The sequence below is a fragment of the Gossypium hirsutum genome, chromosome D10, assembly GCF_007990345.1.
Source record: "Gossypium hirsutum isolate 1008001.06 chromosome D10, Gossypium_hirsutum_v2.1, whole genome shotgun sequence".
Taxonomy (NCBI): Eukaryota; Viridiplantae; Streptophyta; class Magnoliopsida; order Malvales; family Malvaceae; genus Gossypium; species Gossypium hirsutum.
The window spans coordinates 2216302-2356509 of NC_053446.1; the positions used below are offsets into that span (position 1 = coordinate 2216302).

Sequence of the window (140208 nt, forward strand, 5' to 3'; positions counted from 1 at the left end):
TTTATACATATGCTTTACATCCAATGGAGTGACATTTAACAATTAAATTGATTGTTAAATTGATAGAATGGTCTAATTGATACAATTTTGATACTTTGAATATTTGATTATAATGTTACTAAAGTTATGGATTAATTTAAAATTTGGATAATAGTTTTAGGATATATAGTGTATTTAACCATTTTTATTTTTTTATATAAATATTACTTTTAGTTGTATATGTATTTAAGAACTACTACAAATTCAATTTTGTATCATTAAAAACATCTATTCTTCTTAAAGTGGATTTTAATGGTTTTCATGTAAACTAGATAAAATATTGTATGGATAAGGACTTATCTTGAAAATTTTAATTGTATAAAACTTTTTTAATATTTTAACCTAAATATATTTGGAAAGAGACAGGAAACTTTATCCTAAAACATAAATTATTGTAAAAATATTTTGAACCAACCATCAATTGGAACATTGAAAAATTATTTATTTTATATACTTTTTTTTATCATTTCCATAAATCATATGGTTCTTTTCCCAATTTCGAACTTTGGGCAAATATTATAAACATCAAAATTACTATCGGGGGACTATTTTTTTTCACAATAAACAATAATTAATTATAGTATATGGGGATCCAAGAAACGTGTCTCACGGCTATCCTTGGCCACAAAAAACCCAATGAATGGAAGTGACGGTGAACCCAGTCAGCACATTAATCTGATTAATTTCTTTAAGGTTAAAATATTTCATAGGTATTTTTACTTTTCACAAATTTAAGATTTAGTCCCTCTATTTTTCATATTTTAAAATTTAAGTCCAATTATTAACATTGTTATTTTTTTATTAAATTCAGGTTTATTATAATATCAATTTTTTAGTTACATTGCTATCAAGTGAGTATTTTTTTATTTCAAAATATCTAATTTTAAAAAATAATTTTAACAATGTTAAAGGTTAGAATTTTTAAATCTAAACAATAGAGAGATTATAGTGAGTATATTTTAACATTTTCTTAATTTTTTATTCAAGACTTACTAATATATGTAGAAAGATGTAGATTCGAGTGCGCTAAAACGCATTGTCCTCTTATTGATTATTCGATATAAATTAAAAGTGAATGCCTAGGTTAACCAATATATTTTATTTTTTTACAATTAGCGGATATACTTTGTTTTATTATTTAAAATAAATTCAGAAATCTATATCCAGTATTATATAAAAATTCAAAAAATTTACGGTTTTAAATATTAAGTAGATAATGTCGATTGAGTCTTAACTAAATTGATATGAGTATTATTGTCAATACATGAGGATGTGGGTTGTAATGCATTGAAGCGTATTATCACTTTATTTAAAAGTTAGGAAGAGACTATGAATAATTCTAAATATTAAATCAAAAAAGTAGAATCTATAATGAAATTATTCAATAAATAAATAAATAAATTTAATTTGATTTAATTTGATATATATAATAATAAAATTAAAATTTTAATATATTTGAGGAGAATTTAAATTCGGATAAGACTTGTTGCCATCAACATAACCTTCCTCTTGCATCTATGCTTGATTTGACCTTATCACCAAAAAATAATAAAATATATTTCACTTTTCGATATAAATATAAGTTTAAATTTTAAAAATAATATTATTCTTAAAAGAAATTAATTTTATGAATTATAAAAAAAAACATAAAATATACTTTAGAAGTATAAAAATAATAATGATAAATTTTAATGCATTTAGTCATAATGATAATTTTAACTAATTTATCCTTTTTATTGTTTTGATCACATTTTTTTCTTGAATTATTTTAACTATGAACCTTCAAATATTTTAGTTAAATTACTTTTTATTGAACATAAAAATTGATTGAATTATTAAAACTTTGACAGTACTGGCATGATAATCTATTTGTACTTTATAAAAATATAAAAATTTCAACAATTTTTTTAAATATCATCTACATCAGTAACTAAAATACATGTAGACTATTAAACTGACTATCAGATTAGTCCATTAAGATCTTAACAACTTAGTCAACTTATTATCTAATAAAAAATAATTTAATTAAAAATTAAAAGTTAGGATTTAAAAGCTAAAATGATGAAAAAATAACGTGAAATAGTAAATATTAAAAACTAAATTTATTATTAATATATTTTTTATTCGTAAAGGTCAAAAATAGCAAAAATGTCAACCAAAGGAGCCTTTAAAATCAGACACGCACAAAAAAATCAAGGCTATTGGCCCAGCCTATTTTCTAGAAGGCTTATGCATATAAACTTTTGGAAAAATTGGTCTAAAGGGCTTTCAAGGGATTATAAATTTGATCTTTGGTTGAATAAATCTTAAATTTGTGAGAATGTTGCAGATTGGTGGGCTGGACAGCCCATTTTATTCTAAGAATTCACTCAATTATAAGGACTAATTTCGTATTATTGTAATAGTTGAACTATGCTTTTATTTTTATTTTTATTTTTTGAAAAAAAATGTTTTTCTTTTAAAGTGCTACAAAAATATACAATGAGAAAGTTTGATTTGTGAAGTGTTTAGTATTACAGTAAAAAATTATAACAGAAAATTAAAATATTCATTTTATAGGTAATGTTAGAAATTAAATCATAAATAAATTTAATGATATTTAATTAATTTAATATAATGATATATGAAATATACATTTTAAACACAATTAATAATAAATAAATAATTTAGTATAATAATGCTTGAAATACAATTACAATATAATTTAAATTTTAAATATTTTTTAAATAATTAATATAAATAAGAGTGTTTTGATGATAATTAATATAATTATACTTAAAATATTAAAGAAAAATATCTTTAAAATTTATATACTTTTCTAAAAAAATGCTATTTAAGAGTTAGTGATTATTATTATTTTATTTACTTGAATAAGTAAATTAAAGAACATTTATGCAAAATATTTTGCAACTTTGTCAAAAAAAAGAGAGTCCAAAACCCATAAAATAGAGTTGAATTTGTCAAAATAAAAATTTAAAGAAAAAACTAAAAATAAAATAAAAACGAATTATCAAAGAAAATTCAGAAAATTCAATAAATCCAATGGAATGGAACTCAATCCCTAAATAAATTAAATGTTGGCGTTCAATGTTTTTTTATTATTATAAATTATAAGAGGAGGATAAAATCCTAATAGTAACGCGATTAATGCAATTTGAATTCAGGTCATATCTAGAACGATGAACACCATAACTATTATACTAATACACGAGATTCGGTGGGTAGAATATTTAATCATTAAGCGTAAGAAACAAACTTTGAAAAAAATATTAAAGCTAATAAAATTACTGCATAATTATGTTCAATCATGAGCCTTAACAAATTAACAGGAAAGAAGAAATCATGAACCTTAATAGAAATTATTATCTAACATGATACTTTAATAATTGGCCTTGTCCGATTTATTTTTTAATTTGGATTTAGAATTTTATATAATTTAAAGGCTTAAATTTATAACGCTTTTATTTAGAAAAATTATTATTGAAGTTTTTATATTAAGAATAAGATTGTATTTTATTTTTCTTAATCAGAAAATAGGTAAATTAGTTTATATATGTTGGTTAAAGAGTAAAGTGATCATTTTGTTGAAAATTTCATCCATTTTTATTGTTAGAAATTGGTTTCTATAAGTTAGTATGAGGTACACATAACATGCCACATATGACTGTCTGATTATTTTATCGGTCACACTATTTTTTAATAGTACAAATGGTATGGATGAATTTTTCTAATAGAAATTATTAATTTACTCATTGGTCTGACATATAAAAATTAATTTGCTCATTTTTTTAATAGAGAGGACAGAATACATCTTACGCGTGCTACAAAAACCTCTATAGTATTTTTACCATAACAATAGGTTGACAAAAAAAAGTCACATATTTATAATATGCTTTTATAATGTTATTAGTAGATTTAAATTTGATAACATTGTTAATTACTTTCAATAAGTAAAAATGTGACTTTCTTAAGTTCTTGGCCATAATTCCTTTTCTTTTATCATTTTAATTTTTAAACCTTAAAATTTTAATTAACTTTTTTTAAAATAAAAAAAAAATTGATTGAACTGTTAAAATGTTAATGACATCGATGTGATAGCTTATGTACCAATCTACATGTATTTTATCGTGGATGTGGATACTTTTATTTTTTAATTATGAATTTTTTCTTTTCAACTTCTTTGAAGTAGACATGGGTAGTCACATGGGCTACCATGTTACTATTGTTAAAGTTTTAATGGTACGATCAATTTTTTGAAAAAAAATCGACTAAAATTTGAAGATTGAGAGACAAAGTAATAAAAATGACAAAAGTGCCAAATATTAGGGTTAATTTTGTCATTGTGCCTTAATCATTAACCTGACAAGTAAAATTAATGTTAATCGAATACGTGGCCTTAATTGTGCCATCGATTAATAGTAAAAACGAATCATGTCATATTCACGACAACAACTAATGGTTCTTTCAATTCGAATATGTTGATAACATTATAAAAATAGATAGGCTAAATTAATCTATATTAAATCTCTAATTTCAGTATAATAGAAGGACTAAACTTATAAATAGACCTTAGTACTGAGTATTCATAATTAGGTCTCTAAATTCCGATTAAATTGTTTTAGGATAGTATTAATGTCTATTTATGAGTTTAGTCCTTCTCTTGTATATAAAAACAAAAATTAAATTTGTGGGAAATTTTAAATTTAATCAATGTAATCGTATTTGTTATAAAAGGACAGATATTTTTTTAAAATTATATAAAAATGAGTTTAGAATTGAAATATATATATTGTTTTTTAACGAGGATTAAGTGTGAGTTTGGATGAGCGGTATGGTGCGTTTAGTTTATTTATTGTCTCACGTTACAATATATAATGTCACCACCATCGCTTTTTTATACTAACCGCAAATAAACGCACCATTCATCTAAATTCACCCTAAAAATATTATCATTAATTTTTAACAAAGAATTTGGTGCCCATAAAAAATCTAAGGAGGAATAATAACATTTACATAATTATGTTCAATTATGAACCTTAACGAATATTCTCTCATTATTATAGTTCTTGGTTGGAGTTGGATACCATATGATTATTTGACAAAAATATGATGTAATATCATATAAAAAAATTTAGAAATAATAAAAATAATATTTTAATCTCTCTATTGTATCATTAAAAAAAAAACATTACAGCTCATAAAAGTTACTACATAATAATGTTCAAATATGAGAACCTTAACTAATATTCTCTAATTATTATAGTTCTTGATTAGGGTTTGATATATTATGCTTATTTGACATAATATAATATTAATTGTAAAAATAATTGAAAATAATATTATATAAATATTATTTTACAACATAAATCGGATTTGGTAGTTTAGTGATTCGTCTAATTGTGGTTTGAATCCTTGTATTATATTGAAATTTAGATTTAATTTTTATTTTCTAGTTTGAAATAATTTAATATATTATACTTTTATGATATTATTAGCAGATCCAATTTGATAATATTATTGATTTTTTAACAACTTTAATCATTCAAATGATGTGTAAATTTATTATTAATTGAAAATGATGCTTGGCCCTCGGAATGGAAAATTTCTACTTAAATCCTTAAAAAATTAAAAAAAATTATAATATAATGTTAACCGCCTAAAAGAAATTTTTAGCTTTGCCCTTAATTGATGATAAAATTTTCATGTGACGTGAAGTATACCCAATAGCAATAGAAACATTCTATTTCATCATTGGAATGACAATAATTAAAAATATTATCAACTTGAACTTACTAATAGCATTATAAAAGTACAAGGACTAAATTTTGTTAAATTAAAATAAAATTGTTAAATATAAAATTTTAACATAAAAGTAGGACAACTAAATCATAATTACACCTTAATAATTTCATTTTCATAATTGAAAATACAAATGAATGACAAATAAAATGTTTGTCAATGAAGGGATAAACTAACATTTAGGGTGCCTTTAGATGGGCAGTGCATTTACTTTTGGTAAGGTTAAAAATAACGCTAGCGGTGAGATTAGTTATTGTAACTGTGAGGTAAAAGATTCCACCGTCCATCCAAAGGGGGCTTTAGTCATTGAAGTTGAACATTTTTCATCTTGGCTCTTAATCTTTCTTTTATGGTCCAAGTTAATTTTGAAATTTGGTAGCCTTTTCCTAATTGGTCATTAAACATGAATTTTGTTAAGGCACTTTGAGATTAGCACTTCGAGATTGTCGTGTCATGAACATTTTCTTAGAAAAAAATAATTTATAATACTTTTTTTATATTTTAGATTTTATATATTTTTAAAAATTTTAGGTGATTACGTGACACAATTTCAGATCCCCACATAATTGTGTCTTAACAAAAGCCATGTTTAGGGATCAAATAAAAAAAGTTATCAACTTCCAAAAATAATTTTAAAAAATTAAAGACCAAATTAGGGGAAAAAATGCTAAACTTAAGGAATAAATGTTGTTTTTATAAAAAATGATAAATTATATCCAAGGTCACTAAACTATTAGCAAGTTTACATATTGATCACTCAACTTCAAAAAGTTACAAAATGATCATTGAACTATTCAAAAGTTTTCATTTAAGTCATTGAGTTATTCGGAAAATTTTATTTAAGTTACCGGGTTGATAAAGTTTTTTTGTTTAAGTCTAGCTAGCGAGCTTCAAGCGACAATTCAACAATCAGTACGGTAGATTAATACCCATCAAAGAGTAGAAGAGCATACCTTAAATCCATGTCGATCTTACGATCAGTGTAGAAGATTGGAGAAGAAAGCTATTTGGATTTTGATTCGTAGATTTACGACATTCAAAGTTGTTTCATGAAAAAACTAAACTATAAAAGTGAAGTGAAATGAGCAGGGGTGAAGCTAGAAAATTTTTTAGGAGGACTGAAATTAAATTTTAATTTTTAATAGCCTATATCTTTATAATTTTTAAAGGATTAAATCAAAATTTTATTAATTTTAAGGGGTCAAAGTTAAATGGGTCAAAGTTAAATTTTAACTTTATTAATTTAAAATTTTAAAATTTCTAAAGGACTTAAAAAGATAATTTTTTATTTTAGGGAGTCGGGGCTCCTGCTAGCCTCCTTAAATACTCCACTAAAAATGAAAGCTTTGGATTAGTGCATCAGTGCAACGGTGCAAATAGAGAAAGACATATAATGACTTAACTTTTAAATAATTTAATAACTATTTTGTAATTTTTTAAAATTAAACTATCAAAACATAAATTTATTAATAATTCAGTAATCTTAGTCTAATTTACTCTAAGAAACGTAAAACGTCAAATTGTCAATGTTCAAAGAAAGTGTAAAACAAAAGCTACCGAAAGCAATAGGGTGAAAAAGGTAGCAGACAAAACTTCCTAAAAGAAGGAAAAAACAATCCAAAAATTCATCAAATTAGATCTCTGATAAAGATATTATTATAAGTGGGACAATTTTTTCGGTATCGGATAAGGCGCGTGTCACGGACTGTCAAGACAAAGTTCTATTTGACTGTCATGGCTACCTAGAATTTAGAACCACCACCACCAATATTGAAAGTGAAAGACGCCATAAAAGACACTGTCAAATAAAAGCTAAGCTTAGAGAAGGAAATTAGGGTTTATTTTTTGAGGGGTGAAGGATTGATTGGAATTTGATTGTTTTTTCTTAGAGATGTACACAAGTTCTATGCGAAAATCTTTCAAGGATTCTCTTAAAGTGCTTGAAGCTGATATTCAACATGCTAATACTCTGTAAGTGTGTTTGTTTTTGAAAGAAATTTTCTGGGTTTGATTTTTCTTGTTTTTTAACGGTTTGGGTTATTCTTATTTTTTGGAGAATTTTTGTTTGTCTTTGCTTTGTTTTTTGTTTGGGAATGAATGATACTGTTGATAAAACGTGAAACTCTTTTTTTTTTGAATAATTATTGTGAATTCTGTATTGGTTAACTGTAACAATTTCCTATTTTTAGTTGCTCTTAGGCATTCCATGTTTGATTCTTTGCCCTTCTTTTTAGAAACAAAATTTGGGTGTTAAATCATTGGTAAAAAATCTCTCAGATTTTGAAGTTGAACAAATTGATTCCTCTAAAAAATATTGTAACAATTTAATAGTCAAATTTGAAAATGAGCAATTAAGGCCAATTAATCACCATTTTATTATTTTCTATCAATTTAGTAATGATTTAACAAATTTAGCCTGCAACATTTGTGCTAATGTTGAGGTTAAATTTGTAGATTTTTTAGAATTCGGACCAAATTGATAAAATATGTAAACATTAAGAGCTAAATTTGTTATTATACCAATCAAAATTATGTCTGAAAACATTAATGCCATGATTAATTGTCCTTAATTACTCAATTTCAAAATTAACAGGGATTAAATTGCTTTAATTTTTGTTTGAAAAGGACCATTTTGCTCAATTTCGAAATTGAGAAAGACAAAGAGAGGTTTTTTCCCTAAATAGTTTTTTCTTTAGCTCATGAAGTGCGCATTTTATTTTAAAATTAGCTATTTTGAAGTTTAAATAGAAGTGAACTGCTAGAAAAAAACATGTATTTCTGCTTTGCAGCAGTGTGAATTTTCACATAATTCACTATTTCAGGTAAAAGTAATATTCACACAATGTATTAGGGTCAGATTGTATTTTATCTTCTTTATTTTAAAAATAAACAAATTAGTCATGTATGTTAAATTAAAGAGCAATTAATCCTTTTAATTAAAATTTTCGCCCATTTCTACCATTAAAAACTGACATGATTGATAGAATAAAAAGATATGACATGCCACATGTACCTTATTTTATGGACTAACTTTTAACGGTAAACAGAAAGACTAATTTATTTTTTAATCTAACAGGGACTAATTTGGTCATTTTTTAAGTAGAGAGACAACATGCAATGTGGCTCCTAATACAAATGTCTCTATGATATTTTTTACTAGTATTTCACCGACATATTTTGATCCATATTTATCATTATATTCTTCTCATTTGGCTTAAACGCCGGCTTGTTGTGTTGCAGGGCATCGGATTTTCCGAGGGAATATGATGGTGCATGTCTTCAAATGAGGATGTCGTATAGTCCGGCCGCGCACCTCTTCTTATTTTTGGTGCAGTGGACTGATTTTCACCTTGCAGGAGCCCTTGGATTGTTAAGAATACTAATTTACAAGGTTATAGTTTGTTACTTTACGTATAGCTCGTAGTTTTTTACGGTGAAAATCAGTTGATTTCGTCACCATATATCACATTCTGCAGGTTTATGTGGATGGAACTACCACGATGTCTACACATGAAAGGAAAGCAAGCATCCGAGAATTCTACAGTATCTTTCTCCATCTGAGTCTTTTGCTGTTTGGTGCATGTGTAGAATTTAGGGGTGTAAATGAGATATTGGTGCTCGCAAGCTACTCGAGTTTGACTCGAAAAAATTTAAACTTGATTTGGTAATTATCGAGCTGAGCTCGAGTAGCTCGAGATGTGGATTAAGCCGAATTCAAGCTTAGTAATACTTGACTCGAAAGGCTCTCAAGCCTTATTGTGCTTTTCGTACTTTTATACTATTAAATTATGTTATTGCCTTTGATATATATGATTAACCTTAAGCTTAATTATTGAGCCAAGTTTGAGCTTGAGTACAAAAATTGGTAAACGAGCTGAATATCGAACTCGAGTTTGGTAGTATTTGGGCTCGGCTCGGCTTGATTACACCCCTAGTAGAACTAATGGTTCTCAATTCCTATGTGTCCAGCTGTTATCTATCCCTCTTTGCTGCAACTTCAGAGCGGTGTCACCGATAGTGAAGATAAACAACAGAAAGCGGCATGCGTGGAAAGGTATCGTAGAAGAGAAGATGAAGAGTATAAGCAGCTTACCGATATTGATTTCGAAAGAGAAGAAGAATGTGGAATATGCATGGAAACAAACAGTAAAATGTTGCTACCGAACTGTAATCACACCATGTGCTTGAAATGTTATCGGGAATGGTATTCTTCCTCTTCCATGCCTTCAATCCTCTTATTTCCTTTCACTTCTTACATTTTGTCTGCTCATAATTCATCCAACCATGCCGACATCCTCTTAAATCCTCATGTTTTGACATCAAAAGTGTTGATTTTTGTTGTGATACGGCATGCAGAATGGAGAATATGATGTTTCCTTTACATTTTCTTAAAGAAGGAACCGTTCATGTCTCCCGTAATCCATATAGCTTTCGAGTAATTGAAACGTATTTTGGTCTTCTGTCGAGTTTCTTGACTTCCTATCATGCTTGTTTTCAAACTGTATCCTCCATCTAGGAATCGGGTTTGAAAAACTGTTGATGTCATCATTTAGTTAAGGTGTCCTCGGTTTAAGCAAATCGCTTTACCACATAATGGTAAAAGCAAAACTCGTACCTCACCGATCACAGTTCAAATAGACAAGGACTGCTGACCAGTATGGCTAGTATTCTAGAACAATAACCCGGTAAATGTTCTCGGTTATGTTTAGTAACTGTCGATGGATAGATTACTTGCAGGTTGCCTTAAACTCGGTTTATAGTTTCCCGTTTTGCTAATTCTTGAACAACAATCTGTTTCAACGAATTGCAGGCGGTCAAGATCGCAGTCGTGCCCTTTCTGTCGTGATAGTCTCAAAAGAGTTAACTCGGGGGATCTTTGGGTATATACAGACAGCCGGGATATAATCGACATGGCCACAGTGACAAGGGAGAATCTTAGAAGGCTTTTCACGTACATAGATAAGTTACCACTTATTATCCCTGATACCATTTTTGATACTTATGATTCTCATTTAAAGTGATTAAATATAGTCTAAAACATCGGCTCCACGATTAGAGCATTTCGGGTAGAAGTACTATGGAAGCCCATAATACTAGAAGTCAGATTTTATTTTGTCCCTCTACTCAAAAATGGACAAATAAGTCCCTGTACATCAGATCAAAAAACAAGTTAGTCCTTTCTGTTAAAAATCTGTACTGATAAAAACTAGTATGGCTAATGAAATAACCAAACAGTAACACGTGACGTGCCATGTGTACCTCATGCTAATGTACAAGGATCAATTTTGAAATTTTAACAAAAGGACTAATTTGCTCTTTGATTTAACGTACATGGACTAATTTTCTCATTTTTTAAGTAGAGGAGGCAAAATGTAATCCTACTCCTAATACAAAAGCCTCCATGGTATTTTTACTGAGGATTTTCTAATCGTATTTTCTTGATTACATAAGGACCGAATCACTCGATTTGGCAAATTTAGCTAATCTAGTATATGCAATGCCTTTATTCCCACTTCTCACCATAGGCAAAAAGACCATGCCCGAGTTATTGTGGGCTGGTGCTGAAGTTGAGGTATATATAGTTCATGTAGGATCCATAAAGAAAAACTGTATTTAGTACATTTTGTACATGCTTGTATAGCCTTTTATGTTTGATGATTAAATATAATAAAATCCTTTTGCCAAAACCATATGTTGTCTTGTTTGATTCTTAGTTCTATTTCTTTTTGAGCTTCTTGTTCTTTTGAGGTTTGCAGATTCCTGGAAATGAGATGAATAATACTGAAACATAGTAATATCTGAAACTGTTAATATAATTTTTAGTCCCTAAACTTGCCAATTAGGTCCACTTTGGTACTTGAATTTGGCAATAGATTCATTTTGGTTTCTAAACTTGGCAAATGTAAAAGTTTGATGACTTAACACTCTAATATTGTGACATAATTGAGAATAGGTTCATTGTTTTTTAATTTTAGGTGATGATGTGTCACAATCTCAAAGTGTCACATCATTAAATCTTGATGAAATCCAAATTTAGGATCAAAATGAACTTAGTTGCTAAGTTTAAATACTAAAGTGAATAAAAAAGTGGTACCAAGTATTGAAGTGAACATAATTACCAAGGACTAATAGTTATATTAACCCCAACTGGAAAAAAAAATGTTTCAAAGGAATATGCTCAACAACTTGATATAAAGCTAATCTATGGTAGTGTTTTAAAGAAGGTTAAATTCTGTTATTAGTTATTGTATTTTGCAAAAGTTCTGAATTTAGTCTCTGTACTTTAATTTAGTCATTTTTAGTTCCATTATTTTTCAAAATTTAAAATTTCAAACTTCACCAAACGATATCTGTTAAATTCATTTAATTAGGTTATGCTATTTGCAAAATGTGATGCGTTAAGCATATTGTCATGTATGCAATGTCGTGTTAGTTTATTATTTTAACATATTACTCGATAAAAATTTAGTTAATAGATTAACGATTATCATTTGGGTTAAGAATGAAATTTCAAAATTTGGAAGGTAGAGAGATTTAGAATGATCTAATTGAAAAGTATAGATTAATTTACAAATATATGCATAGTACAAGACAGAATTAACAACTTCTATTGGGCTGAGGACTTAATTTTCAAAATTTGAGAAGTATAAGGAATGAAATTGATCAAATTATAGATATTAAATTCACAACTTTTACAAAATATAAGGACTAATAACCAAATTTAACCTTTAAAAATATGCCGAACAACGAGCATGTTGCAATATTGTGTTAAATTGATGTTTGATCACATGGCTTGTTCATTGTTTTTTTCCTTTCCACTGTTTTGGAAAACAGCCTGGCTTGTAACTATTATGGTTAAAATTTGTTACAAGTCCCTGTACTTTTCAAAGATCAGGATTTTAGTCTTTGTATTTTTTATGGAATTTAATCTCTATATTTTTCAAATTTTAAAATTTAAGTCTTACTGTTAAACACTATTAATTTTTTTTGTAAAATTCAACTTAATTTCAACGTCATTTTTAATTACATGGTTACCAAATAATTTTTTTTAATTAAAAAATGTTACAACAATAAATTTAACAAGGTTAACAGTTAGACTTAAATTTTGAAATTTGAAAAATAGATAAACTAAATTTCATGAAATAGAAATACATGGACTAAATTTCTAATTTTTGAAAATTACAAAATCTACTACTATTTTAAGTTGAACCCAAATCACTCCAAAAGTTTTTTGGTTTTCTTGTACACTATACAACATTCAAAAATTGATCCAAAAAATTCGAACCCTAATGTTTGAGCTTGAATTCTTTTAAATCCAATACGATGATTGTGAAAAAATCCAATAGGATCAAAAAGTAATATTCTTCATGATAATATTTTTTTAAGGTAAACTATCAAAATAGTCACTTTTGCTTGCATCAGATTACATTTTAGTCACTTATGTTTGAGATGTTACGTTTTAGTTACTTATGTTATCATTTTTGTTACGAAATGATCAAGCTACCGTTAAACTCTATTATCTCTCTAACGGTAGTCCTACGTGGTAGTCCAAATGAGTTTTAAATGCCAACTTAGATGTCCAGTTGCTGGGATGAAAATATATTTTAAATTAAATAAATTTAATTTGGACTGCTACGTAGGACATCCAAGTTGACATTTTAAACCCATTTGGACTGCCACGTAAGACTGCCGTTAAGGAGATAATGAAACTTAACGGTAGAGTGACCACTTCGTAACAAAACAATTGGCTAAAATATAATTTGAGATAAACAAAAGTAACTATTTTTACAGTTTAACCACTTCTTTATAGAAAAAAAAAATTGTCACAGCGCTCAAACATATATGTTGTCCGGATATTTTACGGTGGAAAAAACAATGTTCTGTTCATGTTAGCTTGAAAAGGGGAAAGCAGAAACCACACGAAAGCATTAAAGTAAATCAAAATGAAAAGGTTTAATATATTATTTTGTATCTAAATTTTACTTTAGTATTCAAATTGGTATCTGATTTTTTTTCAAATTGATACATAAATTTGGCTTTAATGTTTAATTTAGTGTATAAGTGTTTTCAATTTGATATTTGAGTTATTTTTTGTCCTAATTAAGTATTTGAGTTTGATTTCAATGTTTATTTTGGTATTTCGACTTTTTTTCATGGTTCTAAAAATTGGACCAGTGGTCAAATCAATTCAACCACCAATTCGGTTCAATTAAATAAACTATTAAAAATTCATAAAAATGAAAAGTTATAAAATCAGTTCAACTAATTTCTTTTGTCTCGATTCAAATGGTTCCAAGCGATTCATTCAAAAACTAGTTAAACCATAATGGTATATCGATTGGTTTTTGATCTAACCAATTTGACAGATCAATCTGATCTAATTCCAATAATAATACTTTTTTGTCTCATTAAGTACTTATATACCTTTTTACTAGAGCACACATGTCAAATATTCATTGGGTCACATAACGCCATTTAGTCTAGGCACCAAATTAAACATGAAGGACCAGAAAAAAATTTAAGTATTAAACTGAACACTAAAGGTAAACTCAAGTACCAAATAGCATATTAACCCAAATAAGAAAAAGTCTCAAAATACAAGCTGGATATTTTTAAACCGTGGAAGAGTGAAGACCGTTCAATCGATAATACACGTAAAAAACTCCTTAAAATGCAAAAAATAAAAAATAAAAAATAAAAAATTCCTTCTTTTCTGGCGGTTTTTTTTTTATATATTATCATACACAAAAAAAGGAAGGCACAAACTTCGCATTGAAAAAAACAGATACAAGAAGGAAAAGAGGGAAAAAAGAGAGGAAGGAAACATAAAGGGATTTGGACTTTGGACGGAAAAAAAATAGAGAAAGAAAACGGGGAAAGGAGGGGACAAGAGAATGGAAGAGAAAGATGAAGGATTAGCAATGGCGAATGATTTCTTTTGGTCATATACAGATGAACCTCATGCTTCAAGGAGACGTCAGATCCTCTCTAAATACCCTCAAATTAAAGAGCTTTTTGGTCCGGATCCCTTTGCTTTCCTTAAGGTATATATGTTAATATCCTTCAAAAATTTTTGAATCTCGTTCTTCAAAATTTTTTACTGATTTTTTTAGATCCCCAAGCAATGTAGCTGGTTAAGTTTATTGGATATTGATTTTTTTTTAACTTCGTTTTGTTCATATTTACTTAAACGGAGATCTGGGCCTTGGATTTTTTTTTTCTGTTTTGGTTCTGGTTCTGATTTATTTTTCTCTCTGTTTTGTTCATTTAATTCAATGGAAATCTGAGGTTTTAGAAAGGGTCACTATTCAATTTTTACTAGGAATATATATATTTAAAAATATCAAACCTTGAAACCTATGCATTTTGCTTCAGCTATGGACTGCCATATACTTGTCTTTTTTTCATCTCATTATTCAATTTTTTTTCTCTGTTTTGTTCATACTTAAATGGAAATCTGGATTCTTTTTCCTTTTTCTGTTTTGGGATTTAAAAAAAAAAAAGAAGTCATCTTTTGGTTCACATTGATTGGAATTAAGCTCTCTCATGAACTTTGGCACTTCTACCATGAGCTCATGAACTTTAGCCTTTAGTTGTAGTTTTCATCAAAACCCAAACTTCTTTTAGGTTTAAATGTGCCTCTAGCCCCTGTACTTTATGGAAATTAAGAATTTAGTTTCTATACTTGTATTTATATAGAATTTTAGTCTTTTATTTTTTAGATTTCAAAATTCAGTCTAAACTAGTAACACTATTAATATTTTTTTTTTTGCTAGTAGTGTAATTAACCTGAATTTAACAAAAACATTGTAACATTATTAACAATTGTCTAAATTTTGAAATCTGAAAAGCAGAGGGACTAAATTCCTTGAAATAGAGACTAAATTCCTAATCTTTGAAAAGTATAGGGACTATAGGCATATTTAAACTTTTTTTTTTTTTTGCTTGGGACTTTGAAATGATAGACCCATTTGAAATGAATTATATAAATGAATATAAAGATTAAACCTTGAAACTTTATGCATTTTGCAGATTGGTGTGGTTGTTTTGATTCAACTATGGACTGCCACTATCCTCCATGATGCTAGTTGGCTAAAAATATTGATAATTGCTTATTTCTTTGGCTCATTCCTCAACCACAATCTCTTCTTAGCCATCCATGAACTTAGCCACAACCTTGCCTTCTCAACTCCGATCTACAACCGTTGGCTTGGGATTTTCGCTAACCTCCCTATCGGTGTACCTATGTCCATCACTTTCCAAAAATATCACCTTGAACATCATCGTTTCCAAGGGGTAGACGGCATCGACATGGATGTTCCAAGCTACGTTGAAGCCCGTGTTGTGACCAATGCTTTCTCAAAATCCATATGGGTTATCTTCCAACTCTTCTTCTATGCGCTCCGACCTTTGTTTCTCAAACCGAAACCCCCTGGTTGCTGGGAGTTCATAAACTTATTCGCTCAGCTCGCCCTCGATGTGACCATGGTTTACTTTCACGGGTGGAAATCTTTCGCTTATTTGATCCTTTCGACATTCGTTGGTGGTGGAATGCACCCGATGGCAGGACATTTTATCTCCGAACATTATGTGTTTAAACCCGAACAAGAGACTTATTCTTATTATGGTCCTCTTAATCTTTTGACATGGAGTGTTGGCTATCACAATGAACATCATGATTTCCCTAGGATCCCTGGGTATAAGCTACATAAGGTGAAAGAAATCGCACCCGAGTATTACGAAGGCTTGGAATCGTATAAATCATGGAGCCAAGTTATTTACATGTACATAATGGATCAAACCGTCGGACCGTTTAGCCGAATGAAGAGGAAGATCTCGAAAAAATCCGAATAGGTGATGTGTTCCCCCCCCTCCCCATTTGGGATCTTTTTGTTTTCTGTTTTGCCTTTCTGTGTTTCAGTATGGGGTTTACTTGCATTTTAAGGCTCAAATATTGTTTTGTAAACATTGTTGAGGTATTAAGATTCTATTATGTAGTTTTTAGATGACTGAGCTAAGTTCGTTCATTGATTAATCTTTTAAAGACTGCTTATTGTTTTATTTCATAATGTTATCTTTGAACATTTGAAACAGGTTATGTTTGGTTATTTTCTAGGCTAAAATATGCTGTTAGTCTCTGTACTTGACAAAATTTACGATTTTATTCCTATACTTAAAATGCTTAGAATTAAGTCTGGCTTTTTCTATTTAGAAATCCCAATCCTAGCATTGAAATTGTAAGTATTTTTCATCAAAATTTATCAATTTGGTATGTTGGTATTCATGTGATGGGGCATATGATTAATGAAAATTAATAATTTTGAACTTTTAAAGTACAGGGATTAAAGATTAATTTTTAATCAAAGGACAGGGACTAATGACATATTTTAACCTACTTTCTATTTCACTTGCATATTTAACAGGACAGTTTCTTACCTTAAAACCCATCAACAATTTATAAGGTCTTAATTATGCATACAATATAAGAACAACAACAAAAAAAACACCACATAACACAAATGTATGAACGTGTCAAAATCTATATAATACAAATTATTAGAACCTTTAAAACGAAAAAAAGACATGAATTTACGAATTTAACCTTTTTAATTCAGTGCTGAAACTTGTTTTCTGGCATGAGCATCAAGGATACATAGCTTGGTTGTGTTTTGTCATGGTGAGCTCTCTGCTTTCATTTGTGAATGATGAAAATTTGGCAACACCCTTTTCTTTACTTGTTCATCTGCTTAATGATAAATCAATAACATTAAATAAAAATAACAAAACAAAAAGGTAAATAAAGGTGAGAGTATCCTATAGTAGGAGTTAGATTGAATTTTGCTCCCTTTACTAAAAAAATGGGTAAATTAGTTCTTGTAGGTTAGATCAAAGAGTAAATTAGTCTTTCTATGAAAGTTTTCATCTATTTTTATGGTTAAAAGCTGGCCTCTGTCTGTCAGTATGATGTACACGTGACACACTATGTGTCATTGTCTAATTATTTCATTAGTCACACTTGTTTTTAATAGTACGTATAGATGAAATTTTTAACTAAAAGAACTAATTTGCTCTTTAATCAAATGTACATAGGCTAGTTTGTACATTTTTTAAATAAAGGAGGTAAAATGTAATTTGACTCTTAGTACAATGATTTCTACGATACTTTTACCTAAATAAAGAGAAGCCAAAAAAGGAAAAAGTTGGAAAAGGGTTACTTACATTCCAAGCTTCATTCTTATTGGCAAAAGGAGGGTCTACAATAACATAAGCAGGTTGTTGAGGATGGTTATTTATTAAAGGAAGCCTAGCTTGATTGAATTCTTCGTCGTTATCATAGTTTGAGCATTGGTTAGGGCCACAAGCTCTCAATGCCATAGCCGATAGTACTGAAAGTCCCTGTGAATACGAGGGTCGGAAACTTAACCAATAAACATCCTTTCATTATCATGTGATCTAAGTTCATGAAACTTGCAGATGAAGTTACCTGTCCTAAGAAAATAACGAAGCCAATCCATTTGAAGATGTCAATATTGGACTCAACAAATTCTTTGAAATCATGGAACCTTCCTGTTGGATCTTCAGGCAAATCCTGGTATCATATCAACCAATGATAAGAAATTGAAACTAAAATGCTTTGAAACGAAAAAAGGATTGAAATGAAACACGTCAAGGAGAGGTTGAACTTGCTCTAGGGGAGATGTATTCGAAGTATTGTCAAGAGTTGAAGGACCCTTTCAACAATGGTTGGTATTGTCCCAAGGTATTTGTGCTTGGTTTTATCTCGGGTTTTGTCTCCTAACTCTGTAGAGAGTCCCAAGGGGTTCACGTAGTGAGAGTGCCTCACCCACTAAAGAAATGTGAGCATTTTCTCGACAGGGACGAAGACAAAGTGGGGCACGTAGTGGCCTTGCCTCCCCCCTCTCCAATGATAGATTTATCTTTTAGTCCCTTAAATCTTTATGAAATTACACGTTAGTGTAATGGTAAAATTCCACTTAAACCCTAATAATTTATTATTCATATCTGCACATAATGGGAAATGCTCACGTTTCCTTGATGGGGGAGATGCTTCCACCCCGTGGACCCCTCAAGGCTTTACTTGGAGTAAGAAGACAAAACCAAACTCAAACACCTTAGGCTCAATACCGACCACCTATTGAGGGATCCGTCAACTCTCGATAAATGACACTTTGAAGACTTTTCCGAAAAACAAGTTCAGCCTCCCTTCAATAAAGCAAATAGAGGAAAAAAGTCTCATATACCTTTTGCCACTCAGAATTCAAGAGCACATCAGCTGCAATTCCAGTTTCTACCAATAAAAGCACTGAGATAATCACCATGTACTTTTTTGCTACCGTTAAAGGAACAACAAATACATTGCTTGGAAAAGAAATTTTCGAACTCAAACAAAAGCATACAAAATGAAAAACAAAAAAAGGATACACAGAAAAGGCAAAATCCATTTGCAGTATCAGCAGCAATATGGCCTAAACATGTTAATAGGCATAAGGTGATGCCTGTGCCCAGAAAAGTATATATAAACCTGCACTTGTTTTTTGTAATTAGCTGACAAAAAACTGGTAAAATTAGCTGAAAAATGATTTTCTGTATATAAATAAATGTAGTACCATGGAGCAGTGGAATTGAAATCATCAAATGAAGAGCCTCCCATGTCTCTTTGCCAAATTCTTACCATCCAAAAGCCATATAAAATCATAGCAATACCCACCATTGCCATTATCAGGTTCACACATTTCAAAGCTGATTGTAGGCAAGATTTTATGATTCTTGCCATTATGAGAAAGAAAACCCCAGAGCTGGTTTTTTTTCTATGATCACTAATCTGAAAGATTAACAAGAAGCTACTTCGGGGGTATCTTAGATAAACACTATAGACTTTGGGAATATAGGACAAGGAAAAATTGGTGTGGCAAATGGGTAATGGCTTATCAATCAAAGAAACAGTGACCTTTTTTTTGTTTGTTTCTTTTCTTATTGGTATTCACATAGAAGAAATTATTTTCTTTAAGAAATATTTGTTGTCCAAAAGCATAATCTTTGAGATCTCAAATACATAAACTAAGCATAATCTAAGTAAACGAAGCATAATCTAAGTAATTATATTATTTATACATGTCCAAAAGCTATACTTGTTTATATCTTTGAGATCTAAATACATAAACTTTTTCAGTTTTCTACAGGAAGCATGGGGGGGGGGATAAATGGCCAAATCCATTGACAAAAAAAGGCTATGATGGAAAGAATGATTGAGAGATAAGAGAGAGAGAGAGGGGAAATTTCTGGGAAACTATCTGTTTGTTTTCTTGTTGCTTGGCTTTTTACATTTTGTCACACTATCAAACAATGACACTTCCCATCTTTTTATATTTTAATTTATATAATAAGTAATATATACTTGGATTCCCTGACAAAGTTGCTGTGGTGTAGTGGTTATCACGTTAGTCTTACACACTAAAGGTCCCCAGTTCGATCCTGGGCAGCAACAAAATGGTATACTTAAATGCCGACTTTTATTTTGTTCAACCACGAAGATTCCAATACTAGGACTGGTTGCACAAAAGCCAAATAAAAATAGGGTCTCAAGCCCAAACCTAGCATACAGAGGCTGATGTTCATACAATGACACCCCTAGTAAACTCGAGTCAAACTGAGAGAGGAACCCTTGTGTACCATCATCGAAGAAAATGGTATGCAACGCGTGATCGAAGATCATAGCATAATCTGATACAACACTTGATCCCAAAAACCCTACTACAGCGAAAAAATAGAACTAGTAAATTACAAACATCCCAAAAAAAACACGTTGTTTTCGATGCCAATGTTCATAATCTTTTTAGTGAATCTCGACGTAGCTCCAACAACAAAAGATCTTCAGATTAAATGAGACAAAACACGAGGCCACGAACTCCAGAAAGCAAGCCTCTATTAGCTTGATAAAAACAAGCCATCAAAGGCTCAAACACGAGCCATAGGAAGCTCAGTACAAGCCCTAAAGGCCGGTTTTGCTCCCATCGTGCGGGCAGTTTTGCTCATTTATATAATTTCCAACATACATTCCAAAATTCATTAGCTGTTTACTTCGTAAGTGTAAAATTCCACCAATAAATAAAAATAGAAAACTGAGAACCTTGGTTATAAAAGATTGTCTTCAAATATTGTTTTCTTTCATTAAATATACTAAAATTGATTTGGATAATATAAAACTATTGACAGGTGCTTTCGTTGAAAATCTCCATAGCAGATACAAAGCCAGGGTGCAGTGACAAATAAAGGATCCTATCAACCTTTGATTTTAAAGCTTAAAAATAAATGAGCTGCTCTTCTCCCCCATTCCTAATTTATTTAGGTTGAGAGCCTCCAATAAAAAAGGAAATTTTCATACAAGGACCCTGCTCTTGCTAAGTAGAGATTCCTAGCACCCTTTTTCCCTACCAAAACTTCGAACAATCTCATTTGGCTGGTGTCATGGAGAGATTGGATTTTATATACTAAGCATACAACCTACTTGTTTTGACCACGAAGATGCTCGCGCATAAGCATATGAATCTCTGCCTTGACAACCATACGCATTTTCTTAGCATCTTCCCATAGTAAACCATTATGCATACGAGCAAAGTCGGAAGCAGCCTCAAAGACATCCTGTTCGATAGAGGAAGAAGTCAATTCCAAGATATGATAACATAATGTTCAGAGATAAAAGAAATATATCACTCAGATCAAGAGGCTCGATATTACCCTTGAAGGAAATTCATCGTAAAAATGAGCTGGAGTCATCTCAACTCTATTCAAATCAGTTTCCCACAATCTTATCTGCAACAAAAGAGCAACTATGTGAACATCCCTAGAGTAATCTACTTTCGAACTGAAAAGTGCAAACACTCGATATGCTTCCCTTGAAGCAGGGATGTATAAGTTTAAATGAATTAGTCACATAATACAGCCAAAGTATTTAAGCAGATTAAGTATTCAACCTGATCCGTGACATTTTCAGGTACCGATGGTAATTTCTCAGCAACTCGAGGATGTGCGTTCTGCTGAAGGAATGTAACTATCTGTATTCAGGAGTTACAAGGAGCTGGTTAGACTATGTTAGATAATTTAAGTTGCTACTTTTTTTCAATTGTGTGATTTCTTGCATGTCTAGATCCTTCAATTTGGGATATCAAAGAGCAAATAGAAATGGATGCTAACCTGCTCCGCAGTAATGCCATTTTCAAAAGCATTATAGAGGCTTTCTTTTGTTATTGCACCAACTATGAGGTTTGGAAGTTGATACTCTACCCTATAAATGTGAGCACATTATCGTTTTAGTGAAGAATTCAATAGTTAGTATAGCAGTAATAAAGCTGAGAATCTTAGAACAAGCCAGTGAAAGTGGTTGGCTATATATGTGAATCAGCAGATTACAGGTAAATTCAAGAGCCTTTCTGAAGTGGGTAGGTAAAGAAGTGGAGAGCTAGAATCAGCAAAAAGATATTATTAATTGGCTATTCTTTCAATCAAGCAGAAACAGACCCTTGTTTACTTACTAAAAATGTATTACCACATTTCTAACTTCTCTAGACTCCTAATAGCATTAAATCAATTTGGATACCTTTTTTTAATGGTATCGAAGGGGAAATTAATTTTTAATCAGAAGGTTGTGTGGTTACATTTCCACCTACTGGCCCCAAAGACTTTGGAGGAAAATAAGAAATTTTTGCTTTTGACACTGGGTGATTTTCATTTCCCTGGAACCATTCTGGAAAATGATATCCGAAGTTATAAAATGGGAAGTTCATTGAGGATTCACTGCTTCATACCTTGCGAATAGACGTAAAATTTCACAGTGCAACTTAGATGATGAGTATGCGTACATCCTAAAGTTAGTTTCCACAACAACAAATCCCTGAAGTTATATAGCAAAAGAACTGCATGAGTAAAGTGTAACACAGCTACGGAAAACAATGATAACAGTTAATACATCAGAGGCCATGTATTCACACAACTAACTTAATTAGCCATACCTGTTTTCTTGATGATGAATCTGTTAAGCTCACTGAAAGATTGGTGGCTAATTTAGTAGGTATAAACCAACTCTCTTTCCTGCCCTGGACATATGCAAATACCATAAAACCATCATAAAGCATTACTTAAAACAGTTTATCTGTGTATTCCTATAAGAAAAAATAACTTTAGTTAGGACAACCTTCTGAAGTTTGACCAATCCCAAGTCTGCAAGGTCCTTGATCATAGTTGTCTGGTCATCAGTCAGTGTATCTAAACTATATGCCTATGACAAGACAAAGCAAATTTATAGAAAATGTCCAACAAATAGTTCACAAAAGTTAAATCTAAAGAACCTCAAGAAAAGAAAGCATTACCAAAAGGAAGTAAGAGTCTATGCAAATAACAAAATACAACAAAAGTTTTTTTTTAAGATTAATAATGTAGATACTTGCTAAGAAAACATGGATTAAACAAATGTCAAACATAGGCTTCTTCCAAAAAACATTTTCTATGAACAATCATAGATCAAGGGAAAAGTTATAAATGAATATGGCATACCTCACCAGGGGTATGAAAACTAAGTTCTAGCAAAAAAGCAATTAAGTCTGCTTGATCTACACCTTGCTCCTGCACCAAAACATGAAAGTCCGAGCATAAGATAAAAAGACGGGCTACAAAATGACAGAAAAATAGTTGCATCAATGTCTTCCAATTCAAGTAAAGAGGCCAAGACAAGGAGCCAATTTCTATTTTTCCTTCATTAAGCTTATCAGTATATGGATCCATCTATCCACAAACACTTGTACAACCAAAAGTCCCATATAGGAAATGGCACCTTTTTCCCTTGAACTAAAAGTAGCTGCTAATGCTCAAGCACACAAGAATACACAAGCTATTACTTTAGTGCATGCGCACAGTCACACCCCCTAGGGTACATTCACATTTAAGAGGATAATATATACTAATAAACCAATACCAAATAAAAGTTTAGAATAAATTCATGCTAATTTCCCCTTTAAGAACTTAACAACAGTAGAACACAATAGCTCTAACAAACAAGTTCCAAGCAGAACAAAATAATTATCTCATCAAATATACCTCTGAATTGGAGATATACTCTCTGATAATATACCAAAGCTGAGCATTTGTATCCATCAACTGTAAATTACACCGATGAGAAGTAATTTTAGGTGACAGATAACCAGAAAAGAGGCAAAAGGGCCATGAGTTTCATGATGCACACCAAGAATTGGAAACCACTATCAGTTAATCTTGGAGCTTCTTTATCTCTGTAGAAACAGACATAAAGACATCATGACACCAATCGTGAGATATAGAACCCTCAATATCTATTGCATAAAAGAAATGAAGCTAAAGTTCATGGCAGGATTTAGCACCTCTGACGCAAAAGACCACGCTGAAAAATTCTCATCATGGAATCGCTGAAGCTCGTTGATTTTTCGGCTTGTCCTGAACTTATAAGTTGCAGCAAGAAACACTGCTTAACAAAGCTGAAGTAAGAAGCAGCTCAAACATTAAAACTAAACAGTTGAGCAAATTCAAAACTAATTGCATAATTCCGCATCACATACACTACCATTAAGAACATAAATTATGCCAATGAATCGATGAAAAAAATAGGTGAAAGTCACACCTCCCATTGCTCATGTGCATAGGCATCAAGCTCCTCTGAGGTTGGAAGCCTTGCAGTAACACTTTGAGGCATCGGTTCTCTTGGCAAAATCCCACTGCAAAGTATAATCCTTTAAATAACTACTACAACAATAACACAACATGAGGAATCTAGTGGCATAACAAAAAATTAACTACGTATGTGATAGAATTGGCTGTAATTTAAGTAATAAGAAGAATATAATTTAAACCGGCAAATTTAAGGGTTTTACAAGTATGTAAACTCATAATGCATAACAAAGAGAAAATTTTAGCCCCTTACATTTTGACAACTAGCCTCTAACCTGGGAAAAAAAAACTTACCCAGATATCATATGTTTTCGGAGATTAGTCTGAAACGTGGAATTTAACTTGTAAGTGGTTTCCTTCTTCCTAACAAAAAGATAAAGATTGATTAACACAGTTCATACGACCAATTCCCTATAATGCACGGTAATAAGAAAAACAGATGCAAATGAAGCAAAAAGTAGTTGCAATTGCTTACCGATCAATTACTTCAAATACTCTTAGCTGAATCAACCGATCGATCGCAACTTTGTGCTTAGATGATCCATCAGCAAGCAGCCACTCCTGCAACGACTTGGATGTTATGGGAATATCGATGTACAACATTTGTAACACGTATTTCTTCGCCAGCGGCGGCAACGACCTGCTCAATGAACGAATGCTTCGATAAATTCAGAGATTCCTTGTTTTCTTTAATGTTACGGATTAAAGTGGGGGGGGGGGGAGAGGGAAGACCTGAGAATGGCTTCGCAAATGAACTGATTACGATAGAGCAAATCGAGCTTAATGGCGGGCAATGAAGCCACCATGTCCATGAAATTCTTGGCGATAATCTTCACCTGAGGCATTTTTCTTAAAAAAAAAAATCTTCTGTCGATTTCTAGGGTTTTGTTTTGTCTACGGATGTACAATCGAAACTCAGATTGAAACCATCCGAAAACTTGAATCCGAATACATCATTGATACAAAGGAAAATTATAAGGGTTAAAGTTGATAGGTAGATATTAAATTTTTTACTACATTCTTATTATATTTTAAAAATACGAGTAAATTTTTCATTTTATTTTTATGCCACTGAATTTTATCATGAATTTTGAATTTTATTAAATTTCATCACCAACTTTAATTTTTTAATTAAATTTCATCATTCAATTTTAATAATTTGAAAACATAATTTAATTAGAATAATTATTTTAAATATTCTTATTTTATTAATTAACAATAATTTAACTTATAAATATTAAACATTAGTAAATTAAATTAAAAATTCTATTTAATGAAATAAAAATTTGAAAAATAAAAATACATATATAGTCAAAAGAAAAAATCAAGTTCATTTTTGTAAAAGAACTTCTTTTTTTATTTCTAATATTATATTAATTTATTCAAATATTAAATTAAAATATAAAAATATTAAATGCTGCCTTCTAATTATTTTAAAATAAAATTAAATAGTAAAAGTTGATAAAATTTTCGACTTGTAAAATTCTATTAAATAAAAGTAAAGCCACAAAATTCAATATAAAGAAAAGTATAGTGATGATTTTATCTCCGGTTCATAATGACAATAACAAATACCATTCAATATGAAATACATTGGTAATTTTCAATATCCACTTCGTCAAATATTCAGTTCAACTAACATATTCTCACTAATTGAAAAATCTTCTAATCAATCTAGAGATATTTTGATTCCATTAGTTGTGAGGATTTGGAATATCACATATTATCAATCAAAGAGAGATTCAACAATTAAAAGAAATGTTGATTTTTTTAAAATGAAAATAGAATCATATCGATTCCTTAAGTGCCTTTTTGGATATTTCTCAATGTCTCAGCTATTCACAGAACGTGAGAAGTAAATGAATAATCATCTGCATTCGGAAGAAATCGAAAATCTTCTTAGGAATCTTAGAAGATCCATTTGTTTTTTTTTTCTAATAGATGATCAGAACTTCATTTGGATTCGAATCTTACTGAAAGGTCTATTAGATATTAGAAATTGTTCAAGAAAGAACAAGATGTTTCTTTTGTCCCTTCCAGGCAATTAAAAAATAAACAAATAGTTAAACGTTACGCCACGATTTTGAATCAGAAGAAATATTTCAAGAAATGGCAGATCTGTTCATTATATCAATAATCAAGTCAAATCTAATGTATTATAAGAGATTTGTCTTTTTATTTATTCTTTAATATTGGATAAAAAACAATCATTGAATGAATCATTCAATTCTAGAGATAAATCAAAAAATAAATCTTTATCGACTAAAATATAGTGACAAATTAGCATATTAATCCAATTAATTATAATTATTACGGGTTTTTTTTTAATTATAGTATAGTAACAACGAGTGAACAAGCTCTAAGAGAATTGAGAAAGCCCAATTGGGCAACGTTCCAAAATATGTTAATTGTCAAGTGTAGTTGAGTTTGAGGTGTTAAAAGTAATAATATTTTCTTAAAATTAATTATATGAATATAATTTTTTATGTAAATGATATTTGTACTTGCAAGCTATTTAAATTTAACTAGAAAAAGTTTGAATTTAATTTGAGCTATGGAGTAAATTGAGTTTGAATATCTTAAGCTCGTATATATATATATTAGATTTGATACAAGTTAACAATTAAGAGGAAGGGGGAAAGGTTTTATAAGCATTTGAATTGATGGTAAATTAACTTAAAACTTACACAAGAATAATAATAGAATTTAACCAAATAGATTTTACAACTAATATTTGGTCAGGATTATATTTTTACAATTTAAAAAGTATAAAAATTAAATTTAATTAAATTAAAATACAGGTATTAACTCCACAATTTATGCAAATTAGATGGCCTAATAGCAGAATTTGACTCAATTCATTCGTAAAATCACACGTGTACCGAGATGTTGAAATCTCATTGATTTCTTTTTTCTTATCAGTAAGGAAAAAAAAAAGGAAGTGGAAGCTGGGAAGAAAGATGGACTTGCTGCATTGGAAGCTCTTTCCTCTGTTAGCGCTGCTCGCTTCTTTCCTTTTCTTTTTCTACATTCAAGATTCTTCCAAGGTTTATTCTAATTAAACTCTAATTATTAGGTGTTAATTATAATCTTAACTTTCGATTTTTGTATTTTTGTATTTCTTTTTTCTGTTTGACATTGATGAGAAAAATAAACAGATGAAACGAAGATTTTCTCAGTTCTCTGACTTTCTTTTAGGTTTAATATCTGCTTTAAGAATATCAAAACTAAGGAAATACTCTGATGAATTTCAATCTTAATAATCCTGAAAATGATTATGTGATTTTAGCTTAAGCTTTGCTTTGTTTGCTTTAAGGAATTTACTTCCATTGACTTGCTTTTCTTGTAACGCAGTTTTGTCGTTTTAGATATGATTTTTTGATATCGTAAATCGATCAATTAAATAAACTGAAATTATGATTTCACATTTGACAGTCATCTCAAAGCGGTTGTAGTCTTTTTCCTCACAGTCACTACTGGATTGCAAGCAAGCGCATTGTGACACCACAAGGGATTATTTCTGGTGCTGGTATGTAAAATGACTGGTATCACTATGAAGATTCGATAGAGTAAACATGGGAATCTAGTTCATTATGTTGATAATCAGTGTTACTACTAGACCATTTTGCTGTATTTAGTACTTCATTTTGTTTATTTGTTTTTCCGGATGTGTAAATGGACAGTTGAGATAAAGGGAGGGAGTATCGTATCAATAGTTAAGAACAAGGACTGGAGTGGCAAATTTAAACAAGTAGTTGATTATGGCAATGCAGTTGTCATGCCTGGCTTGATCGATGTGTAAGATATTAGATCTTGTTTTCTACCATTCATGCTACTTAATAATTCATTCGCAATTTGTTCATTTCCCCAACAGTAAATACATAGCATAGCACTATGTTTGATAGAAAGGAAAGATGAAAAAAAGGGAATGGAATGAAACTAAAAAATACTTTCTCCACCATTTCCTTCGAGTGGTAAGAGGGGAAAACACAAGAGGACTGAAGGAAAATGGGTGGATTTGCATTTTTACTTTTCCTCCAATTTCAGGCCTTCCGTGAGAGGAAACCAATTTTTCAGCTTAATTTAAGAATTTTATTTACAACTTTACCCATAATCTCTTTCTTTCACTTTATTTTTCATCCTTAAGATCAAATTGAATGAAGGAAAATTAACTTTCTTTCCTCTCCCTTCTTTTTTTCTTTCCTTACCTTTTCTGTCCCTCTGATTTCCTTTTGTCTATCAAACATAGTATAAATTCTAAGCAATAATGGAGATAGATAACTGCTTGAGCATGAAAGTAGATGCAATCAAAAGGAAAATTTATAGTGCATAAAAGTTGCTTACATTTTGTCCATGGTAGGCATGCGCATTTAGATGATCCAGGGAGGGCAGAATGGGAAGGATTTCCTTCAGGGACTAAAGCAGCTGCTGCAGGTATATTGCTTTATATGTATAAATTGTAATGAACTTGTATTAACATATGTCTCCTTTGGTAATAAATGCAAATTATAAATAATTCACCTTCTTTGAGTGAACTTTACAGTTTTCTGTGGTGGGTTTGTTTGCTACTTATTTACCAATTAAAATGTTTATGGTTGGTTTTGGTTGTTCAGATAAATATGTTGTTCTTCCTTATTTTCCCTTCATGATCAACAGATATATTCATGCACCATTAGTCCTTTAGAGTTGTGCTATTGGAATTTGGAATATTTCTTTCTTTTGGTTGGCATACTGTATACGCATCTTAACTTTCTATTACTGTATGTGTACAGGTGGCATTACAACATTGATTGACATGCCTCTAAATAACTTTCCTTCCACTGTTTCAACAGAAACCTTGAAACTCAAGGTATGCCTTGTACATATCGATGACAACATAATAGATATGATATATATCATCTATTTGATCGCCATTTCTTTTGACAGATTGAGGCTGCAGAGAAGAGTATTTATGTTGATGTTGGTATGTTCCATGAACTGTACCTTAATAAATCTCTATCTCAAAGACTGAAGTCTAAATAATATACCATGATCAGGCTTCTGGGGAGGTCTAGTTCCTGAAAATGCATTCAATGCAACAGCTCTGGAAGCCCTCTTAGATGCTGGTGTCCATGGTTTGAAGGTAAGCATCTAATGAAATGATTTAGTTATATATCATTTGCATAGTTATGCCACCAATAACATGAAGGTTGAGTCTTTGTATTTTCTTAGAAAATTATGCCACCAATAGTATTGTATGATTAATCTTAATGTCATGTATGACATTAAGTATTTCCCAACTGGTGAATGCTGCTTTGGATCCTAAACCTAATGTGCATTAGTTGAGGTGAGAACTCACTGACATCATTAGAACATAATAATTCCGTTTCCTAAGTCCTAACAAAGATATCTTGTAATAGCAGGGTTAATCATTTTTGACAAAAGAAATTTTATCTTACTACTTTTATGTTCATGCTTTGCAGTCTTTTATGTGCCCTTCAGGGATCAATGACTTTCCTATGACAGATGCCAGGCATATTAAGGTTCGTTTCTGATACCTGTATTGCACTCAACTAATGATAAAGCTAGTTTTCCTTTTGAAGCGCGGCATATTTGCATTTCTGTCCACATTTCTTTTTCCATGTTCTTTAGTATTTTGATAATCCATAAACAATAGCCTTCTGATCAATATACTTTAATCAGAGTTTGAAACATTGTTAATCTTTAGTCTATCTTCTGAAATTCATATCAATTTGCTACTTTAGGCAGGACTGTCTGTATTGGCCAAATACAAGAGACCTTTACTCGTACATTCCGAGATTCAATCACTTGTTGAAAGCCACTTAGAAACTAAAGATGGTGGTGGTGATCCTCGATCATATTCAACTTATCTTAAAACAAGGCCACCTTCTTGGTAAGTTGAATTTTCTTTTATTTTATTCATTGGGAAGGAGCATGTTTAAATACTTTTGTTTAGAGCTCAGTGGTTTTATATATGTTTTGCACAGTTTACAAATTCGTTGAATTCTGTTTCTTTACATGGTTTAGATTAATCTTGATTTCCCACCCAGGGAGGAGGCAGCTGTTAGAGAACTTTTGACTGTTACAAAGGACACAAGGAGCGGAGGTCCGGCAGAAGGTGCTCATCTTCATGTGGTTCATTTGTCTGATGCCAGTTCTTCCTTAGATCTTATAAAGGTATTTATACAACACAATCTCTCTGATAGAATTCCCTTGCTTGATCATAGCACAATTTTCGTGTTCTGTTTCCTATTCTTCAAACTGCCAATAAATTACTGCTTGTGATATTGCACTTTCATTGTGAACGTATCAGGAAGCGAAAAGGAGAGGTGACAGCATAACTGTTGAGACTTGCCCTCATTATCTAGCTTTTTCAGCCGAAGAAATTCCTGATGGAGATACTCGTTTCAAGTGTGCCCCACCTATCCGTGATGCAGCCAATAAAGAAAAACTATGGAATGCTTTAATGGTATTGCCAGTAACTTTTCTGGTGCAACTAGTTGACATCAATCCAGTTTCTTCAAACCATTTCTTCTCTATTTTTGCTAATGTTCCAGGAAGGAGATATTGACATGCTGAGTTCTGATCATTCACCAACAGTCCCGGAACTTAAACTCCTGAATGATGGTAACTTTTTGAAGGCTTGGGGCGGTATATCATCTATACAGGTTGGTAATTTTCCATTTAAAGAAAAATGATCTCGAGAAACTGTTTGCTTTCTTCCTATATAAAATTCTTATACCATGTTAGACTAACATTACTTCCTCAATATTGTGCTAATTTTTGAACAAAATGCTTTATAGTATCATCTCTCTGGCTTCAAGGTTGATATCCAATGAAAACAACTTCTGTCTGATTCATATTGTTATGCCGGTTCATCATTTCTTCGTGTCTCTCTTTGATTGTTATTTACTCTTACTTGGTACCAGTTGGTGGATACTGATTAATGCCCTTTTGTATCGAGACATATGCAGTTTGTTCTTCCTGTGACATGGTCATACGGACAGAAATATGGAATAACTTTGGAACAGTTAGTTTCATGGTGGAGCGAGAGGCCTGCGAAGCTTGCTGGACAACATTCAAAGGTCAATTTTCTTAAACTATCTTTTTACATATGCATTTCCATTAATCCCCCTTCCCCTTTTTCTGGTGCATTACGAATGAATAATCTGGAGATGACAACTACATTGTTTAGGGAGCCATAGCAATCGGAAACCACGCAGATGTCGTTGTCTGGGAACCTGAAGTGGAGTTTGACCTCAATGAAGATCATCCTATGTTTGTTAAAAATCCGGTATATATCCCTTTATCTCTATTATCTGGTAAAAGTATCATGGAGGCCTTTGTATTGGGAGTCCGATTGTATTTTACCCTCTTTACTAAAAAAATAAGCAAATTAGTCCTTATACCTTAGATTAAAGAACAATCTGGTCGTTTTTTATTAAAAATTTTATCCAATTTTGCTGTTAAAAATTGGCATAGCTAATAGAATAACCAAATAGTTACACATGGCATACTATGTGTACCTCATTTTAACATACAAACCAATTTTCAATAGTAGAAATGGTTGAAATTTTTAACAAGAGGATTAGTTTGCTCTTTGATCTAATATACAGGGATTAATTTGTCCATTTTTTTAGTAGAGAGGGCAAAATGCAATTTTGCTCTTAGTACAAGGGCCTCCATGGTACCTTTACCCTATTATCCCTATCTCATTCATAATTCTTGTTCTCGATTGGTTCTATTGTTAAGTCGGAGTATGTTTTCTCCCCTATCGAATGCAGAGTATATCTGCCTACATAGGCAAAAGACTGTCTGGAAAAGTGCTGGCCACTTTTGTAAGAGGGAACCTTGTTTACAAAGAAGGGAACCATGCTTTTGCTGCTTGTGGTTTTACCATCCTCGCAACATAGCATGGAAAAAAAGGGTAACATTATTCTCATAAACATCATAACAAGCAATGAACTTTTCTCAATTTTCATAACACAAAATGAAAAATAGAACAGTTAAAACGCAATAATCACGAGTTGTACAATATATTTAATACATATGTCTCCTAGATTTTGTTTAGGATTTTAAACACATTTAATTATTTATGTTATGTTCATCTTTACATAGTTAAGATGAAAAAAAAGGCGTGCATGCAAGTATCACTAAATTTACGTCTCATCTTTCTTCTCACCATAATGCATTGTAGTAAAATCTTTATTTATCAGCAACTTTTACATTTTTTTTAAGGAAATGCTAAAATTTTCAAGAAAGGAAAAGAAAAACATGAAATTATATAAAGAAAATATTGTAAATTACATGTGTTCATGGGTTGGTTCATGTCATTACTTTTTACATATTTTAAAAATATAATTTTTATTTAATTTTTATATATATTTAAGTAAAATTTTAAATATAAGCGACTTAATTTTTTAATATTTATATTATTGTATAATATATTTAATTTTCATTTGGTATAAAAGATCTATAATAAATTTAAAAACTAAAGGAGTCAGGTTGGATTTTTTTATTTTTTTACAGAATGTCGGGCTTTGTGTGGTAGAACTCAATCTTGACCTTTATTTTAAATGGTTTTATTTATGATTTAGTTCTTGGATTATATTAAAACTTCATTTTGGTACTTACTTTTGGTTTTCCACTTCGGTATTTAAATTATCATTTTAGTTTCATTCTACTTTAAAATTGCCGGTGTCCAATAGAATGTTCCACGTGTAATGTTTTTTAAATCGTAGATTAAGCTATTTTAAATTAATCCAATTCTTTTACTAAACTCATTTTCCGAGATTAATAATGTAGCACTAAAAATATATTGGGTAAAGTGGAACAAAAGTGATAATTTAGATACTAAAATAAAAAAAAATGAATATAAGACAAGGATCAAATAGTAAATTAAACTATTTTAAATTAATCTAATATATATATATGAAGTTATAAAAAAGAAAAACAATTTTTATATGGCAGGCTTATAATCTATCATTTGTCACTATATAATTCTCCCATGTGTAATTGTTTATTATATTTTTAAAAAATTAATTAAAGGTAACATATATTGTAAAGAGCATAATTAGGTAATACATACCAAATTTAAATTATATTTTATAATTAACTATAATTAATACAAGACTCATAATCAACAATAATTTTTATTCGACTTTTTTTATATTTTTTGATAGATATCATCGTATATAAAGTTTTTAGTTGTTGAAATAAGAAAATAAAGATTTGAATTACTAAAATTCTCGGCATTACAATATCTTTTAAACTTGAAACACTCTTTCCCTATAGCTGTAATTATGTGTAGCACGTTAATTTGGATTGTTTCATTACTTTATTTTATAGTATCTACAAATGAAATGTAGGAGTTGGAAATATACACGAGCGAAAAGAAAAGAAAGTATAATATTTCCTTTTAGAATTTGTCCTTTTCATGGAACACGATCATTTTTAACTTTTTAATAGATTTTAGTTTGATCTTGAGAATATTTTGATCCTTAATACGATATATAAGGACCGCTATTATAAATAGTACTACACTATTGATCTTGAAATATCGATTGCTTGTTGAACCATGTGAATTGCGTGAAAGTAAGATATTCTAAATTCAAGGGTTTAAGAGTTTTATAAAGCGTTCTTTGTGGAAAAAATGTGAATGAAAGATGCTACTAAATTGAATTGGGTCCATGAATTTAAGAAATAGTAAGAATTCTTGATCTTTCTCAATATCTCTCTCAATTCGAAAATTCAGGATTTGAATTGATGTCCTTTCATTTATTCTTCCTAAATTGCATTGATTTATCCTAAAAATTTCATTTCAATTGAAATTTGGTTATTCACCATGTACGAGGATCCTCGCTAAGCATCCATGGCCTTATTATGAAATCAAGAAAAGAGAAGTGAATTTAATGTTGATTGAAGGCATTGTTAGTCGAAGATGATGTTTATGATGGTGGTTAGTTTTTTAGAAAAAGAAAGAGTTTTAGAAAATATACCGATTCATCTAAAGAAAGAAAAAAAAACAGAGAAGTGAAAATGAGAAAAAAAAATATAGAAGAGTCAAAGTGATTAAAAACTCTATTAATAATGAAACTTCACCTGGGAGTAAATATTAAAATCTAGATTTTGGATTAATTTCATTTTAGCTCCAATTATACATTTAAGTAATTTTATTTTAATATCTTATTTTATCCACATCATTATATTTAACTAATTAAGTTATTTTTATGATATATGTTTAATTTTATTTCAAATTTAAACATAATTTTAGTTTTTGATTATGATGCTATTTAATTTTTAATTTAATAAATGCTTAATTTATTGTATAATTTAATTAATATATATTTTGCATGATATATATTATTTTATATTTATGCTATGTGTATTTTAAATTATGTTGTTACTAAATATTATAAAATATTATATAAAATCAAACAAAGATCGAATAAAAAATTATTATAAAATAAAAGCACAAGACAAATAAACAAAATGTGAAAATTGTAATTGATTAAATGAAAAAATTAAAAAAAATTAATCGATTCCATTTCTCAAAATGCATTTCACAATTACATTCAATTAGATAAAATTTAATTTATGACATAACACATAATATATGCTACAATTTATTTAATTTATTTATTTTTAAGAATAATTATTTACTAATATATATTTAATCTGTGCATAGTAGGGAAATACAAACTATATATTTTATTGAAGTCATTTTCCGAGATTAATTACGGGCTAGTTCTTCATTACTTTTGAAAAATGTCGTGGAAAAATATTTTTGAGAAGTGCTTTTGAAAAGTTTGGTTTAAAATTTGAGTGTTTAGTATTGCTGTCAAAAAGTAATTTTCAGAAATAAAATGTCTATTTTAGACATGTTATTATCAAGTAACAAATATGCATTTAAATAATATTTAAATTAGTTAATATTATTATATTTTAATATATAAAATATAAAATTTAAGTATTTTTAAACAATAAATATTAATTATTTATAAAATTTAATTAAAATATATAAACTATATTTTAAATATTTAAATATAATCATTAAATATTTGTAATTAGTATTTTAAAAAATATTTTTTTATTTTTAATTAATGATTTTAACACATTTGTAATTAAGCATCAAGAATAAAAAAAAGAAAAATACTATGTTATTAGAGGGGTAAAAAAGTAATTAAGTACTAAAAGTGCTTTTAAGAGAATAAAAGTTAAAATTTTTACCTTCTTCTTTTTAGAAATATTTTTTAAAAATTAAAAATAATTTATTCTGCACAAAATATTTTTTTTAAGCAATCAACAACATGTTGTGGCGCGTAGCGGCCAACGTTTGGTATGGTTTAAAAAACAGAAATGGATAAGGAAAAGCCCATCCAACTGAAATCCAAATAATCTTCATGCAACTCTCCACTTATTTCCTTTCCCTCCAAAACCCTCCGTCTCTCTCGTACCGCCACCGTCTCTGCCACCACTCTCTCTCAAAAAGACCCTTTCGGCACAAACTCATCTGCTCGCTCGCCAACTCAGCCGATCAACGCTCATCTGAACTCGTCACCACTCTCCAGAGCGAAACCCTAAAAACCTTAGAATGGCCTTCCCTTTGCAATTACCTTTCTCCCTTCACATCTACTTCCATGGCCTTCTCCCTCACCAAAGCTGCCGCAATTCCCGTGGGTCAATCGCGGGAAGAGTCCCAGAAGCTTCTCGACCAAACCACTTCCGCTTTGCACGCCTTGGAGGCCTTGAAGTCGGAACCGTTGGATCTCTCTGTAATCGAAGACGTCTCGGAGATCCTTCATTCCGCGGCTTCAGGACAGGTGCTAACAGTAAGGGAGCTTTGCAGAGTTCGTAGGATGCTCGGTGCCGCGAGAGCTGTCTCGGAGAAGTTGGCAGCTATCGCTGAAGGTGGTTCTTTGGAGAGGTATGATAAATTTATTTTCAATTTTCTCTTGCTTTTTTGACACAAGTTTAATCTGCATTAAAAAAACTGTTAATAGTTTGTAATGGCTTATGATTATATATTAGAAACGGTTGGAGTTATAGTTTTCGTATTGGTCTTACTGTCCATACAATGGATTAGTGATAACTGATAAATACACATATAATACTGAGGAACAACATGTCTAAAAGATTTGTAATTGCTTTCAAGGCGTGTCTTAATGAGTGTTAAAGCTTCAAGTTGAAAGGATTATCTTTATACGTAGCAAGAAAAGGTCAGTTACGGTGATGAATGCTTTGATTCTTTTCACAAGTCCAGAAATTGATTTTATGTTTCTTTAAGGATTCGAGCTTTTGATCTTAACAGAGTTTGGTTTTCATATTTTGCTTTTCCTAGTGTAGGTACCTCAGACTTTTAGTATCTTAGTTTAAAATGATTTTGGTGTAAGCAACTTTATTTGATGTGTCTCTGAAAGGTTCTTATTTTTGTTTGATTCAATTGGGAGAGGGCAGTCTGTCATATGATATCTTGTCTTAGTAAGGGTCTAATATTGTTTTCGAGGTGCTATAGATCCAACTCTGCACTGCTTGTTTCCTGTTTACTTTTATGAAATTAAATATATAACCTGACTGTATGAATGTTAAATTTAGTTTTATAGAATCTAATTCATATTATTGAATTTTTTGCCAGGTACACTCCATTACTTGAAATACTTCAAGGTTGCAATTTTCAGTTGGAGTTGGAGCGAAAGATAGGATTTTGCATAGACTGCAGCCTTTCAACTATCCTTGGTAGAGCAAGTGAAGAATTGGAGCTTATTAGAGAAGAAAGGAAGAGGAACATGGAAAATCTGGATTCTCTGTTGAAAGAAGTATCAGTTAGTATATTTCAGGCCGGAGGCATTGATAAACCTTTAATAACCAAGAGGCGGTCAAGGATGTGTGTGGGTGTCAAGGCTACCCATAAATATCTACTTCCAGGTGGTGTGGTTCTAAATGTTAGCAGTTCCGGCGCAACATACTTTATGGAGCCCAAAGAAGCAGTTGAGTTGAACAACATGGAAGTAAAGCTTTCAAATTCTGAAAAAGCTGAAGAAATGGCTATCCTAAGCCTGCTTACATCTGAAATAGCAGAATCAGAAGCTGAGATAAAGTATTTGTTGGATAGACTTATAGAAGTTGATCTTGCTTTTGCTAGAGCTGCATATGCTCAGTGGGTGAATGGTGTCTGTCCAATTTTAAGTTCAAAGGAATCTGAAATGTTAATTTCTAATGGCGCAGATAATGCTTTGTCAATAGATATTGAAGGGATGCAACATCCGCTTCTCCTTGGGTCTTTTCTAAGTAATTCCACAGATTTTATCACATCCAACTCTATGGGTCCGTCTGTTTTGGGCAATAAAAGTGGTGAAATGACTCCTATAAAGTCTTCAAAAGTTGTATCCAACTTTCCCATTCCTATAGATATTAAAGTTCAATGTGGAACGAGGGTGGTCATTATTTCAGGACCCAATACAGGAGGTAAAACTGCTTCAATGAAAACTTTGGGATTGGCATCTATTATGTCAAAGGCGGGCATGTATTTGCCTGCTAAGAAGCAGCCAAGACTTCCATGGTTTGATCTTGTTCTTGCAGATATCGGGGACAGCCAGGTAGTGGTTTTACCATTTTTTATGAGTGATAAATTCTCATTTCCTTATTAGATTTTGTCCTGACACTTCTTTTATGATTGAAGTCTTTGGAACAAAGTCTTTCAACATTTAGCGGGCATATATCACAAATTTGTGAGATCTTGGAAGTAGCCTCAAAAGAATCACTTGTCCTCATTGACGAAATTGGTAGTGGAACTGATCCTTCAGAAGGTGTGGCTCTATCCACCAGTATCTTACAATATCTAAAGAATCGCGTTAATTTAGCTTTTGTGACAACTCATTATGCGGATTTAAGTCGCCTTAAGGAAATGGACCCTCAGTATGAGAATGCAGCCATGGAATTTTCTTTGGAGACCTTACAACCCACTTACCAGATACTCTGGGGTAGAACTGGTGATTCCAATGCATTGACTATTGCTAAATCAATTGGTTTTGATGGAAATATAATTGAACGAGCAAAGATGTGGGTTGAGAGTCTAATGCCAGAAAAGCAGCAGGAGCGCAAAGTTGTGCTGCAACAATCGCTAATGGAGGAAAGGAACAGATTGGAAGCTCAGTTCAAAAGAGCTGAATCTCTTCATGCAGAAATTATGAAACTTTATCACGAGGTATGATTTTAGAATTTCAACTCATCAGAACATGATTTTTTTGTTGCTGCTTGCTCTTTGTTATCAAGAAGAGAAGTGATAATAGGTGTTGATTGCTTATTCGAGGTCAAGCTGTATCATATGGCCAGTTATTAGCACATTGGAGAGCTTAACTTCGTTTTTTTTAGACTAGTATATGTTCTGTTTTACTTATTTTAGTTGTTTTTTTATTGTTTCTTGCTCTTGATAATGAAGGTTAGGAGTGAGGCAGAAAATCTTGAAGAGCGTGAGAGAGCTCTCAGGGTGAAGGAAACCCAAAAGGTTGAACAAGAACTAAATGCTGCAAAATCCCAAATTGAAACTGTAGTACAGGAATTTGAGAATCAGCTCCAAACTGCTAATTCTGAGGAGTTCAATTCGTTGGTTAAAAAATCGGAATCTGCGATTAACTCCATTCTAAAAGCTCATCAACCTGGTGACAGTTTCTCTTTTACTGAAACAGATACAAGTTCATATCAACCTGTGTCTGGTGAGCAAGTCCATTTAAAGGGACTGGGCAACAAGTTAGCTACTGTTGTTGCAGCATCTGAGGATGATGACACTGTTCTAGTCCAATATGGTAAAATTAGGGTCCGTGTTGAGAAGAGTAATGTTAGACCAATTTCAAGTAGCCAACGGAATAATGTGATCAGCTCTCGGCAGAGTTTTGAAAGACAGGTTTGTAATAAAGAATGCTTTCTTAAACATTTTGCTTTTGTTTTATGTGTTATATTTTTTTAGTCCTCTTATCGGGTTGGGTACCATGCTGAACATTTTGGTGAAGGACAATAATAGCAAGAACTAAGTTGAGTAATGGGTGGCTCTGTTTGATATACCCTGCAGTTCAATTGATTAGTGGGGCTGACTATGTTGGAATGCAGCTCCCCTCCCCCTTATGCATATTTATTTACCTTTTCGTTTTAATCTCCCAATTTCCAAGGTCCTTTTTGTCGCTACTGGGAAAGGGAAAGTCAATCCATGACTATTCCCGTAGTTCTACTGGTTGTCATACTTGCATTACTAGCGCAATTGCTTATTTAAGTTGCACTTCAGTACATATCCAACAATGTTCTCCACATCCTTTTTTTGAATGCCTCCTGAAGCTTTTACAGACAAATAGCCCATAGCTTGTTTCCTGCATATTTTTCACAAAATATTAACTTAGATCATGTAGATGCAATAAAGTTGGTCTTTCCTTGGCCGACACATTGAATCATACTGTAAAAAGTAGCATTTTGGGTTTGTTTCATGTATGACTTAAGCTTATGATCTTCTGCTTGTCTTGGAATTGAATTTAATAACTCTGATTCTGATCGTTTTGCTATAGGGAGAACAGAGCAGAGAGGTCCCCAGTAATTCAGATGCTACAGAAAGTGGTGCAATTACTTATGGCCCATTAATTCAGACATCAAAGAACACTGTAGATCTCCGCGGTATGCGAGTGGAAGAGGCTGAAATCCAACTTGACATGGCTATCTCAGCAAGAGGATCAAATTCAGTTCTCTTCATTGTGCACGGCATGGGCACTGGTGTCATTAAGGAGCGAGCACTGGAAATGTTAAGAAATCACCCACGCGTGATGAAGTATGAACAGGAAAATCCATTGAATTATGGTTGTACAGTTGCTTATATCAAGTAAAGGACATTCATGGTCCTTTCACTTGACTGCACTTTCAGTATATATTTGTATACACAATGCGGCCAACTTTTAGATTAATTGGCTAGTTTGATTGTTTCCCTCAGTTCCCAGGCCTTGGCTTGGCATGAATGATTCATCAATGAAAGTAAGCTAATAGATCTGAGTAGCAAGTTGTAACGGTAACAATACTAATTGCTTTCTTTATCCATTAATCCTAGCTATCCAGTTTGAATTTTTCTGAATAACCCCATCATTTCTGTTTTCTTTTTCTTTTCTTGGAAGCTGTGATCTGAGACGTCAGCCCACCTGAGGAAGAAACAAAAAATTTTGGCACCATTCTTGCATGCAAGGCATGCCTTAGCTTCAGAGTCCAGGTTACACGTGAAACCCAACTTAAAGCTTTGTGTTGTGCCACATGCATAGACCCCAACGTAATCCTTTTCTGTAAGCTAGTGAAAGGAACCATCATTATTCTTTCAGTTACAAAGCTACAGCCATTTAGAGATAAGCATGAACTGAAAGTATTGGCTCCATTTAGGGTGCCAAGGATAGGCATTAGCTTTAGTATTAGTGTTTTTGCGGCAAGCATTGGCCTTGGGAATCTTGGGTTTTTCTGCAAAAATGTTGGCGGTTTTTGAGAAAGCAACAGGAAATCCACCGGAGGAGCTCAGGCTTCCTTCAGTTGGATTGGATTCTGACGGTAAGGGAACTCGAGAAGAAATCTTGCAGACTTTCAGGTTGCTGTGGCCAGAGTCGACCTTTTACCACCTTTCAAATGGAAATTTCATGACACTGTCACATGGAGCTCAGAGTCCTTTGCATCCAAGGTATTCAAAATTCATCCTTCTCGATATTTGGTTATGAGCTGAATTATATAATCTTGTTTTCTTTCCTTAAATTATCTTTGGCTGGAAATAAAGATCATACACTGAATGTTTCATATTGCATCTCATAAAATTCAGAAGTTCTATAATCTAAGAACTTTAATGCTTTAAAATTAAAAAATAATAATTATTATTATTACTAACAGGGTAATATATCCTATCTTTTTCAGATCTATGGCTTGTACTTCTAGTATCAATTTTCACATAATAGATATATATAGGTTCCTTTTTTCAATTATTTGATGATCTATCTAACAAAGAATGTACCAGCAGGTCCATGGTTGTCATGGATGACATCTTCTGCATCTTTATTGGGACTCTTGTGAACATTTGCGAACTCAGGCGACATTACGGCTTGTCCAGACAAGCAACAGAAGCCATGCTTGTGGTTGAAGCTTACAAGGTTCTTCGAGACCGAGCTCCATATCCACCCGACCAAGTCATTAAAGATCTTGAAGGAAAATTTGCTTTCATTATTTTCGATGCTAAATCTGGTACCCTCTTTGTGGCCAGAGTAAGTAGATATAACCAAAATGCCTACTTTTTTTAACAGTTACGTAGTTTTCCTTTCAAACTTTATAACATAATTGTTTTACAATGTTTAATTAGGACCGTGAAGGAAGCATTCAACTTAAATGGGGAATGGCTGGAGATGGCTCCCTGGTATTATCAGATGATCCAAACACCATAGAAAAGGCTTGTGGAAAATCCTCTGCTTCGTTTCCTCCAGGTAAAAGTATTGGTCTAATTGTGGTTTTAGTCCTTTTAACATGCTGAAATTTGAGATTTGATTTATTTATTTTGATTTGGCCTAATTTGATCTCCTTAACTGCAACTGTTAACTCTAGTCATTAAACTGTTGAGTGGGTTTCTTTTGCTGATAACTTCTTTACCGTAAAAACCCCATGTCATCACTTTAAAAGCAGCAGTTAACAGCTAAGGTTTAACAGTGTTTTCAATCTTGACCTACAAACAGGGGCCGCGGCGGCAGGGGGTGCTGGCAGGTGCCCGACCCCCTAAAATGGGAAATTCAACTTTTGGCCTTTTAAATTTTATGAAATTTTTAGTATATGGTAAAATTGTATTTTGCCCACCAAAATGATAATATTTTGATTTAATATTTTAAAAAATCATGATAATATTTTGATTTAATCTTTTAAAAAATCATAAAGATATAAGTTATGAAAATAGTGAAATTACATTTTAATTTTCATAAAATTATACAACTTAATTTTGACCTGTCCAGAAAAATTTTCTAAGTTCGCCCCTGATAACTAATAAAAGTAAAGTGACAAAATTATGCCAATTAGTGAAGAGAATTCCAAATTCCAATATAGTTGAGGGACAAACAATAATTAGACCAAAAGTATTTATAAACTTGCCTTTTAAGTTCATTTTACTGCTAAAAGTACAAATTTATGTATTTGTTAAATTTTACAGGCTGCATTTTCATGAATGGCAATGGCCTTATAAGCATTGATCATCCACTCCATAAGGTAAAAGCAATAGCTTGTCAAGATGACGATGGGAAAATCTGCGGAGTGATGTTTCAAGTCGACTTGTTTACGAGACTCCAAAGCATTCCTCGTAATGGCAGTGCCGCGAATTGGGCAGATACTGCCATCGTCGAGGGAGACTGAAAAAAGGGGAAGTTTTTATCGGAACGGTAGGCGAAATATTGCCTTTTCGTTTACATTGTGGTGAAGTGGACAAGATCTGAATTCTGGCCTGAATGTTTTCTGCTTGTTATGATTTTGAGCTTTGCATGTGTTCGTGTTGACTTCTGTTTTTTTTTTTAAAAACCTTTGTTAATTCAGGTAATAAGAACAAAGACCAACAAAATGTCTGGTAACATAAATCAGAATTTAATTTTTACAATTAATGCATCCAAAAATACACAAAATATCTTGTTTTAGTTATAAAAAAAGAAAGAAAGAGAAATGTTAAGTATATGCACTAATTAAAGGGTCTAATTATAATTTATAATATTATAGTAGGTGTTGTGTTAAAGTGATGATTTGCAATTTTATGAATCATGATAAATTAAAAATAGAAGCATCAAATTCCATATTTCAATATGATGGAGGGGACTAAAACCATTATTAGACCTTAGCTAAAGTTATTTTGTTTTGAGTCTACTGAATCATTAGTGGAGTGATTATCCTTCTTCATATGAAGAAATATTTTTAACGTTTATATAAAATTCAATAAAAAAACCAAAAATAAATTTTACAAAATTTTAATAAATTTGTTCTTGCACTTTTTTTTTAAGATTTACTAATACAAAGTACAATATAAGTTAAATATATGTCTTATCTATTATAATGTGGAACTAATTAATACAATGCAAAGCGAATGAAAATATGGACGAAAGTCAAATTAATCCGAAAAGAATTGAACAAAATCTATACAAGACATATATCTTATGCTTTTAACTTTTCTCATATGTTCAAAGTTTTCAAAATCGACCGATGGTCGAAGCGATCAGGTTACCAGTTCAATCGGTTCTCTAATTTAATTGAATAATTTATTTAAAAATTAAAATATTAAAAAATAGAAAAAATTGATTTGACCATTGATTTGATCTAGAATCAATCGATCTAACTCCTTCAAAGACTAATGCTTTGATTTAATTTGCCTAACAAGTTAATTTGATCCCATTATGAAAAAAATGATATTGTATTTTGAGAACTTAAAAAGATAATAATATCATATTTCATTAATGAAAAATTTACCTAATTAATCCACATTTTACATCTTAAAATTTATAATTCTTCTTGTATAATTAAAAGTCATATACTTATATATTATTATATTTTTCCTCAAGGAAAATTCTTAGGTATTTTCATGGACTTCCCAAGGAAAATGAAGGTTAAGAACAAATCCTTTTCTCGAAAATGAGAAAATAATATAAAAAATAAACTAAATAAATAAAAAGAGGAAAAATATCCTCTAAGACTAGAAGACCCACACACAGCTAAAACGAAGGGAAAAAAAATCAAATTTCTAAGCAATTTCAACAATTTCAGTCAGCCAGATTTTCTGCGTAATAAAAATAAAGAATTTACTCCGACATCCTCCATCAATGTAATGTACCCCGACTTTTTCAATTTTTAAATATTTTAGTTTTTTTATAAATAAATAAATAATTCACTAAACTCTGCAAGAATTTCAACTTCGCCTCCTCCAAAGCCTTCCACTGAAAAACCCTTTGGTAAGTGCTTTAAAACTCTCTATTTTCTTTGAATTAAAAATTATAACTTTTTTCCCCTTTGGAAGTTGATTCTTTGCAGCCAAACTTGGTAATATTTGATCTTTTTTTGTGTGTGTGTGTGTGTGTGTGTGTTAGATCGTTTTCGATTATAGTTATGGTTATTAATATTTGGTTGCTGAATCTTAAAATCATTATATTTTGTTTTCAAGTTTGTTGTTTTTGAAGCTTTAGAAAATAAAGCTCTCTCCTTTATATCCCAAAGGTGGATTGTACTAAGTATATATATATAAATAACATGGCAGAACCAAGAGTTGTGTGGTAGCTTATGATGATACTTCTTTGATCAAATTTGATTTTTTTTTTTTTGGCTGATGACTAGCTTTAGCTATAGATCTGTTGTATCTTAATCATCTTTTTTTTTTTTTAATTTTTGTTGGCTACGATTTTGCTAAATAATGTGACCAATGTGATTCATCCTTTGAAAAAAACTTTAAATGTTGATAATTGATATAAACATTATACATTGAATCATTTCTTATTTTTACCCTCATGGTTTTTTTTGGGGGGTTTTGAAGCTTGATGAAATGGAGGTGTCTGGTTTAAATGGATTGAGATATGATGAGGAGAGTGCATTGAACAGTTTGCTTGATGCATTCGGATCTGTATTTTCACTTAATGATATTGCTTCTGCTTACTGTGAGGCAGACCGGAATGTGGATATAGCCGGTGAAATTCTGTTTAGAATGCAGGGGAATACCTCTGTAGAACGAAAAAATGGTGAAACTTTGGAATCATCCCGAGCTAATAATTCCCGGAATTGTTCTAGAGTGAATGGGGATTTTACAGCCCCTAAGCAAATATGGCGACTGGTTTCAGCTTCTAGTAATGCAACTAATAGCGAGCTGAAAAAGGATGAACCTTTGGAATCATCTAGTAGTGATAGTTCTCAGAATTCTTGTCAAGCAAATGGGGATTCAAGAACTGTAAAGCAAAAATGGAGACTGGTTTCAGCTTCTAGTAATACGACTAATAGCGAGCTGAAAAAGGATAAACCTTTGGAATCATCTAGTAGTGATGGTTCTCAGAATTCTTGTCAAGCAAACGGGGATTCAAGAACTGTAAAGCAAAAATGGAGACCGGTTTCAGGAGGCATGGTTTCGAGCATGCTTGGAAAGGGGTATATGAAGTCCGCCCCTTCGACTAATGGTTCCAATCCACGAACCAAACCTTTAAAGGTAGACTCAAAGGAGTGGCCGGCATCTGTACTTTGGGGAGAAGGACATAAATCCAGTCCTCCAAAAGAGGACCGTTTGCACAAAGATATGGAAGATTTTCTTTTCAAAATGCTTGGAGCAGGATTTCAACTTGAGAGGAATGTGATCAAAGAAGTTCTTGGTAATCCTACTGTTAATCATTGCCTATATACATAAGCACGTCTGCAGACATACATGATCTTGCATGACCACTAATCTAGTTTTATTTATTTATCGGTTTATATGCAGATAGCTGTGGATATGACATGCAAAAGGTATAGATACTATCCTCATTTCAGAGGATCAAATGTGCTGTTCTGCAGATTTTTCGATGCAAAGTATCATGTACTAAAAGGGAAATGAAGTTTCTATTGCCTTGGTTTACTGTTCGTTGATCTTTTTCATTGCTATTCTACTTCATAAGACGCTTTCGAAGGTTATTCTAACAGTTCTTTTCCCTCTCTATTGATTTATAAGAGTATGGAGAGGCTCCTTGACCGGTCAGCTACGAGTTTGGATGAAGGAAATAAAATTCTCGGTGAGTCCAGTAAAAAGGTTAGTCTAATAATCAAGTTCGTAAAACCCCGTGACATGTATCATTGTACATGGCATTGTGCAATGTCTGTAATTTAAGCTCTATGTATTAAGCTTGCCTTCCAGAAATGTTTTTATGTTCTCTATTTGCATTAAACTCAATTATGTAATCTTCAGGGTCGGTTATCCTTTTTTCTTACGAATTCCCATTTTTACAGACTAATGATAAGCATCCAATATCAGAGGAACCTTCACACAAAAAGTAAGTTTTATTATTTCTTGTTAGAGTTCATATTAGTTATTTCACATGAAAAGTAAGTTTTATTCTTTACAGTTCCTAATGGACTATCCCAAAATGTTTTACTTGCTAGCAGAAACATAGGTTTGAACACCAATGGTGGAACAAGACAAATGAAGGATAGATACGATCTCCAAAAGGAGATTTGGACGGCTTTGTTTAGTGCTCCCGAGAGATTAGATGAATTGCCTACGAGAAGAGTGAGGCCAGCAAGAAGGTCTATTGCATTAGGAGAACCCGTGGAAGGACCCCTAATTGACTTCGATTCTGAGTCCAAGGTTGATAGAGTTCACTTGCAAGAAGATAAAAAAGACGGTACGCGACATTGTACATTTCACTTGGAAGTTTATGTAACTCAGTATTGAGTAATATGAGTAATATGCTCGAGTTCCTTTAATTTATATGCAAATTTTAATTCATCTTATTCGATGCTTTACATGCAGATGAAGATGAAGAATATGGTTTCCAGGCTCTTCGAAGAGCTGTGACGGAATATAGGGGCACAATGAAGGAATATTATAAAGCTGTAAGTCTTGTGGTTTTAAAATCGCAGTCAATTTTCGCATGTTGACACTATTATCAAATGTCCGATGTAATTTATACGTCGATAACCTTTGTATTCTAATTAACTGCGATGCATTCCTTGTCAGGCTATTGATGCTTTCGCTAAAGGGGATAAAGATCTAGCAAACAGACTTGTAGAACAGGTAAAATATTCGTCTAAAATGTAAAGTAAAATATATGCATAATCTGTCGCCTGGGATGAATGCAGTGTCAAGTGTCATGAGTCGATTACCTGAATTATGGATGAATTCGGTGTGGCAGGGACAATTTTTCCGTGAAAAGGCTTGCCAAGCAGATGAAGAATCAAATCAAAAGATTTTCGAAACTTGGTTAGCTTCTTGTTCTTCAACATGTTTATGGACCCGTTTTTTATACTCTCTCTCTCATATCCTTTTCTTGATTGGATTTGTCAGGGGCACAGATGCGGAAGACGAAATGTCACTCGACTTGCATGAACATGGCGCAAAGGAAGCAATTCGTCTTTTGAAATGCCATCTATCTTCACTAGCAGGCATCCCATGTAAGTCAAACCATTTCTTCCAGAATATGATTTTTACCCTTGAACTATGCTGTGTTTTATAGGTGAATGTATCTAAGAGGTCCTTTGGACCTGATCAAATTAGTCCTTCTACTATTAAATGGATCAATTTAGTCCCTATTCTATTAAAAAGAATCAAATAAGGCTAAATTAGAATTGAGTTAACATTTACTGTTTATAAAATGTCTTGAAAATTATTTTTTTCAATTATACAGGAAATGGTAACTCTGTTATAATTTGGACTTATTTGATTTTTTTAGTATTATGGGGACTAGTTTGATCCAGTTCTTATAATACAAGGATCTTCCAGGTACTTTAACCCTGTTTTTTCACTCATGGTTCTTGTTTTTCAACCAGCATTCAAGTACCTAAAACTCATTCTAGAAACAAACGAAGAAGACTCATCAAAAGGCCGTCGTAGACAATCGGTAAAGTTTTTCAAACTAATCTCACTGCCTCGACCGTCCATTCAAACAGACTAGGAAAAAAGCCAATATTTTAGGTACCGATTTGGTTGGTTTTAAATGTTGCAGGTTAAGAGGCTGTTGGAGAAAGAATCAATAACATGGAGTGAAGGAGAAACTTGTGGAGTAATAAGGATTCGGTTAGATAAAATAAACCCTAAAAGCTTGAGCTTTGGCAAAAAAATGCCATCTCTTTGAACATTAAAAGGCTAATGATGATTAGCCAAAAGCTATTGTTTGATGAAAACCTGAGCCGAGAGACTGAAACTTCGCTGTGTTGTTTGATTCTTTTTGGAAAACTGTATTTTTTTTCTCTAAATTATATTTTGTTATTGCAAAGCAACTGTAATGAAAATTGAAATTAATTGGAATCTTGATTTTTTGGTGGTGGTGAAATGGTTTTTTTTGTTGATTTTTTTTTAAAATACAAGAATAGGGCAAAGCTCAAACAACAGACACGACTAACACGATTTATAGTTCAAACTACACCTGAGTCAATGAGCACGTTAACTATTAGGCCATCATATGGGTTCTTTTTTGCATTTTATTTCAACATTAGATAGCAGTTTGATTTAATGATTTGCAAACAACGTTCATGCTCAAATTATGATTTTGGTCCATCTATTATATTGAATTGTGATATTGATTGGTCTTTTTATTATGATAAAATTTTAGGTTTAATTGTACTTTAATTTATTATAATTTGGGTTCTTATTTTTAGTGTTATTAGTTTGTCAAAATTAATAAAAGTATCGTGAAAGTTTCTATACTATGAGTCAAATTATATTTTATTTCATCTACTAAAAAAATGAGTAAATTAATTTCTATGCATTAAATCAAATAGTAAATTAATCTTTTAGTTAAATTTTCAACTATTTTTACCACTAAAAATTAGCGTAATTGATGGAATAATCGAACAATTGCACATGACTCACTATGTGTATCTCATGTCAATGTACAATGACTAGTTTTTAATAGTGGAAATAGATGAAATTTTAATTGAAGAATCAATCTGCTTTTTGATATAACGTATAAGGACTAATTTGCTCATTTTTTTAGTAAAGAGAACAAAATATAATCTAACTTATAGTATAAATGCTTTCATGATACTTTCATCTTCAAAATTAAATAGATAATTACGGTAACATAGTTAATTATTTCAGTTAAAATGTTACTGTGAATTTTTATTGAACTAATTGGTAATTCTCATACCAATACGGATTAAATTTTCAAAAAAAAAATTATGCTAAATTAAATTGCATAAGTTAAAAGGGATAATCTAATTTTTGGCTTCTAAAATTGGTTACTAAATTCATTTTGGCACTTGTACACTTATTTTATTCACTTTGGTACCTGAATTTGCCAATTAGATTCATTTTGGTCCTTGAACTTAAAAAATATATTTTGAGATTGTATTACGTCATCACATACAATGTTCTAGTAATCAGACAAGTGGTTAAATTGATCATATTATTGGTTCCCAATTCAATCAGTTTAATTAGTTCAACTGCTAAACTAACACTAATTCATAATTAATTAAAATTTATAAAAAAAATTAAAATATATATCATTAAATTGATTCGACTATTGGTTTTTGTGTTAATTTTCAAAATTTACCAATTTCAAGCAATTTTTGTTTCAATTGGTTTAATAATTTTGTTTGAATTATTATATCAGTCAAATTTTTTGTCTAATTAATTTGACTGACCAATGTAATCATGTTCCAAGAACACTAACTACACTGATAAATCTTAAAAAAATTTAAATTTAAAAACCAAAATCAATCTAGGTTTCAAATTTAGTAGAAAAGCTTTATCCCTTCCCTTTAAAAGATGCAGATATTCGACTCACTGTTCTTTCTAGTAGGGCCTAGAATAAATGAGTTAAAAGTTAATCGAACGGCCAAAAACAAGCCAACGGCGTTTGATCAATATAATCATAAATAAAATAGCGTGGAAACAAAGCAGGAAATCCATGACCTCTTAAAAACCTAAAAACAGAATCATGTTCCACTTCTAGGTTTTTTGGAACTGGTTTTCGAGTGGTTTGTGAGATAAAAACAAAAAAAAAAACAAAAACAAACACACACACATCGAAAAGCATTAAAAAAAGGTTGGAATTGTTACTCTATAAGCGCCGTCTACAAATCTCTTCTCTATTTCACTTCGAAGCGGAGAAGAAAATAGCTCAAATATCGAAAACCGTAATAATGGGAGGAGGTGGTGCTGGTGGTTCAGTGAAAGATGTGCAGTCCAAGGGTGAGCTCGATGGGTTACGGCAGAGTGGCGCAACGCTTATCCTTCACTTCTGGGCTTCGTGGTGTGAGGCTTCAAAACAGATGGACCAAGTGTTTTCTCACCTCTCCACCGATTTCCCCAACTCTCACTTCCTTAGGGTTCTTATTCGAAACTTTGAAAATTTCCCATTTTTTTTCCTTTTTTTTCTTCTTTTGGGGGTAAAAAAATTGTTATTTGAATGATGGGTATTGATTTTTTTATTTTTTATTTGCAGGTAGAAGCTGAAGAACAGCCTGAGATATCTGAGGAATACTCGGTTTCTGCTGTGCCTTTTTTTGTCTTCTTCAAGGTAAAGTCTTTTGATGGGTATTTTTTAAAAAATTGAATATGTTTTAATTTTATGAATTAGAGTTGGCTAATTCCTGTTCTTTTTAGGAGTGTACATCCCTAGTGATTTTCGAATTGGTACGCATGTTCTGAAACAGAACAGGGAACACTAGCAATATAATTCAGTAAAACTAGTTTTTGTGTTTATATAACCCAAAAATTATATGTAAGTTCCAAAAGAAAACGTATCCAGTTTCTACTGAACGAACTGGAGAAGACTACCCCTAGTAAATTTACGTTCTAGTTTTTGTTCTTCGTATTGGACTGATCCGCATTCCAAGTAACCTAGGTATATAGAAGAAATAAGTAACCTTATACATTTTTGTGTGGTGTGGATTTGTAATGATTGAATATTATTGGTTTCTTTTATGGCTCTTCCAGACAGGTAATAGAGGGCAAAACACAAAGGTTGATTTCTTAGGGCCACTTGTTTATACTGGTCCGATCATGGACATACACGCATGCTAGCAGAAAATTCTATTTAATTCGTGAATATGTTCTAGGCCTGTACGTGGAGAAAGAGCGAAAATGTTTACGAAATATTGCTAATTGTTACTTATTTTCTCAATAACTTGGTTGTGCAATTTTCAATTAAGTGACCATTGAAAGAAAATATATGATTATTTTCGCACTTGAGTTGATTTAATTCATGAATTTATGTGTCTGCATGCTAGAACTGAAGTTGATTCAATTCATGAATGTACCCTGATTCAGTATGTGGATTAAAGATGAAAAGTATTGTGAAATATTGGTTTCATTCTTATTTTCTCGATAAATAGGATGCACAATTATCATTAGCTGCGCTTGTTCTTACACCGGGGAGTGAGGATTCCTAGGCTAAGAGTTTCCATGTGATACGGAGGGACTCCCTATAGGTAGATTGATCCTTTGAGGGATGTTGAATTCCTGGACCTATCCAATCGTGACCATTCTTTTTTCTTTTCAATATTGCACTTGATAATTTGCTCTAAGTTTTATATCTTGATGCTAGGTTTGATTAGTATTCCATTTTGCTATTTAAATATTCTCCAAAATGTGAGCTTATGATCGGCTTTTTCATTGTTTCTATTAGGATGGAAAGGTTGTCGATAAATTGGAGGGTGCAGATCCTTCCAGTCTGGCCAACAAAGTTGCCAAGGTTACTGGGTCAATTAACCCCGGAGAAGCTGCTGCTCCTGCTAGTCTTGGGATGGCTGCTGGCCCCACCGTCCTCGAGAGTGTCCAAGATTTGGCAAAGGCAAACGGTTCTTCCCAAATGGGAAATCAAGTGCAAACTGGTCTCGATGACAAAATTAAGAAACGATTGCAGCAATTGATTGACTCTCATCCTGTAATGCTATTCATGAAAGGAAACCCTGAAGAACCCAAGTGTGGTTTTAGCAGAAAAGTTGTTGATATTTTGAAGGATGAAAAGGTGAAATTCGGAACATTCGATATTATATCAGACAATGAAGTTCGGGAAGGTTTAAAGAAGTTCTCAAAGTGGCCAACTTTTCCTCAACTCTATTGCAAAGGTGAACTTCTTGGTGGATGTGATATAGCAATTGCCATGCATGAAAGTGGTGAACTTAAAGAAGTTTTCAGAGATCACGGAGTTGATATTATTGGGACTGAACAAGGAACCGGTGGCATCTTGGAACCGACCGGATTGACTGCAAACCTAAATTCTCGGCTTCAAAGCTTGATTAATTCAAGCCCGGTTATGCTGTTTATGAAGGGGAAGCCTGGTGAACCCAAGTGTGGTTTTAGCCACAAGGTAGTTGAAATCCTTAAACAAGAGAAAGTTGATTTTGAGAGTTTCGACATTCTCTCAGATGATGAAGTTCGTCAAGGACTGAAAGTTTATTCAAATTGGTCAAGTTACCCTCAGTTGTATATTAAAGGTGAACTTATCGGTGGATCAGACATTGCGTTAGAGATGCAGAAAAGTGGTGAACTCAAAAGGATTTTAACCGAGAGAGGTATCATGAAGGAAGAGACACTAGAAGACCATCTAAAAAGTTTGATTTCATCTTCACCGGTGATGCTCTTCATGAAGGGTACCCCCGATAATCCAAGATGTGGCTTCAGCTCTAAAGTTGTCAACGCCCTAAAAGAGGAAGGCATTGATTTTGGGTCATTCGATATTTTAACCAATGATGAGGTTCGACAGGGATTGAAAGTCTTCTCAAACTGGCCGACCTTTCCTCAGCTTTATTACAAAGGTGAGCTTATCGGAGGTTGTGATATCATACTGGAACTGCGAAACAATGGTGAACTGAAAGCGACACTGTCCGAGTAAAGGTGGGTTCAGTTTGTTTAAAATAAATGACTTTTGGGGCAAAACCTTGATTTCATTTCCAGATTTCTCAGTCATTGAGGTTGAATGTATGCCAATTAACAGTAATTAAAAACTAGTTTGTTTTTTTTCTTTTTTTTTCTGGTTTTTATTTGCTTTAAAGCTCTTTATCTACTTGTGTTTTTCAAGTTGATTAAAGTTAGTATTTACTGTATCTATATGCACAATTTGCATTTTTGAGGAGTGGGAAACCTTTGTCTATGCCTTGTATTTTGGCATAATTTTAGAAGATAAAAATGTTCAACTTCCATCAACATTATGGATTATATTTGTTTCTTAAATTAAGTTATTGGGTTAATATACTATTTAGTACATGAGCTTGGCTTTAGATTTTTTTCTGCCTTAGTTGATACATGAAATATTTTCCAATTGAACACTCAAGTTTAGCTTTAATATTTAACGTAGTACTTAGTTTTCTTTTTCTATGTACTTATTGTTTTTCATCATTTATGTCAAATATTTATTGGGTCACACAATGCTTGATTTGAATACCAAAACAAAAATTGAACTCAAATTAAAATACTAAATTAAAAATTAAAATTAAATTCAAGTATCAAATTGTATATAATTTTTTTCGAAAAACAGCATTAATTTATATAATGTGGGCCAATCAAATATTCATTGGTTCACATATAGATTTGGGTGTCAAATTAAATATTAAAACCATACCAAATTAAACATTAAAGTACTAATTCGTATATTAACCTTAAAACTTTTTCATGAAAGTTATTGAAAAAAACAGAAGCATATATCACCTGCAAATTATTACATTACATTAAACTAATCACAATTCAAAATTGATAACATTCACTAAAATTTACTATGAAACTAGCAATTAATAGACTTTTATGTAAATGAAATGCTCCTCAAGAACAGTGCTAAACAGAACTACAATACATAGCCATTAAGAAAATTCACATAAGTCGTAGTAGAGGCAAATCAGATAACCACAAAAAGAAGGGGTAAAATTCAAAGTCATTATGAATGAAAAATGAGGAACCAACCTATTGAATTTAGCTGGATTTCATGGCCAATATTGATTTTGTTTCTTCATCTTCATTTATTTTATCAGCTTTCATGAGGTCCAAAACCTTATCCACTCTTTCACCATGTCTTATATTTGCCTTCAACAAGGTATGATACATTTTTCTATCGACCGGAACTGTTCTCTTCAATGACTCCACGAATTCTTCCACTTCCCGAACACTGCCTTCATCGCCTAGCCAATCCAATATACTCGTGACCACCCTTAGGTTCGGTTTCCACCCCTTGTTCTCCGTGAATAACGATAGGGCCGCCTTCATGCACTTGAAAGCCTTTTTTGCTTGACCTTTATCTAAGTAACTTGCTGCCACAATGCCCCAACTATTAGGAATGGTTGTCTTACCTTTCTCCTTCAGGTTTTCGAGCATTGTTTCAGCCTTTTCATGTAGACCCTTTTTAACATAGCCAACAATGATGATATTCGGTATCCGAAAATCGTAATAGTTTCCGGATGATTCCCATTCTTTAAGTATTTTCTCAGCTTCTTCAAACTCATCAAGCTTCACTAGAGATTGAAGCATGATAATGAAATCCTTGTTTATATACCTTTTACAAGCTTCTTTCTCTAGACCCCATAATCTCAAGACCTCGGCTTTATTTCCCAAACTCGTATAGAGCGATATTAGATGATTGTAGCCCGTTCCATCTTTATTATCTAGCTTCTGTTCGGATTTTTTTAGTGCATCAATGGCTTTTTCAGTAAGGCCTGCTTTTATGTAGAAACTGGCAACAACAGCATACGTGTTCCAATCCATCTTGATATGAGGTTGATCCTCCATTTCTGTTAAAATTTCTTCAATTCCCTCAAGATCAGACCTCACACCTAGAGAATTGATGCAGATTCTGTAACTGAAGTTGTCCGGGGATACGTTGTTCTCTTTCATCTCCCTCAGTACATCAGGTACTTTCTCGTGCTGTCCAATATTTGTGTAAAGACACATGATATCATTGTAAGTAAGAGTTGACGAGGCAAAACCCAACTCCTTCATTTTCTGCAAATGAGAGAGCGACTTGTCTATCTGGCGCTGCCGCACATAACAATTCAGAAGAGCACCGTATGTCTTCTCAGTTTTATCTTGGTCCTTCAATTTATTAAAATAGCTTTCTGCAGAAAGAAATCCACGAACTTTACCGATGAGATCCAACTGCACCGCGTGCTCAGTAGGTGAAAAGGCACAAAGACCCTTTTTATTCATCCATTCAGAAACCTGCACCCATTAGACATCAGTTAGCCATAATCTAATGGTTCGATGTTTGAACATTCATATACCAACTAGAATCGCAATTCCTTAACCGGAAACTTTCATGCCAATGCTTATTCAATCACTATAAACTAAAAAAACCGGTATCAAACAATTTAAATTTCAAGATCCATGCCATAATCAGCTTTAATTAACAAGTCTATATTTGCAGGCCTAAGAACAGCTCACATTAGTCCATTCTCCACTTTAGGCAACAATGTGGAGCATCCATTCTTTTAAAATTGAAACTTTTTTCTCTCTTAGTTGCTATGTTCATAATTCCAGTCAAACACAGACTCACTTTTGCAGGTCAAAAGTTCCCATATTTTAACCAAAATTTACACCACAAAATAAGCCCTGCATTTTGCTCAATCATATCCATTACTCGAGCTTACAGATTTCCACATTATTTCAAACAAAAAATTTCCATATTAATTCAAATCATCTTATAATCACAGTCAAATGCATGCCGTTACAAGCAACTCTAAGAAATTAGTTGGCAGTGTTTAAAATTAAACATTCAAGTCAGCAAATCATTAAGTTTTCACAATGCTCTACTACTTAAGTCGATATTACCATGAAAACCCAAAAGGAAAAATGCTTCAAATACAAATTTCAAACAAATTAAAGCGAATTAGACAACCCCCCGCCCCCCCAAAAAAAAAGCAATAAAAAGACCCAAAAACCTGAAGAGCCTGAGTGAAGCGCTTTCGTTTACGAAGATCGTGAATGATGCGTTGAAGCTCAGCAACTCGAATGTTGTTCCCATGTTTGAGGCAGTCGTCAAGCTCCGCTTCAACGCTTTTGTCAGGGCTACCCAAAGGACTGATCCTGGAATATAAAGTGGCTTTATTGAACCTATTAGTATAATAAAATCTGCTGAAAAACCCATTTTGAGCTAGGGATTTTGAGCTCGACAACAGCTTCGTGGAGTTCATGCCTGTCTGCTGGGGATTTTTGGCTCTGAAATGAAATGAAATTCAAAACCTTCAAGTAGGGTTTTAGGAGATACAGGGGTTGATAAAAGATTGGGCCATTTTTTGGGCCTTTTTAAATAATGGGTTAATATAAGACTTCAGATTGGGCTTTTATAAATAGGCATGAAATATAACATATTCTAATTATTGCATCACATGAAAAAAAATTAATTAAAAAATATGTTTAGAATTTTAATAAAAATAAAAATATATATGATTTCTACGCATTAAACAAAAATATTGATATTTAAAGAAAATAAAGATTAATATACTATTTGGTACTTGAGTTTAGCTTCAATTTTTAATTTGGTATCTGAAATTTTTTGTTCCAATTTGGTACTTGACTTTGGCTTCAAGATTCACTTTAGTACCTAAATTTGTTTTCAAGGTTCAATTTAGTGCTTAGGTTTTTAAATTTGATACTTAAAATTTTCCTTATCTCATTTAAGTACCCAAATTTGACTTCCAGATTTAATTTGATATCTGAGTTTTATCTTTTTTTTTGTCTCAATTAAGTACTCATGCTTTTATTAGAGTACATATGTCAAATATTTATTGAATCGGTCAGTCTGGGGTACCAACTTAAACATTGAAGTCAAACTTGAGTACCAAATTGGAAAAAAATAACTTAAGTATCAAATTGAACATTACAGCCAAACTTAGGTACCAAATAGTATATTATCCCACGAACACCTCCGATCATTTTGGTAAATGGCCTGTGTTAAATCACAAAATGAAGTGATGAAAGCAAAGGTTAATCCATAAGTTCCATGACCACATATAAGCTACAATGAAACTCTTTTTTCTTTTCATTTTTTCATTTTCGTTCATTTTCTCAAGCACCAAACAAACCATAATAACCCTTTTGGCTACAATGGAAAACGAAAGAAAATAACAAAATCAACCTAGCTAACTAGCAGAGCCTAGTTTCTTTATGATCACTAGTTCCACTGTGTTGAGCAATGCAATCCAACAGCTTGATCTGCAGATCTTTGAATTGAGCTATTTGGGTCTGCAATTCCACCTTCTCTCTCCTTAAATTCTGGTTCTCCTCCATCAGTGTTTGACGATGAACATATGTACTTTCTTCATCAACAGCACTGCTGCCGCCATTCATGATCTGATGATGATGATGATGATATTGATGATCATCACTTGAAGAAGATGCCTTCAGGAAAGCAGGGAACACACTTGGCTCGCTTTTCTTGCGTGTTATCTCCATTAACATTTGCTTGTAACCTCTCTGAAACTTCTCGTGCTTGAATTCCCATCTTCTTGATGATGTCTTCTTAAACCCCTGCTTCAACATTAATCCATTATACACTCTGATTAACGCTATATTTTTCAACATGAAGGCTATATATATAAGTCGCTGTATCCTTTTGACTTCACTAAAAACCTCCGAAATTTTGACTAAGGCTACTTAGTATTAACGACACCATTATCCTTTCCGATTCTCGTTTTGAAAAAAAAAAAAAAACCTAAGTAATTAGCGGAATATCAGTATCCAAACTAGATTTAATCCGGTACATAGATCAAAGACTAAATTGATCATTTTGTTAAAAATTTTATCTACTTTTTTAGTTAAAAATTAGTCGTAAGGGACACAATGCATGCCATTAGCCCTGTCAGTTTTACGGATAGAAATAAATGAAATTTTTAATAGAGAACAATTTATTGTTTAATCTAGTACCGTGACTAATTTACTATTTTTTTAGTAGAAATGGCAAAAATTTATTTGGCATAATAGTCCTCATGGTATTTTCCCCATGAAATATCTAACTTTGAACTAAAGATTTAAAGGTAAACTATCAATTAATCACTTTTATTTTTTTCAAGTTACATTTTAATTATTTATGTTTAAAATATTACGTTTTAGTCACTTATGCTAACTTGTTGTAACATTTTATTCACCGAGCCGTTAATTCTCGCTAATGGTGTAACTTTAAGTTGACGTGATATGTTAAATCATAATTTCAAACAAAAAATTTAAGTTAAATTATACAATTAATCCCCATATTTTTTTCATTTTGAACAATTTAATTTTTTTCTTTTATATTTTTTAACCTTTTTTCTTTAGTTTCCATTAGCTTTTGCTTCTCCAGTTCTCCCTCTATTTTCTTCCCTTCTTCATCTCTTTTAACGTAAAAGAAAAAAAATAAATTACTCAAAACGAAAATGTATAGGGACCAATTGTATAATTTAACCTAAATTTTCTTCTGAAATAATGATTTGACGTGCCACGTCAGCTTACAGTTAAAATTAACGCTCCGTGTCTAAAATATTACAATATGATAACATAAGTGACTAAAACATAACATTTCAAACATAAGTGACTAAAATATAACCCGAGACAAACAAAAGTGACTATTTTGATAGTTAACCCAAGATTTAATCTTCTCCGTTGTAGTCTAGTTGGCTACGATACTCTGCTTTCACCCGAACGACCGGGTTCAAGTTCCGACGATAAAAACAATGAAATATGGATTGCAAAAGAAAACGGTACTATATATATAAACTCACTCACATATGTATTAAGTTGGCGAATGAAGCTGGAAAAATTATTATGCTTGAAATATCTAGGCAAAGTAAGATCAGAAAACTCCGCCGGCGACCAAACTACGAAACCCGTTCCTTCGTCGTTCCACGATACTATCTTCTTCCTCCTCCTGCTACACCCTTCCTCTCCACTTTCTTCTTCTTCACCTTCCTCTAACAAAGCATATGTCTTCGCCAAAAATGGTGCTGGCCCTTTCGCCTTTGGCGACGACAAGCTTGAATAATTGCTACTCATTTTGTTACTCATCATCACACCACTCTTCTCTCTTTATTTATACCCTTAAAGTTAAAAACCTTCTTTGCTTCTACAACTTTCTAATATATATTATATATATGTTTATATCACACACCTCTTGGAAACTACTAGTGCCGTGGAAAGTGGTTTGTTTCTTTGGTCTTTCTTTTACTTTCTTTAGAGATTTTCTTTTAGATTTTTCTTCTTTTGGGGGGTTTTGGGATTAGATAATGCAACTTTGTCATGGAGGATTATATATATATATTTTTTTTCTATAACGAACAGTTTATTTTAACTTATTAGACAAAAGGGAGAGGGTATACTAATATAAAGTATTGTTTGAGCAAGCACAAAAGATTGAAATTTCATGCATTTCAGGCACATGGGGCATTGTCTTTTTTTATTTTTTCGTCAATGAATACAAAAACAAAGACCAACCTCTGTTTGGTCAAATTAAATGAAGCTGTAGTTTGAGTTTGTGGAAAAAAGAAAATATTGTCGGAATTATTTGTCTTTTTATCTAGTTCAATATTAAATTTAATCCAATTATTTCGAGAGAAAAAATTGATGATGAGAAAAGTAAATTAAAAAAATGCTACTTTTCACAAATTTATAAAAAAAATTTTTCAGATTTTAAAATTTAAATTCAATTGTTAATATTATTAAATTTGTTGATGATACGTTTTGAAATAAATAAATAAAAACTCGCTTTCTAATAATGTAAGAAAAAAATACATTGCAATGGATATGAATTTAAAAAAATAACTTTAACCTTGTTAATAGACTAAAATTTTAAAAATAAAAATATAAAAATTAATTTTTAAATTTACAAAGAATACAATTAACTATGTGATATTTTATCCGAAAACAAAACAGCTAGTGAAAAAAAAAACTGTTGATTTGTTTGATTTTCATGAAATTTATGGTTTTTTCATTATAAATATGTATTAGTCAGGGGTAAAGTTAGAAAGTTTTTTTAAGGGAGGTCGAAATTAAATTGTATAGTAAAAATGTAATTTCACCATTTTAGTAGTCTATATATTTATAATTTTAAAAAATTAAATTAAAATTTTATCATTTTTAAGGAGACAAAGTATAATTTTACCTTTACTAATTTAAAATTTAAAAAATCTAAATGACCTAAATGAAAATTTTTTATTTTAAGAAGACCGCCCCTACGAGCCCCTAGTTACGCCCCTAGTATTAGTATACATGCAGAAACTAAGATTTAGAATCATAAAGTTTAAATCATCTGAAAATAAATGAAGTAATATACTTTTTTTATATATTTATATTTTTATTTTGTATCGTTATATAATTCACGTGAATATATAATTTTATTAATAAAAATGCATAATGTCATCTTCAATAATACATAAATTTATTTTGCTCACTTTTAGAGTTTTAACCTTATAAGATAAGGTATGTCCAAAATCAAACCTTATAGTATAAGGAACTTTGACTATTGAATATTGATCGCTTGATTTCAGTGAAATTTCAACTTAATGCATGCCACTTCAATTCCTTCTTTAAAAATTAATTTTTAATATTTTCAATATTTAATAATCACATAAAATCCCGAATAAATATAAAATTAAATCGGATTAAAAATAATATTTTTTCTATATATAATACTCGAGTTCAAAAACGTACTAATATATATAGCTTTCACATTTAAAAAAAATTATTAATACAATTTTCTTCATCTATAATACTAGAATTTTATATATTATATATTTCTGACAATATAAAAAACTGAGAAAAAAAAATAAAGAATTAATAATGGCCGCGATGTCTGACTATTTCAAGAAGGTTTTGCTAGAACTTTCGATTTTCCAGCTGTTTTATTACCAATAAATTTTATTTTTGTCGTATGATTTTTAAAGAATTAATACTTTTTTAAAACGACGGATGGTTGAATCCATCCATCATGCTACTGTTTCCATTAAAATTTTCTTAAAAATTCGATTTCCATCTATTTAAATCGATTTTCAATCTAATCAGTTTAAATTATTTTTCAGATAAATCTCTTAATTGGTAACTCAAACAACACTAGTGATGTGCACCTCGATATTTCATTGATGGATTTGTTAGTTTGTTTTTATTAAAATTCTGTTATAACTCTCTATAAATTTAGAAGGTAAAAATATTGTGAAAATTATTGTATTAAGAGTCGGATTGTATTTTGTTTTTCTTAATAAAAATGAGTAAATTAGTCATATACGTCAGATAAAAAAACGGTCCTATTATTAAAATTTTCACTCATTTCTACTATTAAAAATGTATCACTGTACATTGACATGAGATACACGTGGCATGCCAGGTATAATTGTTTGGTTATTCTGTTAGCCACGCCAATTTTTAACAGTAGAAATAAATAAAAAATTCAACCGAAAAGGACTAGTTGGTTTTTTTATTTATTTCTACTGTTAAAAATTGGCATGGCTAACGGAATAATTTTTTTTATTTTTTTAGTTAATGAGGCAAAATACAATCCGACTCTTGATACAGGGACATTTATTATACTTTTACCAATTTTAAAATTTAGTTCCTCTGCTTTTACTTCCGGGAATTTAGTCTCTCTATTTTTTAAATTTTAAAATTAATGTTCAACTATTAATACTATTAAAATTATTTTGTTAAATTCAGATTCATTACAATGTTATTTTTTTAGTTACATTTCTACAAAATGTTTTTTTTTATTCAAAGATGTTATACCAACAAATTTAATAAAAAAAATTTAACAATGTTAATAATTAAACTTGAATTTTAAAATTTTAAAAATAGATTAATTATATTTTTTAAAATAAAAATATATTGACTAAATTATAAAATTGTGGAGAGTAGATGTTTGATTTGATTCGTTTTACTGTCTTAATTATTCTTTCTTTCTTTCTATATATAATATTAAAAATAGTTTGAAATTAAATAACATCATCCATCATTTTCAATTAGAGTAAGAGAAGTGACAGATGTGACTAAAGGTCTAGAAAATTATTATTTGATGATAAATCTGTTAAGCGCCAGATAATTTGTTTGGTTTGAGTTGGAGCTTAATTAAATCGTTATTTTTTTACGTTGTATTTTATTATAGTAAAAATATAATTTTATTATTTTAATATTTTATATCTTTATAATTTTAAGGATTAAAGTATAAATTTATTATTATTAATTTAAAATTTTTTAAATTATAAATGACTCTAAATGAAAAAAATTATTTTAAGGAGTGAGACCCTGAAGCCAAAAAGCTCTTCTCTCTCCACCCCTCAAAAAGTTAAAATTTATCACTAAGCTTATTAATTTTTTTAATTTTATTCTAATTGAGAGTTGAAAAGTTTTGAAAAAAATAATTAAAACTTTAATTATATCCTTCGAATTTTTTGAAAATTTTAATTCAATTTTTTAAAATTCAATGCCACGTTATCCAAATCTCAAATGAAAAGAACACAAAATGGAGTGGAGTTTGAAAGGTGGGCACACATGATTTGACTGTTAAAATATAGGGTTAGGTGTTTACCTATAGAATTCAAACAAGATTGCATGCCCGTGAATCCACAATTAAACCAATAAACCCACTTTTTTTGGTCTAATTCCCCCCCCCCTTTTCTTTAGACTTTGGATTTTATTTATCCCCCTTTTCAGTTCTAATTTCTACTATATAAAATAATATTGGAATTAAAAAAATAAATCATACATGAAATTAAAAAAATAATTCTTAATTTAAAGAAAATAAATGTAATTATCTAAAAAAATTTCAAAATGAATACATATGTTTATTTATTGAGAGGTTTCAAAAAAATAATTAATAAATCAAACCGAAAATATTGAATGTGTGCATTCATTTTGAAATTTTTTTTTTAGATAATTACGTTTATTTTCTTTAAATCAAAAGTTATTTTTTTAACTTCATGAATTATTTATTTATCTTATTATTTTTCACATGTAATTTTTTATTAGGTTATCTAAGTAATAAATTACATCTCATTAAAAATATTCTACATATGAAATTCCATATTTAACAGCCCGTTTTCAGTTAAGTCGAAATAGTGGTTTCGGAACCACAAATTCGAATAAAAAAGAAAATTTATTTTAATATTATTGCATGGTCTGCATTATGGTAGAGAGTTCATATGAAAATTTCGTTACGAAAATTTTTCAGATTAAATGTTTAATTATAGAGAGGATCAAATTGCATAAAATGCAAAAGTTGAGTTCTAGTAGCTATAGGTATTAAATAGCTATGGAATTTAAAACTTGAGATCCTTATATGGAAATTAGACCATTAAAAGAAATTAGTAGATATTTTTTATGATTCATCCATGGAAAAATAAGAAAATAAAATGATGAAATTGGAAAGTAAAATATGAAAAGATGATAAATACATAAAATAAGAAAATGTCATCTTTTATATCATATTTCCTAAATAAAATCTATGGAAACCCTAGCCATGGAGACTTGAAGAAAGAGAAAACTTATTTGGCCAAATTAGGTGAGTATTCAAGTCTCGTTTTTAGTAATTTTTATATTTCTGAGATCATAATAGCTTAATTTAGTTATCTCGGAGATTAATTTGCAAAGTTATCAAGGTACTAGGGTTTTTCCATGGATTAATAAGCATGAATTATGAAATTTATAGTAGAAAATGAAAGGTTGTTGATAGATAAACAACTTTTGTAAAGTGAATTTTGATGAAATTGTGATTTAGGGACTAAATTGTAAAGTTATAAAATTCATAAAAAATTCTGAAATTTATGAAATGCATGGGCTGTAAATGTTATATGTAAAAATTGGCTAGGCTTGGATTAAGGATTAAATTGCATGAATTTCATTTTCTGAGCCTAATGACGAAATTGTCATTAATGAAAAGTATAAGGGCAAAATGGTAACTTTTCCTAGGATGAGAATTGAATTGAATTGTATATAAATTGTATCAAATTGATGTTAAATTCATTTATATAGATTTGGAAAGATCAAATAAGGAGTTAGATCGAGGAAAAGAAAAAGTGTCGGATTAGTAGATTTCCATATACGAGCAAATGACGAGGTAAGTTCGTGTAACTAAATTGTGTATATTTATATGTTTAAATTGAATGTTGTATATATATAAATTGTGCAATTATTATGTATATGAAATTGATTATATATGTGAAAGTGCCTGATAAATGTTAAGTCCTGTTTGAAATATTGAAATTCAATGGATACAAGATTTCCCGTATTGGTTGTGGTTTAACACATGTTGCGGACACACCATAGCTCTTACGAGCATCCTATTATAAGCCCTTTCGAGCTTCCCGTTATATGGTTCCTGCGAGCATCCTAATCGATAGTGATCCTGTATGTGTTACGGGCTACAACAGCTCTTTGTGAGCGTCCTGTTATATGATCGGTTGTGATCTTGCATATATTGCAGACACAAACGCAGCTCTTTATGAGCGTCCTAATATAGGCTCTTTGTGAGCTTCCTGATATGGCTCGCTTGAACTTCCTGTTATATGGCTATCCGGATCTCCTAAATAATAACTTTTCGGAGTTACCCGTTAAGCTCAACGAACTTCTTGTTTTAAACTCTTATGAATTTCCTGTTATAGCCTAGATAAACTTCTCGTTACATGGGCTCACATGAGCATCATGTTTAATGGCTTAAGAGAGTGCTTCCTAATTATATGCCCTAATGGGTGCCCCTGATTATGAGTTGATGGATTACAGTTTTGTACACTTCGAGTGTACTACATGTATATCCATCAATATTTCAAATAAATTCAACGAGCAAAATTCTGACATGGTTAAACTGAGCTTAAGATGACCTGTCATAGAAATACACATGTTAAACGAAAATATGATATGAAAAGCATAAGTATATGAAAGTTATTACATGATGAGCTCATCCTTGATTCTTGATGTTTATATGTAATATTTGACTAACAAGTTTCTTGAGAGTATGTGTTTAGGCAAATTACTAAATTTCTTTGGATGAATTGTGTATGCTTATTTTAAATGTAAATGAGTGGTAAGTAAATTTACTGTTATACGAACTTACTAAGCATAATATGCTTACTCTGTTTTATTTCCTCTATTTTATAGTGCTCGTGAAGGTTGGAACTTGGTCGGAGACACATCACACTATCCCTTAGACTTCCCGATATATAAAGCAAGCTAACTTTTGGTATAATGGCATGTATAAGCTAAGCAGGCATAATGATGAAATGTTTTGGTTGTAACTAACCATTGGAATGGCTAGTGTTAATTATATTTTGATGTAGTTATATAAGGCCTTATCATGCTTGATGTGTGTATTGAAATGGTTAAATGATGGAAGTTACATAAATATGCTTATATGTTTATTTGTCCAGTTAAGTAAGATTAAATACTTAGATAAATGGGATGTTATGACATGTATTGAACTTGAAATTGGCTTGAATTGAAGGTATTATTGTGACTTGTAATGGTACAAAAATTTGTTGGATAGGTTGATGCCAGGTTGGGTGAGAAATAAGGCTTGGAAATGACCTTATTTTGTCCACACGGGTAGAGACATGGGCGTGTGACTTGGCCATGTCACCCTTGTGCTAAATTTTTGAGAATTAAATTGTCCATACGACCTAGCACACGGGTGTATGGCTGGCCGTGTGACCCAAGCTAGAGAGTTACACTGGTATAGACACGGTTTGGGACACGGCCGTGTGCCTCACATCGAATGCCCACAAGACCTGAGACACAAGTGTGTCACTTGGCCGTATGTCCCCTGTGCCTTGGAAAAAATTTTGAAATTTTGCGAAAAATTTCCTGAGTTATCGATTTAGTCCTGACTTGTTTCAAATGCATAAATTGGACCTTGAGGGTTCACTTAAGGGACAATATGATTGAATATGATTGGTTTCAGACATGAATAGCAAATAACATGAATTAATTGTATTTGTTCTGTAAACTCCGGTAAGACTCTATAACCCTATTCCGACGACGGATATGGGTTATGGGTGTTACACCACATCATCCCGTTAACTTTTTTAACCGTACTTTCATCAAATAATAAAAAAAGAGCAATTTGAAGAAAAGAATAAAGGTTGATGGCAAAAAAATGCTCAAAAATAAAATTAGGGTTATTTTGACAAAACATGTAAACATTAATGGTCAAATTTGTCATTAAGCCTAAATTTTAAACTAATACATTGAATTTTTTTTAAAGGTAATTTCATTATTCATTCAATGGATGGAATCATACATTTTAGAGAGAAAAAATAGCAAACACTCGTCGTAGATGGTGAAGGACAAGCTTCATCAACACAACAAAGGCTTTAGCCTCAGCATCAATAGAACATTATGACACGTTGACAATTGGTTTTGTCACAACTCAAGCACAACATATGTGGAGTGATTGCAAGTACTTGATACGATAATGAAATCAACCTTGGATGGTCCAAAGTGGCGAGCAAAAATCAATAAAAGAATTGAGCATTCATCAAACTAGAGAGAACGACAATAAAATCATCCTTAAAATCACTTGTAAAATTAAAATTACATGCATAAGCAAGACTAAAAAATGTGCTACAAGAGCAAACAAAAACTTCTAAAACTGAAGACTTATTAAACAATAGAAAAACAAATAAAAAAATATAAAACTTAAGACAACAATGGTCCAAATCAACACGTGGAATCATTTATTATTCTGAAATGCACTCAAACCAAAAAATAAATTAAGAAATTGACGAAGAGCCACCCACTTTTCAAGAAAAACAACTGGTGGTTGGCGGAGTTTTAGAGAACAATAAGGACTGTCATCTGTCCATCACAACTTGTGAAGACAACAAAGATACCCACAAAAGATATCTGTAAACTGAATAAGAGAAAAGACGTGTGTAGTGAATGAGAAGAAGAAAGAAAGAAAGGATTGATGGGAGAGGAAAAAGGCGGGATTTAGCCAGCCTGGAGACTAACATCGCCGCTAAGCAAAACAAAAAATAAAAAGCAAACAACTTAGAGAAAAAAAGAAAAAACTAATACATTGAATTTTAAATATTAAAATTATTTATTATATTAATTTTTAATAAACATATGGTGAGTCTAGTATAATCTAAAATATATATTTATAATATGGATTAGTTACAAGAAAAGAAAGACATGATAATAATCATTCACTAAGCACATGCTTTGCTTGATACTTAATCAATAATCATTGTTTTTTTTGTTGGTGAAGTGGGTGTCTAAGTGAACTGCACCTAGCATTGCTTGCTTAAGTATGAAAGTCTAATATATTTAAATTAAATAATAAATTTATGGTTAATTTATAATTTTATAATATAAATTTAATACTTATCAAACTTGGTATTAATTTTTTGATTTATCTAACAACATTTTGATTATCCAAGTCTTTATTTATTTATTTTAGATATTTGTATTCAGGGACGAAGGTAAGAAATTTTTCGGAGGCCAAAATTGAATTATGATTTTTTAACAAGGTTAAAATATAATTTTACCATTATATTAACTTATAATTTTACAATTTGTAAAGGGACCATAAAAAATGTAATTTTATCATTGTTAGCTGTGTTATATATGTGTGTGCGCGTGTGCACTTCCTAACACCATCTCTGTTTATGTTCTATATTGTTATTGACTTATTTTCTTATACTTAAAACTTATGATTAAGTTGGTGTTACGGGTCAATCAGACACAAATTTAGTTGAGAAATGATTAAAAAACCATTATTTTATATAGTATGTTATATTATTATTAGGATATTTTTATCTTTTTATATTAATAAAAACATTTGAATCTAAAACATTGAATTTTTAGACTTTTCATATAATTTTTACATAAACTTAAAAAATACAGATTTTTTTACCGATGTGTTATATCTCGTGCTACGTAAATCTAAAAATAAACATAAACAATGATGAAAATTTTTTTTATCATCTTTCATACCCATTTTATGATTCATGTTCGAGATTTATGACTGCTCATCTTAAATATGTCATCTTCAAGACTCAAACATGCATTTTCTTTGAAAATATAATATATTTCACCATTCAACCAACACTTGTAGGTAAACGAGAATGAAATGTGATAAAGTGAACAAATTGGAGAGCATATATGTACATATCCAATAGGTCCTTATACGCTACAATTGGGTTTTGTTCATGCTAAGCTTTGCCTAAGATAAATCCATTCCCATAGACTCTTTTGCTAGGCTCAAGCCCATAAATTTGGTAGGTAAACCAATATTTAATAATAACATGTGGGCTTTGAGCTATGACACTTAACCGGTGGTCCATGCACATTGACCCTTTTCTTATTGCTTGAGCTTGCCATCGATGTGATCAATGAAGTTGATGGAAGGGGAGGGGAGCTTTGGTTCTGTTTCTTTTTTTTTTCGGTAGGAAAATAATAACATTAAGTGAATACAATAAAATTAAACAATTCAGTTAAGGATATCACTTTCAGACTCCAAAATTTATTGAATAAAAATTGAGGGATCCTTGAAAAGCGTCAGACCCAATGGATTATAATATACGCATTTTGTCATTCTATCACCAATCATATTATGATATTTAGGAATGTATCGAATTCTTATCTTCCAGTTTCGTTTGAGTAAATAATTTATTAATCATAACTTCGCCAGATTACTATTGGCAACGCTACTTGCTAGTAAGGTCTCCACAAGAAGTGTATTATCGCATTTGACCTCCAATTGTCTATAACATTTTTCCCATATGATGCACAAACCTTCAAAAATAGCTCGAACTTCAATACGAATTTACCGTGTCCTTGTCCACTTTTATTGAGTATTCACATAACCATTTCCCATCTGCGTCTATAAATACTCCACCAATCGAAACGTTATCATCATTAAACGACATTATACCATCTGTGTTAATCTTAATCCATCCTGATTCCGGAGGTGATGAATACTTCACCAATACCGAGATATTCGATTGAGGTCCCTGTGAATCATTCCACATGCAACTCTTTACCTAAATAATACCTATATCCACAAGATCTTGAACACACAATTATTACTATTAGCAAAAATATAATAATTGCGATTCTTCCGTAACAACCAACAACAGAAAAAAATACAGAATGCTACTCAAAATTCACCGCACTCCAATTTGTAGAATTCCTCTAGTTTCATAATAACCAATCGCTATGCGTCAAGCAGAAAACCATTCGTTGGAAAATAATATAAATATCCACCTTTATTTTAAATGCTCCACTGTGAACCCTATATATGTAAATCCCATCACTTACCTACCCTCTTTATCATAAAATCCTTGTGAACCACCCTTTAGGGGTCTAGTTGAATTGGTGATTGTGACTTCATGTTCCCCACATTACCGTAATTTGTCAAAAAGAAATAAATATCCACCTTTGATGAAAATGATTGCTAAATTTTCTTTTTAACATATATGATTCCTATAGGTTTTTAAGTTATTACTTTAATTTTGGATTATTTTATCTTAGATAATTATAGATTAGAGTCATTTAAAATTTTGATAAATTTAAAATTTGGGTCATTTCAAATTTAGATTGTTTTAATTTTGAGGTACAGTTTCGAGTTCATGTCACTTGTTCAATCTGATTAATTTGAATTTGAATTTGAATTTATGATTTCTTTGAAATTGTTTTATTTTGTACAAGTTGCTATTAGCAAGTGAGACAAATGCCTTAGATACCGACAACCTAACATACAAGTTGCAAATTAAAAGGGTATTAGTACAGCCAATTGGAAAAGAAATGGTAGAATTTTCAAATAAAATCTAATATTATATTAATCATACAATATAATCTCATCAGCTTATGGGGGCTATACCACAAGTTTACATCTTAATTCTTTACAATTTATACAAAATGGCAAGTAAAATAAGAAGCTCAAAATACAATCAAGCACAAAAGGAAACAACAGAAGAGGAAGATAGAAATTCTATTCAGTGACCTATCAGCCTGCATCTCATGTCTTCTCAACCTCGGGTTATTACCATTTCCCGTTAGGTAGTTTGGGTTCGGATATGCGTATATGCTTTCCGAATTTCCGAACACCCTTGCATATACCATCTCTCCAAACATCCCAACAAGCGGATGATGGAATCCGGTCACTCTGGAACCTCCGAGGTTTAGCAACGGGGAGGATGAATCGTGTTCGTGGTAAGCATGGGGGTTGTAGTTTTGGTTTTGGTAAGGGTTGCGATAAGGAAGCTGCTGACTGTTCGGGGATGTAGGTGATAAGAGAGGATGTGAACTGCTCGCCGGTGGTCTTGGGGGTATCACCATACCCCTATAAAGTGCCTTGCCTTGAAGTTCAGATTCAGATTGGCCACGACCGTAAAGGGGAACCATGGTGGTGTGAGATATATCTGCTTTGCAAACCGGGCACTGCGGATGCTCGTCTGAAGCAAGGGAGGCACTCTGGACATGAAGCCATTTATAGATGCAAGGCCAGCAGTAAAGGTGACCGCAGAGTGTAACAATCGGCTCATGTGCAAAATCTAAGCAGATATTGCAGTTGAAGTTACCATTCAAAGTCTCGGGTGTTGAAGCACCTGGGACTGTCCTCCATTCCCGAGCATAATATTGCTCAAAATCCATGGATCAGTTCGAACAAACTCAGATTTAACCACTAGGACACTCTTGATCTCTGAAAAAAAAGAAAATGAAAGAGGATCAACACATGAAAATGCCAGATATTGAATAAAGGAGCAACAATCGAGCAACTAGACCCTAAGAAAGATAAAGACCAGGAAAAAAAAAGACATAAAATACTAGCACTAAAGTAGCAGCTATTTATGCAGAAAGACATATAAAGGGCCAAAATAAGGAAAAAACACCAAAAGATAAGGTCCCAACTCATATAGCTTTATTCACATTTTTCTCATGAAAAGGGCCAAAAGTCTTACTACCCTTCTACCAAATGGATAAAGAGAACAGCAAATTAAAGGGACCACAACTTACACTCATGTATTTCAATTTTTATAAGAAAATGTACAACCATTCAACACAGAGTATAGATATCAGTCGCATACATATATCTATCATTCACCCTAGAGGTCCCGAAAACAAAATATTGCCCTCACAGTAACTTTAGGTCCTAGTAAAAGCTGATAGATTAGGTAAAAGTATCATGGAGGCCCTCGTATTAGGAGTAGGGGGGATTTTGCCCCTTCTACTTAAATAAAAGGGCAAATTAGTCCCTGTAAATTAGATCAAAAGAGAAAACTGGTCCTTTTGTTAAAAATTAAATCTATTTCTACTGTTAAAAACTGATCATTGTATATCGATCTGAGGTACACGAGTCACGCCACATGTCACTGTCTTGTAATTTTGCTAGCTATGCTAGTTTTTAACACTATAGATGGATGAAGCCAGAAGTCTGACCACCGTTCTACCAAATGGATAAAATGTAAAAGAACAGCAAATTCAAGGGACCACAACTTACATTCATGTATTTCAATTATATTACAAGAAAATATAAGACGCATACGTATATCCATCAATCACCCTCGAGGTCCCGATAACGAAAACATTGCCCTCACGTTAACTTTGGGTCTTAGTAAAAGCTGATAGATTACAACACCTAGTTTTCTAACTTAGGGTTTCCCTATCACATTAGAAGAACTGAAGGACAAACTGCAACTTTCTATGTTTTTACATTGTTAAGTTAAAATTAGGTGAAACATGAAAACATTGAAAGCCATATAATTATTAAAACGAAGCTTCCAAGAATCCACCAACGACAGTACATTACATGACCGGTCAAAAGTAGATCCAAGAACAAAATTCTCTCGTAATCGAATCGATGTTTTGGAAAGTATATCACTGAGTTCTTAATTTCCTATTTGTTCATAATTGTTTTTTAATCAAAGTTACCAATCACAAATTAGGGTTTGGGAACAATTAATTTATTTCTCTAACTTCTTTAAATTCTCAAAATACAAAAAAAAAATTCCCGAGAAAGATTAATTTCAATATTTTTCTACATTTCAATTCTAGTTCCAAAATCAAAACCCTCCAAAAAGACCCAAACTTTATTCGATCAAAAGATACAAATGGAGCGATCTTAGTATTAATCAAAATTAAAAATAAATACGACAAGTAAAACAATTACGTACCTATAACAAGAGCCAAAAAACCGACAAATTCTTGAGTTTGTATTTTTCGTCTCGCTTACAAAGAAAACAAAGAAGGCGATTTATAGAATAAAGGATCCACTGGGCCTCGATTCAATGGCAGTTTTTATATGAAAAAGAAAAAGGAAAAAAAGAAATAATAATGATAAAGGATAAAGAGATCTGGAATGGAATATAGTGTAGCAAATCTTTTTTTTTTCTCTGATTTTTTGACGTTTCTAATTCTGCATTTCCCTTTCTTTATTGTCTCCTTTTTCTACAATTTGCTTCACCATCAGATGAAGTGAAGCCATCCTATGTGAATTTGCCACGTGGAAGGACGCCGTCAGTGTTTTATTTAACTCTTTCCGTTTTGATTTGATTGAAATTGGGATATATTCCAAGAGAAAACTATCTTACGAGCCTCAGCTTCATTTATATAAATATTATTGTCCAAGAAAAATGTGGGTTCGAGTATGTTAACATGTATTATATATAATTTATGAGTTGAGGATGAATTATAAATAGTTTTAGATATTATATAAAAAAATAGATGTGATTAAAAATTATAATAAAATTGTTCAAAAATTTGTCTTTAATAAATTTTATATTAAAGTTCTAGCATCTTGTTTTGAAATTAGTTATAAAATTATAAAAATATTAGAATTTTTAGTCTATTTTAAAATTGTTAGTATTTTTTTTCTTATAGCAGCATATGATTCGCTGAATATTCCAGTCAATTCTTTTAATATCCAAAATGATTGAATTGGAAACATCTTTTAACATTAGAGATCGGAGTGGGTAAAAAAAATACTTCAAAGACCAAAATAGGAAAAACAATATGCTTCAAGTACTAAAGTGTCCGTTAAGCCTATTTAGATTGGATTTTAAAATCATTATTGTCGTAGTTTCAGAGTGGATATGGATAGATGCCTTGGACATTAATTATTTGAATCTATGTTGTTTATTCGAATAATAGATGCAGACTAGATATATGAATTCATTAATGACAAAATGCTTATAATCTTTTTATATATATATAAAGAATTTTAATATATTCGAATCCAGTTTTTTATATATTCGAATATTCAAAAAAATAAAAAAAATATTGAAAATTTGAAATTGTGTTTTTATTAAGATATGTGATAGATAATAGTATTTAATATGGATTTAAATAATAATATTTGAATAATATATAGTAAAAAATGAATTTAAATTTTTTAGTGAGATTTATCATTCCTTAATCCAATTTTAAACTAATGCAAGATTTAGTGGGAATAAATTTAATAATTTTCCATCTTTGAAAATGATATCAGTCATTTTATTTTGGTTTATCTTGAATTTTATTATTTATGAGAGTTAGAGAAATACAAATATAGTATATTATAAGTATATATCCAATTAATTATATAATAGAATTAAATCAATATAAAATAAATACGGATACAAATTTAGAGGATAGTTTACTAGAATTCACACATGACAATTATGTATGATAAAATTGAAGATCGATATATAACAACTATATACATATGAATTTTAACCAAAATAAGACTCGAAGTTGAATACTTAAAAATTAAAATTTTTAACATTTACCAATAATGCCAAACACACATTAATTTAAATATTATTATTTTTAATAAAAAATAAAAACAAAACAAAATAAAAACATTGAAGCGGTTCTTTCAATTTTAGAAAATTAAAACATGGTTCCATTTATATCTATATACTTATATATTAAAAGAAGGTCATCTTCCAAGACACGTAGCATGCACCCACCACTTTATTTTCCATTTTTTTGAAAAATGTTTAATTTTCGATTTTAATTTTTTAATATACTTAAATTTAAATTTTTATATTTTAATTTCTAATATAATATAATTTTTATATTTTTATAAATTTAATAATTAGTTTAAATAATTAATATCGTCAGCTTTTCAATTACAATATTAGGTGGTTATATATAATCTGAAAGCATATTTTTAAATTCATAAAGTTGAAAGATTAAATTATTGAAAATAAAAGTTAAAAGATATACGAAATGTAGAGACTTAGAGTCATATTTATTTGAACCAGTCAAACTGACCAGGATACCAATCCGGAGAGAGACATCAGATTAATTGTCCCGTGAACCAATACGGGTCCATATAATTAGGTTAAAAATCGATTGAATTTTTTAAATAATAATATTTTGATATTTTTTAATGATTCGTTTAATCGAACTATAAGAACCGATGATCTAACCAATTCGATCTATTCTTAAAACTTTACTAAAATATATTTAATTTTCAAATTTTTATTTATTTTAGTGACCGAATGATAATAATCCACCGCTTTTGGGAACATTATCATCAAATAGTTTCTGAAATTATTAGGAACGTTGCATTATTTTGTTCCCTCAACCCTCAGCCGCATTAAAAATCGATTAATTTTTTAAATTAAATCCGATTTCTGGAAAACGGATAAGTGAATAGAAAAACCGGTGCTTTTCACCTGTTTCACCAAGTATATGATTGTCTAAGCTTACAAATGGGATCACCGTTGATCAATAATCAATGATGCTGCTAAATGAATCGAACGACTCAGATATTGATTTTATTTTATGTAATAAAAAGAGACGATTTATGCCCACTAGAAGACAGCAAAAGGATGGTGCTATGGTGGGGCTATTGCCACCTTTTTTCTTTTCATCAAATCTGTTTGTAAGATATGCTATGGTTAATATGCTTTTTTTATACTTATTTGTTAGGTGAGACTGTTAGAAATTCTTCAATTTCATCAATCCCCTCCCATGAAAAGAGAGGATGAAAAAAATATTATTGACTGAGTTTTTAACAATTTTATTGATTGAGTATTAACATGATTGATATTGATATTATTATCAATGTAGGATGATATGAGCTATTTGATCAAACGAATTATATATCTCATCCACCCTCTAATTCGTTTTCATAGAAAAATTTCAATTGAAAATAAAATTTGTAAATTTTGATCAAACGATAATAAGCTATTTGAATTGAAAGAAAAAGAGCGCCAATTGAGCGCGTAACAAAAAACGGCATTTCTTATATCCAAAAGCGGCCAATCCTCTTCCTTCTCCAAAGCTTCGGAAAATTAGAAAAAAGAACACCCTCTAACTCACACAGAGAAAAGAAACGTCTCTCGCTCTCCTTTTTCTCCATTTTGAACTCCAAATTTTTGTAAAAAAGAAAGGAAATCAAACAATGTCAACGAGCAAAGCAAGAAACAAAAAGCGTGGATCGGAGTCCTTGCTCGGAAAATCGGATCCGAAAACCCGACTTATTGATGATTTCGATCCTGATCCTGATCTTTCTAAGTCATTCTTCACGACTACTGTTCTTCTATGTTTTCTTTGTATGTGTGTATGTGCTTTAATTTGATAAGCATTTTGTTTGTTGATGAAATTTCAGTGATCTCAAAGGGATCATGTCGGCTCTGCAACTGATCAAAGAAAAAGCACAAAAGGACGGGAAAAAGAAGAACGAAGAGACAATTTCCAGGTAAAATTAAAATTTGATTTCACTTTTTTTTTCTTTTAAAAACGATATTTGTTTGAATTTTATAGTCAATGAGAATTTTACATTAGAGCTGTGATTTCTTTGCGGTTTCCTCACCACCTCCTCCTCAATTTCAAAGATGAAGCTGTTTTTTTTTTTTCAATTTTCATATTGATTGCAGGTGTTCTTTTACTTTTATGCGATTTGATGCATGATTTTGGTTGGTCGGTTCAAGGAATTTTGTATGAGTTAACAAGTAGTAATTTCTTAATTTGAACTCCATCATTGAACTTTTACCGTATTCAGATTTGAATGAATGATGCATGCGTTATTATTCTATTTTCCTATCAATTCCTTCGCTGATTCGTGAAGATCATTACGTCTATGCTAATGGTTTCACAAACTGATGCTTGGCTAACTTTAATTTGAGCAAATGAAGTAACAAAACTGTTATATTTGTTTGTTTAACTTTTTTTTTTAAATTCTTATCAAATTCTGCCATTATTTAGCCTCTTGCATATTGCGTTGACAGTGTGGCTGCTGAGATAAGGTCTAAGCTTGATGATCTGAAGTCAAAATTTGAGAAGGAAAGGTAAACTATATTAGCCTACTTATAATCCAACCTTGAACCAAAATTTAAGCATATTTTTTCTGATCTAGATATAGTAATTTATTGTTGTTTGTTTCTTTTTACTCTAGACAAACATTTGCCAAGGCACTTACAAAGAGCTCAAAAGAGGTATTTACTTAATAAAGATCTCAGGGCTCATCCATGAAACCGGTCAATGAAAGTGAATTTGTTAACTGGTTTAACAAATGGCTTAAAAGCTTGAGATGGTAATGTAATTGATTTGTTTTGCAGTGTGAAAATTGCTTGAAGAGTGAGACTGCGAAGTTTCAAGAGGTTTACGAGAAATTCTGTAAAGAAAAAACTATCCACCTGCAGTCTTTGAAAGGTAGTTTTTGAAGATCTATTAGAATATTTGTAGTAATACATCTGTCAGTATCCTAGGATAGGAAAGTTGTTTATTTAAACTTTAAACTGCTGCTGATATGATAATAAACATTCTGAAACTAGTTTTTGGCTTATTTCTTTGGAAACTTGATTAGTAGTCTTTATGATTGATATGTTCTAAAATTTAGTATAATAAATGAAGTTCTTCAATTTTTAAATTCATGCCTTGGCTTCGTAGTACTGATATAGCTTTACTCTTAAACATGTATGTATGTCACCAGCATTGAATACTCAAATGGAACTTTTTCTGATAATTAAAGCTCTTTTTGCTATTCATTTCTTTCCTTAAGTGAGAACTCAATAATTATCTACGCTTGGGTCGAGCGATAAAGAATTTTATGTTTTGTCCTTTAAACAAGGTATTGGATCAAATCTTTTGGATAAAAAAAAACAGCTTTAGCAAAAAAAAAGAAGTCATAATTAACATAAACTAAACTTCTCAGAATTTGAAGTTTATGATTCAGAAAACCATGATTTTAAAACGATAAACTAAAAGACTTTATTTCTATACGAATTTAGACTTTTGATTGTATTCTGATTTATCAATGCTATCCCACAGATACTATTTCCAGATTTGAGGAAGACAAAGAAAGGCTGTTTGTGCGATATGAACAATTAAGTAAGCTACAAATAAAAAATTGCTGTTCCTCGATTTTAATGAAGCATAATTTATACTAATTTGGTATTGGTTGGTACGTTAGGGAAGAAAGAGAAGAGCTTGATATCCGAGCAAGAGAAATTCTATGCTGATAAAATTGCTCAGTTGGAGGAGTCATTGAAGAAAAAGAAACAGGTTATTAAACAATGAAACTGGAAAATTTGTTGACTTGAAAAAGCTTTAAACATCCATTTTTATACGTTATGCAAATGCAGGATGACAGAACTTTCAGCATTTTGAGGAAAACTCTTGGGTCTTTCCTCGACAATGGTTCGGATGAAGACTTCCCACCTGAAGATTGAAGATTTGTTTACAATGAAAAAGATGGGAGACATCTTACTGAGATATATAATCCTTTTCGTCCGTCGGTAAAATCTTAGTTTATGCTTTTACAGCAATTAAAAATTCCATGCATTTCTACATTGATACAGCATCAAAAGAACAAAGTTAAAAACAGCGGTTAGAGTTGCAAATGCCAGTTTTGGGATGAAAATTCTTTGCCTTGATTATTTTGCTAGTGAAAACTGCTAGAGTTGATGAGGTAGGGTCTTATTGTTATCTGCTAAACATTATCAGCATTAATTTCTTTAGAACCTATCCACTCTTAGCATTGAAGAGTGGGTTTTTGAAGAAGCACATATGCAGTCAAATGATGGACAGATTAGACCGATATTAGTAACACCTATAATCAATTGCGTGGATTGAGTTGATTTTAAATAGGGTTAATGTGTGTTTTAAAATTTGTGTTATTTTAAACGCTCCATTTTATTTAAAATTTTAAATTCGAGTTATTTCAGTTTAATTATTTTAAATTATTTATTTTATCATTTTAAATTTAGATTATTTTAGATCTTAATTTTATTATATTTAAATATTTTAAAAAATTTAATATTTTATGATTAAATTAAATTGATTGGAGTTTTGATTCGAATCATAAAATTTAGATATCATAATGCAAAGCATTGGAGGGGTCGTTTCGGAATGCACTGTTTTGTAAACGTTATCAGCTTGAGTTGCCAAACTCAAAATTTGGTGGTAATTGGTAAGGCAACATAAACTTACATTACATCAGCATCAGCAAATGGCATAACCGAATCTCTCATTCCGAGCTTATGAATAAATACTGATATTTTGTAAAAAAAGAAAATTACGTTAAATATCTCTAACTTATCGTCAAAATTTTAATTTAGTCCTAAATTTTAAAATATTTTAATTAAAATTTCAAAGTATTAATATTATATTAATTAGATTTTTTGTTAGTCTAATTGTTAGTTTAGGTGTTAAATGATAGTTCAAAACCAACATGGTGTGTCTTGACTTATATAGAGTGGTGGTTAAAGTTTTTCTCAATTACTCGTTTGGCACAGTTCAAATTGTGTTTACTTCTATCCCTTACCCTAAAATTGTATAAAAAATCGTGGTGTATTTTGAAAACATATGGACTAGAAATAATTTATGAGATCGATCTATATGTATTTAAAATTTAATTTATGTATTTTGAATGTTTCTTGTCACAATCTAACGGATGAATTGATTTATACTTTCAAAATTCAATAAGAATATTTTAAAATTAAGGGCTCAGTTTAAAATATGAGCATACTTTAGGGATGTAAAATGTAATTAACCAAAGAAACAAAAAAACACAAGGATAAGAATCGCTTACCCGAAACCTCACCGTATCACATGAAATCAAACCCCCACCATTCAAAGCTAGATACAGTGCCCCAAGCTCCTAATGATCAAAGATTCGATAATAGAAAATTCCTGAAAATCCACCAGCAATTGTTCATATGCTCTAATGTATATCAAACAATCATAGAAACCGTAATCATTTGTCGCCCCATCTTTGAAGAAGAACATGGTTTGTGAAGCTCTGTCCTTAACCATCCCTTTCTTTACAAATTTAGCCTCCAAAGATGCTAAACTAGCTACTAACCGCTATAATCTATGTCGTTCAACTCCAAGAATTCGATGCTCAAGTTCCAGTGCAGAAGGGCCTGTAACTGCTGGTAAGTTCCCATGCTTTCTCCAGTTTTCATTTACTTTTTTTTTTCTTTTTGCTACTTAAAAATTGATTTTTATGGTGTTTCTGATACAGATATACTTGAAAATGATTATGCCTTGACTGGTACCGCTTATGATTTTGAAAGAGGTACCATATCGATTACTCGTGAGTCCTTATCTTCTCCAAAGAAGGTAATTCTTGTAAGGCATGGCCTTAGCACTTGGAATGAAGAGGGTAGAGTTCAGGTTTGTTGCCTCTGGTTCTCGTTAATTAGTTTCTATTACAAGATATACATCTAATTTTAAGGAGGTTTTTTTTTTTTTTTTGAGTTTGCCATCATTGTGAACATATATGAAGCTAGACTATGTTGCTTGGATTCGAAGTGTTTGATATGGTTGTTTGTTCAAAGGGTATATTTCTTAAAGAGTCGTATTTTCGTACCTATGTTTGAATATATGAATGATGAAAAACATCAAATTTTAAGGAGTTTTGAGTTGGCTTTCATTGTGATTTGTGAACATATATGAAATTAGACCATGTTGCTTGGATTTGTGTGTAAGTGTTTGATATGGTTGTGTGTTCAAAGGATATTTTTCTTAAAAAGTCGTATTCTCGTACCCATGTTTGAATATATTTCAGATACTGGTGCAGGGTTTAAGCATAATGAAGAACGGAGCGACATAGAAGTTGGTTCTTCCATTTGTCTCCAAATCCCCGAAATTATGAACTGCTGACTTTGCTATCTTTGTGTTGCAGGGCAGCTCAAACTTATCTGTGCTAACAGAAGCCGGAGTGAAACAAGCTGAAAGGTGTAGGCATGCCCTTGCAAAAATGCACTTTGATAAGTGTTTTTCGAGTCCGATATCCCGTGCTAAGGTATGACTACCGACCTTATTTGTTAAGGTTAGATGTATAGGATTCTTTTTGTATTTTTGAATCGTCTTTCTTTAATGCAGACCACTGCTGAAGTGTTATGGCAAGGGAGGGAAGAGCCATTGGTTTTCCTCGATTCACTGAAGGAAGCCCATCTCTTTTTCCTTGAAGGCATGAAAAATGGTCTGTTTCATTCATATATATACACATATAAGTATGTATGTAGAACTTGTCTTAAGTACTTTACTAGCTTGGTCTATGTAGAAGTTATCATCTAGCCGGTTTTGAACTCGGTTAACTTAAGTAGCTAATTTCTGCTTTAGAATAATGCAAAAACATTCTGCAAGTATTAGACTAAATGATATTCAGAATTTGGAGGCAGTGGATGCTAAGGTGATATATCCAAAGGAGTACATAACATGGAGAGAGGATCCGGCGAATTTCTACGTCAACGGTGTTTACCCTCTTCGGAGACTATGGGCAACAGCTAGAGATGCTTGGAGGGAAATCTTGTTCACGCCGGTATACTCTCTTTTCCATTAACTTCTTTTTCTGTAATTGCTATATCTTTTGCATCCCAAATAAATTTGATCGATGAGTAATGGTGTTCATCATTTATCAGGGTGAAAGTTTTTTAGTTGTCACTCACAAATCAATTGTAAGGGCACTTATCTGCACAGCTTTAGGGCTACCCCCTGAGAGGTATGTCATTTTCTTAACATATAATTATAAATGTTACCATTGGTGAACTGTATGTTCTTGCCAATGAAAACTGTATGTTCTTCACGTACTTATAATTTCCATTTCTTGCCAATGAGCTTTTAGAGATCTTGTTTAACTCTTAACTATTTGCTGCAATTGTAACAATAGAATAAAGAACATGCATCTAGGATTCACATATCGTTGTGGTTCATAAAGGTCTAATTATGGTTTCTACCCCTCTATTACGTTAAAATTTGAGATTTAATCATTTTACTTCAATTCGGCCTAATGGTCCTTCTAACTTTATAATTAGTAGGTTCAAATTGATAACATCTATGGTGTCTGCAATTATAGTGATGATGTTATATCAGCTTAGAGGGATTAAAACCCTAATTTTAACATAGTTGCCGGACTAAAATCATAATTGAACCAAATACCGTTGCATTGCTGCTCGACTTTCAGCAGCTTTCTCTAACAGTTGTTTTTGATTCATGCTTCAGGTTTCGGTCAATCGATGTGAACAATGGTGGTATGTCCACATTTGTGTTCAACAAAAGAGGGGAAGCAATGCTTAAGTCATTGAATTTGACTGCTCATATGTATAGCGATCATGTGTATCTTTCTTGAATCTGTTTTTGAAGCCATAGCTGTTAATAATGTGAGAAACCAGACATAATCAATATGTTTGTTTTTGTGTAGTTCCTATGAACATAGGATTCTTTACCTTGCATAAAAACATTACACAGATTCCTGAATCCTGACCATTGATTTGAGATTACTTATTTTACTAAATCAACGTCTTCTTTAACTTTTAATTTGGGTTTATGATTTGTTTCCTACTGCTTGCTTTTTGTTCAAGTAATTAACTTGTTTGAACTTGAAAACATTTTTACCATCCCAAATTGTGACTAAAACGCGAAAATGACCTAAATCCCAAATTACTCGAAACTGAAATGACTAGAACTTATAAAATCCAAACTCCAAAAACCCGAGTCTTGAACCCTAGGAAGGCTGAACTTAACAATCCAAATTTAAAAATGACCCAAATCTGAAGAACTAAATACCGAAAATGACTGAACTTGAGAATTACCCAAACTGAAATGTACCTGAGCTTCTAAAACCAGAATGGATTCAATCTAGACTCTAGCTTTGCATTCATATAAAACTAGAGGATACATAAGTTGGCTTTGCAAATTTTGGCTACCATGCAAAAACATATTGATTTCAACATTTATTTCAGTATCACCCTATGATAAACATACCAGAACTGAGAAGCAAAAGAATCCATAGGGAAAAAAGAACAAAGAACATAAAGCCCATAGCTATAGAACAGGATGATCGAAAAGCATTTACTATATTTGATCTGGAAAAAAAATGTTTCCACCATTACTTGCATCACAAACTATAAAAGTTTTTCTGAACAGTTTCCCCTTGTAATTCCTCACTGTTATCGACAGATACTTTTTCGTATACAGCATCTTTTCGAAACCGTTTAGGTAGTAAATACTGACCTCCGTATCGCTGCTGCAAGAAAACAAAGATGGCGAAGAGCAGACCACCACAAGGTATGATAATATCCCAGGCGGTAGAATAAAAATCCATTTTGTGGTTTGCGTATATGTATGATAAGTCGAGATATCCTGAGGAACTGTGAGCTCTGTAAAGATCATATGCGTGAGGCAATAGACGGACCAGGGTTGTTCCGATGTAAAACGAAGCAGCAAGAGCTGTTTCGTTTGACTTGGAGAAGATGTTGAACAAAATCTGTGGAAGCAAAAACCCATCGAGAATCAAACCGCCGTAAGATTTAAAGTCGGTCCAGAAAGAAGTTTGATGGTAGAAACGGTTTTGGTATGGAACCATTCGGAGCCGTTTGTGATGGGGTTGTAGAAACGGGGTCTGGTGGGAGTTTTTCCATCGGTGCACGAACCAAGCTATCAACCCACCAGTTAGGTATAAAGGTAAGGATATGTATAATGCTTTTTTCTCTGCGTTCCAAAAGCCCTTTCGGCTATCATCACCTTGCCGTACGGACCAAGTGAGTTGGAGAAGACGAAACTGCAAAAGGAAAGCTACCATTGTTACTGCCCTGACTATTATCTCGTTTACTTCGAGCCATCCACCACTTTCGAGAAAAGCATTTTGTTGATTACTGTTTTTTACAAACAAGGCCTCGAAGTTCAACAATAGAGGAATCATGTGCCCCAAAGTAAGAACAACGAGCATCAAGACAGAGATAAACGGAAGCATTTCCGGGTGTTTCTTCACATGAAAAAGCTGCATTCCAACAAAAAGACAAGCGAGTGTATTGGAAATTAGAACCATGGTAATCTCCAGATCCATTCGCCAAATGGATTCTTTAGCCTGTCCAGCATAGAACGATCTCGTGGAAAAATTAATTGGTCCAAAATAAAGAGGGTCCGACTTGATCCGTGTGCTTTCAATTGTCCCCTTAACACGATACTTTTCTGCAACATTTATAGGAGAAAAATGGATAGTAACCAAAATGTCACAGTCCAATGAATCAGTTTTTATCGAACTATGATTCTTGTATCTTACGTGTTTACATCCAACCATGCATAGAACACCGGTATGTCTATCATATACACCCTCAGCAGAAATTTCAAATCCTTGGGCCAAAACAGGTCTGTTACTCAAATAATACGTGTAGCTAATCTGATAGCTGATATTCAATAGCCTGCTATCATTATTGCTTGGAATTGCTGACTCAAAAGATAACGGTAAAAGACTGTAAGACTGATACTTGTAAGGCTGAGCACCCACAAACATTGGGTTCGCAATACCCCATGCTGGTTCTCCTTTACTATCTATCACCGACATATCAAATCTCATATCTATCGAATCAGCATTAGGGTATGTCTTTCCCTTGTGTTCGGCAACATGCTTACTTGCATAAACTCTTCTAGCACTGTCAACCTCAGTATACTCGTATCTTAAACCCGGAACATTCTTTAACCCAGGTGATACTTCCCAAACACTCCTGAACCGAATCATATCAAAGTAACTCGGATCCTCCTTGTTTTTATCACTCCAAATTTTCCCCACAATCGAATCCCTATTTCTCAATGACAAGACCTTGGGGTATCTCAAGCTGAACTTAATCGAACAATCCCCAATCGATGTTCCATTCAAAGAATTCCCGAATTTCAAAATTCGACAAGCAACACCGCAAAAACTATTCTTCTTCTCATCCCATGCTCCCTCACCGATCAATGTCGTGTTAGGATCGAAAGGGAAATAATTATGGGTCCAACTCGAGTTCCGAAAACCCAACAAAACCTGCATTTTCCCTTTATCCACACACTTAATATGCTTAAAGAACATGAAACTAGGAACAAATTTAACATCTTTAATGACAAAACTGCAATTAACTTGATCACAATTTCCATAATCCAATTCAAACCTAATCTTATGTTGAACAATCACTGAACAAAATCCCCCATTTGCTTTATTAACATCCAAATTTTCTCCCTCACTTAAACAAGAACCATCCTTTCCATTATCAACCAAACTAAACTCATAATTCTCGGAGTTTCTAATGCCCAATATGGGAACAGGCTCAAAGTAACTCGAACTATGTTCAGAATCCAAACTTTGAAGAACCCCAGAGATTAAAGTACCAGAAACATTGAAATTATTCGAGTAATTAAGCTTAAGAGCAACACTAAAAGTCCTGAATTTACCTGCATTGCCATTGCTTATCCCTGATCCAATCATACAAAGCCTCCAAGTCGATTCCGACCAAAACCCACCAAGCGAAAAACTTGGCGCTCCCCTTCCGATGACTGGGATTTTCGGTCCCCTGATCCGGAACTGCCGCCGTAAGCCTCGGCCGGGGTTTACGATACCGCCATTTGGAGAAGGAAGGGAAAATGATTTAGGAATTTGTAAAACGAGCTTTCCTTGAACTTTATAAATTCGGGTTTTATTACTACCAAAGATGTCGTGAGAAAACTGAGCACTAAACGTAGCTGCTTTGGGCACATCGACGGTGGTATTTGATTGGAAAAAAATGGAGTCTCCGCCACTGAAATACCCAATTTTAAAGTCGAGGTTGTTAGAAACGGTGGTGGGGCTGGGAAAAAGAGTGGTAGGCTCCGCCGGAGATACCGGAACGACGTCGTTACAGTGTTTGATGTACTCTAATGGGATTTCAGCATGGATTAAGGAGGCTTGAAGGAGGATAAAGAAGGTGAAGAAGAGGAAGGGACTTAGATGTAAAAATTGGGTTTTCGAATGGTTTTTTGGGTAAAATAAACGAAGAAATTTTGGCGGCTCCATTGTCGGGACTGGTTTTTGGGCAATGGCGAAGAAGAAGCCTTAGAGCGGTGAAGAAACTGAGTCAGATCGGTGGGGTATTTTGATTTAAAGCGATTTCCATTGAAGGGGCACGTTTGGGAGCGTTGGGTGTTTTTTTTATTTGATTTTATGAGGGTTTTTAATGACGAAATTGTAGAAAATTGGGGTTCACCATTAAAATTAGATTATTAGAACATGATGTTGACTCTTGAACTCCATTGATGGTCTGTTGGCTCTGCAAACAAAAAACGCGTCCACAAGCCAAATTCTTTGTGGAAAAAGAAAGGTAAAATTCAGCTATTAATACCTCTACTATGTGTAAACTACGGATTTAATCTTTATATCATCCTCTAATTTTTTCACTTTTAGTGTTTATATTTTTCGAATTGATTCAAATGGTATCAGTTAAACTCATTTAAGTTAAAATTTTCTATTTCCAAAATTTTATAGGGTAAATATATTATCATATATATAAATATAATCTCATACAACTTGCTATTTTAACATAAAACTTACAAAAAAATTCGCCTTACTTTAGTTATTGAATTTAATAGATATTGTTTAAGTAAAAGCTAAAATTTCAAATTTTGAAAAATATACAAACTAAAATTTTCTAAATTATTGAGCAATGATTAATAGTAAAATTTGACTTAACAAAACTTAATCAAGATACAAAGATTAAATTCAAGACGTATGTATAATATAAAGACTAATAGCAAAATTTGACCAAGCAAATACATGAAAATAGATGGTTGAATTGATTTGTGATGGTGTTACTTTGCGTTTTAAAATTTTCGGATTATTTCAAATAAAGTCAATTTCATTTTTGAATTATTTATTCGAATATATATAAATTGATGGAGTTAATTTGCATTTTAAAATTTTCGGATGATTTTGAATTGTTTCGAGTTCAAGTTATTTTAGCTCGGGTTATTCAAAGTTTACCAATTAGGTTTATTTTAGGGTAAAAATACTATTATAATCCCTGTACTAAAAGTAAGATTGTATTTTTATTTTTACTAAAAAGAATTACAAATTAATCCTTATACGTTAGATCGAAGAGCAAACTAGTAATTTCTATTAAAAATTTTATTCAATTCTATTGTTAAAAATTGACATGGTTAATAGAATAACCAAACAGTTACACATACATCTTGTGCTTACATACAAAAACCAACTTTTAACAATAGAAAGAGATAAAATTTACAATAATGAATAAATACAGTTTGACTCTTACTACAAAATTCTCCATATTACTTTATCATCATTTTAGCTTGAAGTCCTCTCTAATATGAATCATCCTAGTCCAATTTAACAAGACAGGATATAGGAAAGGCATAATCTAAGAAAAAATATTATCAAAAGCACACCAATCCAATCATCATTCACTTCTTATTTCACAAATCTTATTTGTTTTTGCAAACAATAACAGTTCTATACAGTCATAGTAAAAGCCTGTTAAGCATGGCTTTAGACTGTGATGCACTAAGAAAACATTGCAATCTTTTCACCAAACCACACCTGGAGATATATGATACAGAGCTTTCCTTGCAGGAATCTTTATTCGATTTTCATTTTTTCGAAAATTCTGGTGAAGAATATTATACAAAGGTATTCATGATATGATAACAGGACATTCACTTATTCAGCCCTCGGAATTGGCTGCAATCAATTCCCTGATCCGAAAATGCCTCCACAAGCTTCGGGAGAAGCTTCGAGAGCATGATTTTGAATCCAGTTGAACTTCCTTTGAAGTTTTCATCATGGTCTTTTTTGCCGCATTCGAGAGCATATCCTACTGGTGCACCTTCCATGTATGCATTGCAAGCTGAGATGATGGTTTCAGCATGTTTACTAAAATGCTCCTTGACTAGTGCCTCGAAATGCTGCAATGGTATTGCAATAAGAATAAGTGACTCGAAAATGGACAATGCCATGAATTTTTCTCATTTTACAGAATGGGATTCTAGTGTTACCTTGGGTGGCTTGCGGAGTACATAAAGCATAGACTGGCAGGTGACGAGGAACGCGTTTTCATTGTAGCTCACCGAATTTGTCTCCCCCTCGGGTCTTCCTAACTGTCTATCGTATCCAGCTTCGTTGAAATAAGGTTTCTCATTAAGCACAAGAGCCTGGAGGGACAGAAGAACTTGTAGAATAGTGGAGCTTCCTGGATTCCAGACCTCAGTGTCGGAACCTGTCCACGTATTTAGAAGGCTTAAGCAAACCTTCCCTGATTCATACAGGTTCGGATTGAGGCGTAGCCCCCATGAATGGTAGTGCACCGACTGCAAAAATTCGACTTTCATGAGTTTTGTTTACATATATATACACGTTCATGATTTACGTGAATGCTTGTATTCACTTTATGCAGAGACCAAGTAGAACTTACAGGTGGTTCGTACGGATAGTTAGAAGGGAGAAAAATGTCGAAAAAGAACAGCCCGTCATGGTAGGGCGTGCCAGGGGCACCAACAAGGACCGCTCGTAGTAGATCCATCCTTTCCTCATATACACGAACATAGATAATTTCTGCTAAGGTCAAAAATAGTCTCGTGACAAAATTGTCAAGTGAACCGATAAATGTAAAACATAAAATCATTACAAAGAGTAAGATAAAGAGCTAACCAGGAAGATTTTTCTCTAGGATACTCCATTCTTGTTGAACCTTTTTCACCCAACTTCGTTTCACCTAAAAGTGCGGACAAGTACGAAATTGAAAATGATTCAGACTGTTTTAACAGCTCAAATTGTATGTTTAAGGAGTCGGATAATGTTACTAACCTGAGACATGGCCAACACCTTGCTTTCACCAAGGAAATGGTGATCGGAGCAATCACTAACCATATCAAACTGCCTGTATCGACTGGAAGTCTCGTCAAGTCTTGGCATCATATTGTTTTCTTCGATCTCTTCTACTTCCTGCTTTATGTTTGTTGTTTCGAATATCTGCATCTCACTCGGATCTAGCTCGGCAGAGTCATTGCAAGTTTCCGAGACTTCTTTCTCGAGAAGAATGTCATCTTCTTTAGCACCATGAGAAATAAAACTAGATGACTCTTGGCTTAAAAGTGTTACGGAAGCAAGGGATCCAAGGAAGCTAGAAGCAATGCTAGAGAATAATTCAATAGCAGCTTGAGGACGGAAGAAGGAAGCAGGTGCCCATGAGAATTTCTCGCCACTTCCATGAGCACTATCGAAACTCAGCAACTCCTGAAAATAGACATAATACAAGATTTTTTCATGTTGTCAAATTCTAAGTATAAAAATAGTTTTGTTTTAAGACACGATTTGCTGGCCCTCATTAAGAGTTTGGGTTTACAAGGCTGGTATTGATTATTCAAGTTCCATGCACGTTATGAGCAATCAAACTAAAATATCATGAAAACCGAAAGTTGGATTTACCTTTCCTTTGTGGCTATTAGACTGTGCCTCATGCACGAACATCTCTTCGTTAAAATCCTCGGTATTTTCTTCATAGAGACCGGGAGTTGTAGCTGAACCTTCACACTTATCAATACGGGAAATTTCATATGGTGCAACCTGTGTGACAAAGTTTAACGATAAATTCGAAGGATATTTGACTGCTAATTGATGAGCTAAGAGACAGAATATATTCAGCCAAAAATGAGTTCAACAAGTTCCGGGATTCTGAATTTATATGCTATGCATATGATTCGAATCACGGAATAAGGATGAATAAGATTCAAACCTTTGTTGGAATACCAGAAGCCCATTTCACCTCCAAGTTTCCATCTTCAAACCCAATGACAACGCCAATACAGGATGGACAATATGCACAGGGACGGTTGTTCTCACCCCTTTTCATGTTTTTGCCTTCCGAAGCAGCTTCGGTACCTTTTTCAGCCTGATCGCCAAAATGGTTCCGAATTGCCTTAACCACAATGTCACCGAAACAGTAGCAGTAATTTGGGTGCTCAACAAGTTCATAAGCACTAACAGTTTCCTCCATCTGCTCTCTGTCAAAATCATTTGCTTGAGTCACGGCCTTATTTCTCCACAGTACCTTAACCGTTCGTTCTTTTGCATCCACACCGCGAACCACACCCCATCTTTGAGTATCGCCATTGGTTCCCTTTTCAAAGACAAACTGATGAGGCCAAAATTCGTGAGCGTTTGTAACACTAACAGGAAGTAAAGTATGTGAATCTAGTCCCATACCGCAAGTACCATCTTGCCACATAACATTAACTTTGGTCCTTGTCTTGATGATAACAAAGAGTTCCTCCAGTCTTGATCCCGGGTTTCCTATTTTAAATCCTTTTTCTAGTTTCCAGTTATCGTTAATCAAGTCACGAGTTGATGGGTGGAGAAACTTTCGAGAAGTTCCCTTGCCATCAGCAAAAGAAAGCATACACCAATCACCGAGCTGCCAATTTGCATGGGGAAAAGACACCAACAAAGTTAAGTCTTTTGCCTCCTGCAAATGCGAGGGAGGAGAGGCACTCATATCATGATCTAGGTGAGCAGAGGAAATCCAATCAACATAAACAAAACCTGCTTCCACACTAGAAACAGTTCCTTCATCCCGATTTTCCCTCCAGGTACCACATAACCATCCAGTTGAACTAGAATAATCCGAAGGCACAACCCGTACTCTCTGTCCTGGATAATACGGATATTGCAAGTCGTCAATTAAGTTGGGAGAAACAGGCACAAGCTTGTCTTGACCCATGGCAGTGACTTCACATTTTGAACCGTCATCAAAGACAATAGTAACACGGTCAACAACTTTATCCACTTTACCAATCCAAGTCGAATTAACAACATAATCCCCAACAGAAATGGAGCGGATCTTCAAAAGTTGGTTTGAATTTATATCTTTTATGACTTTCCCATTAACAGTCTCAAGATCCACAAACATATCAATATCAACAACTCTGCCCATCTGTCCACATGGATCTGTTACGGAGCGTACAATGTCTCCATGAAAGAACCCCCTCTCAAACGAGAGAAGGTCATCAATTTTCCCAATACTTTCTTCTAGACTTGATAGAATGGTACAAGCCCGGCCACCATACAGAAACTCTGTGTCTTCTTGTTCCTCACTACTGCCACTTTCACTAAATGTTTCCCAATCAGAATCGGTGAGTAGCATATCCATTTTTCACCACCTACGAGAAGATGTATGTCAAATTTAGTTCAACATGAACGGCATATGGAGGATTTAGATTTTAGTGCCACTTTTGGGCAAGACTCTGACCTTAGAAATAAAATAATCTTCGGGCACGATTTTTACTTTCAAAGCTTTGCTATCTTTAAGAGCACGACCTATGCTAGACAGAAACGACCATAAAAGATGGCGCAAGCACCTGTGAACGCATGGAAGCTTTAGTTTAAAACAGATATGCTAATATGAAACCATTCATTAAGTGTTTCACTTAATTACAGAAACTAAACTGTTAGTTGTTAACCTATTATTATTATTTTTCAAATTCTATAACAAAACAATAAAAAGTCCGGGTAGAAAGACGTACCAGTACTTCACTCCTGCTTGAACAAACTGAAGCACCGAAGATATGATGGGTCCAAGTTAAATGGTAATAAGGATAGTGAGTTAATAGTCAATCCCGAAAGAAGGCGCAGCCAAGGATATGATTATATTCTTCTGTTACGAATCACGGAATGTATCTTCTAGTTGGTTCAATTGTTCGTAACAGATAGTGAGTCAAATGTCCTGAAGAGGATATGTTGACTCTAATGCCAAAGGAGATTTGCCCTAAAACAGACGAAGGGAGTTAACTATGAACTCCAAATGCCAAAGGAGATTTGCCCAAACGGGTCCAAAAGTTTACACCGGAGGAAACTTCCGAAGGGAGTAAACTTTCGAGGTGTTTTTCTTCGAAGGTCAGTGTGAAGTTCCTAGCATGAAAGGAGAGATCCCGATATAAATAACTGCAAATGATGATCAATAAACACTCCTTTCTTTGGAAATTCACCTGACCGAAGGAACTTTTAGTAACTACTGCCAAACAAGATTTTCCAATTCAGCAACTTCACACACACTCGCGCGCGCACACACACACACACACATATATATATATAAACTATGATGCCAAAGGAGGTATGCTCCGAAGTAAAGCTGAAATGACCGCCTTTTTTCCCTCAAACAAAGCGGATCTGCTTCACGAAGATTTCGACTAAATCAGACAAGGGATCAGTGCCGCTTATCAAATAATGTTTGTGAAGAAAATTTATTCCAACAGTGGCTTTTCCTTGCTGAAACTCATGAGTGCTTCTTTAAGACATTTAACATTCCCACGAAACCTTCAAAACAACAACCACCATAAGTTATATCCCGCCCTATTTTTTTTTCTAAAAAAAGCATTAAAATGTGATTCCAATATTCACATTTTTTATTAAAAAAAGAAGAAAAAGCTAATGGTGCTTAATAGATGATGCACAAATGGATTAAGAACAACAAAAAGAATGTAAAATTTAAGAATCCACTTTATAACAAAAAAGCATAGCATCTATACCTACATATAATATTCAAAGAAATAAGTTTTCAGATACCCTCAATTAGATTACTCAAACTCAATGAAAAAACCCCATTTCTTTACAAAATTTGCAGATTTGAACAAATTTTCTTTGCATCAACATTTCAAAAATCCAAAATTCAAATAAAAACATACCCCTTTTTTTTCATTTTTTTCAGCATGCGGGCCATATGTAGTACAACTTTGAATTCTACAAATAAAAATTACAGTTATATAAAAAGTTAACATATATTAACGAAAAGTTTAAATTCTAAAGCATGGTATAACCTATGAGCAAAGAGAAAAAGAAATTATATGAGATTTTCATGGAAAAAAATGAATGAAAAAAAAACAAAAAAAGCTTACCATTTGCCGCATCTGAAAACGAGTAGAGCCATAAATCCAAATGAAAGAAAATTTATCAATCACAAACTGTACTAATTAAACCAACTCAACCCAGAAAAATAGACTTAAACTCCATTTACAGCGAGAACAAGAATTAGTCTTTTTTCCTTTCAAATTTCACTTCCAGCTTCCTTTTCTCGCTGCTTTTTCCGCTTTTCCACCGGTCCAAACAACATAAACAAAAAAAAAACCAAAAATACAAAGACCGGGAAATTTCAGAGAGGTAGTGTTCCTCTCTGAATCCCCATAGCTAAGACGCCATTAATGAAGATTGAAAACATTGCAGAGTAGAGTAAACAAAAGAAAATAAACTTCGGGTTTTGGGTTTTTTCTTGCTTGTTTGAACGTTGAAGAAGCAGAGCTGTAATCGTGATGGTATTCTTTTTTTTTTTCATCAAAAGGAAAAATATTGAATTGTGTATATATTAATGCAATGCATAATTGCATACAAAGAGAGAGAGAGAGAGAGAGAGAGAGAGAGAGAGAGAACGAAGAATATACACGGTATCTTAATTATACTGTACGTTCTTTGTCGTAATGACATTATTGTCCCTGTTATTTTTTCTTTTGTCACAATCAACCCAAAGTGCCAATCTAGAATTTTTTTAATCAAGCTTAAATTTAATTTTAGTTCTAATTCTAAATTTAATCCCTCTCTTTTGCAAAAATTGAGAAGATAGCCCTTTTAATTTGTCAAATTCTGGTAAACTAAAATAATGAGATTAATTTTTTAAAATTTTAGTGAAGTAAATGGACTAAATTTAAAAAATACTTAATTTACTTGTAATCTTTTTAATAATACTTTCCCTCTAAGTTTTAGTTTAATTAATTGAAACTCCAAACCCCATCCAGCTTTTCCAATTTTATTATTAATTAAACAACATTAAAAAATTTTTCAATATTTAGAGTTAACTTCAAGATTTAGATTTTAAATAAGTTTTAAAATATTAACATCATATTAATTAGATTCATTAACTTTGATTTTAACTTAAGTGCTAAATATAAGCCTAAATTTAATGTGGACTATATTTAAAATACGAGGATTAAATTGTCAATACTATATACTTATCACGTGAATGGCTTGAATTTGACAAGTTAAAAAAAATTAATTATTTAAACCTAATCTATAACAAATTTTAATGATAATATTTTTTTTAACACGTCAAATTTAAATTGTGTATACTGTAAATACATATTTTACCCTAGACGACATCTAGGGGTTGGCAGGGGCAAAAGGCTTCCTAAAATGAAAAAAAAAATCATTTTAGCCCTTTAAATTTTATAATTTTATATATTAGTAAGTGGTAAAATTACGCTTTACCTCCTCAAAAATGATAAAATCTTAATTTAATCTTTCAAAAATTATAAAGATACAAATTAATACAATAAATTTATATTGTAACTCTCGTAAAAGAATATAACTCAATTCTAATCCCAAAAATAATTTTTGGATTCGTCCTGAAATTAGCCCTAATATATAATGATAGATTTAATTGACATTTGAAATTCTTCTTCCAAACCTAAATGCTTCATTGCTTAACCAGGAGACATGTTTGTTTAATACTAATTTTTTTTACACATAAAAAACAAAAATAAATCATTAAGAATATGCTGGGTATATAATGTCACTAACTAGATTCTGTACTAATATATATATATATATAGACAGAAAAATTCATGTCAGAAATGTTGCAAGAAAAAACAATTTCAATGCTGCTTCTGGTAATGAAAGATCAATGTCAGACTTTTCTAATTAACTATATTGCCAGATTTCATATTCAAGTATTTAAAAAAAAAAGGATAATATATTATTTAGTACTTGAGTTTACTTTCAGTATTGAATTTGATACTTAAGTTTGGTTTTAATATTCATTTTAGTACCTGAGTTTTTTCAAATTGATACTTATGTTTTGTGTCCCAATTAAGTGCCTATATTTTTTATTAGAACACACGTATCAAACATTTGTTGGATCATGATGTTGTTGGATCATGATGTACCAATTAATATATTAATCGTAAAACAAGTTAAATTTACTATGTTCTTTGAGTTAAAATGTTGTTATATATGTGGGTTATACTAGGCAGTGGCGAATACAGGAGGGGCTGGCAGGGCCCCGGCCCCTTTAGGGCCATTAAAATTCTAGATTGTAATGGTAAAATTATATTTTAGCCCCTTAAAAATAATAATTTAATTTAATTTAATTCTTTAAAAATTATAAAGATATAGGCTATTAAAATGATAAAATTATATTTCTACTATCGTAAAAAAATACAATTTAATTTTGAACCCTCAAAAATTTTCTAGCTTCACCCCTGATACCAAGGTCCTTTTTTTATTCCAATTAAGTACTTATATATTTTTTTTACTAGAGCATACATGTTAAACATTCATCTGATCATATGATGCTATTTGGTCTAGGTGTCAAATTAAACATTAAAGTCAAACTCAAGTACCAAATTCATATGAAAAATTCAAGTACTAAATTGAAAATCGAAACAAAATTCAGATATCAAATAATATATTGATCCTATTTTAAAAAATATATAACTATGTTGTTCGAGTCAACATGTACTTCACTAAAGTGTATATATATTTGCTATATATATACACTTTTTATATATCTATGTGGTTTATTTAGAGGAAATAATTTTATGACGAAATCTAGCCATAAACAAAGCCATTTCTTGATAGATATAGATTAATAGGTATAATAAATTGACAAAACTGGCATACAGCCAATAGCAAATGCCAAATTAATTGGGTTTTCTTTTAACTAACTATAAAATCAAAATGAAAGGGAAATGATATCTTTGTTCTTTTTGTAGGTATATGTATATAATATTATTAGGATAAATTACATCTAAGGCCACTAAATTATTAGTAAATTACGCGTTTTTGGTCACTTAACTTTAAAAAGTTATAAAATGATCATTGAACTATTTGAAAGTTTTCAACTAAGTATTAATCCACTATATTAATTGTCGAATTGTCATTTAGAGCTCGCTGTAAGACTTAAAAAAAACAACAATCTGGTGATTTAAATAAATACTTTCGAATAGTTTAATGACCATTTTGTAATTTTTTTAAAGTTGAGTAACCAAAACATAAACTTCGTAATACTTGAGTGACTAGTCTATAAATATTATTGTTTAGTTGGAAAGGAAATAAAAAATGCTCATTGAAAATGACTAGTTCCTAACTACTAATTTTCCACTGCAAGGTTTCGTAGTTTTCCATTTTAAATATATTTTATACATTCTTTTTAATTTTTTTTAATTTTCTCTTTTTAGGTGGACAACAAATTGTTGGGTCTAGTTTATGCACTTTGTAGGGGGGCCTTAAATGCGACCTAAATTTTGTTTTTTGAGTTGGGTCCCTCTAATATTCATAAGTACCATCATCTCATAGAATATTTGGATATTTATATTTGATATTTTGGTTTGAATATTTCACTGGTTCAACTATTTTGATTAAGGATAATCGAGAAATTCATCTTATCATATCTAATGAAATGTATCATAATTTCATCGTTGAGCTTATAAGGTATAACCGAATCACATCTTATCATGTTTTAGTACAGCATTCTATGATTTTATTATCGTTCTCACATTATAATGATCCTGCCAAGCTCTTTCTCTATACTCAATCCAAACAAAGAAAAGGGTAAATCGGCTTTCTAATCCGTTCAAATTTAATGAAATCACAAGTTAAAATAATGGTAAAATTACATTTTTGACCTTCCCAACACTTCTAAACCACCAATAACAACTCTCGGTGTTTCGTGTAAACCACTTCCAACCTCTATCACCATATCTCGTATTAACTAATACATATTCGAATATGAATTTTAATCACATTTTCAAAAATAAAAATCGTAATAACATAATTAAAAAAAGTGACAAATACCAAATAAAACACAAATCTAAATGGTCTCATTTTAACTGTCATCAAAGTTTTATATTTCTTTTTTTTTAAATGTTCACTTTTTAAGACAATTTAAAAGCTTAAGTATTAGAGCACAAGGACTCCACTGGTGAGAACAGCAAGCAGAATGCCAGAATATTCACAAGATCATTCCTTCTTACACTACATATTTCCCTTCTATGTTTCAGCTTTTCAAGTAAGTGGCTAATTACTTTTTTTTTCCTTTTTATAATTATATATAAGCACTGTTTTAGCTTCAAAATAAGGTTAAATTAGTTAAATATGTTGTAAAAAATAATTGGTAAAATATATTTTTAATTTAAAAAATAAGTCGTGTTTTTTATGAGAGTGTGTGAAAGTACGCCAAGCTAAACCGCTTTCACGCTCTTTCTCCAATTAATTCTTAAATTTTAAAAAAAAAACCCTATTTTACCAATTAATTTTTTTTCCGCACGTTCAACTAATTTAACCTTAAAATTAGGTTAATAATATGAGGAATTTGATTTACCCCTTCAAGCAACTTCTATGAAGAAAAAAAAGTGGTTGTTGAAATGATTGTTCATACTTCCTATATATATATTAATTTAGATTCACTGTTTTTGATGTCTTTTGACTGTGAAGCTTTACTGTTAGTTGTCAAATGGAATAATGTTATATTTAGTCCCTCCACAAAACCAATAATTTGATTTAAGTCTTTTTAACCAATTTTGATTAAATAAGAAAATTACGTTTTTGACCACTTGTAAAAATTCAAAATTTAATTTTATCAAAATTTTATAAATTTATCTCAACCTCTCAATATAAAATTTCTAATTTCACATTACAAAAATTGAATGTTTGAGAAAAAAGTTTGGGGAAAAAGCTGGCCAATGCGGTGGAAGCTTAGCTAATCAACTATATTTTCCCATTGCATCATGGACCACTAATTTGATTATAGTGCTTTGGAACTTACAAGGAAACTCATACAACAGGTTGAAATTTTAAGGAAGTGTACATACATACAACTGTGGCACATTGGTGTCACTATTGTTCGGAAATGAACACAATTTCATTAGATCTAACTAGCCCCAAAAAATAAATAATAATCTTATACATTTACATCTCGCCCTGCTCTATTTTTGTTATAGTCTTATCAATAATAAAAATCCCGTAATGTCTCATTCATTATTTATAAAATTCATCGACCTGTCACTATACAAACTATATATAAGGACTTGACACACAGCTCAAAAGATACACATCAGCACGCATGTCAACAAAATTTGATGACTTATCTCATAAGCATCAGATTATAGCTCCTCTTTACCATTAACCTTTCAACACTTCCTTGTATGAATCTTTCGAGATGACTCGTAAAATCTCATTCTTCTCCTTTATGACTTTATTGTTTTCTTTCTCCACTCAAGTTATATCAACCAATAATAATAATGAAGGGAGGAGGAAATGAAGAGTAATAAGATGGGGTCAAGAACTGGTGAAGAATGTGAAGAAGTGGAGTTAACTATTGTGACAATGAATTCCATTAAAAGCAAATCATATTTTAAGACCAAAGTGAGAGTAGTGGGAGCACACACCAAAAGTGCTTTTGTTAGACAATGCCAATTCTTTGTTTTATTTTGTTTATACATTTACTTAATAAGTGGCAAATGGCAAAGAATGCCCTTTCCACTTTGAAGGAAAATATGTTTACAAGTTTTATATATATATATTTCATGTCCACATGCACTGCAGCCACTAATAATATACATTAGATTACTTTTCAATTGGAGCATAAATATATAACAAAGGGAAATGGAAATGTTGGGTCCATAAAAAAGTTAATCATTTCACATGTATGGATTAATTTTAGTAAGGGTATGACTTGTAATATACTTAAAATAGGTAGATTAAAATTTAAATACGTATATATATTGTATGGACAATTTAAATTTAGTGTATTTTTTATGATCTTAAAATTTTAAAACAAAAGATAATTTGAGCTTAAGTATGCTCGAACTCATATCTTTTTTTATTTTTGCAACAACATCAATACCAATTGAGTTAAGATATAAGCGATTTGGGTCTAATGTGCTAAAAGAATAGATAATGTCATTAAAATTTAGGATGATTTTTTTTTTAACATGACAGCGTTTAACATTTAATTTTGTGTTTTAAATGTGTTCCACATTAGACAGTAAGATCAACGGAAGTAATTAATCGACACGATACTAATACTTTAAGGACTTAATTAAAATATTTTTAAAGACTAAATTAATATTATATTATACATATGTTTTTTAAATATGTTTTTTTGTATCAGAGCAATTGGGCCTTTGTCTCAAAAAGAAAAAAAAATTGTAATTTTGTCTTTTCATAAACGATTAAATTATAAATTAATATATAGTAAAATTACACTTTCACTTCAAAAATAGAAAAAAAATATTTAACCTCTTCAAAAATTATGAAAACATAAAATCAATAAATGATAAAATTAAAATTTGATCTATCAAAATTTTATAATTCAACTCTGCCCTCTAATTTCTTTTTTGAATTCACCCTTAAATTTTGTTATGCAAAGACATAACATTCAATAGAAAATAATGTTCCTTTAAAACATAATTTGTGCCAATAATTGTTAACTGTGTTACGTAAAGACATAACAATAATGTTAAGAGTAATAATAATGCGATTAGCGCGGCTCAAACTCATGTCACAACTGGAGCAGTAAACACTCTAACCATCAAACCAGCACACATAGTTTTTATGATTTTATTTTAAACATTTTAAAACTTTATTTTATCTTTGAAAAAAAAGTGATTCAGGCATCCAAATCAATTTCGATTACTTTGGTATATATATATGTTTCTATCAATCAAAGACATGAGTAAATAGCAAAAAGGGAAAATGAGCTAGGAGTGTAGCACATTGCCGAAAATGGAGTCAACCATAAAAGGGGATATGCATGAAATTGTTGGGTTAGTTCCATTAAACTTGCTCCACTCAATCCAAATCAATGGAGGTAACTGTGGGTGATAGAGACAGACTGCCCTCGTCATTGTCTCTATCCATATCTTTCAAAAGAAAAACACACACAAATTCAAGTTAAACTAAACATCTGTTATTCATTGTTTAAAAAAAGTATTTCTGATTTTAAAAATATTTTTAGAAGAAAAGCTGTGCAGAACAAGCTGCTTTTAGTTGAAATCTTTAGTTTTTCAGAAATGCTTTTCAAAAGTACTATTGAAAATGAGAAGCTACAAATTTTATCTTTTCCTTTCACAAAAACACTTTTGGTACTTAATTATAACTTAGTACTTTTTTTTTCTTGGTGCTTAATTATAAATGTGTTAAAATCATTAATTAAAAATAAAAAAAAATATTTTTTAAAATACTAATTACAAATATTTACTGGTTGTATTTAAATATTTAAAATATAATTTATATATTCTAATTAAATTTTATAAATAATTAATATTTATTGCTTAAAAATATTTAAAATTTATATTTCATATATTAAAATATTAACAACAAGTTATAATAAAAATTTTTATATTCTTACTAAAATATAATAATATTAACTAATTTAAATACATATTTGTTACTTGATAATAACATGTCTAAAATGAACATTTTATTTCTCAAAAGCACTTTTTGACAGCAATATTAAACACTCAAATTTTAAACCAAAATTTTCAAAAGTACTTTTCTACGGCACTTTTCAAAAACATTGTCAAACTAACATTTGCCAAACATCAAGTTCCAACCATGCATGTAGGTTCCTTTTCATATCCGGTTCCAAGCCCTCACTAGAAAGTGATACTTTAAATTTATCGTTTATACGGTTTTATTTGTTATGGATCGGATTTGAAGGTATATTTAGAGGAAGTTAAATATGGGTTTAGATGATTTTAGATTTTTATAAGATGATTGTGAATTTGAAAGGCTTTGGAATTTATATTTTAAATAAAATAAAATAAAATAAAATAAAACAAAGAAAAGAAAATTGAACCCTTTCGAGAGGAAATTATCTGTGAACCCCTTAATAGTTAGGGTACTTGACTTTATTTAGATTCTAGTACAACGGTAATAGTTGGGTTGGTTTATGAAAAATAATTTAAAAAATTACAGTTATCCGAATCAAATCGATTATTATTTTTAGTTAATTACCTTAAAAGTTTTTGAGAATTAAATTTTAAATTAATCTCTAAATGTTTGTTAATTTTTTTTATAAATAATAATTTTTGGCTTAAAAATTAAATGTTAGCTCGGATTTGACGTAAAGTATTTAAAATATGTATTTCAAAATTTGAACAAGTTTATATCTATAGCTTGGATAGCCATTCTGAGTGTGAGTTTGGATGGACGGTGCGATGTGTCTAGCATGTTTTTTGTCTCATGCTACAGTATCACTTAAGTATTTAATCTCACCGTCACCATTATTTTTACAGTAACCGCAGATAAATGCACCGCCTATTCAAACCCATAATTCAAACGATGAATGTAATAAGTATAAATATATTTAAAATTCGATTCACGTATACACTCCACTTTAAATCTAGATTTATTATTCAACATCCAAATTAATGTTAAGTCTAGAAAAAAAAACCTAATTAATAAAACAGTTATGCTTTAAAAACCCAAATCGAAATATTCTAAAATTTAAATATATTTATTTGTATAAACTATAAGCCCCACTTCTTCTTTTTTCTTCCTTTTTTGCCCTTCCCCGCTCTACAGAGCTTATCCAAGCTTTACCCAGAGAACTGTTAAGCAAGCATAACTTGGTTATATCAAAAGATTTTCGACAAACAAAGAAACATGCAATGATGAATTGGGGGGGTAATTGTGAAACATCAATAACGAACTAAAACACTTTTTTTGGGGCCCTTCAGTTCTTGTTCTTATCTTTTGTTGCTTTTCCTTCACCCTTATTTTTATAATATTAATTGTTGACAAGCCAGTTTTCAAAGAGGAAAGGGGTATATAAGATAAAAGATGGAGAAGGAAGGGGTCAAATGTAGTAATAAGCAAAAGTTTAGGCCTATCCCAAGCTAATATCGTGTAAGATTAGAAGTAGTACTTGAACTCATTCCACTAACTCGTGTTTTTCAACACTTTCAAATGAGAAGAAATATTTAGTAAATAAATTGAGATTTTAATCCAAATAAAAATTTTAACTTTTGTTTGAATTTATTATTTTTATCGTCCTTACAATACATCTAGATCTAATTATAGATATGTAAAATTTTAGGTCAATTTTCTAGGCCCGAGTTCGGCCTAAAAAATAAGTCTAAAATTCTTCTCAACTCAGTCCAGATTAAAAATGGTAAACTTGAGCCTAACTCAACTAGCTCGTATTAATTTTTTTAGATTATTTTTATAAAAAATATAATATATCAAATACACTAAAAATATTAAAATAAATATTTCCCAACAATAGCAAAATCAACAATAAAATAAGAGTTGTACAATATCTAAACAATAACAACAAAATGATATCAATATAATAGCAAAATACCAGCAAAATAGGTGATTCGGTTCTGGCCAGGCCCGTGCCAAAAAATCATACTCGAGGCTTGAAAATGGGTCTTACTTTTTATCCAAACCCATTTTCAATATTATATATTTTTGCCCAAACTCTCCCATTTTTAGGTGAACTTTCGGACCTGGATGGTTGATCCGGTTCATAATTAAGTCTAATTACATCACGTCTAAAATAAATATATATATATATTTTTAAAATCACTTCTTTGCCACAATAATCATACGAGCCATTAATTAACTTTACCTGGTAATACTATTAAGACCCAACACTAGGCTTGACACAATGGGCTTTTGCAAGCTGGTTACTTGGGGTCCAGTACGGCTGCTGCCCAGTGCCTAACTAAGCTTTTCAATTTTCAATCTGCTAAGAAGGAACCATTGGGCAATTGCTAACAAACAACTGTTGAGATCAAATAGCATATCACAAGCTCAACTTTTAACCGAAGATGAACAGTAATACCAGTCCAACCACAGCAACAACAGCATTAATACTCAAGTTTAAGTAGCATGTATTTGGTTAAAATATGCTATAGGTCCCCGTGCTCTTCACAAATTTCAAATTTAGTCTCTTTACTTTTATTTTCAAGAAATTAGTTTATCTGTTTTTAAAATTCTAAAATTCTGGTTCAATTTTTAATGCTGTTAAATTTATTAGTGTGACATTTTGTGATTAAAAAAAATATTCACTTAGTGGAAATATAACTAAAATAATGACACTATAATAAAGATGAATTGAATAAAGTAATTTTAATAGTATTAACAATTAGATTTAAATTTTGAATTCTGAAAAATAGATAATTAAACTTATAGAAATAAAAGTATAGAAACTAAATTTTAAATTTACCAAAAGTGCTGAAACTTATGACTTACTGTAACTCACGGAGAAAATAATAATCAAATTTAACTTAATTTCAAGTTTAATTGGAATTCAATACAAAAGATTTAGCTTAAATTGTATATTTAAAAAGTCACAATTTTTACCGATTGAGTCATAGTTCGATTGATATGGGCATTGTTTCCAGTTAGAGGTGATCATGGGTTGGGCTACCTTACCCGGCCCAATAGCCTGTCCAAAAAATGAGAGGGTTCTGGTAAAAATATAAGCCCTAAATATGAGTTTGGGCAAAAAAATAAAGCCCGTTTTGGAAAAAATGAGGCCCATTTTCTAAACGGGCCAGACATTGATAAAACCTTTTTAGCCCGGGCCCGACCCGACCTGAATTATATATTAAATATATATTTTTATTTTTAATCCTGTTTGGCATAGATAGATTGAGCTATATTTAAGGAATTATCAAATATATATTTAATCAAATATATTAAAAAGATATATTATATATTAAATATATATTTAATATGGGCTGGGCCGGGCCAATCTCGAGCTTAGTAATTTTCTTTCGGATTGGGCTTAGACAAATTTTTAGGCTCATATTTCGGGCCGGGCCAAGCCCGAGCCTAGAAAGTGGGCCTAAAATTTTGTCTAGGTCCGGCTCGAACCCGACCCATGATCATCTATATTGCTAGTACGAGGATATGGGTTTCAGTGTGCTGAACCGTATTGTCATTCTATTTTTAAGTTGGAGAGGGACTATGGGTATTTTTAGACGTTATATAAAAAAAACAGATATGATCAAAATTTATAATAAATTTATTAAAGGAAAATTTTAAGTATTTACAATCTAATTTCAAAGGGCAAATAAAACACACAGGATGAATTTTTCTTAAATTCTGACCCATACCCAATAATTTTACATTCTTTCAAAAAGACCCAAATTATTAACTTCACAAAATATACATTTCCATATTACCAAAAAAAAAAAACAGAGCAAAATTTTAACAAGAAAAATGAAAATATCTAATCATACTTTTCTCTCCAAGAGTAAACCAAAAAGGAAACCCAAGAAAGAGCCAATAAAATATCGCCAACCGTTTGCCTAATACAATCCCAAGCCAAATCCTCCACTCTGGTCTCGAACCAAAACCTCCACACGGCCATGAAAACGTGCAAGAAGGTGCAGCCGGCGGCGAAGAAGGACTGGAAATCGGTGTCTTCAACGAAGGAGACCATGAAGAGCAAGAAGCCGATGGTGAACAAGAGCAGGCCGGAGAACGAATCGGAGGTCCGGATCAGGAGTTGGTCGTGTGGGGTGGAGCCGAGGAGCTTGGTGGCAGTTTCGATCCCGTGCGTGAAGGTGTAGATTTCTTTCATACGGAACATCATGAAGGCGCCGCTTGATATGGCGATGGCCGAGTGGAGGAGACAGATCAGCATGAAGCACGACGACGGCGGTGATGACGAAGGCGATGGTGACGATGTTCTCGTTGCCATTTTCGTGGGTTTTTTTCCTGAATTCGACCGGATGGACGGTTGTAATTTTGTTAAGGATTTCTTAAAATAGGCATGGTTGTAGTGGAATAAGACACTGACTCTTCGAGTTTATTTCAGGAAGCAAAGACTAAACGAAGAAGAGGTAGAGAAAAAAGGATTTTCGCTAGTTTTATCGGTGATTTCTTTTAGGCTTAATTGTTGTTTTAGTCCCTATACTATATTAAAATTTTATATTTATCCTTTCTACTTTAATTTATGTAATTTGATATCTGTATTTTTATAATATTATTAGTAAACCTAAATTAATAACATATTTTTATATATTTCCTTAAATTAATAATATATTTAGCTGTTACCATTAAATTAATAACATATTTAAAAAAAAAACTTAAACATTCAGCTAACATGTAAATTTATAATTAGTAGAATATTATTTATATTTTCATGTAACCTTAACTCTGTGACCAATTTAGTTATATTTTTATGGACCTTAAACATTCAACTAACATTTTTATGAATACGGATATGCTAGTGATATTGTAAAAATAGAGAGATCAAATTCTACTAAATTAAAATTTAAATGATTAAAGTTTAAATTTTAAATATAATAGAGGGACTAAAACTGAATTAGACCATTTATTTTACTAATTTTGTGAAAGATTCTGCCGAGTTGGGTTTAAATGAAGATAAGGATCTGGTGGGACCCAATTTCTGGGACATTAAATAATCCTCTTGTCCTTTGCTACAACCACGTGCCGGAATCTAATTAGTGCCGACAGGTACGTTTCCGTATGACTGTGAAAATAAAATCCTAAAATTTCAACCAAAAAATTTTGATTCTAAATTTTATATTTTTTTTATTTTATTAAAATAAAATTAATAAATTCTTTTTCACCGTGGTATTAAAATATGAAGGTGAAATTTTTTGTTGAATAAAAGTTTTACTTTCGGTCTCAAAAATTGGGATTGAAAGTAAAATGTTATTAAGATTAATTAATTTGTGTATTAAGATTTTCTTTTGTTGATTGAAAAATTGGTCGATGATTTCATTTTAAAAAAATTGAAATTTTTACATTGGTTAAATAAAAAGTGAGTATTTCAAATTAATCCAAACAAAAAGAAACTCTAATTTTTTTGGAATGAAATGACCGATCAATTTTTTCAATCAAGAAAAGCAAACACATAATATCCAAATTGATTAATCTTAATAATCCTAAACTCTTGTTTTCTATTGCATTTTTTTCTCAAAAAAAAATTCTAAAAGTAAAAATTATCCAAAAAAATTTCACCCTAAAACTTCAATTACATGATGAAAAAAAAAAGAGAAAATTTGAGTGTTGTTGATTTTATTTTAATATGGTAAGATAAATACAAATCTAAGGTTTAAAACCATTTATTTTGATCTAATGGTTAAGATCATTTTAGTTCTTATGATTTTTATTTTAAAAATTCTCGCTATAATTGTCGCATATTAATTATATAGCTTTATCATGCAAAATATGCTAAAAAAATTAGGGTTTAGGATTTAAGCTTCTAATATTAATAGTTTTCTAATTAGCATAACCTTTCGGTTTACAATATATATATTTTTTCTTCTCTTCCAAAATCATTTCTTAAAAGTAATGTTATTGAAATCAGATCGAATTGGTGGATATATCGGTTTGGATAAAGGGTTTGAATTTGCTTTTGAGTAAATGATTTAGGGTCGATAAAAATAAAAAATTAAGATAAAAACTGACAGTTGAATCAATTTATATTTTTATATTTTAATTATTTAGTTAATTATCATTGAATCGAGGATCAAGCCAATTAAACTAAGAAGTGATAGTCTGATTGGTTTGACTAGACCTGTCCATGGGCCGGGCCGGGTCCAGAAAATTTTTTTGGCCCGCCTCCTAAGCCCGAGCCCGGCCCGGCCCAAAATATGGGCCTAAAATTTTGCCCAGGCCCGACCCGAGAAAAATATCATAAGCCCGAGCCCGGACCAGCCCATTTTTACAATAAACATTAAAAAAATATTTTAAAAATAAAAAATATATTTTAAAAGTATTTTAAAATTAAAAAATAAAAATAAAAAATATATATTTATTATATTCGGGCCGGGCACGGGCCAAAAAAGTGGTGCCCGAGGCCCGGCCCTTTTTAAATGGGTCTCGTTTTTTTGCCCAAGCCCATATTTCGGGCCTATATTTTTATCTGAACCCTCCCATATTTTAGGCGGGCCGGGCCGCCCGGCCCATGGACAGGTCTAGGTTTGACCATCGATCAGGTTTTTTAAACATTGGTTAAAATCTAAAAATCATAAAGTCATGTACTCATTATGATAGCTTAAATAATTGTAATATCACACTAGATAATTAAATATTTATTTCAATTAAAATTGAATTGGTTTATTAGATTCAGCTTGACTCAGTTTTTGTTTCATTCAACTCGAGTCATCAAAATTTCAAATCAAGTTCAGTTTGTCAAACTACAATTTAACTTAAGTAACTTGATTTTTTTTTTCACTCAATATAACTCAACTTGATTCGATAACTCGTTGTAGATAAACGGAGGGCAACCCCTCAACAAAGATCCAACTCTATACTAGTTATGAATTTTAGCAATAGAAATAGATTAAATTTTTAATAAAGAACCAATTTAACGTTTGATCTAACCTATGGTGATTATTTTACTCATTTTTAAATAAAATAAATAAAATATAATTTAACTCCTCCTAATACAAGGACTTCCATAATATTTTTACCATTTTTACGCTAAGACATTTGCCCTATTGTAACCTCCTTTATTGTTCGATTCAATAACTCTAACACCAATTAAGAAAAAAAGCTGCAAATCTAAAGATATAATTATCTCTTTCATATTTATGGATTTGACTTTCCAGATAAACAAATTTGAACGAAATTTGACTACTACGAAGGAGCTCGCGACCGTAGCATCATGAGATCAAGAGGGGAAGAATGTCACCCCATAACTCTCTCTATACAAGTAGGAAAGGTGCATTAATTGCATGCTGGGAAGGAAATGGAAAATCTTTGGATGCATAAACCAATGTGTATTGCACATCCAATTAAGCACTCGATCATATTAAAGACAAAAGAGTTTGCGCATGATAACACTCCCAACACACCAAATCAAGCTAGCTAAGTTGACAAATGCTTTCTTAAAGAATTTGGTAGGGATTTGAATTTTGGTTAAAAAGTCTCTAAAAACAGCCTCGAAAATTCCCTACCATTCGCAGACATATCATGGTCGTGTTCCGAAGTCCTTTCCAAAGCATATGTAGTTCATTATTTCTCACCTATTAATTATGAATACATATATTTAAATATTCATGTATTTGAATTTGGTTACGTCATATCGATGTTAATTTTTTTATTTAAATTCAGAGGTGAAGTCAGAAAACTTTTTTAAGAATCGACATTAAATTGTAATTTTTTACGATAGTAAAATATAATTTCATAATTTTAATAGTCTATATCTTTATAAATTCTAAAGGATTAAATCAACTTTTTTATTATTTTTAAGTTTTTAAAATACAAATTTATCTTTACTAATTTAAAATTTTAAACATTTTAAAGAACTTAAATGGAAAATTTTTCATTCAGGGGGGCCAAGGCCCTGCCACCCCCTAACTACGCCCCTGTTTGAATTCAATTATAATCAAAGAAAATAGATCTTTCGATACATATGTTTAACCCTCCTAACAGTGGTGAATTTAGGCGTTGGCAGGACCCAGCTTTCTTAAAATGAAAATTTTTCTATTTAGGTCTCTTTATAGTTTATAACAATTTAAATTAATAATAGTAAAATTGTTCTCTGGCCTCCCAAAAATCATAAAAATTCGATTTAATTATTTAAAAATTATAAAGATATAAACTATTAAAATAGTAAAATTATATTTTTACTATAGTAAAAATATATAATTTAATTTCGACCCCACAAACAAATTTTGGCTTAATCCCTACCTCTTAATAAGGATCTCTAGGTAAAGACTAGAAAGCTAGAAAAGTACCCAAAAAAAAAAGTGTCAAAAGAAACTTCAAAGATGGCTAAAGAAAATTAATCTGTTTTGCTTAGCCGAATAGAAGAGGAATTTTACTTTTATTTCAAGCGTGGATTTAGCAATTTAAACATGTTAGGACTTCGGGGGAAGGGTACTATTAGACCTGTCCATGGGTCGGGGCGGCCCGGCCTGATTGCCCGCTCAAAATATGGGAGAGTTCGGGTAAAAATATAGGCCCAAAATATGGACTTTGGCAAAAAAACGAGGCCCGTTCAAAAAACGGGCCGGGCCTCGAGCATCACTTTTTTGGCCTAAGCCCGGCCCAGCCCGAATATAATAAATATATATTTTTATTTTTTATTTTTAAAATACTTTTAAAATAATTTTTTTATTTTTTATTTTTAAAATAATTTTTAATGTTTATTTTAAAAATAGGCCAAGTCGTGCCGGGCTCGGGCTTATGATATTTTTCCCGAGCCGGGCCTGGGCAAAATTTTAGGCCCATATTTCGGGCCGGGTTGGGCCCGGGCCTAGGAGGCGGGCCGAAAAATTTTTTGGGCCCGGCCCATGGACAGGTCTAGGTACTATTTTACCGTCATATTTGGTCAACAATTTATGTAGATAATCTATGTTTAATTTTGAATAAATTAAAATATAATATTACTATTATTTTACGTTAAAAATATATTAATAAATATTTTATTTTGAATTAATATAATAAAATATAGTATAAATTTAAAAAATTATACTATATGATAAACATAATTATATTAATAAAGAGTTAATATTTGATACATTGATAATGAATTTTGCTCCTATGGGGCATCTGTCAACCCCTTTATCTTGCTTGTGGGGTTTAAAAATTCTACTGGTAGAGTGGCAGTGAATAAAATATTATTTTTTAACGAATTTAGTTGTTAATATATGAATATATGATTAGTATTTGATTAGTGGTAGTGTACTTTTTTTATTCCATAATTAGTTTTAAATTTTTTTCATGTATTTCTTTTTTTAATATTTTACTATACCCGTATAAGACACTTGTCAAGCCCTTAACATTGCTATTGATTTTAGCGTAAAAATATTATGAGAGCTTTTGTACTAAGAGTTAGATTTATTTTGCTTTCTTTAATTAATAGAATGGGCAAATTAGTCCATATTCATTAGATCAATGAGTAAACTTGTCATTCTGTTAAAAATTCAATCCATTTTTACTGTAAAAAAATCTATCCTTGCACATCAATATGAGATACACGTGGCACATCACGTGTAAGTGTTTAGTTATTCCATTAACCACATCAATTTTCAACAATAGAAATAAATGAAATTTTTAACAAAAATTATCAATTTACTCTTTGATCTAATGTGAAAGAATTAATTTATCGATTTTTTAAGTAAAAAATAAGGAGATAAAAAGCAATTTAGCTTTTAATATAATTACCTTCACCATATTTTTTATCCAACTTCAACTACATCTTTTTCATGAATTTCGGAAAAATACATTGAGATTTATGAAATTATTAAAAATAAATATATTTTAATAAAAGGTTACAAGTGAATTAAAAATTAGTAATTCATATGGGGCAATTATAAACTTAAAAGATTTATATTTAAAAAATATTTTATGAAATAAAAATAAATTTATTAATTATATATATTTAATATTATCTTTATCAATGTCGTCCTTGACTTTTCAACTTCAAAGCTAGGTATCTTTTCATAATTAAGATATGTAATTCACATCTCAATTTCATATACTGTTTGCTATGCATTGCAAGTTATTAATTTAAGCCCCCAAAATGTGAAAATTTAAATGTTTAAATATGTCTCAATCCCTATAATTTTTGAACTTTTAAAATTTAGTCCCTCTACTTTTATTTTGAAGAATTTAATATTTCTACTTGTTTGATTTGAAAATTAAAATCCACCTAATGGTATCGCCAATAGGTTTCATTAAATTTAAATATATAATATTTTGTTATTTAAAGTTTTGATTTAAAAATTAAAAATTAAAATTTAAAATCCAACTCATAACACATATTCGAATTTAACAGGAGTGAATTAATAGTATTATCAATTGAATTTTAAATTTTTTTGGAATAATCTCATTATAGATTCTCATAATTTTTTTTTGACATAAATAGGAGGATAATACTCGAACTTACATCCTCCTGCATTGGTAACAATGCTCATGCCAATCCAGTAAGATTCAAAAAATCAGATTAAAGTGTTGTTTGATATGAAAAGTTAAGTGTTGAAAATTAGACCAAAGTTAACTACGGCAATTTATTTTCCAGCTTGACGTTTTCAAGAAGATCACGTTGTCAGCTTCCATAAGAATGTCAAACAAATTTGTATAATATCTACATGCAATCAATCTAAAAATTTCCAATATTCAAACCCTAAATCCTAGCTTTGCAATATCTTAATCATTTGAGGGGCAAAACCATAAAAAAAAAAGAAAAAAAAGACCATGGACTTTTAAAAACCTCAAATAGTACTACGAACTTATCAAACTTGAATTCTCCCGTGAACAAAGTAGCTCTCCAGGTTCTTTTTTGTGTTTGCAGCCTGCTGCAGGCTGCAGCAATGGAGAAGAAACACCCAAAGCTTGTCTTGTTTGTTCTTATGTTCTTTATAATCACCATATATCAACCTATTTCATCACTTGATTTCGTCTTCAATGGCTTCAACAACTCAACTGATGTTTTACTCTACGGCATAGCCGACATAGATTCTTCCAACATCCTTACACTCACGAACGAAACTGATTTCGTTGTCGGTCGAGGTCTTTACAGCTCAAAAATCCCAACAAAATCCCCTAATTCATCTCACGTTCTTCCTTTTTCAACCTCTTTTATCTTCTCCATGACTCCTTCGAGTAACAAAGAAACCCTACCTGGACATGGGATTGTCTTCATTTTTACACCAAGTCCAGGCATCGATGGGACAACCTCGTCACAACATCTTGGTCTTTTCAACCTTACTAACGATGGAGACAGTGATAACCATGTCTTTGGTGTTGAGTTCGATGTGTTTTTAAACCAAGAATTTGAAGACATGGATGATAACCATGTCGGAATCGATGTTAATTCACTTAAATCAACAAGCTCCCACACGGCAGGTTACTGGCCCGACAATGGAGATCAGGGTTTTGAGGAACTTAAGCTTAACAGTGGTGAGAATATCAGGTTTGGATTGAATATGCTGATTCGGTTGTTAATGTAACTGTGGCACCTATAGGAACCAAAAGGCCTAAACGTCCATTATTGAATGTTTCTTTGGATTTATCTGATGTTTTTGAAGATGAAATGTATGTTGGATTTACTTCATCAACTGGTAGATTGGTTCAAAGTCATAGGATTTTAGCTTGGAGTTTCAGTAACTCGAATTTTCGATTAAGTGAAAGGTTGATCACTACTAGTTTACCTTCATTTATTATCCCCAAAACACCATTTTATAAGCACAGATCGTTTATTGTTGGTGTCACAATGGGGAGCTTCCTTGTTCTTGTTTTGATTGCCCTGTTTTCTCTGTTTTTGGTTAAGAAGAAAGCAAGGGAAAGAGCGGCAACGGAAGATTGGGAATTCGAGTATTGGCCGCATAAGATGACATACAGAGAGATCGATGCAGCTACCGATGGTTTCTCCGATGAAAACGTGATTGGTTTCGGGGGAAACGGAAAGGTTCACAAGGGTGTTTTACAAGGAGGAACAGAGATAGCTGTGAAACGAATTTCGCACGAAAATGATGGCATGAGAGAGTTTTTGGCCGAGGTGTCGAGTCTCGGTCGGTTAAAGCACCGGAGTTTGGTCAGTTTAAAAGGTTGGTGTAAGAAAGAAAAAGGTACATTCATGTTGGTTTATGATTATATGGAAAATGGGAGCTTAGACAAGAGGATATACTATGATTTTGATGAGCCCAAAATGTTGAATTATAATGATAGAATTAGAATCATAAAAGATGTTGCTTCAGCAATATTGTATTTGCATGAAGGATGGGAAGCTAAGGTCTTACATAGGGATATTAAAGCAAGCAATGTATTGCTTGATAAGTACATGAATGGAAGGTTAGGTGATTTTGGGTTAGCCCGAATGCACGGGCATGGTCAAGCAGCTAGTACAACACGTGTGGTTGGAACCGTGGGTTACTTGGCACCCGAAGTGTTTAGATGCCAATGAGCATCGACACGAACCGATGTGTTCAGTTTTGGGATCTTAATCTTAGAGGTCATGTGTGGGAGGAGACCTGTAGAAGAAGGGAAGCCGGGTTTGGTGAATTGGGTATGGGAATTGATGATGCAAAACCAATTACTCGCCGCGGTCGATCCACGGTTAAGAACCAATGATGAAGAGGTGGAGAAGGTGCTGCATTTAGGCTTGTTGTGCTCATATCCTGACCCAAATTCAAGACCAACAATGAGACAAGTAGTTAAAGTGTTGGAGGGGAAGAATGAGCCTTGTGAAGCAGAAACGGAGGATATGGAAGCATACTTGTTGCACAAGGTGAAGACTAGAGATATGTGGATTAATTACTCTCGGAATTTTGGGTATGCGTTACACCCCACCATCGATAATATTCGACGGCCACATTCGTCTTTTATGTCACTGCCTTGGACCAACAGCATTGTGGAAGGTAGATAAATTTTTAATCATTTGTTGGTTCTAATGTATTTGAAGCACAAGCATGCCTTGGAAGGACTCTGCAAAGATGAATCATTAGGTGGGGGATTGGGGATGGGCTTTTTCTTTTGTGATATTTAGGCCTGTCATTGTATCCGTGTATGTTAAAAGTTTTGAACACACATTATTGTGATGATTAAAAGATGAGTTTATTTTTTTGGGTTATGAATGTCATCCATGAAATTGGTGATTGTATGCTGTTTGTCTTAGTAAATATCGACTATGCCTAGAAACTACAGACCATGGTCACCATTTTGGTATTTCTTTTGAAAATAATCTATAGTTAGATGTAATATTTTTAATGAATTAAAATATCCAATAAGCACCAGTGGTCTAGTGGTAGAATAGTACCCTGCCACGGTACAGACCCGGGTTCGATTCCCGGCTGGTGCATTTCATGTTTTTTTTAGTCTGGTTAAATTCTGCTATTAGTCCCTTCACTTTGCAAAAGTTGCAGATTTTTTCTCTATCCTTTAATTTGATCATTTTAGCCCCTATACTTTTTGAATTTTAGTCCCTGTATTTTTCGAATTTTAGTCATGACCCAAACAATATCAGTTAAATTCGTTTGGTTAAATTCAATTACTAGTCATCATGTACTGTGTGTATAATTGTAGATTTAGCTCATATTCTTCAATTGAATCATTTTAAGTCTCTATACTTTTCAAAATTTGTAATTTTAATCCTGACTCAAAACACAATCGTTAATTCATTAACGAGACTTTTAGCAATATGTGGAAATAACAAGTTGATATGGAATTACACATATGATAATATGTTTGCTGCATCAGATTTTAGAAATGGCAGAACTTAACTGAATGAATTTAACAATTATTTGTTTCGTGAGGACTAAAATTTTAAAATTTGAAAAGTAGAGGAACTAAAAATGACCAAATTAAAGTACAAGGATGAAATCCACAGCTTCCATAAAGTACAGGAACTAATAGCAGAATTTAACCTTTTAGTTTTCTGCGGTTTACTGTTATAGGCACAAGCACTGAAGCAGCATTGTTCTTCATGGTGGCTGATCTTTTGGTGGGTGTTCTCTTGGCTATCCCATAATGTATTGAGTTCTTTTAATGACACCAATCTTTAGGGTTTAGGATGGGTGAACTCATGATTAAAGCTTGTAGCTCTGCTAAACCAGCAGGTGCACTGTTGCATCCTGTATTTTTGATCAGTTGCAGCAGAAACTAAAAGCAATGGCTCCACATTAACCCCATTGTTTGCCAAATACACAAAGCTAACTACAGTAGGGGAAAAGTCCACTAGAAAGATATTTAGAAGTTTTGCCAAATACCTTCTAAAAATCCTTTTAATTTATGCCTGCCATTGAATGTTATAATGCTACTGCCAGATATAGTAGCCTCAGATCTCAGTTCAGTTTTCATTGCTCTTCAGGCAGTGAACTTATATTTTTCTTGTGAGGTTGACATGAACTCTCTATGCAAAAGATATTTAATGTTTTTGTCATTTTATAAAATGAGCCTTCCTTAGTTCAGTTGCTAGAGCGGAGGACTGTAGTGGGGTTTCCCTGATTGTGTAATCCTTAGGTCACTGGTTCAAATCCGGTAGGTCGAATTTTCATTTCTTAAGAAATTTAATTTTATTTTTTTTTAGCTAATTTCGTTCAATTATATATATACTTAAGGGTAAGGGTAATTATACTAAGTTCACTAAATTATTAGTAAGCTTATGTTTTAGTCATTTGACTTTAAAAAGTTACAAAATGATCACTGAATCGTTTGAAAGTTTTCATTTAAGTCACTGGGTTGTTAAAATCGTTGTTGCAGGGCCTTCTCTATTTGCACCACTTACACCAATCAAAAGTTTTCATTCCTCTTTTCTTGTACAGTTTAGTTTTCTTTTTCATAAAATAACTTTGAAAGTGATGAATCTATGAACCAAAATCCAAACAACTTTCTTCTCAGACATTGATTGTTAGATCAACTTGGATCTAAGGTATGTTTCTATTTGTCGATGGGTATTGATCTACCATATCGATCATCAAATTATCGCTTGGAGCTCACTAACAAAATTTAAAAAAAAAATTCAATAACCAGTAACTTAAATTAAAACTTCTGAACATTTCAATGATTTTACATTTTTTTTTAAATTAAGTCACCGCTTACTAACTTTGAATTTAATTTACTTGTATAAATTAAAAGGCAATGGACCAATTCTTTTCAATTTATTTGTATTTTTATTATTGAATATTTGTTTAGTGATCCAATGAAGAAAGTGAAAACTATAAGCAAAACCCACATGGGCATTAACAGCTATTCATGTCCACCCATTTGTCTAACTATATACAGCAACTTGGCTGGCACTTTGGGCGCCCTCCATTTTATTATAAACCAAAAAGAATATGTCTAGCTTGTAATAAAAGTATGGAAGAAACATTTGCAGCAGCAATTTGTTGCTGTCATAATCTTAATTGAGCACTTCATAACTAAGAGGGACCAAAAGCGTTGTTATACCCTTTTAGCTTAGGACTGAAGCTAGGTGTTCATGGGCCGAGCCAAGAAGGATTCGGATCAAGACTGTGCATGATATTATCATACTTTATGCTTGCTTGATCCCAGCCTGGTCTAAAATATGAGCCTAAAATTTTACCAAATCTAGTTCATATTTGTAAATGATTAACTCAAATCCATTTTAGACCTGCCCATGTTATTTTTTAAAAAATTTAAAATTTATATTTATATTATCTTAATTTAATATTTAATAATTTTATATATTTTTATTTGTTGAAATTTTATATGTAGCCACCTTAACAATTTTTAATGTTTACATTATAGTAGTAATACTATACACTACTATAGATTTAATTTTTATGTGTTATAAATCACATAATATATAAAAATAACATAATGCAAAACATTATTAACTTAAAAACTAATTGGGTTGGGCCGAGCTCGAGCTTTGAATGTTCAAGCTCAACCTACATTTTTAAATAGGCCTAATTTTTTGCCCAAGCCTATTTTTTGGCTTAACTTTAAAAAACACGATAAGATTTCATGCCATCATTATCTCTTTCGAATAGGAGAATGACGTGGAATCACAGTTTGATTCAATCATTTCTCTAAAAAAATGGCGAATGTTTAATTTCTTTCTCTTCATCAAAAACTTATAACACTATATTTCTGTTTTCATTTATTGGGTTTGAATCAGGAAATGAGTGTGAATGTGAATGAACCCTCGCAGAGTTGAAAGCTTTCTCAAAGCAGATCAAGAATGCTTTGAGTTTCTTGAAACGGTAAGTCTGGTGTATGATGTATTCCTCCATCGACGATTACCACAAGGCAATGGAACTTTGCTAAGGCTGTGAGCCTAGCTCTAGCTTAGCTTTGAAATCCAAACCCAATCACCGCCACTTTCATCTCTTTACAAATTAAAACCTTTGGATTTGTTTCAATATGCAATAGCTAAAGCTATTAATGAATATACTAATACTGCTGAAGTAGAAATAAAAGAGATTAATAATAAAATTATTGAACTCTTTGAACCAAACAGGTTCACTACTGAAATTCAGCCAAAATTATTAGATTTAAGAGATCTGTCAATTCCAAGAGATTGGATGATGGAAAAAATTAATAATTCTAGTACTTCTAAACCAGTTAGTACTATAGAATATATGTCATCAGGAAATAAATTGTATTTTAAAAATAATTGTATAACAAATACAAATGAAAATTTAGTTTTACCCTCTAATTATCAACCAGATGAAGAAGAGGATAATATTAGTACAAATAGTACACCAATAGGAATTAAAACTGTTCAAATTCCTATATTTCCTACTGATCCTAGTAATAATTCTAGAAAAACTAGAATGGAAGAAATTCAAACTTCAACAATTGATAAAAAGTCAAAAGTTGGAATAAATATCAAAATCACATTTCAATTTAAAAAATATAAAAAAATATTCTTTAAATGTTTTTATTGATACTGGAGCTACAATTTGTAGTTGCAGAAGAAATGCAATTCCTGTAGAAAAATGGGAATTAATGAAAAAACCTATAAAAATAATAGGAATAGACGGTAGTAAAACTATTATACATTATAAAGTTAAAAATTTACCAATCTACATAAACAATGTTAGATTTGTGATTCCTAAAATTGTATGTTTTCCTAACATGAAAGGAGATATATTATTAGGAAATAATTTTATATGTAAATATTTACCTTTTACTATAGATAAAAATTCTATTTGATTATAGTAAAAGATGATTTTATAGAAATTCCAATTGAAGAAAATAATAAAATTGTGTGTAATAAAAAATTTACACCTATTAAAATTAATTAGTAGTTTATTACTAATATTTGCTGATTTTTTGAGCAGGCCTCATGGATAGAGGTAAACAGCCTCTAAAAGAAATAGTAGGTGAATGGACCGTTCACAAAAAGCCCAACAAAGGGAAAGCAGAATCAAAATCCAAAAAAGGATTTGTACCTGCACAAATACCATTTTATCCTAACCAAGGATATTATGTGTCCTATCCAATGGTAAACCAACCACTTGGATCAAATGTTTTAAATTACCCGATGGTAAACCAACCAATGGAAAATACTTTTTCATTGACCCCAAATACGGTAAGTCAATTACAATGGTCCCAAAATCCGAATTCAGTGTCACAAACAAGTTATGCTGAAGTCATTAAGGGAGTTGAGAATTTGTTGAACCAACAACAAATTCAAGAATTAAAAGATCTTTCAAAAATTAAAGATTTTTATAATACTGGTTTATCACCAGAAAATTATGATTTTATAAATGAGATATGGAGAACCCATATTTCAAATCAAAGAGCCAATTTCCGAAGAGCTCTTACCAAATTTTCATTATTCTTAGTTGAAAAAACAACTAAAGAAAATAAAGCTAAAGATTTACTATTAAAATCTATTTTATATAGAGAATGGGATGAATTCCAGTTAGAATTCATGGATATAAGGGAGATAAACAATCTTCTTGATATTATTCAATATTTTATTCATAAAGGGAAAAACAATTCTATTATGAATAAAGTATTTAGAATATGCATGTATAATAAAGCTAGGAAATTATTTCCGGTAGAAATATTCACAAAAATAAATGAAGTAATTTGCAGACAGCAAATTCAATTTTAAAAAGCTTTTTCAGAATATTTTCTACAGGCATATGTTTTTAACGATTATTTAGATAATGAATTTCCTACTTTAAAATACAGACTTGATCATGAACCATTTCATACCAATCACGGGGGGAAGAAGGGTTGAGAGGATGAGCGGAAGGGAATATAGACTCTTTATTAACAAAAGGAAAAGGTTACAAAAGAGAAGACTATTCTAAAAGAAAGTTTATGCGGAATTTACAAGATCGTATTCTAAAAGAAAGATAATGCGGAATGCGGATTTTACAAGATCGTATTCTAAAAGAAAGATAATGCGGAATTTACAAGATCCTATACAATTGAGCTTTCCTCCCTATTTATAGAGGAATTCTAAAAATTCTATATAATTGTATTTTGAATCCCGAACAGTGTTTCTGATAAGGATTCAGTTTCCAAATGGATGTGACTGCTTCCACGTCTCATTTGTCTTCTTGTATATTTAATTGCATGGACCTGGTTGTTTCCACGTTGCATGCTTCAATTAATGGCTGCTTCCATCACTTGCTTGTGTTATGGTAGCTTCCGTCATTGCTTACATCATCATTGGTTTGATGATAGCTTTTCCTGATGTATGACTTTTTATCTTCATCTGGATGTCTTTATCAAGCATTAATGGTTGTTTCCATCTTGCTTGCATTATCAATTCATCTTGATGTGATTTATCATTAATGGTTGCTTCCATCTTAATTCATCCCTCAAGGTGATGAATGGTAGATATATCTTGATGACAATTTTTCCACGTACTTCTGATTTGTTGTAGAATGTTAGATGGAAAATCTTCTATATTCATGTCTGCTATCTTTTTTAGCAGATTGATGCCTTCATCATTTTCTTCAATAAGATATGAATGATATGCTAATATTCTTCTTCCATCAGTTCTGAATTGATAATTTCTTTCTTGAAGAAGATATTTAGCTTTAGTCATTAAATCAACACCAGCTTGAATTTTCTTCCATCAGTTCCTACTTTGCCTGTTATCTTTTCTCATAAAAAGGGCTAAGATTCACACCATGTAGTCGGCTCGTTTAGTAGAAAGACTATTCAATAGAGCTGATCAATTTAATACTTCACTTGTGCTTGCAGAGTACCATTAGTTAATTTATGTGTATATTAAATTCGAGTTTGAATAGATAATTCCACCATTGAGTGGAAAATTGTTTTGTGGTGGCATTAAATTTAATGGAACATTTGAGCATATCGTGTGGCTAAAAATAGCCTAATGTTGATCCTTCTGGTAATTTCTCCTCTTCTTCAAGCTAGTTTACATTTCAAAAAAGATACGGATAATATTGCTTTGCGTGTACATGTTGTTGAGATCGGCACGGCACGTGCACGAAAAACATACAAAACGCTCAACATGTTTTCTTTGTTTTCTTGTTTCTTCTTCAAATGTCACTACTCACATGTTATGGTCCAAAATCGAAGTTTCCATTGAATATTTGGTATCCCATTCCTTCACATAATATGATTATGAAAAAATATATATAATATAAAAACATGGCATGCACTAAAAAAATTCGAATTTTAATTTTGAATAATTATAACGTTTATAAAAATAATATAAACTAGTTGTATAATATTAATCCTTAATAAATTAATATATAATATGATTAAATATAAAATTATTATAAGCTATTAAAATAGTAACTAAACAAAAGATATATTAAATAAACGTATCTACAACGTTTTCATTTAAGCTTTCTCATATTTTTCTATTTTTTTTTTCAAAAAATTATGATATTTTTAATTTAATATTTTTTATTAACACTTTTAAACTTAGAAACATAAAATAGTTTTTAATATTTACATTAAAATTTTAATATAAGTTGATTAAGTCTTAATTTGATTGACATAAATATTATTATCAATATAGAAGAACATGAGTTTAAGTATGTTGAAACGCATTATAACATTGTCGGATTGTGTTGAAATGGTGGCAAAGAACATTTGCATATTTTTTGCTAACACACGAAACGATGTTTGAGGTTTTCAATTTGACACTTGTAAATTAACGCTTTATAGCCCATTTTTTATTGTTTTACTTTTTAAAGTTTTTTAATATATTCATGTAAATTGATTGATCGGGTTCAAATCAAATTTATGTATGATGTTAGCGTAACTTAAGCTTATTTAAATTTAGTTCGATTTAAAATATAAAATTCAAAATTTATCAAAGTTTACTTATATTTATAAATAATTAATCTAAAATATTTTTATTTTTTAAAATTATTATATTTTTAATTTTTTATTACCTTAGATATATAATATAATATTTGAAAATGAGTCAAGACTAGTCAATTGTTAATTTTACAACTTAAACAATTTAAATCAGTTTATAATTCACATCTCCCCGTATTATTTATTTAAATTAAAATATTTTACTTGAAATTATTTTAGGGTTTCAACTTTGAAGATTGGAATTTAAACTCAACCAAAATTTTAAATTGATTTAATTATTTTTACCCAAGTTTAGTAAGCTTGAATGAGTAATCATCTTTTAAACTAGTATATTAAAATACCATAAAATACACCAAATATTGCTAAACCCGAATCTTTTCATTTCTCATCTATCATCGTTAACGCTTCAAAGTTTATTTTTTTTAGGTCGATTATATGAACCAATGTGACTAGATTACAGGGTATGTTAACAAAAAAATAGATATATAATCCCAAAATAGTAATATTTTAATTTTATTTTTTTTAAAATAAATAAAAATTATATTTTTACCTTCACAAATTTATAATTTAATTTTTAAACCCTAAAAGGATTTGTATGCTTCCAACAAGAAAAAGGGGAAACAACATTAATAGAAAATACTAGTTTTTATGTTTGTTATGCTTTAGTAGGAAGTTGCAATTAACGCTAATGTCTAATCATTTTTATTGCCGCGTGGAAAAGAAAAATGACAATGTTGCATGTCCATCAAAGTTTTTAAGGCTCATGTATGAATTCTCTCGAATATACGTACGCTTAAGTATTCATCGTGATGTTTCCACGGACTTGACATTGTGACGACGACAAAACTTTACCATAAATTAAGGCAGGATCATGGTTGAAATTTGAAAATATAAGAGAAGGTAGATTCGAGTACACTAAAGTGTATTATTCTTTTATTACGATAAGATTTTACCAGTCATTATGAAACATTATGGTATTGGTATTATTACCAGTATAAGAAAACATAAGTTTGAGTGCGTTGAAGCACATTATCTTCCGGTTTCCGGTTTAAGAGTTGGAGAGAAGTTATGGATAGTTCTAGATATTGTATAAAAAATAATAGATATGATAAGAACTAACAATGATATTAATATTTAAAAAAAATCTAAAAAAAATATTTCACTTTTTAAATGTAGTAATTTTTAAATATATATATTTAAATGCAATCTGACTCCTAATACAAAGACACTCATATCACTTTTACCGTAAACACATCAATATATACATATATATATATATATCCTATCTTGAGACACTATTAGTGTAGAGAAGTTGATAGATTTTTGACATGAATGGTAGTTAGTCATGAATTTTAAAATCGAATACTTTTTATGTAAATTTTATTATTCGTAAATTTAATCGAAATTTATTTTAATTTATAATTTTTTAATTCTTGGTGAAATCATAAATGATAATTTAATAAATAAATAAAAACAAAGGAGTTTCTCCATCAACAAGTCCAAACGGTGCTGGTGTGGTCCAAACAGGCGTCTCATTCGATTTCTGTGGATGGTGGCTAATGATCTTTGATCATGATCATGATCATGATTATCACGCCAACTACAAAAAAAAAATGATGATCATCATTATCACGTTAAACTACTTAAAAAATAGTGAATTCCTTGCAAACAATTATATATACCCTCATTTTTATCGAAAGCTAACTTCGCGATATTATTTATTTTTAGGTTCTCTTTCCTAGAAATATATAAAAATTTCTATTGCACCATTCTCACAAAACCGTGTTGAATACGTGTGACAAGTGCTCAATAAGAAGGCATTGAAAACATCTTTTTAATAGACTGAATAACCTCTAAACTATTTGATCAAATTGACACATTCTCTCATCTCCTGTCTTATTATATAATTATTTCATTTAATGATAAACTCGACCAGAAAAAAAAACAAGATAAGATTGATTAACTCAAATCAAGTTAATTAAATCTAATAAAACGTGTTTATCCAAAAAAAAAAAGAATGAAAAGAAATTTTCAACTTCCATTTTTGATGTGTTGGGGGAAGATCTTACGTTTTAAGTGTCTAAATTAATCATAAAATATTGCAAAGTAATGAAGTTGAGGTTAATTAAATCAAATAATTAAGAACTGGATTAGATTGAAGGGACGCTAACATAATCAAGTTGTTGTTGATGTTAAAACTAAATAAATCTTTTTATATTATTAAAAGGGTACGTGGACTACTAATATTTTTTTTAATGGTCAATTTTTTATATTTTTTAAAAAGGTAAATTATACTCATCTCACTAAATTTTTAGTAAGTTTATGTTTTGGTTACTTTACACAATAGTCACTGAGCGACTCGAAAGTTTTTATTCAAATTACTCGATTGTTAAAATTATTGTTGTATGGCCCTTGTTGTTAGCACCGTTTGCATCACTCGAAAGCTCTCATTTCCCTTCTTTTCTACAGTTCAGTTTTTTTATGAAACATTTTTTAACGTCATAAATCTACAAACCAAAATTCAAACAATTTTCTTCTCTATTTTACAACACAGACCGTTAGATCGACTTGGATCGAAGGTATACTCCTCTACCTGTTGATGGGCACTGATCGTCGAATTGTTGCTTGAAGCTCGCTAACCGGATTTAAAAAAAAAAACCTTAATAGTCTGATGATTTAAATAACAACTTTTGAATAGTTCAATGACTTAAATGAAAACATTTAAATAGTTCAATGACTATTTTGTAATGACAATGTAAGCTATCTAATAATTTTATACATAAACCATTAATTTCATTCAATTAAAAAATTACATATTTAAGAGTACTTGTAATAATAAAATTGTGGATTAAATTAATATTCAATCTAGATAAATTTAATATTTTGATTTTCTTTATTTTTAAATGGATATTTATCTATCCATATATATAGTAGCACTAAGTTTTGTTTCCCTAGTGTTACCAAAAAGAATAATTTTGTTTCCTCAGCAATAGGTGGCAGGTGCACTGACATTTTTTCTAAATAAAAAATAATAGGTAATTAATTGTTGGGCAAAATTAGTATCTATAATTTTTCATATTTTATATTATATTGTTGTCTTTAATATATTTTTATCCCTAAGTTTAATTATTGAGTTGAGCTCGAGCTCATGTATAAAATTTAGTAAATAAACTTAATTGAGCTCGAGTAACTCGGTTATATCTTGAGCCGAGTTCGAAGTTAAAAATAGATGTTTGATCGAGTTTGAACCGAGCATTGAGCTCCGAATTTTGAGTCAAGCTCAACTCAACTAGATAACAGCCCTAGTTGTAAGAATATGATTCACCGATGAATTGAATGAAAATTTAGTGGCCTAACGAGTATAATAAAATCGATAATAGGATTGTTAAATTCATTACGTATATTAATTAAAATATCAATATCACGTTATGTGCAAATTGAAGTTTTAATTATTGTTTTCTAATTTGAATTTGGAATTTCAGTTTTAACTCAAACAATAGTCATTACCTCTATTAACTAAAATATGGTGGTTTGTTATAAATAATATGTAGAAATAGCAAGCTAATGTTACATTATAAATGTGAAATTATGTTTGTAGTACGATTGATTTATCGAATTTAAGGGCTATTGTTTGGATTAATGGTAAATTTTCAAAATTTCTGTAAGTACGGGTACTTGTTATACTTATATCTCACGTGTCAACACCCTTAACTGCATGACCTAAAAGATTATCTTGCGAGCAAAAGATACTGAAGAGTCCAATACCTCATTAGCCCAGACCTTGCAAGCCCTAAACTACACGACCCCGTACCATCAAGACCACAAATTGACACGGACAAAATATCTGCTAACCACACGTCACATATATGGATTATACCCACAACGACAAAACATTGACTAAATTTTAAGAAATCTGAAATCAATACGAAGATAACACATGACTCTTCAAAACATACAAATGTTAAACTCAAAATGAGTATTACGATTTAAAGTATAAAAACTAAATCGAGATTTTAACGGGCGATTAAAAGGAAAAATTTAAGATGATTGACCCACGTGAACCATTGCTCTTTAGGTCATAGTTCAGATTCCTTTTTCCACAACAACAATAGCAGATTTGAATTATTGGCTTAAAATATGAAATAATTCCACACAATGTCGACATAAAGTGACTATACATAATTATTATTTATTATTAAATAATTAAAAAAATAAACACTTTAATTACATATTAACTCTTTTAAATGTAATTAAATAATTAAAAGTGAAACAATGTTAAAATAGTAGCCTTCCCAATTATTGCAAAGCAATCGAAAAGGACAAAACAATCTTGTCTTAGATGTCCAATGAATAAATAAAACAAAGCCAAACTATTGGCAAGACGCCGCGTTTTTGCTATACGATAATTTCTCTTTTTTTTTAAAAAATTAAATCTTAAAAAATAATAATAATTGAAACAATACCAAAAATAATAATTGCTTTTTGGAAAGCAAACAGAAAATTTGAGAAAAAGGGGGCCACTCTGTTTTCGGATAAACCTTAACATCTAACGCCCTTGATTTTGCCACGTGTGATCTTAATCAAACACTCAATCAGATCACATCACTCTTTCATCTTCCAGCTTGTTTGTGGCCCCCACTATTTCGGATCGGGATAGGGATCAAATATAATATTCTGAGTAATTAGCTGTGGCAATCTGGGTCATGTTTTTTTTTTTGTGAAATTCTGAATTCATCTCTCTATTATTCTTAAATTTACGATCTAGTCCATAATTTTTTTCCTGTTGGAGGGAAAGGGAAATGGAGTTGTTGACATATTTATATTTTAATGTCATCCTATTAATATTTTAAAAAGAGTTAAATTATTAAAATATTAATTTCTTTTAGCAATATTGATTCGATAACTCGCATGATAGTCCACGTGTATTTCATATTGATATGATACTATTTATCATACATATTGCGTTGACTAATAATTTGTAAAATATTAATAGTTAAATTCGACTCTTTTAAAAAAGTTGATGATAAAATTTATCTAAAAAATAAGAGTCAAATTAACTAAATATTAACGTTAAGAGCTTAATTTGTCATTATGCCTTAAAATTATTAATTATTTATATTTAAAAAGTAAAAAAAAATTATGAGGGCTAAGTCACGAATTATAGAAAATAAATTGGTGTACTTGTGGTGTCCGACTTGTTATTTTGGTCAAATTTATTATGGGTCCTTATGCTATACTTTTATAATATCATTAATTAGTCCAAACATCATAATGTAAAGTTAAATTTGACTTTTTTTTCAAAAGCACTAGCCGTTTTTGACTATTTCAAATTTCATGATTATATTATTTTAGGCTTGCATAATTTTAATTCAATATTAGTTATTCTAATTTAAATGATTAAGAATAAAAATTATAAAATTCATTTTAAAACAGAAAACTATTTTTACCAAAAAAAAATGATTTACACGTTGATAATTAAATAATTTCAATCCATTGTAGATTAAGAGGTTGACTCAACGATAGTTAAACACCGAATACGCGGAATCAGTCAATTGAGATAAAAGTTTACCATTTAAAAAAAAATTGGTCTAATTTTTAAAATTGTCCCTCAATTTTATAAAATTAACAAATTAATCTCTTTGTTTTAATTTACCATACTTTAAAAAAAATAGAACAACTGTTTTTTTGCTAATTTATTACATATAAATTGTTGACCTTTTGATTTCACTCTATTGTTTATTCTTAGGTTAGTGGTTTAACAATATTTCTGGATTGAACTAATTTTTCAACTTTCGTAATTGGGGTATAAAGATCAAATTATCGCAAATTAAGGGGTAATTTAAAGAGGCTTGGTCCTCAAAAATGAAAATCATGCAATTCAGTCTCTTTATCAATAATGAAAATTTAAGTTAATATGTGATAAGATTACGCTTTGACCTCCTAAAAATGAAAATAAATTTATTTAGTTGCTTCAAAAATGATGAAATCAAAAATTAATAAATGATAAAATTATATTTTGATTGCTTAAAAATTTATAATTCGATTTCGATCCGTACTAAAAAGTTTTCTGAATTCACCCCTACAGCAAATTAAAATAGAGGATTAAGTTATCAGTTTTTTAAAAAGTAGAGGGATGAAATTACAAATCATACGAAACTCTCTTCTTTTTTTTGTAGGAAAAAACTTGCGGGACGTGAATATTCGAGAGCATATCTAGAATAGATCAGATGAGCAAAATTATTGCAGCCGGTTGACGTGGATCCTCGCTGTCTGGTCTAAAAATACTCGACTGTGCAGATTATTCAATTATTTAATGCCACGTCGGACTCGATCCTCTCTCTCATCATTGCTCGGCGGCCCGTTAGTCCACGTTGGTTCGAACCGGGTCCCACTTCCTGTCCTAAGACCTTACTATAAAACCAAATCCTGTAATAACAATAATAATGCACAAAACAAACTTGCCTCGCTTAGCTACTACCCCAAATTAAAAAAAAAAAAAAAAGATGGCTCGCGTTGCGACAAGAATTCCATGGAATCACCGGAATTTAGCGTACGGATGCCCGGAATTCAAGTTCCCGGAGCAACCCGATCCGGTTACGCCGGATATAGAGTTGGAATTTCTTGAAGATAGCGACCAGGGGGTCCTGGGAAACTGCAACGGCGATAAATTTAGGGGTAATAATAACGATGGAATTGTCGGCGATGGTGTTGATGATGATGACGATGAGAAAGAGAACGATGGGGGCAACGATGAAAATAGTAAGAGTTTTTGGGAAAGCCAACACCAGGTTTTACAGCAAACGTTGTGTAGGACTAGCTCCATGGAATTGAGAATCAGAACCGCCACAAAAGAAGCTTTGAATGATATTCAAAAAGGAAGAACTGTATGTGTTTGTGGAAAATCCTCAACGGCGGAAAATTGTAAGAGTTGTCTCATGAGAGAAGTTTCTAGCCGTCTCCAAAATGCCGGTTTCAACAGTGCCGTTTGCCGGTCTAAATGGCGTAGCTCCCCAGATATCCCATCAGGTACATATCTATATATGAATTAAAAGATGAATTTCTTTGTCATGGTGGGTTTTTGTTTTGTTTTTAATGGGATTTATTTATTTTCTCGCAGGGGAACATAGTTTCTTGGATGTGATAGAAAATACAAGGAAAGGGGAAGTAAGGGTAATAATAGAGTTGAATTTCAGAGCTGAATTTGAGATCGCAAGAGCTAGTGAAGATTACAATCGGCTAGTACAAAGATTACCAGAAGTTTTCGTAGGTAAAGTAGAAAGATTAAACAATGTGATCAAAATCTTGTGTTCGGCTGCCAAGAAATGCATGAAGGAAAAGAAAATGCATATGGGGCCATGGAGGAAACAAAGATACATGCAGGCCAAGTGGCTTAAATCATGCGAAAGGAATACATCGACACAATCGTTGCCGGTTGGACGTTCCGGTGACCGGTTGACGAAGCCGAGGGCATCAATGTTAACAGTAGATTTGTTGGGGAAGTTGTCCAATGTGCGTTGTACAGCACTTGAGGTTGTATGAAGAAGATGATAGTATATGCTTACTTAAATCTGCAGTTTTGTTTATGGATAAATAACGGTATATGAGATATATATATATATTTTTTTTGGGTTATGAAATGAGGGTTTTTGGCAGAATTTTTGTTCTTTTTTTTTTTTGGATGTTTGATGTTCAGAGATTTAAGTTACAGATTTGATGACAGAACATGTTCTGGTTTTTGCAAGCAAAGTAATACACAAAACACATCTGGATTTTGGATTCTTTTCAAGTGATTAATCTTATAAAAATAATAATGTTTTTATATTACAATAAATGGATTAGGTTCCGAGCTAATCCCATTAAACTAAGGTTTTATTGACTTGGTCTTCGTTTCAAATCAAGATTCAAAGTGGCAATGGATGATCATGCAAGTAGATGAGACCAAAGTCACCATTGCTGAAACCTGGGCAATTTCTATGGTTTTGAGCTGTCGTGTTGCTACTAGGTTATGAAGCCCATTTCGAGACAAATGCTTATGGGATTGAGAGGTAATAAATCAAATACCGAGATGAAAAAAATAGTATTAATTGGAAGAATTTTGTCTTATATTTAAGAATTCGATCTATCTGGACTCCGAGCTTTTTTGGAATATGGAAGTATGTGTATATATATATATATATATATAAGTTGCATACAGTTTGCAAGTGTCAGGTAGGATTAATTATTAATTCATTAAAGCTTGTGGGGAAATTACAAACAGTTGTTAAAGATAGGGGTGCCAAATTGGTGGTATTTATGAGCAAAAAGCCAATTGCAATGCAAATTTGTTGGCTTGTCGCTTTTGAGGTCATAGGCGGCCAAACATGAATGATGTTAGAGGTTGCAATATGTAGATAGTGCAAGGGTTTTACATATCTAAACTTGATTTTTTTTAAAAAAAATTTATTGTCACTTTTTAAGTAGGTATAATGCTAAATTTTACCCTCAACATTTACACATTTTGTCAATTTAGTTATTGCTCTTTTTTAGCTAAATTTGGTCATTAGTCTTTCATAAAGCGTTAAATGAATTTTTAACGGAAATGCTAATTAAAACATTAATTTTTTAACGACATTAGCGTGACAATCTAAGTGTCAGTCAACTTGTACTTCATGTAGACATGGAGTTCATAAAATTAAAAAGAAAAGCATGAAGTATATGTGGGTTGCCAAACAAGCTGCTATGTTTAAAATTTTAACGTTTTAGTTAATATTTTCATTAAAAAAATAATTCAACTTTTTTATAAAGGTTGATGGTGAGATTCAACTATTTTTAAAAAGTTGAGGGTCAAATTTAACTAAAATAAAAGAATAAGGGCTGAGTTGATAAAAGATACAAATGTGTAAGACTAAATTATTTCTTGATTTTGAAACTCAATTATATTATAACTATATTATTCTATTCCGTATTTTCATGCATAGCTCTAATACCACTATCCTATATGATATATTGTCTTGGATCATGCATAATAGTAAATAAAAAGTAGTTACGGTAATATAATTATCTTTAAATATGTTTATTATTGAAGTCATAATTCTTAATTAATTTCATGTGAATATAATGCTCTAAAAAAATACGTAAATATCAAAATTACATTTAAAAAACTTTAATAAAATATACAATGCGATACATAAATTTTAATTTGATATAATTTTTTCCATTCACAAAGGATTAATGAAGAAATTAAAAGACCCAACTACTCCAAAGGTTTTTGAAGGCAAACCAATGAAATAACTGAGTTAATGGGCTTGGTATTTTTATAGCCCAAGATAATTGTTGGGAAGATTGGGTTGGGCATTTTTAGATAACTTTTAGACCCAAATTTTCAAATGTTTCACATAACTGGGCCCATCTTGTTTGGGTCCATATTTTGGACTTGGAGCCTCATGAGTCTTTTCTTTCCTTACCAAATCTTAATTTGCAAAAGAAAAATAATAATTTTAGAAAATCAAATAAATAACATTAGAATTTGTCTTGCCCACACATAAGGGTGAAAAATAATATTTCATACATTAAATTTTATTTAAAATTTTTATTTAAATAGTTATTTTTTAAAAAGAGTTTATAAGAGGTTAACTAAAGTTTAATAATCCATGTTCGAGTTTTGTGACCTCTCTCCTAACAATGTCGTATTCAATGTTCGAACTTCGTTTTTTTCTCGAGAGCGGAATGCGCCTTGCCACCATACCCAACACTAGCTGGTAGAATGAAAAGTTAATTACCTTGTTCTTTAAGTAGTTTTTTTCTTTCAACTATTAATTGGGTACATATAAAAATTTTAAAAAATAATAATATTTTTGAAAAAAATTCTAATTACCTTATTTTATTTTTGAATTTATAATTTTATAGATTTTGTTGTATTTTCATTGAGCCTGTCTCAATCAATTTATGACAGCGAGCTCAATCACACAAATTATAATGATATATACAATGTAGATAAATAACGGTTTATAATTCGAATCACAATATCTGCAATTCCATTGCATATTTCTATACTGATAAACTCTTGAAGAAAAATCCAATTTTTCAACACATGCAATTTGCTTTTTCTTTTATTGATAATGTATTTCAAATTTAGTCAATAAATTATGAAGGTACCAATTTTAGATAGGTTTTATTCCCACTCTTATATTTGTTAACATACATGCATCTACCTATATGTACATATAAAAGGCAAAAGCAAAACCTCCAATAAGAAAAATAAGTTGCCTTAAATTCTAAAAAAATTGACTAAAACAAGTTAAATGGCTATTATTTGGGGGGGGGGGGGGTTTGATCCTTTTCTTTGAAAATCTTTTAACATGAAAATACTTTTTTTTTAATTACTAAATGCAACCATAGTTTGAATTGTCAAGCATGATTTGTGTTGCTATCATGTTTGTAATTGTCCTATTCCAAAACTTTCATCAAGTTATAATTTATTAATTGATACTATATTAAAAAAGGTTGACTAATTTCCATAAAATATATGTTAGTAATTTAAATTTTAAAAATAATTATTTATTTATCGATTGAGTCTTAGCTCGATTGGCATGGATAATGATGTCAGTGAGGTGGGTTTCGTGGGATCCCGCCCCACTTCGCACCTAATTGGGCGGGGATGGGTACAAAAATTAGATTTGTCGTGGGTGGTGGGACAAGCGTGGGTATGAACTTCTACCAACCCACCCGCATAATATAATAAGTATATTTTAAAAATAAACATTTATAAAAAATTAATTATGATAACAGTACTCAATTCACGTTTATTGCTATTTAAAAAAAATGAGAGCACTTCACAGTTTCTCACCCAATTTAGAAAAAAAATGAGAGTACTCAACACTGTTTCTTATATGCATGTTTAGGTGAAGTTAAAGAGATACAGTGCTCACAATTGATAGAAGAATTGGAAGATGAATGTGATACAAAAGCAACGGGAGTGACATGTATTGATTGATTTTTGGAATTTTTGCACTTGTGTTGCATTTGAAGACATTTATGATGTATTTGAGACATTGTTTGTATTTGGATATTATGTAAGAACTTTATTTTCTGAAATTTTTAAACTTGGGTTGAAGTTATATTTTATTTACCAATTAAAAGATTACGACGACTTTTTTTTTTAAATGGTGACAATTAGAATAATGTCACATATATGGTGGGAGTCCAGATGATAGATATTTCATATTTTTTTCATAAAAAAATTGTTTTATATTTATTTCTCTAATACTTATAAATGTATTATATGAAGTGGGTTTGGGGACCCATGTGGGTGGTAGGGTGGGGATGGTTTTAGTCTTGTGGGTGGGGACGGGGGACGGGGATGGGTGCCCAATTGACATCCCTAGGCATGAGCATTGTTGCTAATACAGGGATGCGAGTCTGAGTGCGTTGAAGTGCATTATCTTTCTATTTATAAGTTAGGGAGAGGCTATAGGTAAATTTAGGTGTTGTGTCAAAAAGATAAAATATGATCATAACTTATAATGAGATTGTTAAAAAATGATTATATATTTTTATATAGAAAATCTACACATTATAGAACAAATTTTGTTAAATGTGTTTTGCTAAAGTTCAAATCTTACGGTGTGTTTTGATTTTTATTTTATTTTATATAAAATTAAAAATAATGTTCTTGTAATAACATAATTTAATGAATAAAAATTATGATTTTTCAATTATTTTTAACTAAGTTAATACTTAGTTGACTCGTTAAAACAACTCAATTAAAGACTTTAATAATAGTATTTCAAACATTTTTTAATATAATATTTTCAAATAAAATAAATTAAAACTTTTTTTTTAAATCGAATCACCCTTTAAAAACTTTTCTCTTTAAAATTTATCATTCTCTTTCAAAAACACTATATATATTGATTAATGCACTCGTCATGGGTGTTCTTCGAAAAGGTAAATGGCGAACCGTAAAATGTACTTTATTACTACGAGCAACCACCACACTTGTGATTCAAAAATTATTATTAATTCGAAAGTAAATATATTATTTTGTACATATTTTTAATATTTTAATATGTTCTTTATAGTTTATATTCAAGTCCATAACTTTTTTTATATTTTTTAAACTAATTATAATTCAAGGAAGAAATTACATGTTTAAATCTATGGTTTCTAAATTACTAAAATAACAATAATGCTATTGATAAGTCTAATTATTATTTTTTGAATAAATAAGTATAAACTTTTAACTACCCTATAGCTTTTACTTTGGTTTATCATCTTTTGACTTATGGTAGCAATACAAATAACAACCCTCCAAATAAAATCCTACCAAATAAACTTTCAAAATATAATATATATATTTAATAATTTTATTATAAATTTTGATTATATTTATTTTTTTATATAATATTTAGTCTCTCTCCAACCCATAAATAGGAGGATAATGCGCTTAAATACATTCGAACTCACGTCTTCCTGCATTGACAACAATACTCATATCAATTGAGCTAAGACTCAATCTACTAATATATATATATTTTAAATTCCCTCGATAATTCATTATGTTATAAAATTAAATAACAATATAAATATATAATATATAAAATAAAATATAAGAGATAAAAGGTAGCTACTAGGAATGGTCCCTTTACATTTTGGTCCAAAATTTTCACCACATACAATTTGCTTTTTCTTTTATTGACAGTGCATTTCTCATTTAGTCAATAAATAATAAAGGTATAAATTTCAGATAGGTTTTATTCCCACTCTTAACCTTTACAATCTATTTTTATTAGGCAAAAGCAAAACTTCCTATTAAGAAAAATAAGTTGCCTTTAATTTCTAAAAAATTGACTAAACCAAAGTTGAGTTGCTATTTTTGCTTGGGTGGGTTTGATTCTTTTATTTGGAATTTTTAAAAATAAATTATTTTTTAATTAATAAATGCAACCACAATTTGAATTGTGTGTTGCTATCATGTTAGTAACTTTCTATTCCAAAATTTTTATTAAATTGTCGATTAAGTCTTAATTCGATTAGTATGGGTATTATTGTTATTGTAGGAGAACGTGAGTTCGAGTGCGCTGAAGCGCATCATCCTCCTATTTATGGGTTGAGAATGGGCTATGGGTAGTTCTAAACATTGGGTCAAAAAGAGCAGATATAATCAAAATCTGTAATGAAATTGTTCATTATGTTGCTACTATTTTGTTATTAATGTTTGGATATTGTATAACACTTATTTTTTTGTTAATTAAGTATAAAGACTTTTTTTAAATTTATTTTCAATTTGTTAGAAAATAATTATTTTAATATTTGTAGCATATTTGATATATTATATTTTAAATTTTTTTATATAAAAAAGTAAAAATTAAAAAAATTAATACCACCATACCAGGCCTAGATTTTAATATTTTTATTGGGCTAAACCGATCAATGAAGCCCAAAAATTTTTTAAGGCCCGGCCCTAAACCCATCCAAACCCATAGGCAACTCTACTTTTAACTAACTTCTAGATTTTACTTTGATTTATCAAGTAGGAATATGAATAAAACTTTCAAAAATATTAAAAACAAAAAGAGACAAAAATAAGAACCCACCTTTAAAATATAAAATATACGTATAAATACGATCCATATACAGACAAAAATACAAAAATAATAACGTTGGGCACTGGCCACAAAAAGAGAACAAAAAATCCGTGCGAACCGTACCATCCTTTCGATTAAAGAAACAAAAATACCCATAATATTCTCTATGAAAATGACACTTCTATCCCTCCACTTTACAATTTTTCATCCATTTTGTAAGCTTAATTTACTATTTTATCTTTGAATAATATTCATTTTAATATTTCAATATATTTTGTTTATTTTAGTATTTAAATTATTATCTTGTCTCAATTTCTCTTAAAAAATTAATATTAACTAGAAACAACGTGACAAGAAAGAAATGATATTAAATCCCTTTTTGGAATAAACTAGAGGTGTTTATAGGTCGGGTCGGGTTTGAGTCGAGCCTATATTAACATATTTTATATTTATCCATGTTTGTCAGTCCGGTCTGGCCCGAAATATGAGCTTAACATTCTGCCTAAATTTGCCCTTATTTGCAAAAGGTTAGCTCAAACTCATTTTAAGCCCATTCATATTATTTTTATTTTTAAAAAATATTTATATTATATTCATATTTAATAATTATATATATTATTTTTAAATTTTTTTATATAATCATCTTAATATTATTTTAATGTTTATATTAAAGTTGTATTATATATTTACTATAAGTTTATTTTTTAATGTGTTCTAAATTACATAATATATAAAAATAACATACTATAAAGTATTATAAACTTAAAAAATGAGCTGGACCAAGTTTTGAATGTTCAAGCTTGATCCCAAGTCATATTTTAAACTAGTCTAAATTTTTCATCCAAACCCATTTTTCGGGCTTAATATTTTATCTAAACCCTCTCAAATTTCAGACGGGTCTTCTGGCCTGAACTGATAGCTCAACTCATGAACAGGTCTAGGATAAATTTGAACAAATTGTTAATTTAAGTATCAATTTGGTTAAAAATTTTAAAAAATAGAAAATTAAATGTTAAATAAAGCCTTAATTTTATAAAAATAAATTAACACAGTTTTTTTATTAAAAGAAAATCGAAAGCTGTCCTTTATTGACTTTTTATACTTTTTCGTGGGCCCAAGAACTCCACTATCACCTCCCTTACTGTGCCCGGCTTTATTATTATTATATATATATATTTATTGTTGTAATCCTTAACATTGGGTCCACGGAATCTACGGTCCTTCAGCCATACCCGTATACGATACGTATACAATATCAAACTTGTTTTTTACAGGGAAATTCTTAGATTTTTTAATTTTCTTTTACTATTTTTTGGTTTTTGTTTTTAGTTTTTACTTTGTTCTTATTTAGTTTTTACCCACAAAAGATCTCATCTTTGCTTTTATAGCAACAAAGAAGAGAGAAAACAAAAGGAGGACATTTTTTTTTTGCCACCTTCCGTTGATTAGCCATGCATTTCTTAGCTTCATGGTAAAGTTATTGCCTTTTGATGCTTTTTTTTTGGGTATTGTAATGTACTTTGAATTTTTTCAATATTTCAATCTGGGTTTTTTTTTCTTTTTTGTAATGATTTTGACATAAATGATATTTTTTTCCTCTGTGGTTAATGGGTGTTCATAAAGTGTAGTATACACTTTTTTTTTTTTTTTGATGAATGACTTGTTTATTTGGTTGCTTGTGTGGGATTTTCCAGGCATTCACGGAAGGTGGTATTTTGACATTTGAAGCCTAAAGGGATTAAAAAAAAATTAAAAGAAAAGTTTGGTCCTTTGAAAATCAAAGGTTGAAGAAAGGGATTTTCTTGTTTTTTTTTTTTTTTGGTTTGTTGGGTTTCATTTCAAGTGACTAATCATCTTTTTTTTCTTTTGATGGAGAATAGATTAAGGCCAGCCAGATTTTCCTTCTTGATGGTTGTTTATAGCTTTGATTGGTTTCTTGATTTCAATGAAACCAAAATTTTAAGCTAATTTTATGTTGTTTAGCATCATATTATTTCAGCTTTTTTAAGGAGGAAGATACAGGGGGTAACGTCTTTTTTAGATATAAAGGGAGAAAAAAAATGGCAGAAGAGGCTAATTCATGGATTAGAAGAACAAATTTTTCTCATACAGTTTGTCATAGGTTGGATTCATCTAGATTGGTATCTTTACCTTTCAACCTACAATTAGATACAAACCAAGAGAGGACTTTAGGGTCTAAACCTTCTAATCCAAAATCCGATCACATCGATCCGTTGATTCAGCGGAATCCGGTCACGAACAAGCAACGATCTGTTTCTCCGGTCCCGCAAACAGTTTTGTCTGATACGTTTAAAGAAGCAAGGTCTGAGAGGAGGAGGTTCTCGACTCCACATCCTCATAGGAAAGAATCTGATAAGCGGAGGATGGGAAGGTTTTTCCATAAGGAATCCCATTTGCACGAAAAGAAAGGGTCGAATTCGAGTCCTCTTAGGAACTCAGGCTCACCGAGAGTTTCAGATAAGTCGAAGTTTAGGAAGGAGGCTTCTTGGACCAAGTATTTTGATTATGCTGGTGGAAGGGTTAACTCTGCTGATGCAGCTGATGAACATACTGTTGATCTTTCACAGTTGTTTCTTGGGCTTAGATTTGCACATGGTGCTCATAGTCGGCTTTATCACGGGATATATAAAGAGGAAGCTGTTGCGGTTAAGATTATTAGGGTACTGGACGATGCCGACAATGGAGATTTGGCTGTTCGATTAGAGAAACAGTTCAATAGAGAGGTTACTCTTTTATCCAGGCTCTACCATAGGAACATTATAAAGGTAATTGAAATTTTTATCATGCCATAGCTTAAAATTTTTATCGTAAGGTTTTGGTTCTCACTTTATGTTTTGATCCGATAACTAGTTTGTAGCAGCATGCAGAAAGCCACCGGTTTATTGTGTTATAACGGAATATTTATCGGAGGGTTCGTTAAGGGCATATTTACACAAGCTTGATCACAAGTCCCTTCCTTTGCAAAAGATAATTGCTATTGCTCTCGAAGTTGCTCGTGGAATGGAATACATTCATTCTCAAGGAGTCATTCATCGTGATCTTAAGCCTGAAAACATCCTTATCGACGAGGAATTCCACTTGAAAATTGCTGATTTCGGTATAGCTTGTGAGGAGGCACATTGTGATCTATTAGCAGATGATCCGGGGACTTATCGATGGATGGCACCTGAGATGATCAAAAGGAAACCGTATGGACGGAAAGTGGATGTTTACAGCTTTGGACTAATCTTGTGGGAAATGGTAGCCGGTACGATCCCGTACGAGGATATGAATCCTATCCAAGCTGCATTTGCAGTTGTGAACAAGGTATGTTTCTAAACCTCATTCTCCTTCGTACTATCGAGATTCCGTGTTTAGATTCCAAACACCTGCCCTAATCATGCTCAGTCAACCCAGAGATTGTAATCATTCTGCATAAGACAGGGCATGATTGTTTATCGGTCACATGCAACGGCTCGAGCTTTAATCGACATTAAAACCATCTTTATGCATGATTTTGTTGCATTTGGTATCTGCAAATTCTGATATCAGAATCCATTTTTTTGCTCAGAATTTGAGACCGGTAGTCCCGGGAGACTGTCCGCCTGCCATGCGAGCATTAGTCGAGCAATGTTGGTCATTACACGCAGAAAAAAGGCCAGAGTTCTGGCAGATAGTAAAAGTGTTGGAACAATTCGAGTCATCGTTTAATCAAGATGGAACCCTGAATTCGGTACCGAACCTAACTTGCCAAGACCATAAGAAAGGGCTTCTTCATCGGATTCAAAAGCTCGGTCCCGTGCACCTTCAAAGTAATGCTTCATCTATGCTTAAACCTAAGTTCACATGAATCTTAATTGTGACCAAATTGTAATTAAAAAAGAAAAAGAAAAGAAAAGGTTGGTTTTCAATGCTTTCTTTATTTGTACCCTATGCTACATTCATGTGAGAGTGAATGAAAATTCATTGGTAGGCAATGCATCATGTTGTGTCCTTTTACTGTCATACACATGAAATTGTCATTATTTTTCCTTCTTTTCTTTTGGGCAGGAAAATTAAAATATTGGCCATAAAACAAATTTAAAATCCCATATTTTAATTTTGAATTTTTTTCTTCTTTTATGTATTTGGTCATATTCTGCATTTAGTCATGGCTAATTATCAGAAAACGCGTCCAGTTGGAAATGTTAATAATTGGATTAGAATTTAAAAAAAAAAATGGAATGTTGGACTAAAATGAATTTAAGAACAATATCTTTGGGATTAGGTGTGGGATGTCCCAATGTAACAAAAATACAATTGTGAGATTGACTCATTGATAAATAAAAATTGTTTCCATTTGCCTGTATTTAATAATTGGACCGTATTGCTTTCATATTTCAAAATATCACTGTCACTATATTTATTTAAATTATTGACCAGTTAAATATTAATCTCAAATATTCAAATATTATGTGTGATTATAGAAATATACGTAGACACTTGTTCAAACTTCAGATGGATATATTCGTCGGTGAGACTATCTGTCTACGTTTGAAGATTTATTCGAAACTTAAAAATGTTTGAAGAAAAATATTAGATAAAAAAATACGTTTGAATAAAAAATTATATCTATACCGAACTTTACATTCTAAGGCCAGGCTAGGTTTTATGCGTATATGATGTTTTTTTTTTTATATATATATCATATAATTTATAGTACATTAAAACTAAATTATAATGTACATATTAAAAAATTTAAAATACCTAAATATAAATTTTAATAAATAAAAAATATATAAAATTATTAAACATTAACTTAAAAGTAATACAATTTTTTTAAAAAAATTTAAAAAGTATGGATGCTTAAAATAGACTTGGATTAGTCATCTACAAATACGAGTGGGTTTGAGCTTGAGCAAACATAAAACGTATTAAATCATGTTTAAATTTGACCCAATCCGAATTTAGGCCTTGAACACCTTTACTTGCATTGGGTAACATTGCAAGTAAGGTCACTTCTTAACATGCATTTTCTTTTAACATTTTATATTGAAAAGACCACGGAGCTAACATTGGAAACAAAGTTTCTTATTTCGGAAAGTTGAGGAGCTAAGCTTAGGTAGGTCAGTATGATTCTTGGGTTTGCTCCATTGTAGAAATATCTTTGAGAGCATGAGTCCAAAGTTTAGATACATAGGTTGTTAAGAAGTTCACTTCCTAACCTTTATTTAGAGCACAAGTGCTTATTCCTCGCCTCGTTGAACAAATAGGTGCACTTGCACTCTCCTTGCCAAATGTGTTACATGGATATAACTTCCCTGTAACCATTATGTTGTTGCCCACTATATAATTTCTTTGTCATTACTCAATAGTAGCATCGCATTTCATGAGCGTGGTTTCCTCCACTCTCCTTCCCCATCACTTGTAGCACATTCTTCCCCTATATCAAAATCTGTCACTGCTCAATTTTACAAGACGATTGTGGAAGAGTCTAGAGGTTGAAAGATATAGTGAAGAAGCATCTAGTCTCTCATCACTTTTTGGTGCTGGTAAAAGCATGTATGACTGTCAAATTTAAAGGAGATTCCATACCCCAATTTATTCTCAACCAAGCAATTTTTACAGCTAGCCGAAGCAATTATATGTGCTAGTGTATAAAATTCATTTTAATCCCAATATTAAAATTTATTCTAAATTAGCTTTTCATATATTAAAATTTTATTTAAAATATGATACTATTAAAATTTTATTGTTAAGTTATTGATAATTTAGATAAAATATATCGACCCAATTGATTTACTTATAACTTTACTCGGGTCCATAAAAAAATCTTTCATCTCAAAATAAATCTAAGTATATTTGAATTATTGTGCGGCTGAAACTCTCCCCTATCAAAATTTAATGGATTTATCATTTGCCATTGCTCTGTGCAAGAACTTGATGTTTGATCTCGTATAAATGATGGAGAATTGTTTATCGTCTCAACTAGAGGTGATCATGGGCCGGGCCTAAAAAAAATTTCGGCCCGCATCCTAGGCCCGGACCCGGCTCATTTTTTTAATAAGCACCAAAAATTTATTTTAAAAATTAAAAAATAAAAAAGTATTTTAAAAATATTTTAAAATTAAAATTTTTTTAAAAAATATATTTATTATATTCGGGCCGGGCTGGGCCCGGGCCAAAAAAGTGATGCCCGAGGCCTGACCCATTTTCTAAGCGGGCCTTGTTTTTTGCCCAAACTCATATTTCGGGCCTATATTTTTACCCGAACCCTCCGATATTTCAGGCTGGCCGTCGGGCCAGACCGCCCGGCCCATGATCACCTCTAGTCTCAACTCAAACCTTGCACTCTACCTTACGATTTATATTACCACAATCTAAGTGGGATCTCCCATGGCTCACTTTATATCATATTAAGCCATAACTTTTCTTAGCTCAATTTTTTCTCTTGGTTTCTTTTTACGTCATAAGTTAATTTAAACATATATATATATTTAGGATGGTTGGAATTTTTATGAGTCTGGTAAGATTATGGATAGAACTATCCAAAGGTCGGGTAGTTTATCCAGCTCGACTTGAGTCGGAATTAGACAATGATTTTT

The 140208-nt window shown here is 31.2% G+C and overlaps 19 protein-coding genes, 2 non-coding genes and 1 pseudogene across 34 annotated transcripts; 14 read left to right on the plus strand and 8 right to left on the minus strand.

Annotated features, from left to right (window-relative positions):
• The first annotated feature begins 7445 nt into the window (after window positions 1-7445).
• LOC107937760 (E3 ubiquitin-protein ligase AIRP2) lies at window positions 7446-11528 on the plus strand. Its single transcript, XM_016870719.2, has 5 exons — window positions 7446-7809; window positions 9079-9229; window positions 9315-9381; window positions 9808-10042; window positions 10649-11528. The coding sequence occupies exons 1-5, from the start codon at window positions 7730-7732 to the stop codon at window positions 10857-10859; spliced, it is 744 nt and encodes a 247-aa protein (XP_016726208.1). The 5' UTR covers window positions 7446-7729; the 3' UTR covers window positions 10860-11528.
• A 2998-nt stretch (window positions 11529-14526) lies between these two features.
• Window positions 14527-16842, plus strand: LOC107937759 (sphingolipid delta(4)-desaturase DES1-like). Its single transcript, XM_016870718.2, has 2 exons — window positions 14527-14882; window positions 15871-16842. The coding sequence occupies exons 1-2, from the start codon at window positions 14733-14735 to the stop codon at window positions 16690-16692; spliced, it is 972 nt and encodes a 323-aa protein (XP_016726207.1). The 5' UTR covers window positions 14527-14732; the 3' UTR covers window positions 16693-16842.
• A 379-nt stretch (window positions 16843-17221) lies between these two features.
• LOC107937761 (tetraspanin-19) lies at window positions 17222-20167 on the minus strand. The gene is made up of 6 exons (XM_016870720.2): window positions 19467-20167; window positions 19282-19381; window positions 19101-19181; window positions 18323-18427; window positions 18058-18234; window positions 17222-17581 (listed from the first exon to the last, which is right to left on the minus strand). Exons 1-6 carry the CDS (start codon window positions 19631-19633, stop codon window positions 17570-17572), a joined length of 642 nt encoding a protein of 213 aa, XP_016726209.2. The 5' UTR covers window positions 19634-20167; the 3' UTR covers window positions 17222-17569.
• Window positions 20168-20271: 104 nt separating this feature from the next.
• TRNAV-UAC (transfer RNA valine (anticodon UAC)) lies at window positions 20272-20344 on the plus strand. Its single transcript has one exon. It is a non-coding gene; the product is annotated as a tRNA-Val (tRNA).
• Window positions 20345-21001: 657 nt separating this feature from the next.
• Window positions 21002-25545, minus strand: LOC107937757 (general transcription and DNA repair factor IIH subunit TFB2). Its single transcript, XM_016870717.2, has 15 exons — window positions 25282-25545; window positions 25025-25189; window positions 24844-24912; window positions 24503-24596; window positions 24246-24346; window positions 24092-24137; window positions 23947-24006; window positions 23407-23475; window positions 23048-23131; window positions 22866-22949; window positions 22662-22747; window positions 22051-22141; window positions 21831-21911; window positions 21595-21669; window positions 21002-21498 (listed from the first exon to the last, which is right to left on the minus strand). Exons 1-15 carry the CDS (start codon window positions 25392-25394, stop codon window positions 21361-21363), a joined length of 1356 nt encoding a protein of 451 aa, XP_016726206.1. The 5' UTR covers window positions 25395-25545; the 3' UTR covers window positions 21002-21360.
• A 1836-nt stretch (window positions 25546-27381) lies between these two features.
• Window positions 27382-32711, plus strand: LOC107937736 (allantoinase). The gene is made up of 15 exons (XM_016870696.2): window positions 27382-27596; window positions 27985-28078; window positions 28233-28347; window positions 28910-28983; window positions 29322-29398; window positions 29476-29512; window positions 29586-29671; window positions 30012-30071; window positions 30294-30442; window positions 30600-30726; window positions 30863-31018; window positions 31107-31217; window positions 31524-31634; window positions 31745-31843; window positions 32334-32711. Exons 1-15 carry the CDS (start codon window positions 27510-27512, stop codon window positions 32460-32462), a joined length of 1512 nt encoding a protein of 503 aa, XP_016726185.1. The 5' UTR covers window positions 27382-27509; the 3' UTR covers window positions 32463-32711.
• Window positions 32712-35915: 3204 nt separating this feature from the next.
• On the plus strand, window positions 35916-40647 carry LOC121222295 (endonuclease MutS2). 2 transcript variants are annotated; one of them, XM_041102724.1, is made up of 5 exons: window positions 35920-36475; window positions 37184-38144; window positions 38228-38752; window positions 38987-39448; window positions 40098-40647. In XM_041102724.1, the coding sequence occupies exons 1-5, from the start codon at window positions 35952-35954 to the stop codon at window positions 40407-40409; spliced, it is 2784 nt and encodes a 927-aa protein (XP_040958658.1). In that variant the 5' UTR covers window positions 35920-35951; the 3' UTR covers window positions 40410-40647. The 2 variants fall into 2 exon arrangements, with proteins under 2 accessions (XP_040958659.1, XP_040958658.1); XM_041102725.1 differs by lacking the exon at window positions 40098-40647 and having other exon boundaries at window positions 35916-36475; window positions 38992-39286.
• A 373-nt stretch (window positions 40648-41020) lies between these two features.
• LOC121222296 (stem-specific protein TSJT1) lies at window positions 41021-43171 on the plus strand. 2 transcript variants are annotated; one of them, XM_041102729.1, is made up of 4 exons: window positions 41021-41236; window positions 41564-41807; window positions 41903-42023; window positions 42734-43171. In XM_041102729.1, the coding sequence occupies exons 1-4, from the start codon at window positions 41031-41033 to the stop codon at window positions 42931-42933; spliced, it is 771 nt and encodes a 256-aa protein (XP_040958663.1). In that variant the 5' UTR covers window positions 41021-41030; the 3' UTR covers window positions 42934-43171. The 2 variants fall into 2 exon arrangements, with proteins under 2 accessions (XP_040958663.1, XP_040958664.1); XM_041102730.1 differs by having other exon boundaries at window positions 41567-41807.
• Window positions 43172-44223: 1052 nt separating this feature from the next.
• On the plus strand, window positions 44224-48554 carry LOC107925259 (putative nuclear RNA export factor SDE5). Of its 5 annotated transcripts, XM_041102726.1 has the most exons (13): window positions 44244-44380; window positions 44486-44507; window positions 45083-45902; window positions 46010-46035; window positions 46238-46315; window positions 46513-46556; window positions 46669-46907; window positions 47036-47118; window positions 47243-47299; window positions 47418-47485; window positions 47570-47676; window positions 48052-48122; window positions 48228-48554. In XM_041102726.1, the coding sequence occupies exons 3-13, from the start codon at window positions 45092-45094 to the stop codon at window positions 48354-48356; spliced, it is 1713 nt and encodes a 570-aa protein (XP_040958660.1). In that variant the 5' UTR covers window positions 44244-44380; window positions 44486-44507; window positions 45083-45091; the 3' UTR covers window positions 48357-48554. The 5 variants fall into 5 exon arrangements, with proteins under 5 accessions (XP_040958661.1, XP_040958662.1, XP_016711393.2 ...); XM_041102727.1 differs by lacking the exon at window positions 44486-44507 and having other exon boundaries at window positions 44224-44380; window positions 45213-45902; XM_041102728.1 differs by lacking the exon at window positions 44486-44507 and having other exon boundaries at window positions 44228-44380.
• A 1569-nt stretch (window positions 48555-50123) lies between these two features.
• LOC107944715 (monothiol glutaredoxin-S17) lies at window positions 50124-53374 on the plus strand. Its single transcript, XM_041102731.1, has 3 exons — window positions 50124-50553; window positions 50670-50744; window positions 51855-53374. The coding sequence occupies exons 1-3, from the start codon at window positions 50368-50370 to the stop codon at window positions 53061-53063; spliced, it is 1470 nt and encodes a 489-aa protein (XP_040958665.1). The 5' UTR covers window positions 50124-50367; the 3' UTR covers window positions 53064-53374.
• A 527-nt stretch (window positions 53375-53901) lies between these two features.
• Window positions 53902-56395, minus strand: LOC107944713 (pentatricopeptide repeat-containing protein At4g21705, mitochondrial). The gene is made up of 2 exons (XM_041102732.1): window positions 56092-56395; window positions 53902-55372 (listed from the first exon to the last, which is right to left on the minus strand). Exons 1-2 carry the CDS (start codon window positions 56341-56343, stop codon window positions 54134-54136), a joined length of 1491 nt encoding a protein of 496 aa, XP_040958666.1. The 5' UTR covers window positions 56344-56395; the 3' UTR covers window positions 53902-54133.
• Window positions 56396-57295: 900 nt separating this feature from the next.
• On the minus strand, window positions 57296-59191 carry LOC107924947 (heat stress transcription factor B-1-like). Its single transcript, NM_001327245.1, is given in 2 exon segments — window positions 57296-57679; window positions 58910-59191. Coding segments are annotated over 2 exon segments (666 nt in total).
• Window positions 59192-69916: 10725 nt separating this feature from the next.
• On the minus strand, window positions 69917-72518 carry LOC121203012 (E3 ubiquitin-protein ligase RMA1H1). The gene is made up of 2 exons (XM_041102733.1): window positions 72277-72518; window positions 69917-70805 (listed from the first exon to the last, which is right to left on the minus strand). The coding sequence occupies exon 2, from the start codon at window positions 70754-70756 to the stop codon at window positions 70043-70045; it is 714 nt and encodes a 237-aa protein (XP_040958667.1). The 5' UTR covers window positions 70757-70805; window positions 72277-72518; the 3' UTR covers window positions 69917-70042.
• Window positions 72519-75273: 2755 nt separating this feature from the next.
• Window positions 75274-78174, plus strand: LOC107925087 (uncharacterized). The gene is made up of 8 exons (XM_016855652.2): window positions 75274-75610; window positions 75705-75794; window positions 76324-76383; window positions 76491-76530; window positions 76654-76747; window positions 77366-77425; window positions 77508-77599; window positions 77680-78174. The coding sequence occupies exons 1-8, from the start codon at window positions 75498-75500 to the stop codon at window positions 77764-77766; spliced, it is 636 nt and encodes a 211-aa protein (XP_016711141.2). The 5' UTR covers window positions 75274-75497; the 3' UTR covers window positions 77767-78174.
• Window positions 78175-78705: 531 nt separating this feature from the next.
• LOC107944363 (probable 2-carboxy-D-arabinitol-1-phosphatase) lies at window positions 78706-81859 on the plus strand. The gene is made up of 7 exons (XM_016878196.2): window positions 78706-79473; window positions 79563-79714; window positions 80226-80345; window positions 80426-80525; window positions 80725-80864; window positions 80965-81044; window positions 81545-81859. The coding sequence occupies exons 1-7, from the start codon at window positions 79323-79325 to the stop codon at window positions 81669-81671; spliced, it is 870 nt and encodes a 289-aa protein (XP_016733685.1). The 5' UTR covers window positions 78706-79322; the 3' UTR covers window positions 81672-81859.
• Window positions 81860-82174: 315 nt separating this feature from the next.
• LOC107944362 (uncharacterized) lies at window positions 82175-85638 on the minus strand. The gene has a single exon (XM_016878195.2). It carries the CDS (start codon window positions 85344-85346, stop codon window positions 82440-82442), a length of 2907 nt encoding a protein of 968 aa, XP_016733684.1. The 5' UTR covers window positions 85347-85638; the 3' UTR covers window positions 82175-82439.
• A 1081-nt stretch (window positions 85639-86719) lies between these two features.
• On the minus strand, window positions 86720-92745 carry LOC107944364 (probable ubiquitin-conjugating enzyme E2 24). Of its 7 annotated transcripts, none has more exons than XM_016878199.2 (12): window positions 92231-92722; window positions 92021-92075; window positions 91325-91652; window positions 90863-91247; window positions 90589-90697; window positions 89077-90499; window positions 88770-88907; window positions 88149-88577; window positions 87993-88056; window positions 87757-87899; window positions 87341-87652; window positions 86720-87250 (listed from the first exon to the last, which is right to left on the minus strand). In XM_016878199.2, the coding sequence occupies exons 6-12, from the start codon at window positions 90487-90489 to the stop codon at window positions 87002-87004; spliced, it is 2748 nt and encodes a 915-aa protein (XP_016733688.1). In that variant the 5' UTR covers window positions 90490-90499; window positions 90589-90697; window positions 90863-91247; window positions 91325-91652; window positions 92021-92075; window positions 92231-92722; the 3' UTR covers window positions 86720-87001. The 7 variants fall into 7 exon arrangements, with proteins under 7 accessions (XP_016733688.1, XP_040958669.1, XP_016733690.1 ...); XM_041102735.1 differs by having other exon boundaries at window positions 87757-87896; window positions 92231-92721; XM_016878201.2 differs by having other exon boundaries at window positions 87757-87896; window positions 90863-91652; window positions 92231-92745.
• A 10599-nt stretch (window positions 92746-103344) lies between these two features.
• On the minus strand, window positions 103345-104351 carry LOC107924916 (uncharacterized). Its single transcript, XM_016855494.2, has one exon. It carries the CDS (start codon window positions 104044-104046, stop codon window positions 103573-103575), a length of 474 nt encoding a protein of 157 aa, XP_016710983.2. The 5' UTR covers window positions 104047-104351; the 3' UTR covers window positions 103345-103572.
• Window positions 104352-110509: 6158 nt separating this feature from the next.
• Window positions 110510-112899, plus strand: LOC121222297 (L-type lectin-domain containing receptor kinase VII.1-like; annotated as a pseudogene).
• Window positions 112900-113056: 157 nt separating this feature from the next.
• On the plus strand, window positions 113057-113127 carry TRNAG-GCC (transfer RNA glycine (anticodon GCC)). Its single transcript has one exon. It is a non-coding gene; the product is annotated as a tRNA-Gly (tRNA).
• Window positions 113128-126497: 13370 nt separating this feature from the next.
• LOC107944582 (uncharacterized) lies at window positions 126498-127714 on the plus strand. The gene is made up of 2 exons (XM_016878393.2): window positions 126498-127085; window positions 127177-127714. Exons 1-2 carry the CDS (start codon window positions 126563-126565, stop codon window positions 127596-127598), a joined length of 945 nt encoding a protein of 314 aa, XP_016733882.1. The 5' UTR covers window positions 126498-126562; the 3' UTR covers window positions 127599-127714.
• A 7108-nt stretch (window positions 127715-134822) lies between these two features.
• LOC107925224 (serine/threonine/tyrosine-protein kinase HT1) lies at window positions 134823-137605 on the plus strand. 2 transcript variants are annotated; one of them, XM_041102737.1, is made up of 5 exons: window positions 134924-135095; window positions 135319-135407; window positions 135505-136410; window positions 136496-136951; window positions 137196-137605. In XM_041102737.1, the coding sequence occupies exons 3-5, from the start codon at window positions 135685-135687 to the stop codon at window positions 137472-137474; spliced, it is 1461 nt and encodes a 486-aa protein (XP_040958671.1). In that variant the 5' UTR covers window positions 134924-135095; window positions 135319-135407; window positions 135505-135684; the 3' UTR covers window positions 137475-137605. The 2 variants fall into 2 exon arrangements, with proteins under 2 accessions (XP_040958672.1, XP_040958671.1); XM_041102738.1 differs by having other exon boundaries at window positions 134823-135095; window positions 135319-136410.
• The last annotated feature ends 2603 nt before the right edge of the window (window positions 137606-140208 follow it).

Excerpts from the sequence above, each read along its gene's own strand:
- LOC107937760 (XM_016870719.2), top strand. The coding sequence starts at position 7,730 with ATGTACACAAGTTCTATGCGAAAATCTTTCAAGGATTCTCTTAAAGTG. Across the intron at positions 9,382-9,807 it reads AAGCATCCGAGAATTCTACA|CTGTTATCTATCCCTCTTTG; the intron begins GTATCTTTCTCC and ends CTATGTGTCCAG. Across the intron at positions 10,043-10,648 it reads TTGAAATGTTATCGGGAATG|GCGGTCAAGATCGCAGTCGT; the intron begins GTATTCTTCCTC and ends AACGAATTGCAG.
- LOC107937759 (XM_016870718.2), top strand. The coding sequence starts at position 14,733 with ATGGAAGAGAAAGATGAAGGATTAGCAATGGCGAATGATTTCTTTTGG. Across the intron at positions 14,883-15,870 it reads ATCCCTTTGCTTTCCTTAAG|ATTGGTGTGGTTGTTTTGAT; the intron begins GTATATATGTTA and ends TGCATTTTGCAG.
- LOC107937761 (XM_016870720.2), bottom strand. The coding sequence starts at position 19,633 with ATGGCAAGAATCATAAAATCTTGCCTACAATCAGCTTTGAAATGTGTG. Across the intron at positions 19,182-19,281 it reads ATGGATTTTGCCTTTTCTGT|TACATGGTGATTATCTCAGT; the intron begins GTATCCTTTTTT and ends GTAGCAAAAAAG. Across the intron at positions 18,235-18,322 it reads TCGTTATTTTCTTAGGACAG|GGACTTTCAGTACTATCGGC; the intron begins GTAACTTCATCT and ends TCGTATTCACAG.
- LOC107937757 (XM_016870717.2), bottom strand. The coding sequence starts at position 25,394 with ATGCCTCAGGTGAAGATTATCGCCAAGAATTTCATGGACATGGTGGCT. Across the intron at positions 22,748-22,865 it reads ATTCATCATCAAGAAAACAG|GGATTTGTTGTTGTGGAAAC; the intron begins GTATGGCTAATT and ends ATATAACTTCAG. Across the intron at positions 21,499-21,594 it reads ACGATGAATTTCCTTCAAGG|GATGTCTTTGAGGCTGCTTC; the intron begins GTAATATCGAGC and ends TCTATCGAACAG.
- LOC107937736 (XM_016870696.2), top strand. The coding sequence starts at position 27,510 with ATGGACTTGCTGCATTGGAAGCTCTTTCCTCTGTTAGCGCTGCTCGCT. Across the intron at positions 30,727-30,862 it reads CTTCCTTAGATCTTATAAAG|GAAGCGAAAAGGAGAGGTGA; the intron begins GTATTTATACAA and ends TGAACGTATCAG. Across the intron at positions 31,844-32,333 it reads CTATGTTTGTTAAAAATCCG|AGTATATCTGCCTACATAGG; the intron begins GTATATATCCCT and ends TATCGAATGCAG.
- LOC121222295 (XM_041102724.1), top strand. The coding sequence starts at position 35,952 with ATGCAACTCTCCACTTATTTCCTTTCCCTCCAAAACCCTCCGTCTCTC. Across the intron at positions 36,476-37,183 it reads GAAGGTGGTTCTTTGGAGAG|GTACACTCCATTACTTGAAA; the intron begins GTATGATAAATT and ends ATTTTTTGCCAG. Across the intron at positions 38,753-38,986 it reads TTATGAAACTTTATCACGAG|GTTAGGAGTGAGGCAGAAAA; the intron begins GTATGATTTTAG and ends TTGATAATGAAG.
- LOC121222296 (XM_041102729.1), top strand. The coding sequence starts at position 41,031 with ATGTTGGCGGTTTTTGAGAAAGCAACAGGAAATCCACCGGAGGAGCTC. Across the intron at positions 41,237-41,563 it reads CAGAGTCCTTTGCATCCAAG|CAGGTCCATGGTTGTCATGG; the intron begins GTATTCAAAATT and ends AGAATGTACCAG. Across the intron at positions 41,808-41,902 it reads GTACCCTCTTTGTGGCCAGA|GACCGTGAAGGAAGCATTCA; the intron begins GTAAGTAGATAT and ends ATGTTTAATTAG.
- LOC107925259 (XM_041102728.1), top strand. The coding sequence starts at position 45,092 with ATGGAGGTGTCTGGTTTAAATGGATTGAGATATGATGAGGAGAGTGCA. Across the intron at positions 45,903-46,009 it reads TGTGATCAAAGAAGTTCTTG|ATAGCTGTGGATATGACATG; the intron begins GTAATCCTACTG and ends GTTTATATGCAG. Across the intron at positions 46,036-46,237 it reads GTGGATATGACATGCAAAAG|AGTATGGAGAGGCTCCTTGA; the intron begins GTATAGATACTA and ends TTGATTTATAAG.
- LOC107944715 (XM_041102731.1), top strand. The coding sequence starts at position 50,368 with ATGGGAGGAGGTGGTGCTGGTGGTTCAGTGAAAGATGTGCAGTCCAAG. Across the intron at positions 50,554-50,669 it reads CCAACTCTCACTTCCTTAGG|GTAGAAGCTGAAGAACAGCC; the intron begins GTTCTTATTCGA and ends TTTTATTTGCAG. Across the intron at positions 50,745-51,854 it reads CTTTTTTTGTCTTCTTCAAG|GATGGAAAGGTTGTCGATAA; the intron begins GTAAAGTCTTTT and ends TGTTTCTATTAG.
- LOC107944713 (XM_041102732.1), bottom strand. The coding sequence starts at position 56,343 with ATGAACTCCACGAAGCTGTTGTCGAGCTCAAAATCCCTAGCTCAAAAT. Across the intron at positions 55,373-56,091 it reads GCTTCACTCAGGCTCTTCAG|GTTTCTGAATGGATGAATAA; the intron begins GTTTTTGGGTCT and ends TAATGGGTGCAG.
- LOC121203012 (XM_041102733.1), bottom strand. The coding sequence starts at position 70,756 with ATGGATTTTGAGCAATATTATGCTCGGGAATGGAGGACAGTCCCAGGT.
- LOC107925087 (XM_016855652.2), top strand. The coding sequence starts at position 75,498 with ATGTCAACGAGCAAAGCAAGAAACAAAAAGCGTGGATCGGAGTCCTTG. Across the intron at positions 76,384-76,490 it reads TCAAAATTTGAGAAGGAAAG|ACAAACATTTGCCAAGGCAC; the intron begins GTAAACTATATT and ends TTTTTACTCTAG. Across the intron at positions 77,600-77,679 it reads CATTGAAGAAAAAGAAACAG|GATGACAGAACTTTCAGCAT; the intron begins GTTATTAAACAA and ends ATGCAAATGCAG.
- LOC107944363 (XM_016878196.2), top strand. The coding sequence starts at position 79,323 with ATGGTTTGTGAAGCTCTGTCCTTAACCATCCCTTTCTTTACAAATTTA. Across the intron at positions 79,474-79,562 it reads AGAAGGGCCTGTAACTGCTG|ATATACTTGAAAATGATTAT; the intron begins GTAAGTTCCCAT and ends TTTCTGATACAG. Across the intron at positions 80,865-80,964 it reads GGGAAATCTTGTTCACGCCG|GGTGAAAGTTTTTTAGTTGT; the intron begins GTATACTCTCTT and ends ATCATTTATCAG.
- LOC107944362 (XM_016878195.2), bottom strand. The coding sequence starts at position 85,346 with ATGGAGCCGCCAAAATTTCTTCGTTTATTTTACCCAAAAAACCATTCG.
- LOC107944364 (XM_016878198.2), bottom strand. The coding sequence starts at position 90,489 with ATGGATATGCTACTCACCGATTCTGATTGGGAAACATTTAGTGAAAGT. Across the intron at positions 88,908-89,076 it reads CTTCTGGTATTCCAACAAAG|GTTGCACCATATGAAATTTC; the intron begins GTTTGAATCTTA and ends TTTGTCACACAG. Across the intron at positions 88,578-88,769 it reads CTAATAGCCACAAAGGAAAG|GAGTTGCTGAGTTTCGATAG; the intron begins GTAAATCCAACT and ends GTCTATTTTCAG.
- LOC107924916 (XM_016855494.2), bottom strand. The coding sequence starts at position 104,046 with ATGGCAACGAGAACATCGTCACCATCGCCTTCGTCATCACCGCCGTCG.
- LOC107944582 (XM_016878393.2), top strand. The coding sequence starts at position 126,563 with ATGGCTCGCGTTGCGACAAGAATTCCATGGAATCACCGGAATTTAGCG. Across the intron at positions 127,086-127,176 it reads CTCCCCAGATATCCCATCAG|GGGAACATAGTTTCTTGGAT; the intron begins GTACATATCTAT and ends ATTTTCTCGCAG.
- LOC107925224 (XM_041102738.1), top strand. The coding sequence starts at position 135,685 with ATGGCAGAAGAGGCTAATTCATGGATTAGAAGAACAAATTTTTCTCAT. Across the intron at positions 136,411-136,495 it reads ACCATAGGAACATTATAAAG|TTTGTAGCAGCATGCAGAAA; the intron begins GTAATTGAAATT and ends TCCGATAACTAG. Across the intron at positions 136,952-137,195 it reads CATTTGCAGTTGTGAACAAG|AATTTGAGACCGGTAGTCCC; the intron begins GTATGTTTCTAA and ends TTTTTTGCTCAG.